This window comes from Taudactylus pleione, unplaced genomic scaffold, assembly GCF_031769625.1.
Source record: "Taudactylus pleione unplaced genomic scaffold, aTauple2 ptg000177l, whole genome shotgun sequence".
NCBI classification, from domain to species: domain Eukaryota; kingdom Metazoa; phylum Chordata; class Amphibia; order Anura; family Myobatrachidae; genus Taudactylus; species Taudactylus pleione.
In genome coordinates, this window is record NW_028284579.1 from 743,145 (window position 1) to 887,323 (window position 144,179).

Below are 144,179 nucleotides of genomic sequence, written 5' to 3' on the forward strand. Positions count from 1 at the left end.
AGAACACTGTCAGAAGTAGGATTTGACCCAACGCCTCCAGAGGAGACTGCAACCGTAACGCAGCGCCTTTGAACGCTCGGCCATCCTGACACATAAAAAACTAAGTTTCATAAAAATTGGATAAAACTAATTAACCAAATTTACTTTTTCAAAGGTGCAATGCCCATGCTGCTGTTGAAACTATTGATTCAAATATTAGTAATAAATTGCTTTTTCAATTATTTTTCAAAGATGCTTAAAGTTGGATAAATCAAAAAGATATTGTAAAAATAACATTAACACGGAATTACCTATAGTTTAGGATTTTCCAAATATTTGAGAAAATGCTTGACACAAATAACATCTTCACATGCTCTACAATTAATGCCTGAATTTTGTATTGATTGATTGAGAGCTGCATTAAAAGAAAATCATTACTCCAAATGTGGCAGTTTCCAAAATACATTGAAAAGGGGATGTGCAGTATCTATTTTTCTAATTCATAGAATGCCAAGGAAAAATGCGGTAATTATTTTTTTTGCTCTATTCAGGATTGGATTCCAAGTGTCTAGAATTTCTTGTCTTGTGGATTTTCACTCACCATAGAAAAGACATTTATGAACTTTCCAAGAACTGGCTAATGATTTTGGCTTATGGGCTTGATTGGATGCTATGAAGGAGTGTACAAGTAGGGTTTGAGTTCATGACCACTGGCTTAAAAGAGCAGTGTTCTTACTCCTGAGATATGGAGCCCTGATTTAGAAGTTGGGGGATATTTTATTTTGCAAACTCAGTATATGAAAAAATGTTGACAAAAGAAAAAAATACATATAATATTGATGTCTGAAGTAGTATTTAAGTCCATATTTTTAGGGAAGAATGCAACATTTTCTTTGATTGGTATAAAGCAGAAATAATGGAAGGTTGATTATTCTTCAAAGTGGTTTGTGAAACAGATTTGCAGTGAATATCTTAAGTATTTCTCTTCACAAGCAACAAGGAAGAGACATTGTAGAACAAAGAAGAAAAGGAAGAACACTGTCAGAAGTGGGATTTGAACCCACGCCTCCAGAGGAGACTGCGACTTGAACGCAGCATCCTGATACATGAAAAACTGCGTTTCATAAAATTTGGATAAAACTAATTAACCAAAATTACTTTTACAAATTTTCAATGTCCATGCTGCTGTTGAAACTATTGATTCAAATATTAGTAATAAATTGCTTTTTCAACTATTTTTCAAAGATGCTTAGAGTTGGATAAATCAAAAAGATATTGCAAAAATAACATTAACATGGAATTACCTATAGTTTAGGATTTTCCAAATATTTGAGAAAATGCTTGACACAAACATCTTCACATGCTCTACAATTAATGCCTGAATTTTGTATTGATTGATTGAGAGCTGCATTGAAAGAAAATCATTACTCCAAATGTGGCAGTTTCCAAAATACATTGAAAAGGGGATGTGCAGTATCTGTTTTTCTAATTCATAGAATGCCAAGGAAAAATGCGGTAATTATTTTTTTTGCTCTATTCAGGATTGGATTCCAAGTGTCTAGAATATGTTCTCTTGTGGATTTTCACTCACCATAGAAAAGACATTTATGAACTTTCCAAGAACTGGCTAATGATTTTGGCTCATGGGCTTGATTGGATGCTATGAAGTATTGTACAAGTAGGGTTTCTGTTCATGACCACTGGCTTAAAAGAGCAGTGTTCTTACTCCTGAGATATGGAGCCCTGATTCAGAAGTTGGGGGATATTTTATATTGCAAACTCAGTATATGAAAAAATGTGGACCAAAGAAATAAATACATATAGTATTGATGTCTGAAGTAGTATTTAAGTCCATATTATTAGGGGAGCATGCAACATTTTCTTTGATTGGTATAAAGCAGAAATAATGCATGGTTGATTATTTTTCAAAGTGGTTTGTGAAACAGATTTGCAGTGAATATCTTAAGTATTTCTCTTCACAAGCAACAAGGAAGAGACATTGTAGAACAAAGAAGAAAAGGAACAACACTGTCAGAAGTGGGATTTGAACCCCCGCCTCCAGAGAAGACTGTGACTTGAACGCAGCGCCTTAGACCGCTCAGCCATCCTGATACATGAAAAACTGCGTTTCATAAAATTTGGATAAAACTAATTAACCAAAATTACTTTTACAAATGTGCAATGTCCATGCTGCTGTTGAAACTATTGATTCAAATATTAGTAATAAATTGCTTTTTCAACTATTTTTCAAAGATGCTTAGAGTTGGATAAATCAAAAAGATATTGCAAAAATAACATTAACATGGAATTACCTATAGTTTAGGATTTTCCAAATATTTGATAAAATGCTTGACACAAATCACATCTTCACATGCTCTGCAATTAATGCCTGAATTTTGTATTGATTGATTGAGAGCTGCATTGAAAGAAAATCATTACTCCAAATGTGGCAGTTTCCAAAATACATTGAAAAGGGGATGTGCAGTATCTATTTTTCTAATTCATAGAATGCCAAGGAAAAATGCGGTAATTATGTTTTTTGCTCTATTCAGGATTGGATTATAAGTGTCTAGAATTTGTTGTCTTGTGGATTTTCACTCACCATAGAAAAGACATTTATGAACCTTCCAAAAACTGGCTAATGATTTTGGCTTATGGGCTTGATTGGATGCTATAAAGGAGTGTACAAGTAGGGTTTGAGTTCATGACCACTGGCTTAAAAGAGCAGTGTTCTTACTCCTGAGATATGGAGCCCTGATTCAGAAGTTGGGGGATATTTTATTTTGCAAACTCAGTATATGAAAAAATGTTGACCAAAGAAAAAAATACATATAATATTGATGTCTGAAGTAGTATTTAAGTCCATATTTTTAGGGAAGAATGCAACATTTTCTTTGATTGGTATAAAGCAGAAATAATGGAAGGTTGATTATTCTTCAAAGTGGTTTGTGAAACAGATTTGCAGTGAATATCTTAAGTATTTCTCTTCACAAGCAACAAGGAAGAGACATTGTAGAACAAAGAAGTAAAGTAAGAACACTGTCAGAAGTAGGATTTGACCCAACGCCTCCAGAGGAGACTGCGACCTGAACGCAGCGCTTTAGACCGGTCGGATATCCTGACACATAAAAAACTAAGTTTCATAAATATTGGATAAAACTAATTAACCAAAATTACTTTTTCAAAGGTGCAATGTCCATGCTGCTGTTGAAACTATTGATTCAAATATTAGTAATAAATTGCTTTTTCAATTATTTTTCAAAGATGCTTAAAGTTGGATAAATCAAAAAGATATTGTAAAAATAACATTAACACGGAATTACCTATAGTTTAGGATTTTCCAAATATTTGAGAAAATGCTAGACACAAATAACATCTTCACATGATCTACGATTAATGCCTGAATTTTGTATTGATTGATTGAGAGCTGCACTGAAAGAAAATCATGACTCCAAATGTGGCAGTTTCCAAAATACATTGAAAAGGGGATGTGCAGTATCTATTTTTCTAATTCATAGAATGCCAAGGAAAAATGCGGTAATTATTTTTTTTGCTCTATTCAGGATTGGATTCCAAGTGTCTAGAATTTGTTGTCTTGTGGATTTTCACTCACCATAGAAAAGACATTTATGAACCTTCCAAAAACTGGCTAATGATTTTGGCTTATGGGCTTGATTGGATGCTATGAAGGAGTGTACAAGTAGGGTTTGAGTTCATGACCACTGGCTTAAAAGAGCAGTGTTCTTACTCCTGAGATATGGAGCCCTGATTCAGAAGTTGGGGGATATTTTATTTTGCAAACTCAGTATATGAAAAAATGTTGACCAAAGAAAAAAATACATATAATATTGATGTCTGAAGTAGTATTTAATTCCATATTTTTAGGGAAGAATGCAACATTTTCTTTGATTGGTATAAAGCAGAAATAATGGAAGGTTGATTATTCTTCAAAGTGGTTTGTGAAACAGATTTGCAGTGAATATCTTAAGTATTTCTCTTCACAAGCAACAAGGAAGAGACATTGTAGAACAAAGAAGAAAAGTAAGAACACTGTCAGAAGTACGATTTGACCCAACGCCTCCAGAGGAGACTGCAACCGTAACGCAGCGCCTTTGAACGCTCGGCCATCCTGACACATAAAAAACTAAGTTTCATAAAAATTGGATAAAACTAATTAACCAAATTTACTTTTTCAAAGGTGCAATGTCCATGCTGCTGTTGAAACTATTGATTCAAATATTAGTAATAAATTGCTTTTTCAATTATTTTTCAAAGATGCTTAAAGTTGGATAAATCAAAAAGATATTGTAAAAATAACATTAACACGGAATTACCTATAGTTTAGGATTTTCCAAATATTTGAGAAAATGCTTGACACAAATAACATCTTCACATGCTCTACAATTAATGCCTGAATTTTGTATTGATTGATTGAGAGCTGCATTAAAAAAAATCATTACTCCAAATGTGGCAGTTTCCAAAATACATTGAAAAGGGGATGTGCAGTATCTATTTTTCTAATTCATAGAATGCCAAGGAAAAATACGGTAATTATTTTTTTTGCTCTATTCAGGATTGGATTCCAAGAGTCTAGAATTTGTTGTCTTGTGGATTTTCACTCACCATAGAAAAGACATTTATGAACTTTCCAAGAACTGGCTAATGATTTTGGCTTATGGGCTTGATTGGATGCTATGAAGAAGTGTACAAGTAGGGTTTGAGTTCATGACCACTGGCTTAAAAGAGCAGTGTTCTTACTCCTGAGATATGGAGCCCTGATTTAGAAGTTGGGGGATATTTTATTTTGCAAACTCAGTATATGAAAAAATGTTGACCAAAGAAAAAAATACATATAATATTGATGTCTGAAGTAGTATTTAAGTCCATATTTTTAGGGAAGAATGCAACATTTTCTTTGATTGGTATAAAGCAGAAATAATGGAAGGTTGATTATTCTTCAAAGTGGTTTGTGAAACAGATTTGCAGTGAATATCTTAAGTATTTCTCTTCACAAGCAACAAGGAAGAGACATTGTAGAACAAAGAAGAAAAGGAAGAACACTGTCAGAAGTGGGATTTGAACCCACGCCTCCAGAGGAGACTGCAACCTGAACGCAGCGCCTTAGACCGCTCGGCCATCCTGACACAAAAAAAACTAAGTTTCATAAAAATTGGATAAAACTAATTAACCAAAATTACTTTTTCAAAGGTGCAATGTCCATGCTGCTGTTGAAACTATTGATTCAAATATTAGTAATAAATTGCTTTTTCAATTATTTTTCAAAGATGCTTAAAGTTGGATAAATCAAAAAGATATTGTAAAAATAACATTAACACGGAATTACCTATAGTTTAGGATTTTCCAAATATTTGAGAAAATGCTAGACACAAATAACATCTTCACATGATCTACAATTAATGCCTGAATTTTGTATTGATTGATTAAGAGCTGCACTGAAAGAAAATCATTACTCCAAATGTGGCAGTTTCCAAAATACATTGAAAAGGGGATGTGCAGTATCTATTTTTCTAATTCATAGAATGCCAAGGAAAAATGCGGTAATTATTTTTTTTGCTCTATTCAGGATTGGATTCCAAGTGTCTAGAATTTGCTGTCTTGTGGATTTTCACTCACCATAGAAAAGACATTTATGAACTTTCCAAGAACTGGCTAATGATTTTGGCTTATGGGCTTGATTGGATGCTATGAAGGAGTGTACAAGTAGGGTTTGTGTTCATGACCACTGGCTTAAACGAGCAGTGTTCTTACTCCTGAGATATGGAGACCTGATTCAGAAGTTGGGGGATATTTTATTTTGCAAACTCAGTATATGAAAAAATGTTGACCAAAGAAAAAAATACATATAATATTGATGTCTGAAGTAGTATTTAAGTCCATATTTTTAGGGAAGAATGCAACAATTTCTTTGATTGGTATAAAGCAGAAATAATGGAAGGTTGATTATTCTTCAAAGTGGTTTGTGAAACAGATTTGCAGTGAATATCTTAAGTATTTCTCTTCACAAGCAACAAGGAAGAGACATTGTAGAACAAAGAAGAAAAGGAACAACACTGTCAGAAGTGGGATTTGAACCCCCGCCTCCAGAGAAGACTGTGACTTCAACACAGCGCCTTAGACCGCTCAGCCATCCTGATACATGAAAAACTGCGTTTCATAAAATTTGGATAAAACTAATTAACCAAAATTACTTTTACAAATGTGCAATGTCCATGCTGCTGTTGAAACTATTGATTCAAATATTAGTAATAAATTGCTTTTTCAACTATTTTTCAAAGATGCTTAGAGTTGGATAAATCAAAAAGATATTGCAAAAATAACATTAACATGGAATTACCTATAGTTTAGGATTTTCCAAATATTTGATAAAATGCTAGACACAAATCACATCTTCACATGCTCTGCAATTAATGCCTGAATTTTGTATTGATTGATTGAGAGCTGCATTGAAAGAAAATCATTACTCCAAATGTGGCAGTTTCCAAAATACATTGAAAAGGGGATGTGCAGTAACTATTTTTCTAATTCATAGAATGCCAAGGAAAAATGCGGTAATTATGTTTTTTGCTCTATTCAGGATTGGATTATAAGTGTCTAGAATTTGTTGTCTTGTGGATTTTCACTCACCATAGAAAAGACATTTATGAACTTTCCAAGAACTGGCAAATGATTTTGGCTTATGGGCTTGATTGGATTCTATGAAGGAGTGTAGAAGTAGGGTTTGTGTTCATGACCACTGGCTTAAAAGAGCAGTGTTCTTATTCCTGAGATATGGAGCCCTGATTCAGAAGTTGGGGGATATTTTATTTTGCAAACTCAGTATATGAAAAATGTGGACCAAAGAAAAAAAATACCTATAATATTGATGTCTGAAGTAGTATTTAAGTCCATATTTTTAGGGGAGAATGCAACATTTTCTTTGATTGCTTTAAAGCAGAAATAATAGATGGATGATTGATGGTTGATTATTTTTCAAAGTGGTTTGTGAAACAGATTTGCAGTGAATATATTAAGTCATTCTCTTCACAAGCAACAAGGAAGAGATATTGTAGAACAAAGAAGAAAAGGAAGAACACTGGCCCTCTTTCAGAGCCGTACGCTCTGAGCAGAGAGCACGCTCTGAATGAGTGCCGGCCTCCATGAAAATGGAGCGTCCTCCTGGATGCTCGTATAGCTGTGGGTCACCACCCACAGGCTATACGAGCGTGCATTTTGATGGCCGCGATGGTCGTCACCATCGCGACCATCGAAACTGCGAGCCGGAGCCTGCGGTTGAGGTTTTCAACCGCAATCTCCGGAGTGATTTTGGCTCTATCAGAGCCAAAATCACTCCCACTGACATCACTAGTGATGTCAGTGGGCCGGCTTCTAACGGGAGGCGTTCCCGTGGTAACGCCCCCATCAGGGAGGCACGCCCCCGGCACGCCTACCAAAGGGGGCGTGCTGTCAATCAACATCGACAGCACGCCCCCTTTGATCAGACACAACGAGCGAAGGACTTTCCTTCGCTCGTCGCGTCTGGCGCATGCGCACGACGGAGCTCCCTCCGTCGTGCGCATGCTCAGTCCAGAACATCGACCCACTTGCGAGCGGACAGCCGCTCGCGAGTGGGTCTGAATCAGGCCCACTGTTAGAAGTGGGATTTCAACCCTCGCCTCCAGAGGAGACTGCAACCTTAATGCAGTGCCTTAGACCACTTGATCATCCTGAAAATTGCAAAAGAATGTTTCATAAAAATTGGATAAAACTAATTAACCAAAATTACTTTTTCAAAGGTGCAATGTCCATGCTGCTGTTGAAACTATTGATTCAAATATTAGTAATAAATTGCTTTTTCAATTATTTTTCAAAGATGCTTAAAGTTGGATAAATCAAAAAGATATTGTAAAAATAACATTAACACGGAATTACTTATAGTTTAGGATTTTCCAAATATTTGAGAAAATGCTTGACACAAATAACATCTTCACATGCTCTACAATTAATGCCTGAATTTTGTATTGATTGATTGAGAGCTGCATTGAAAGAAAATCATTACTCCAAATGTGGCAGTTTCCAAAATACATAGAAATGGGGATGTGCAGTATCTATTTTTCAATTCATAGAATGCCAAGGAAAAATGCGGTAATTATTTTTTTTGCTCTATTCAGGATTGGATTATAAGTGTCTAGAATTTGTTGTCTTGTGGATTTTCACTCACCATAGAAAAGACATTTATGAACTTTCCAAGAACTGGCTAATGATTTTGGCTTATGGGCTTGATTGGATGCTATGAAGGAGTGTACAAATAGGGTTTGTGTTCATGACCACTGGCATAAAAGAGCTGATTATTTAAACCTTATACTAAGATTATGTTTAATAATACTGATTTCTGTGAAGACAATTTCTTCTACAGTGTACAGTCCAATAAGTAGCTTTACTAACATCATTAGCAGTGTCGGATTTCACCTATGGGCCCACGCCCAGTAAAATCCACCACCACCTGTGAGTCCATGCACTTGCTTCACTGGCAGTGGCTTCCCATTGGAAGTGCCACCTATCAATCACACACAGGACAGGCAGTCCCGGCGAAGGTGTCTTCTACCCCTGGGACTGCCAGACTGGGCTGCGATTAAAACAGAAGATGTATCCAGTGGGAAGTCACTCCTCTGCTTTTCAAGCAGTCCTACCCGGCTTCAAGGGGCTGCAGCTGATGCAGTCTCTAGAACCCGGTGTTTAGCGTATGTTCGGTCCCACCGCCGTTTGTGCTGATGCAGCGGTCCTGTCGCCAGCCAGATCCATTGCGCAGGCACTGGGGCCCAGGTCTGTCTCCTCTACTCAGGACTGCAGTGCAGCATGGGCAGCCCCGCCTTATCCAAGAGGGTAGGAGACGCTGCTAATCATTACCAATCTCTAGGAAAGTGTCCAAGGACTTTTGCCATTTATTAACCTACACCTACAATGTAAATGCCAATACGCACGTGATCTGACTCCATTTTATGTTGGATGTGTGAAGGGTACTGTTTTATTGTAATCTTGGGGTATATTTACTAAAGGTCGATTTTAATCGAGAATCTGAGAATCACCTATCTTTGCGATCCCTACATAAAAATAAGTTATTACACATGTGTGACTTCCGGTGAAAGGAGTCGGATGGGAGTGGAGGGGAACCAAATGGATCCCACCAGGTACTCCTTCCCATAGGAAGGAGGTGCGGTCCAGGAACAAACGGCATCTGAAGATCGCATAAGCTCCTGCAGTAAAGCTCTGAATATATATGTTCAAAGCTTGATGAATTTAGGTTTTGGGGACGGGGAGCCACATCAAGGCTGAAAGGTAAGCAGAAGCTATATGTGATATCTCCTGCGTTACCTTTATAATGAATGGCCCTAATTAGTTAATTTGTACAAAAGTTAAATTGCTAATTTGTCACTTGCTTTTGTATAAATTAAGTGATGATAAATAGACCCCTAATGATGTAAACTAGTTTGGGGGGGTTATTCTGAAAACAGGCCTTGTAGGATTATTATATTTAATTTTCTTTTAAGAAATGCCCTCAACAGTGCATTATTCCATAGTTCTTTTTATTTTTCACTGCACTTTGCAGAGAGTGTAGTTTGCTCAGAGGCAGAACCTGGGCAGGCAAGCACAGGCCAAGTACATTATGGGCGTATTTGTTTAAATGACATCATTAAAATTGAGATTGACTGTATCTACAGATGCACCTTTTTTGGAGATGCATCTTTGGGGATGCTGGAAGCAGTGCCTTTGGTTACATTAGGAAGCTTTAGGCAGCTGCCTAGGGCTCTGAGACATGAGGAGCCCACTGAGGCTGCCTGTGACATATATTATTCTTACTTACTGCTGATGGCGGTCAAGGATCTTATAAGCCACGACTGCTGCTGCCTGTTATTCTTTATTTACACCTGTTTGGTCATGTGTGTTGAGGAATCGTTTCTATATTTTATATATTTATACCATGGGTACCAATCATTGAAGATGAGACTCCAATAATAGTATTTTTTTACTATATTTATAAAGATATTATAAATATAAAGTTCAATTAACATACGTTTTATATATATATATATATGTATATATATTTGCAAATACATGCATACATATGAATTAATGATATAATGATTCCAGTGAGTTCAGACGTGAAGTTCAAGCTCTGATTTCTGATATTTATTTACAGGCAATTCAAATTATACAGAATGAGATACACACAGTAGTGACATATATACTAGTATATTTATGCTTCCTAAGACATAAAACTTAATAAACAATTAACAAACTTAGACAATTAATAACAACATAGATTATATACTTGCAAGTATTATTAGTTACCGTACTTCCTCCTGCACAAACTTAATGTTCTTCTGGACTCTGTGTTACATTGTGCTGACCTCTCTCCAACTTCTCTCTCCTCTCCAACTAACTGTTCTTCCAGTGCTGTCTTTTATCCCCAAATCTTTCAATACAATTGTGCCATGTCCCATTCTGTCCAATGTGGCAGATCATTAGGGGTTTCCCTAAAAGCAGATTCTGAAGTGTTGTAAAAAGTGTCAGCTGGCTTTTACCCCTCAGGTGGGCAGTAGGGAACGTATTTTGGGATCATAAAATTTGGTATTTGCTTATTCATCAAATGATTTACCTTTGATTATTTGATGTGCAAACAGATCTATATTGCCTAAGGTGCTCGCATCAATAGATATGACCTCTCGATGGTATAGTAGATAAATGGCCCCTGGCCTGGACATAGATGAGCTGGTTTATAATTACCCAAGGAATGCTATATTTTGATTCTGATCTTTATTATAAGTATCGCCTACACACCTGTGCATACCAGTGTCTGTTGGTCTAAGCAGTAAAAACCTGTTTCTTACACAATTGATAAACCTTACAATTAAAGCATATATCTAAATACCTGTTACTAAACATTTAACTTATACAGTATATTCAAACCTATTTAATCTATTTCTCACTTTAAAGTATATATACTATTCACTATGGTGTAAACCACATTCAATCATTAATGGTATATTAATTTAAACACTTTCCCTTTCAATCCTAATGTTCAAGTATATTTTATTTTACTTATATAATTAATTTCCTACATCACATAAGGTAACAGTCACCCCCTTGTGGCCATGAGAAATTAATTTTGATTGGCCACACATGAATCTAACGTAATTATTCCCAATACATTTTGAAATATTTCTTCAAACCATACTTTTCCTTCCCTAATCATTATTTTAAACCATAAAAATAACAGTAATAACCAATGTGATGGTTGCATATATTTTTAAAGTCTTTAACATAGCTAAACTACTCTATTTACCCTATTGTAATTAAATATGACCATTACTGCGGTTTTATTCAGTATTCATGAGGAAAATATTTGATCAGTCATTTAAAATACCATAGCATACAGTAGCTTGATTGTAGATACAATATCCTGTTCTCTATCTGTGCTGATGTCTTTAAGATACATCTTCTGTCCTGTGCCAACAACAAGTTTCTAATGTTTGGACTGTCATCTGTGTCTTGTGTGCCATTGGAGAAGCGTTACACCTTTGCAGTATGAGGCAGTAGAATTCTTTGTGGAAGCTGCCACTTTGCTTGCTGCGCAGAGGGCTGTGTACTTTGAGTGCTGTGGTCCTTATTCATTATTTCCTCTTCACCACAATGCTGTAACACTCAGTACCTTCAGTGTCACCTCGGTAATACAGTCTTTCACAGATGTGCATTGTACGTCCTTTACGATTATCCAATGATGCAGTTATGACAAGTGTTCATATAATAGTCTTTTAAGGTTTTGGTGTTGAATAGAGAGCAGGTATATATATGAAACAAAGTCTCTTCTCCTTTCTTGGTTGTAAATAATCCATCTCAATTTTCTTTGGCCAATGGCATTCCAAATGACTGAGGTAGATAATGTCTACCATATTGTATTTATTCTATATAATTTTCCTCACTGAATAAACTTCCATACCGTAAGGTCACATTCTTACAATGTTCCTATATAATATCTATTTTCTAATTTAAAACTAAAATAAGGTGTGACTACTTTTATTCTTGTTTATTTTAAAACTAAAATAACCCTACACCAGAAAAACCCTATTCAATGGCTTTCTATAGTTAACCTACAGTACAATAAGATTGGCAATACTATTTTTGGAATGCTTTTATGTGTTTATCATAACATCATATCAATAAAATAAATGACTATACATATATGCTCCATACAGGCATTAAATATCTTGGCTTTCAGGTATGTGTAACCCCATACAGCATTGCCATATGCCGCAATGTGCATATGATTACAATGACCCTTTTTGTGCTAAAATTAAATTCTCTTAGACTCCATGCGATCTGTATTAAGAAAATAATAATTTCTTCCAATTAATAAATTTGTCCCAATGGGGTATACCATCTTCACTAGATACTTAATTTATGTTTGAAGCCTTTAAGATGGAAGCATAAACATACTACTGTGTAATACACAAAGTAAAACAAAATAAACTATTTACAAGGTATGATCTGATATAAAATGTACATCGGACATGTGTACTGGCATGTGATTTCAAAGGTATATGTAAAAATAAAACAATTTTGAATAATTGCAGTGATGAAATGTACACTGTAATTGGTGTGTACATGTATGAGTTGAAAACAATTTGACATAGACAATTTCAAACGATTGTAGTGATGAAAGGGTTAATGGAAACTTCCCCTTCCTGGAACTGAAAACTTCTTTTGGGATTTGTCCACGTGTCAGTATTTATGGCAGGTATCGTCTGCTGTGCTAATGATCTTCTGTTGTGTGGCCAATCACCGCCATCATGGGTTCTGCAGCGAAGCTGAATTTGTAAACTAAAATATAAACAAACAAAGAAATACAATGAATATAATGGCTATTTACAAAGCGATTTAGCATTGCTTGCTATGCGTTCTGTCCTGTCTCCTGCATGTTATATGAGGTACAGAATTTACATATCTAGGTATTTAAAGATTTACTAACATCCAGTTTCTTTTATCTCTGTAATATTGTGTGTTATTGACAGAACAAACTTTGATGCAGATAGTCTGCAGGTTGGATTCAATCATGAAATGAGAGATTATTTTACCATGTGGGATATTTATAGGGAAATTCTAATTTCAATCCCCATGGAGGCTGCATTTGATGTAACAAGAAAAAGAAGTAAAGAAGTGATACTACCGTCCTTCCTTGTGGACATAGGCCCTCATTCAGAGCCGCACGTTAACAACAGTACGCTCGTTGCGTTCCGATGTTGACTAACCGCGCATGCGTCGGTGTTACACCGCGCATGTGCGTACGGCAGATTGCGAGCTTTTTTTCTCGCGTTCCTAAAATAGTGTACAGGTAGTGACATGTCAAATGTGATTGACAGAACAGGGCGTTTTTGGGTGCTGACGGGGGTGGAGATGAAAAAACGCAGGCGTGGCGAGGCGTTTTTGGGGCGTACATACATTAGCAGATGCGAACGTCAAATGTGTTCGGACCGTCTCATACGTCACTGAAACATCCGCTTTCCCTTCAAAATGCTCGCACAGCTTAGGGTCAGGATTACTCGACCACATTGGCGATGGCCTTCTCCTCCGTCCCGGGACTCCACGATGGTGCAGCGATTAATCGCGGCTGGTCAGTAAAGTAATTAGTGTTGGATTGAAATCCGGCTTGGTATGTGTTTGGAAAGCAGTTTATTGGGATAGCACAAAAGCGTACGCAGGTGGAAATCAGAGCTGCTAATGTCATGATTACACAATCAATTAGCGTACATTTTTGGGGTTTTATTTTGGCCACAATTTGGTGGTTATGGCCTATTGTAACAATAATGTCATCATCTTTTAATTAGCTCCCCTTTTTTTTGGTTTACTGTGGAATTTGCATCGCTATGTGATTTTTTAAACGTTCCTTAAAGAGGCCTTTTTTTTTTTAAAAGAGGGTCAGTTTTTGCGTTTAAGGCCAGGATTAAATGTAACCCATTTGTACAATAATGTCACAATACAATGTCAGTGTTTTGTTTTTAATTTATTGTTTACACACAAACAAATTGGCCTAATATTGTATTGCCTTTTTTTGTGGCCAAGATATTTGATCCAAAAAAAAAAAAAACATAACTACTAACATAAGCGTAAATACAAAATTTAAAAACATTTCACAAGAAAGGAGAGGGAAGTTTTGACCAGAAAGGAATATGAGCCAAGCACAGAAGGAAAGTGGGAAAAGTCGCCATTGCTGTCACCGTTTTCTCGCCCGTTTGGCTGGGTGAGGGTGGGCGCCAGACCGGGTCCGGGATGCCATCGGGCTGGCCTGTCCAGAGGCAGATGTTGTGGCCTCTGGACTAGGCACAGGGCTAGGCACATTTGGAGGATTGCCTGATGTTGTGCCAGAGGTGGAGGATCCGGATGTTCCGGCAGGAAGGGAGGTCGGCTCCACCATGTGCTGGCGAACGAGCTGCTCCAGGGCATCGGCGATGCGGATGTTGGCCCTGGTATTTTCCGCCAGGGCCTGACCAATGGTCACGTTGGCCGCAGCATTTTGCTCCAGGGCCTCAGCCACCCGTATCAGACTGGCGTCCATCCTCTGCAGAATCTCCGTATGGCAATCCGATTTAAAATTGAGTTCTGTGAGGAGGCCCACTGCCTGCGAGGGGGCACGCCCTGGACTGGCTTCTGCAGGGTCCTCAGCCGGATGTACTGGTTCCTCCCCTGCAGAGTCAGCAGAAATTCTGCGGCCAAGGCTCCCCTCTGGAGCAGACTCATCCGCCTCTGTCTCTGTTAGGAAATTGGAGAAAAGACTCACATTAGAATCTACATATTGGCACAATAGCATTTCTGAGTTGGTGACATCACAAGACTTACCTTGGCCAACATGAGGAGCCGCAAAGTCTGGCATGTCCGTATCCATGTTGGACACGCCAAACACCTCCACAGCCTGCACACACCCCTGTGCCATCTCTTCTAAGTCTGTCAACTCCAATGACACAGGGGTGGGACCCCCACCTGTCCCCCTTGCATGCCTAGCCCTGTCGGCAAGTTTTTGTTTGAGACGATATTTGAAGTCTGCCCATCTGTGGAATGAATTTGGAACCATTATCCTTTTTTTTACAATGGGGTTTGTTTATAGGATGGGAAAGTGTTTACTTACCGCCGTTTGACATCCCGGGCTAGACGGACATAATCACCCACCCTATTGACAGCAACGGCGACCTCCTCCCACATTCTCCACTTCTGGCTTTGGCTCATATTCCTGGCTGCCTGGGGCAGGATGTCAACGCACTTCTGGATCAAAACCTCCATCTCCTTGCTTGTGAAATGTGGCTGCCTTTTTTTTTTGGCAGCTTTGGCGGGTTGACTGGGGCCAGCAGTCTCTTCCATGTCATCCTCCTCACCTATTTGGGTAAATATGCAGATTTAGCCACTTCACAACTTGCACAATATTATGTTTTAAAAGAATCATTGACACAAAATGCATGAAGGCCTTACCGCCGCAATTTTGACCATTGTTTCCCTGGTTTGAAGCCATGTCTCTGCTTCCAGCATGAAATCATCCAGAAATTCTATGTGATTTCGTGACGTATTTATACATGCGTCCTTAGTTTGCGGCCGCATCATTGATTGTGCGTCCCTATGATTCATCCTTAATTTGTGCGGGAAAATAAACACTATTTATGGCTTGGTGTGTGTGGATTCGAGGTGGGGTTGTTGGAGTGTTGTCGGTTAAGTGGTTTGGATTTGGTTGGTTGGTTGCGTTTGGAGGATTTTGCAGAGTTGTTTTTTTGTTTGTTATTGCTACATTTCTTTGGTTTTTCCGTTCGCATTTTTTCCATTTTTTCAACATCCTTTCCTGATTTGGTAAGTTTTGTGCATTCAAATTTGTGGCCAATTGGTGTATTCTTCTGTTTTGTGGTTCGTTAATTTGTTTAACACTCATTTCATCTTTTTTAGTTTTTTTTTGTTTTCGGACCCAAAGAAGTTTTTTGTGGAAATCTTATATATTCGAGTTGGGTAAGTCCATTTTTGGTCTTGCGTTTGCGAATGAATTACCGCATTTTTGACTGTTGGTGTAGTGACTTGCATTTGCGAATTAATGACCGCATTTTTGACTGTTGGTGTAGTGACTTGCATTTGCGAATTAATTACCGCATTTTTGACTGTTGGTGTAGTGACTTGCATTTGCGAATTAATGACCGCATTTTTGACTGTTGGTGTAGTGACTTGCATTTGCGAATTAATTACCGCATTTTTGACTGTTGGTGTAGTGACTTGCATTTGCGAATTAATGACCGCATTTTTGACTGTTGGTGTAGTGACTTGCATTTGCGAATTAATTACCGCATTTTTGACTGTTGGTGTAGCGACTTGCATTTGCAAATGAATTACCGCATTTTTGACGGCTTATTCATCATATAATCCAGTTTTGCTTTTCCCTTTTCCATTTTTTGGGTCCATTTGAACCCTATTTGACGTACGGTGTGCAATGTAGTTTTCATCGATGGCCAAATGTGTTTTTCCGCTATTTTCTGTGTTGGCTTGCAACAATTTTTAAACAAAAAAAACACCCTCTAAATTTTTGAAGTCTCATTGTTGGCTTTTTTACAGTTTATACGTATCATGACAATACCCCGGCATGTAAGCAGCTATGGATGGTATCAGAAAGCTAAGTTGTTTTTTCTTACTTTTGGGGTGGGTCAAAAGCCTTACATTGTAAACTTTGAATTTCAGGTAGATCTGGGGCGAATTGTTCTGGCCCTGCTCCCGGAAGACGACCAACCTCAAACTCGTCCCAGGCGTAGGCATCGTAGGCATGCAAGGCCCCAGATATTTCGAACACGTGTCACCCTTTTTGGAATGCCCGATGATAAGGTTTTAAGACGCTACCGTCTACCTCCCAAAATCATCATAGACACTCTCTCATTAATAGAAAGTGATCTTGAGCGGCAAATTGACAGTCCAACAGCAATACCACCACTGACGCAATTTATGGCGGTGTTACATTTCTGTGCCTCAGGATCATTTCAAACAACGGTGGGAATAGTGGCGGGCATCTCCCAATCCTCCTTTTCCAGGATCCTGAGGGCAGTGATGGAGGCACTTTTCAAGCACCTCCATCATTTTATTAAAATGCCTTTGGATATGGGTGCCCTTAGTGTGGCCAAGGCCAATTTTTACCAAATAGCTGGCTTCCCACACATCATAGGGGTTGTGGATGGTACTCACATACCACTTCAGCCTCCAGCACGGCTGGAGGCAATATTTAGAAACAGGAAACACTATCACTCCCTGAATGTAATGGTGGTATGTGATGCCTCCCTCCAGATCCTGTCCCTGAATGCTAAATTACCCGGAAGTGCTCATGACTCCTTCATCATCCGGCAATCAGGGATATGGCAGAAATTAACCAACCTACAAGCTGGTGATGCGTGGCTTCTGGGTAAGTGGAGACCTTTAGTACATAACAATGTTAAGCTTGATACACAGTGTTCCTGATGTGGTCTATTTTTGTTCACAGGAGACAGTGGATACCCTTGCATGTCCTGGCTGCTCACTCCTTATTTGGCTCCCACACCAGGGCCACAAAGTGCGTATAATTCCGCACTTACAGCCACCAGGCAAGTGGTGGAGCGCTGTATCGGCCTTTTAAAAGGCCGATTCAGATGCCTCCACCGCTCTGGTGGCGAGCTCATGTATGTGCCGGATATGGTGTCGAAAATTGTGGTCCTGTGTGGGATATTTCACAACATTGCCATAAGGAGTGGTGTCCCAATGCAGCCAGAGGATGCCTTACCTGAGGATGGCCCCCCCGAGGTTGGTCGAAGGTCAGTATGTGGGGGGGCCATACGCGATGATGTGGTGGCCAGATTTTTTAGGTAAGTTTGAACAAAACTCCAGTGTTTATACCTAATGTGTTTGTGTTTTTTGGCGAACATCTAATTTATTTTTAATTTTCTCACCATCTTCTGTTTGTTCACATAATCTTTGGCACTCCAACGCTCACTACTTCCTGCTACCCTTACCAAACCTGGATCTGGTCCTTTTGGGCATATATTCTTGAACCCATATCGCAACGCCATGTTTGTGGAATCATGTTGGCATGGTCCTTCGTCAACCAGTTCTTGATTTTGTGTTTTTATTTAATTATTTCTTGGTATGTGTTGTATTTGAATTTATCACTGTGTATTTTTTTTGGGAGTGACCACTTTGTTTTCTCTGTTATGTTGTCAATAAATGTTTGAAGAGTGAAATGGTCTTCCTTTTTTGGGACGTTAACAGCAAGTGTAACCAGGTTAACACAAGTTACATTTGACTAAGGGGTAAACCAGTACTGACGCCAGTTGAGCAAAACTGAAATATGTTTTCAGCTTCCCAATCCACACCAAAAGGAAGCCTGGCCCAACCTTGGGATTTGTAAGATTGGCCTAAGCAGCTTGCGCACCAAGTAGGAACCTGGAAAATGTAGAAATGTGAAATTGACACTACACCCAAAAAGGGAAATGACATTGTTACTGTTATGTGTTTCTGGTGTCTGTTTGACATACAAAGACAAAACACAATCTAACTTTTAAAAAAGGGAAATCCTTGCAGGAACTTATGTCAGGCTAAACTATCTTGGTTTTGGTTTTTAAAAATGAGCCACAACGTATATTTGTCTAAATAAATTTATTTGGCAAATAGAACAAAAAAAAAAAAACTAATGCCGAAGGAGGCCAGACAGCCGGTCGAGGGCCACCAGAAGGCCGATTACATGGTGGCGCATCTGCCCCACAACATCCGCCACCTCTTGCCGACGCCTCTGTTCCTCTGTGGGTGAGAAAAGTGTGTGGGTTAATACAACAATAGGGACTCCACAGAAAAACATAAAAAAAAAACCAAATCACTCCTAAACCCAAAAACATAAATAAAAAGGGTGGGCTGGCAAAAATACAAGGCCTAGGTACAAATTCCCACAGGTATGATATGTGTATGCTTAAATCAATCAGGCAAACCTTCACAATCAACAAAAGTCAAGCCACAAAAACACGAAGAAAGGCACGACACATGATTACATACAAACAGTTTGTGCTTTAAAAAAAAAAATTAAAAAACATACCGGGAAACAAATCGGGAGCTCCGGCCAAACCTCCATGATCCTCCTCGGAGGATCCGTCATTCCCCAAAGAATGGGGCGGAGTTATGCTGGACTCCGGGGAGGGGGTAATTGGAAGAGGGGTGGGTGGAGGAGAGGGGGAAGTGGGACGGAGGGGAAGGAGGCCCGACAATTCCGGGAGAGGGTCTGGGAAGGATGGGGAGGAGTGGGGAATAGGGGAAAGATTTGGGGTGGAGTGTTGGCTGGGGGTTGGGGAGAGTGGGCGGGAACGCCGACGTTGACGGCGGAGTCTTGGCTGTCCCCCTAAAATATGTCAAATAAATTGCGTTTAGTTTATGGACAAATCCGGGCAAACAAACAAAAAAAAAAAAAAAAAACCAAAAAAAATAGCAGTAGAAGTAAAAATTCAGAAAAAGAGGGGAAACATGCAGACGCAGATATGAGTACAAATAATAAATAGAACAGACAGGAAAACATGCAGACGCAGATATGAGTACAAATAATAAATAGAACAGACAGGAAAACATGCACACGCAGATATGAGTACAAATAATAAATAGAACAGACAGGAAAACATGCACACGCAGATATGAGTACAAATAATAAATAGAACAGACAGGAAAACATGCACACGCAGATATGAGTACAAATAATAAATAGAACAGACAGGAAAACATGCACACGCAGATATGAGTACAAATAATAAATAGAACAGACAGGAAAACATGCAGACGCAGATATGAGTACAAATAATAAATAGAAAAGACAGGAAAACATGCAGACGCAGATATGAGTACAAATAATAAATAGAACAGACAGGAAAACATGCACACGCAGTTTGCAACACAAACACAAACATTAAAACCACAATACATAACACTTACTTGCCAGGATCTGCATGCGAAAGCATGCCAGCAAGCGGGGCGTTCGCCGTTGCAGGTCGGACCACCTGCGCTCCAGCTGCCCGATGTTGCGGCGTGATCCGAAGGACCGCAGGCGGGACCGTACCTCCGCATACGCGGAGCGCTTCTGCCGGTTGGTCATGGGTTCAGGCTGGCTGGTGATCCGGCGATCCATGACCTCCGTAAGCACCAGCAGCTCACGCCTGGTGAATGCGGAGGCTCTCATGATGGCAATGGTGTTTTTCTTAAAAATCATTTTTGATAAAGTGTGTACAAATTTTCTGATTGGCTAATGTATTTTGGAAATTAACAGGAGCAATTTTATTGGTTAGTGTATGAGTCATGTGTTCGACAGGGCCAGAAATCTCTGGAGAGTTAGGATAGGCTTGATGCAGTGACATGCGTAAGCAAATTTAAATAAAGAAATGAACCCAGGGAAATATGCGGGGATCCACAGCAATAGTACAATTGTTTAATTGTGGTTCACATGTTTTTTGAACAATAAAAGCGAATGTTTCATCCGTACGTATTCTGCGGGTAAACACAAACACGGACAAGAGTAAAGTTTCTTGCATTGTGTTGAAAAAAACAAACAATTAAGCTAATTGATACATTGATTGGCATGATACGATTGATGGAGGTAGGCAGAATAAAGGAGCAGGTAATCGACATCTGACAAGGCCACTTCCTGTTTATACGTGTGCGTGCGTTCCTTTCAAGCCATTTCGGGGATGTACGCTCGCTATTTCGTACGCTCGTTAGTTAGAGGAGGGGTCGTCAGAGTTTAGGGAGGAATTTTAGATGCGAACGAAAATACGAGCGAGCCATTGAATTTAAATATTTTTGTACGTACGCCTAACGTACGTGCGCCCGCTTGCGAGTGGGTCTGAATGAGGGCCATACTCCCTTGTGGATTAGTCACGATCCAGCCATTCTCCAGTCGTGGATTTTTCTTGCCAGAGGGACTCCTTAGCCATGACAAATTTTGGATGTCCTGGAAAATATTCTCATGCGAGGAAAAACTTGTTAGACTGGGCCATATATCATTTGATGGTTCCAGGGTTTTGTAAAGAACCGCAATAAAATGATTGTGGCCCAAAGGCGCAAAAATATTTTTCCCCATGTGATTCTTTTTGTCATTTTTGTCATTTGGTGTGGTGTTTTCAGAATGACACTCTGCATGTTGTCTGAGAGACTGCAAACATTTGCTCCACCACAAGATGACTCTAAGTGCAGTGTGGGTTTTACATAGATATTATTGGAGCTGTTTGTGACTAGATGTCTGCACTCCTCAATTAATTTCATTGTTCAGCTTTTTAAACATTTTTGTAGCTGAACTCATTTCAGGTATCTGCACTTTAGAAAATGTATCTACCCCTGTGTGCACTTCTTTGCTCTTGTCTGTGTTTAAGATTGTCTGTTCCATTTTTCCTAATGGTGCAACTAATTCCTCCATCTTATTGGGGCCTGTGAGTGTGTATTCAGTAGAATCACTCTCCTTCTCATAATCTGAGCTCCATTGATCACTCACTTCAGCAAAAATTGTATAGGAGACATTTGACATTGCTCCTACCTTCTTTGCATCAATTTGCTCTTTTTGGATTAATACATCCTGCACCAGGATTCTCTCTTTCTCAATTACAGAAACCTGATTGATTATATTAATCCTGACTCCATGTACAAAGTCTCAAATTAATCTACAATATTTTCTCTTGTAGTTTTGGGTGTTTCTATAATCACCTCCTCCTCAGAGGTCTTGACAGTTTGAGTACAAACTAACAGGCTTTTCGCTTCCAAATGTTTCTGTTTATTTCTCTTCCCTTTGCCCTTGAGGCATTGTAACAATGAATGCATCTTTGCATTAACAGCCAGGCATACTTTATAAAGACTTGAGCCTGATTTCTCATTGCATTTCTGTTTAGCCTCTTTGGCTGAATTAGCACTTCGGTGCATTTTACTATATGCCACAATAATTTTGTGCATATTTGAATTAGCATTAATTTTACAATGCTATATTTATTTATTCCCTCTGTGTTACACATATATCCTCCCCATAAGATTACCGATGTCTTAATGGTTACTCTAATATATGGTAATTACACTCATTTATTTGGGAATATTCAATTTCAATATTTTTAATAATTTTTAAGTGTGATATCCTCCCTCATCTGTTCGCTAGCCTGATGAGTTAAACTCTAAAATCCGCTAATCATTATTCATTTCTTTTTATCCTAAGCCTTTCTAAATTATTTTCTATTCATTACAACTTATTCCAAAGTGATCTTATAGTTTGCCAGCCAGCTTATAGCCTTACGCTGCTCCAAATAACTATTGTATTTAGTTAAAACAGAATATACAATATTTCCATGTCTGGTGCCAAATATTGATAAGGTATCATATAGCTTTATAACCAGCTCTATTTCACTAATACATCAATTACAGGTATACAAAATACAAGATAAGATAAACACAATGATAATAAGTCTTATAATTATTATGCTTAAATATATCCCCACTGTGATTCTGCGAATTTGGTAGCTAGCTTACAGCATGTGCTACTGCTTAATATAAATATTACAATCAGATACCGGAATCTAACACGTCCCTTCGTGGTCGCCAATTATGTTGAGGAATCGTTTCTATATTTTATATATTTATACCATGGGTACCAATCATTGAAGATGAGACTCCAATAATGTTATTTTTTTACTATATTTGTAAAGATATTATAAATATAGATAAAGTTCAATTAACATACGTTATATATATATATATTTGCAAATACATGCATACGTATGAATTAATGATATAATGATTCCAGTGAGTTCAGACGTGAAGTTCAAGCTCTGATTTCTGATATTTATTTACAGGCAATTCAAATTATACAGAATGAGATATACACAGTAGTGACATATATACTAGTATATTTATGCTTCCTAAGACATAAAACTTAATAAACAATTAACAAACTTAGACAATTAATAACAACATAGATTATATACTTGCAAGTATTATTAGTTACCGTACTTCCTCCTGCACAAACTTAATGTTCTTCTGGACTCTGTGTTACATTGTGCTGACCTCTCTCCAACTTCTCTCTCCTCTCCAACTAACTGTTCTTCCAGTGCTGTCTTTTATCCCCAAATCTTTCAATACAATTGTGCCATGTCCCATTCTGTCCAATGTGGCAGATCATTAGGGGTTTCCCTAAAAGCAGATTCTGAAGTGTTGTAAAAAGTGTCAGCTGGCTTTTACCCCTCAGGTGGGCAGTAGGGAACGTATTTTGGGATCATAAAATTTGGTATTTGTTTATTCATCAAACGATTTACCTTTGATTATTTGATGTGCAAACAGATCTATATTGCCTAAGGTGCTCGCATCAATAGATATGACCTCTCGATGGTATAGTAGATAAATGGCCCCTGGCCTGGACATAGATGAGCTGGTTTATAATTACCCAAGGAATGCTATATTTTGATTCTGATCTTTATTATAAGTATCGCCTACACACCTGTGCATACCAGTGTCTGTTGGTCTAAGCAGTAAAAACCTGTTTCTTACACAATTAATAAACCTTACAATTAAAGCATATATCTAAATACCTTTAACTTATACAGTATATTCAAACCTATTTAATCTATTTCTCACTTTAAAGTATATATTCTATTCACTATGGTGTAAACCACATTCAATCATTAATGGTATATTAATTTAAACACTTTCCCTTTCAATCCTAATGTTCAAGTATATTTTATTTTACTTATATAATTAATTTCCTACATCACATAAGGAAACAATGTGTCCCCCTTCCCTATCATGCAGACTAGGCTCCCCTCATTGCACCTTTAGTACAGGCGCATGTGTCCCAGGGTGCTGGACCTGATTCAGAGCCGCTCGCTAGATGCGATCGCTCGCATTCAGCGTATGCAAATTTTTCAAAGTGACGACATGGGAAGCGATCGCTTTCCAAGGCATAACCACACCCACTTTGGCTGTGCGAGCTCTGTGTATGCAGACATCCATAAGCATATGTTGGGACACCCACTAACGCACGTCATCTCCAGGAAGTGCATTAAAACATCGAGCACCATCGGTAGCGAACGCAGCGCTTGTGGTTGCCTTACCCTGCCGCAAGCACTGCGAGGACTTCAGTGTAAAAAACAGGCATGTGACGTGTACTATGGCGCTGCCTGTTAATTATGCCTGCCTTAAAAACGGCATTGAAACACCGAGACACCACCATTATTAGTGTCCTGCCCGTTACCACCCACAAACGGCCTCTCCTGTCACTCATTTCACTGGGCTGTCTTTGCTGGGCGAACAAGCGCGATGCGATCACACAGATTAGTTTGCGCACGTGCAGAATGGGCATATGCAAACCATCGGGCTGCTTGCGAGCGAGTCTGAATGAGATCCGCTGTTCCTACAAGAGTAGAGAAAATCCATTCTGCACATGAGCAGAGCGCATTTCCTCACTGACAGCTGGGGGAAGGACGCGGACGTCATGACCGCATGGGATGTGGCAGAATCAAAGTCCAGCTGGCTGCAGTTGCATCTTATGCAACCGCACCAGGTAAGGGGTCAATGGCTTATTGGTGGGGGTGATTTGGTTAATGGATTAATGGGGGCTAGATGGAAGAGGTTTCCGATTACTGAGAGGTAGGGCTAAAGGGTGTTAATTGGTGCTGGGTGGGAATAGGTTATTGGCTTCTGAGAGGAAGGTTAATAGGATATGGGGTGAATGGATTAATGGTACTGGGTGAGGGGAGGTTAATAGGCGCTGAAAGGGGGTAATTGGTGCTGGGACTGATTGTATTAATGGGTGCTGTGTAGGTGAATTGATTAATGGGTGTTGGGTGGGGGGAGGATAAAGAATGGGAAATGGGGGTTAATAAGTGCTAGTGAATGGATTAATGCAGGGGTAGGAAATATGTGCACTCCAGCTGCTGTGGAACTACACATCAAAGCATACCCTATCACAGATTTAGCATGCCCTAACATAAAAACTGTGACATGGCATGCTGGGATGTGTAGTTCCTCAGCAGCTGGTGTGCCACATTTGTCTACCCCTGGATTAATGTGTGCCGAGAGGAGATTAATGTGTGCTGAGAGGGGGGTAACGGGAGTGAATGGATTACTGGGTGCTGGGTAGGGGGAAGTAGGTGTTGAGAGGAGGGTTAATAGATGCTGCGGTGAATAGAGTAATGGGTGCTGGGTGGCAGGGCCGTAACTAGGGTAGTGTGACAAATCCAATGGCACAGGCCACCGCAGGGCAGGAGGCGCTGTTCGGCCCTGTCAATTTTCCTGTTTATAATCATTCTCACTTGTAGCTTCCTCTTCTTTTATCCCCAGCATCTCCTGGCCTCCCCTATCTCTTCCCTGGCCCTTCCCCATGAGGTCATGGCCCTTTTTCAGGTGCACTATCTAATGTCTCTATTTAAAAAATGGTGGAGGGGGGGCGCCAATGCTCTCTCTGCCACAGGGCACCAAAAAGTTTAGTTACGGCTCTGCTGGGTGGTGGTGGTTAATGGGTGCTGACAGTGTGGATGAATGTGTTAATGGGTGCTGTTAGAGGAATTGGCTATTGAGTGCTAGGTGGGTGAATTGATTAATGTTTCTTGATGGGAATGGGTGCAGAGAGGGAATGGATTAATGGGCTCCTGGGGGGGAAGGTTAATGACTGCTGACAGGGATAAAACACACAGGTCTAGTGCTGCTAGGAAAAATATCAAAATTTTAATGTAATATATATTATTAATATCCAAAATAAATAACAGGGATAAAACACACAGGTCTAGCGCTGCTAGGAAAAATATCAAAATTTTAATGTAATATATATTATTAATATCTTAAATCTTTATTTTGGAACTCTCACAGTTAGTTCCGTTTGGTTTTGCAGCGCTAGGAATATTCAACATTAACATATATATACATATTTGGTTTGTGTTCACAGCGCTCTGTTTAAATATTTTATTTTTTGTTCTAATGACTGCTGACAGTTTGGATAAATGTGTTATGGGTGCTGGGAGGGTGAATTGATTAATGTATTCTTGGAGAGGAATCGGTAAATAGGTACTGGATGGGGGCATTAATGGGTGCCGTGTGTGGGGTGAATAGCTAAACGGAGTTGATGGGGGTGGGGATGAATGAGCATATTGGGTGCTTTGGTTCTGCAACAATGTGTAATACATTTACAAATAGGATGCGTGACATGCATATGAAAAATGACTCTCTCCTCAGAATTGTACGCTAATCACGTCGTGTCTGCGAATTTTTATGCAGCTGCCATACAAAAAAATTCAATTTTCGCAGCTGATGGAGACGTATTGAGAGGCTCACCTGCGGCTTTGCAAATCCAAGCATCTGCGTAAAATGTTGCATTATCTGCACACAAAGTTGCAGCATCGGTTGCAGATTATTCGATTATCACAGTTCATAGTAAGGCTATGGTCCCACAAAGAATGATGGACCTAATACTCCAGCACCAGAGAAACGGTGTACGAAGACGCAGTCACTGGATCCAACACGCCTATGAAACTGTTGCGGCACAGCATTTTACTAACCGCCACTCTGTCACTACACACAAATGGTCCCTAACTGTCGATCACTCTGTGTCTAAATCCTCATTGTGAGCAACACTGCAGAGGCCCTGGGAAGGGAATCGGTATGAAATACCGTCGGTCGCATGGCCGGCGGTTCGATTCCCATCAGCGGCAGCCCGACAGAAGCAGAGTGCGACGCAGCGGAAGCCCGACAGCGCTGGAAATCCCGATCGTGGATAGGTAAGTATCCACTAACCTAACCCCCCTAACCCTCCTTAGGGGTGCCTATCCCTAACTTCCCCAAGTGCCTAACCCTAATCCCCCCTTTAAGTGCCTAACACTAACCACCCCCTTCCCTGCTGCCTAAACCTAAGTCCCCCGGGGGGGTGCCTAACCCTGAGTCCCCCCCGGGGGTGCCTAACCCTAACCCTCCCTCCCCCTAGCCTAACCCTAACCCCCCCGGGGGGGTGCCTAACCCTAAGTCACCCCCGGAGCCCTAAACCTAACCCTTCCCCCCCGCGGCTGTCCGCTCGCGGTGCCCGGCATCACTACGATCGTGATGCCGGGCGCCGGTCTCCCGGCGTCAGGGAAATGTGGTGCGTCTACATCATCCTTGCCGGGATAAGACAGTCGGGAAGCCGGCTGCCGGTATTTAGGCAGTCGTCTTCCCGATTGCCAATCCCCGGGAAGTATGCGCTGTAAAACATCGGCCAACTGCGTAAATATCGTCATAGCGTACAACTCTGAATCAGGTCCATCGATTGGGAGACTGAATTGGGGGAGTAGGGTTTAGCAATATAAAGCATTGGCTAGGGCGCATAAATACCATGAACCAGCCCTGGTTGAAGGACTGGTGCAACAAAATGTGATGATGACGACGAACAACAGCAGTATTTAGCTTTTTATAATTAGCTTGCCTCTAATACAGTGGTCAGGGCACAGGGGTAAATTACCCCACATGGGGTAAAAATGAAATTCCTGGGGGTAATGGATGGACAGCCGGGCATGCATATGAAACATTCTATAATATAGAATGAGTCATATGCATGCCCGGCTGTGCCTCAAGGAGGCTCTAAGCCGGACGCCCACTGAGATGTTATTACCAGCGGATGCCCAGATCCTTCCCTGCAGCGCCGCGTTAGCCGGAGGCTGGAGTTCTCTTCTGAACTCCAGCTTCCGGCTCTCTCCATGCGCACTATGGGACGAGGAGCAGCCGGGCGGACAGGACGGCGACGGATGCAGGAGCGGGGATTAAGGTGTTTTTTTTTTCTTTTGTACAAGCGGCACTATAGGGGTATTATACGGGGCACTACTACAGGGGCATAACTATGGGGGCACTACTACAGGGGCATTATATGGAGGCACTACTACAGGGGCACTACTACAGGGGCATTATATGGGGGCACTACTACAGGGGAATTATATGGGGCACTACTACAGGTGCATTATATGGGGGCACTACTATATGGTTTCCTTCCTTTCAGATCAAGGGGGTAACGTTGGCGTATCTAAATATATTTTGGGATAAAAGGTAAAAAAGTTCCCTGACCCCTGCTCTAATATATGAAGTTCCAGCTGCCTGTACACATAACTTGATTCACTTTTAAAAAATATTCCCACTGCATTTTTAAAGGGGAAAACAACAGCTTTTTGTAAATAATTTTTTGTTTAGCCCTAGTAATTACACTTTATTTGAAAAAAATACTACTTTCATATTTATTAATAACAATGTCAGACACTATTCTCTCGTGTACAATAAATGACACTTAATTACATTATTATATTGAGTACACATAGGGTAATTCAGCTTTAATATTTACAACTGTTAAGCCAACATCTCACAATCCCTACAGCAGAGGTTTTGAACATGCGTTACTGTGGCCCTGCCCCCACTACACAATGCAGACATTGGCATTGTGAAGCAGGGGGCAAGGCCATTATGAGGTGTTTCCGCGCAAATTATGTCATGACATCGGGCAGAGAGCAAGGGGCAGCCAGCACTAGGAAGTGCATGGTGCCGAACACTGTGCAGCGTCACTGGTCACACAACCATAGTTACTGTGGGCAATTAGCGACTAAAGGGTCCCTGCTTATGCAGGATTTCAGCAGGTTTTTTCTTGTGTGGACACAGGTGATGTTACATGTCAGGTGTGCAGTGCATATACAATAAATTGGGTACGAGATCATCTCTATTCCAGAATATAGTCTCTTTATTAAATTACTCCTCCAGCACATTACTTGGTTGCAAAACCATATATAATAAGTACTGGGGTGGTTTCTGCAGGATTGGGTATGAAATCCAGGCTGTCGGGATTCCGCTGTTTAGAATACTGACAGCGGCATCCCGACAGCCAGAATAACGACACCCATAAGAACAGATAGTAAGTATTTTCCCAACCCCTATCCTAACCCTCCCTCCCCGATGCCTAACCCCCCCCCAGTGCCTAAGCCTAACTTCCCCCTCCCCACACCTAAGACCCCCTCCCCGATGCCTAAACCTAACCTCCCCCTCCCTAACACTCCCTACCCGGTGCCTAACCCTTCCCCTAATGCCTAACCCTAACCCCGCTACCTAACGCTGAACTCCTCCTAACACCCCGATACTTACCTTCGGGATGGTGACGGTCAGGATACTGGTCCCGGGATCCCGACCTGTTGAGATTTTGGCGCCAGTATTTAGACCATGCGGGATGCCGACTACATCCTGTCTCTACATTCTTCCTCTTCTTTTAGCAGATGCGCTTTGATATTATAGTTACAGACGTTAGGCATACACTCTGCTCATATTTAGTTACTATAGCCAATGTGGGCTGCTTTTGCAGTCAAAAATGGAGACTGAGGGCCTGATTCAGAGCCGGACGCTATTTGCGGACGCTCGTTCTAAAAAAGGAGCCGGATATTTAAATTGAGCGCTCGTTCTTTGCGGTGTGTTGACGCCTCTATGTCTGAGTGAGCGTTCGAAAAATGCACTCGCTATTTTGTAAAGATGCCCCTTTGCCGTTCGCATCACACGTCATCTCCAGTATTTATTAGATTAATCGGGAACATCGAAAGGCATCTGAACTGCTTGCAGTGCTTGTGGTAGGATTTTCTTCCCGCTATCACTGCGAGCAGTTCAGGCTAAAAGTCAACCAAGTGACGTGGTCGATGACGCTCCTTTACTAATTATGAACTCCCATTAAACACCCTTTTGACCGTTAGGCACGCCTGCGTTCGGATCTCCACTCCCCCGTTTTCAAGGACCTTCCCCTGTTGCCACCCACAAACGGTACATTCTGTCAATCAAATTAGCAGCCCCTCGCTGTTTTACGAGAGCACGATTTCCGACCGCAATGACTGGTTTGCACATGTGCATTACGACCCATACGCATGCGCAGTTGTGCGAACATCGCTCAGAGCGAACGAGCGGCCGCTTACGAGCGGCTCTGAATCAGGCCGAGGCAGATATCTGAGATACTGTATCTGCTGCGATCCCCCCTTTTTAAATCCTGGGATAATTAGCTTTTCCAGGGATCCCCCAAAAATTCAATTTTTGGAGGGATTTCCCACAAAATGACTTTGGTAAATACGCACTTAAGAAAGTGGGAATTTATAAGTGGGGGTATGGAAATTTGAATAGAATGGTCAGGGTCGGAGACCACCTCAGGCCCCTAGTAGCTTTTGGGATTTTGACAATATGAGATTAATCCCCAGGTTCCCGCCAGGTACAGGTCAGTCAGTTAAAAGTCTGTATGTGGTTTCTCTGCAACAGAGAACCTCTGAAGAAAGTGTTCCTCCATGGGCAGATGGTGACTTTAGTTGGTAATCACTATTCACATAGGAGATCACATGGTCCAGGAGAAGCCTATTTGCATAGGAACAATACCAATGTCATCATCATATAGCATAGGTTCAACCATACGTGTATATATGAGTGAAGGGTGTGCGGTGCACAAAGGCCCCTGGGTTCAACCATATTATATATAGCAACAAAAGTTTGGTGCAGGGCAAAATGTAAACTTCCCTGATCAAACAAGTTTACATTATTAAACTGTATTTGCTAAATGGAACAATTTGTATCAGTAATGTATCTGTAGAATTGGTACCTTAATGAAGATTACTGTCCCTGAGCCTATACCTTCCAATCATGCCAGTTGTGGATAATCTCCAGCCACCTCCCCCAGTTCTCTTCAGCCTCATCCCCCATTGTGTCTCTCCAGCCCCCCAAGTGTCTCTACAGCTCCAGCCAGCCCACTTCTGTCACTCCAGCCCCTTCTATCTTTCCAGTCCCCCAGTGTATCTCTAGCTGCAGCCCCCAGTGTCTCTCCAGACCCCCAGTGTCTCTCCAGCTGCAGACTCCAGTCTCTCCAGCTCCCTTGTCTCTCCAGCTGAAGCGCCCAGGGTCTCTCCAGACTCCCAGGGTCTCTCCAGCTCCCTTTTGTATCTCCAGCTAGCCCCCTTCTTCTCTCCATCCCCTTATACACTACACTAACATATTACAATGTGCATGGGGTGTTTATGAATGGCTAGGCCCAACATAAAAAATGTACGAGTAGTTTTTTATTCCCAAATATATATATATATATATATATATATGAATGTATATAAAGATGCAAAGATGCAGCAGTGTGCAATCTATTGCAAAACAACACATTCTCTCTAGGGTATATTTATGGAGAATACAATAATACAATGGTAATTTGTTTTTCCGCAGCAGTTGAAAATTAGTATCCACTGAAAATTCACATAAGGATATCTCTGCTGCGGCAGTAACCTGTGGTATCTAGACCCCTCACAAAGGCCACTGCCAGAAGCATAATGCTCCAGTGGTAGACTTTGTGAAAGATTTATGGGTTCTCGTTAAAAAAAAAAAAAAGGCAATGCACATGTGCTGGAAGTAGCAGAAGACATGATATGTGCACTGTTACTGGAATTAGTTATTTCATCATTGTAACACTGAGTTATGATTAATTCCTTTATCACACAGTCTCTATGTCATCTCTATCTTTGCACATGGGTTTCTGGCAGCTTCTCATAACATTAAACATGCTACACTAGGGAAAGCTTTGAATATTGATATTTGAATGCTTTTCTTTTGTATCGATTCACCTGTGCCATTTCCGTATTGCTTCTACATTTGCTACAGGACATCCGACTGGCCACACACAGGGAGGAAGGGGCTGCATTATTGTTCTACAGCTCAGCAGAGGTAACTGGCATGGACTGGGATTTGAGGCCATAATCCTCTCTTGAGTTGCACAGTAACATCTTATTGAAATGTATCCCACCAGTAGAGGAAGTGAAAATATGCATTCTTCTCCTCTACGGCTGGTACCTTGCATCTGCCACACCAGCTACAGCTGGTGTTAGATTTTTTGCAGGAACTGTGAAAAGCTAACCTTTTTATGATTTAGTAAATTGCCTACACAATGCAATAACTTCCCACTGAGATGTGTAAACGGGTGTGATATGTAATACCGCCGGCCACATGGCAGGCTGTTCAAATCCCGACAGTGGCTGCCCGACACAGGAGGAAATCCCGATCGTCCTAAAGGTAAGTATAAACTAATCTAATTCTACCCCGTAACCCCCCCTCTAAGTGCCTAAACCAAACCCCCCTTCCCCGTGGTGCCTAAACCTAAGTCCTCCGAGGGGGGTGCCTAACCCCAACCTCCCCCCGGGGGTGCCTAACCCTAACCCTCCCTCCCCCTAGCCTAACCCTAACCTCCTGGGGGGTTGCCTAACCCAAAGTCCCCCCGGGAGCCCTAAACCTAACCCCCCCCCCTTCCCGCGGCTGTCCGCTGCAGAGCCTGGCATCACTTCGATCGGGATGCCGGGCGCCGGTAAAATAACAGGCGTCTAGATTTAGACGCCTGTCATTTTACCCTCGCCGGGACTGAGTAGTCTGGAAGCCGGCAGCCGACAGACCGGCAGCTTCCAGACTACGTCCCGTGTAAACTGCGCTACTGATTGCATCACATGATATATCAATTATTTTTCTGCAGAAATCGTTTTAGTAAATTGACTAAAAATATGATAATCCTCTTTTCAGCAGAAAATTGGGTTATAAGTCTCTGGGTTATTTGGGTTATTTGTCCAAGTTTGCACTAAGGGCCTGATTCAGAGCCGCTCGTAAGCGGCCGCTCGTTCGCTCCGAGCGATGTTCGCACAACTGCGCATGCGTATGGGTTGTAATACGCATGCGCGAACCAGTCATTGCGGTCGGAAATTGTGTGCTCGTAAAATAGCGAATGCCTGCTAATTTGAGTGACAGGATGAGGCGTTTGTGGGTGGTAACAGGGGAAGGTGCTTGAAAACGGGGAGTGGTGATCCGAACGCAGGCGTGCCAAACGGTCAAAACGGGCGTTTTAAGGGTGTGCATAATTAACAAAGCAGCGTCATCCCACTTGGTTGTTTCTTAGCCTGAACTGTTCACCTGATTGCAGTAGGAAAATCCAACCACAAGCACTGCGAGCAGTTCAGACGCCTTTCGATGTACTCGATTAATCTAATAAATAGCAGAGATGACGTAGGATGCGAGCGGCCAGGGGGCGTCTTTACAAAATAGCGAGCGCATGTTTCGTTCGCTCCCTCAGACATAGAGGCGTCAACAGACCGCAAAGAGCGAGCGATCAATTTAAATATCCGGTCCCTTTTTCTGAACGAGCGAGTGCAAATAGCGTCCGGCTCTGAATCAGGCCCTAAGTTTGGACTTTGGTTATGCCTTGGAGCATACTTCTAATTTAGTTTTCTTGTTTTTATAGGCAATTTCATAATTTTGCTTAGATTATAAAAAAATGAGTAGGTTGTGGGTTAATCCAATTACCCGCAAATACACTACGAGCGCGAGTTAGAGCGACAACAGCCACACTTTTCGGCAGCCTCAACTCACTCAAAACTGCCAATGTTTTAGCCATGGCAACTCGCACCCTTTGCAGGTAATTGGTTTGACCACTAAATGTCTAAAATGGCATGACTAATGGAAAAATTTTAGTTGGCAATATGAACTTAATTTTGTAATTAAATGAAGAAATAACTATTAGCCTTGCAGTTTGACTTATTAAAGCACAATGTTACTTTTCTTTACACACCCTCTTTGAACCTGGGCCAGAAAATGTGAAACTGAATCACTGCTCCCCTCCTACTAATCACTGGAGTTATTTTAAAACTTCTATGTCGGATAGTCAGCTAGCAACAGCACTGGAGACAGGGAAGGGGGTGGCAGAGAGAGGAAGAAAAGCATGCAAAGTGATAAACAGCACAGGAAGTAACTGGCATGCATGGAGAGAGATAAAAGAGACGGAGGAAACAGAGGGCTTTGCCAGGGGCACGCATATAAACTAATCGTACAGGGCGGCGATGAATCCGTGCCATGCCATGACTTTGCCATATCAGTGTGAGGCGAAGGTATTGGGCTGGCTGTTTTCTATCTGATCAGGTTTCTCCTTTCCAGTTTCCTCCCCTTTCTTCTGCTATTGCCACCCTCCCTTCCCCGCCGAATGATGTCTCTCCCTGTGCTGCTTCCTGGCTCCTGCTGTCCCATGGCCGGGATTTCGTCTTCCATGGGCAACGCTGCACCCCCTTCTTCTCCAGCGGGAGATCCATCTCTGCACCGACCACGCAGGAGCCGTGGGGTGTTCCAGCCCCCTCGATGTTCAGCTTCCCTGAGTCTATGTCCCCCTCCACCCCCTACTTCAAGCAGGCGCCGGGCGGGATCCGGACTAACCGTGCCAGGCAGACCTTTGCTTTCCCTGGGCTTGTTGCAGCTCATACTGGGATGTTGCACCGTGGCTCTCAGTTTTGGGGCTCTGTCACTCAGCAAGACACCTCAGATCAGGAGTTCATGCCCCTTCTGGGCTGGATCATCGGTGAGTACAGAACACCTGCTACATGAACTCACATGACATGATGCCCACTGGGCTGTGTGATGGTGGATAGGATGCCTCGGGAAAGTTCCTCACTGTTTTTTTATAGCATCAGCATGACTTGTTTTCCTACTCTGAAGTCATTATTGCACTAGTCTGCTAAAATCAATTACAGTGAGAGTGCTTCCAGTACACAGTTATATATTTTTATTTTATTTATTTATTACCAGTTATTTATATAGCGCACACATATTCCGCAGCGCTTTACAGTGAATATTTGGCCATTCACATCAGTCCCTGCCCCAGTGGAGCTTACAATCTATATTCCCTAACAATCGCTCACACACATATGCACTAGGGTTAATTTTTTGCTATATACATTATATAGTTAAGTTTACGAATATGTTTTATATTTGTTATCTATCCATCCTAATATACTGAACCTGGCATATGCCTGGTCACCTAAAGTTGGGTACACATCTAACAGATATATCTGCAGATTATAGTTGTTCATACACACTGATCAACCATCATCTGTCACCCGACCGCGGTTGCTGCTGGCTGGGGGGCATGTCGCGCCCCGCTCCCCGCGGCCTCTGCTGCAAGTGTACGGGAGGTCGGCTGACCGCCTGTGCACACAGCACGATGCCCTAATATATCTGCATATAGATTGGGCATATGCTGTGCAATACAGCCGATGCAATTTGTCTGTGAACGACGTCACAGACATATCGCTGGTACACACTGACCAACGCGCACAAGATATATTGGCCTATCAATTGATTGGCCAATATATCTGTCAGTGTGTACCCAGCATAAGTCTCTGCCGCTGCTCTGCCCCTCTACCCTGTCTGGCGCCGTCCCCACTTCTTCACGGGTACATCTCTCCCCATCCTGTCCCTGCCCCAATATTTACCCCCATTCCCGGGTATCGGGGACACAGGGCAGACGTTAAACAATTCTATCTATCTATCTATCTGGTCTATTCAAGTGGCTACTGAAAAATATCACTATATATCGCATCACATCGAGGCGATATATAGTGATGTTTAGTAGCCATTCATTCATTCAGACTTACCTGTCCGGCATCTTCTGGCGCTATCCGGCACCTCCGCGTTCCTGTAAGACAGTGAGCAGATAGACATATCCCGATATGCCTGCTTCTCACTGCGCATGCGCAGGCATCCCATACAGTGTTGCCATCTCTGAAATGGAAAACAAGCAACCTATAAGTAAACAACAGCCCAAAACAAGCCCAAACCAATCCTAAAAAGTCCAATTTATGGGGGTGTCTCTTTGTCCTCACTCTCTACCTGCCTAACTTCCTTTATTCCCCCTCTTCTCTAATCTAAATATTTTAGTGTATGCACAGCCTTATCTGCCTATATTGCTTTTCTCCCTCTACACCAGCCTCCATATTTTTACCTCCTCCCTCTTTTCATACCTCATTCCCTTGCCAGTCTTCAGCTGGGTGCACACTTGCCGATGTGTGTATCCAGCGATGCGATGCCCGACCATGCAATATATATCGGGTGGTCGATACATACTGCACGATGTGGTGACCAAACGTCCGATATGTCGGGCTCCGGCTCCACCCACTATTCCAGTGTTGGCATCTGGGTCTTTCCATCGGCCCTACATGCAGGCCGATGGAACGACCCCAATGGACAACCCGCAGGAGTGCGCAGGGTTACGCATAGTACACACTGGCCGATGTGGACGATATGTCAGCCCAATCAGCAGGATAAGGCGACATATCGTCTAGTGTGTACCCACCTTTTCTTTACCTGCCTCTTCTCCGTATTTCTCTCACCCCTCTTCTTTACCTCCTTCATTCCTGTCACCTGTCTAATTCCATTATCCCCTCTTTTTAACAGCCTCAGTAATTTTAACTCAGCCCATGTACCTGTCTCATTTCTGTCATCTAGTTTACCTCTCCTTCTTGCCTGCCCCCTCCAACTTCACCCTGTCCACTGGCTACTGCCCTCTATTCCCCAGACACAACCTTCCCCCCTCCCTCAGTCACTACCAGTGCAAAAAACACACACACACACTTACCTCCATGGGTGCCTCGGCAATGCACACAAAAAAAAACAAGCAACCTTAAAAAAAACAAGCCCAAAAACAAGCAACTTGCAAAAAAAACAAGCAACTTGCAAAAAAAACAAGCCCAATTCAGCTTGTTATAAGCTGACTTGGCAACTATGGTCCCAGAGCAGCATTTGAGGTCAGACCTGCTGCAAAGGACACTGGGAAAAGGGGGCGGAGCCATGCCGGGCAGACAGCAGGGAAGTATGCAGCTTCCCTGCTCTGTCCGGCTTGCGGTACAGATTACGCCATCCTCAGATGGTGAATTTGTACCGCAGGAGAGGAAATGGAAAGCTGAGCTTTCCATTTCTTTATGAATTGCACTCACCATACAAAAGTATGGTGATACGATTCATACACAAAGTTGTCGTGCCACTGGAGAAGGAATAACCTTCTCCACAGTAACCCCCTGTACGAATCGCCGAAAGCAGTGAACATCTTTTCAGCTAAACAGGACTTTTCACTGCTTTATGAATAGACCACTATCAGTATTCATTATGATGTACACACTTATATGCATACCAAAAACTGGATTTTTTTTGTATTTATCAAATATTAATCTTTCGTCATTGATTTCTCCTCTCTAACTGGGGTATATATGTGATGATTTATGGACCTATCTATTAGCGCTATGTACTGGGCACATCTTTTATGATGAGCAGGGGTATCAGCATCTTAATTCAGCGGGAAGCAGACACAGCAGCTATTTTTTAAACTGACAACATTACGAATATTAGGTATACTTAAGTACAGCTGCCACATCTCCTACCCGTTCAGTAAAGATGGCGATCATTGCGGTGCAGCTGCATGATTACGGCACCTGTTTTACATGTGCTGAACGCCTCCAGTGAGCGATCATCACACGCTTCGCATTTGGGATGTGATGCATCCCGCTACTCTTTGCATGCATGCTGGCATTAGTTACACTATCACAAGCTGCAATCGCATTAGCGTCCACTGCTGAAACAGGCCCCAAATGTACTGGAGCAGTTCCATTTGTATTGCTCATGTGTACGCATTTTCCTACAAATTTGTATTGAATGTAAAATGGAATTAATGTAATGAAAATGAGTATATTAGAAGTCTCCAAAGAGAAAATGGTGCAAGTGTGCAATATTTGGAACTCAAAGTTAACTTAGAACTCCTACTATAAAAGTCAATATATAAGTCCTTGTAATTAATTTAATTATAGGTAAGATACAATACAAATTTGCAATGGTCGATGCAATTAAATGTCTTATGTACCAGCCTTTATTTACCGCTTAACTGACATTGTTTGTGGAGCCATATCAATGTTATTTAAGATAAAAACTTTTTTAAATGTGTATTTAAATATTTTATTGAAAGCAAATATGCATGTTGGTCTTGTACCCCCTGCGTCCATAGTCCCCCATTATATTATTACCTCCCAACCCTGCAAGGGCAGTAGATTCCTAATGGCATTACCCCCATCCCTCTAGTTGTGCTAGATCCCCATTGACATAATCTGCCCCCCACTAGTGTCCACAGCTCCTTATTGTGGCACTACCCCCTTCTAAGTCCCCTGCATGTGTCACCATGTATGTATAGTATCCAACCAGGGCCAATGCTGCTTTATGTGGCATTTTTCCTCTGTGACAATAGAATCCCCCCACCCCAGTTGCACATACCTCTCTCCGCCCTCACATGCAGAGTGCAGCTGAGTGTGTATCAGGGGAGACTGATCAGTTCCTCTGCAGAGATCAGCATAACAGTACTAAGAACGGAATTGAAGGTCCCAACCACGCGCTGGAGGACATTTGGCACAGTCACATAGGATGCAACTGTGTCAGCGAATAACCATCTTGCTGGTTAACAGACAACTCAGTATAACTTGTCCTTAGTGTGGAAGCTACTGTAAATTGAGTATCAAGCTCTAGTGAAGCTAATCTTTAATATATATAAATATATATAAGTCCCTGGTTTAGGGGTCTGTCTGTTGGTTCAGGCTAATTTCTCAATGTAGGTTGAAGAAGGTTTTGGTCTACCATTCATCTATGACAAAAGGGAGCCGAGCAGTGAGGACTTTAGTGAAGCAAGTCACAGAAAAAAATCTTGCACCAAGCTGCTGTATAGGAGTGGGACAGGGTGCTGAAACAGCAAGATAGTATCTGCAACTGAAGCTTGGAATGAAGCAAGTCACAGAAAAAACTGTTGTGCTGTGTGATTGCTGGTGCTGCTGCAGGGCCGAAGGCTGCGCTCTGATTGGCTCTTTGAGACAGTGAGAGGTAATCAGTGATAGCAATTGCCTTGTTGATTAGCAGCAGTTTAGAGAGGGGAGGGAGTCGTGGACTGAGCAGGGTCACGTCTGAGGCAGACAGAGAGTGAGAGACAGCCTCCAAAGAACCCATGAAGATGCCCTGATGTAGCCAGGAAGGAGTCAGGGGAGTCAAAGCTATCAGGAATTTAAAAAAAAGAAACAGCCATCGGAAACACCTTAAAATGATATCCATTCGATGGTGGGAAAAATCGGACTTCCACCATCAAATGGTAAAAACACTACCATCGAAAAATAAAAACATCAATTGTTAGTAACCATCGGATTCCAAAGTCCATCCCTACGCTGAACCTGAACTCCGGCCACCACTCCTCCAACGTGAAGTGCTCCCTCTCCAGCTATTCTCGTACAGGGGCACCATGATTTGGAAGCTCAATATAAAGCCCAGGAAATACAGGGTACATTATGCAAAGAGGACATTGCTCATTCCCATGTTCGGCAGCTGGGGAGGAGGATGCACATGGAGGCTGCGGAAATATGCACAGGTGTCTCAGCCCCAGGGACATGATGCTGATGTCGTCTTCGGTAGCTGCAGTACAAATCTCTCATCCATGATCCTCCTGCCCTTCCCACACATCCAGGGGCGGATTGGCAATTTACTTTACCGGGATGATTGCTGGTGGGCCGTTTCAACTGTGGGGCCATCTGTTGCATGTGGCCCCACCCCCAATAGCGCATCACCCTTCTTGTTTCACCTGCTTCTTGATAAAGCCGTGCAGCACAGGGAAACACGTCGGAGCTATAGGTGTGTTTTTTCCTTGGGGATCATTCAATCCTTGCCACACTATATCCACACCAGTGACAGCTTGCTGGAGCAAGCGGAACATCCTATGGAGCCATACGGCGATTAGATCTTGTGTGTGGACCTAAAGACTAGGACAGACGAGCGCACCAGCGGGGGGCCGCCTCCGGAGGACACATATTTACAGTTGGCTTAGGCTGCTATCTGTGCCAGACACAGGACTCGTGACACTCCTTTCCCCGCTGGAGGCGAATCCGGAGGATTACCTCGCATATCTGTGCCCCCTCTGCAGACCGGAGTCTGACAAAGCGAAACGGCGGTGTGAGTATTTAGAACGGCTTGCTCATACATCCCCGCCATTATACAGTAATTTGACTGTGGACACAGTATTAAGGAGAACGATCCCTCTATATTTATTGGATATCTCAGTGTTACTGAGTGACTTTTAGCTCCCTATCTCATGTGCATGGACATATTTTTCATCCTACATTTTTAACTTATTTTTTATATCTATATATGGTCTCTTTACTCCATTTTCTATGTGTGATTTTCATGTGATGGTGTATATGTGCTCCCGGGAGTTATTGATATTAACATATGAATAAACATTGTTTAATATTGTATATATTTTTGTCTCAGCTCATGAACACTTAGCGCCTTTGCAGTACTTCTTTGGTATAACAGCAATAAAATAAGAATGGGTAATGACAGACGGAGAACGCTTAAATATTATGAAGCGCTGTACAATTCGGGGATCGTGATACAAACAAATTACATATAATGACATAAAATAGAAGGAAAACATGGTCCTGCCCAACTTAGTTTACAGAATTGGAGCAGTTATCAGGCAGTACATTACCAGGCCAGGACCACTGTTGTAGTTCTATGTTGTCAAATTAATTTTAATTCTTTTTGCATGTTTATAACCTGGAATTATGCTGATTTATGGGAAATTAGAGGATATAACAATGAGTTGTGTGAGGATGTTGTAGATAAGTAATAGTAGGATGCATTTGTTTCATAAGATCTGGACTAAGGGCCTGATTCAGAGCCGAACGCTCTGACCAGAGCGCTCTTTCTGAATCAGTGCCCTCCTCCATGACCACCCACAGCATATGCGAGCGTCCATGATGATGGTCGCGATGGTCTTGACCATCGCGACCATCGGGCTTGCGACGGAGACCCTGCGGTAGGGTCTCGCTTCCGCAAGCCCTGGAGTGATTTTGGCTCTATCAGAGCCAAAATCACTCCCACTGACATCACTAGTGATGTCAGTGGGGCCGGCTTCAGACGGTAGGCGTTCCCATGGGAACGCCTCCGTCTGGCAGGCACGCCCCCGGAACGCCCACCAAAGGGGGCGTGCTATCAATCAACATCGACAGCACGCCCCCTTTGGTGCGAGACCTGGAGCGATGGAGAGCCCGTCACTCGCCGGGTCTCGCGCATGCGCACGACAGAGCTCCCTCCATCGTGCGCATGTGCAGTGGGGGAACATCGACCCGCTTGCGAGCGTCCTGCGCTCGCGAGCAGGTCTGAATGACCCTCTAAGGTGCTAATTTTGAGATTTACGGAGATTGAGCGATTGGTTTGCCATTACGTTTGCACAGAGGATTCACTCGCAAAGTAAGTGACAGGTAGTCAGCATTTGGAGTAGGTAACGGGGAGGTGGCTAAGGAAACGCAGGCGTTTCAGGACTGATTAAATGCTGTTTCACGTTCGTGCATAAATTAGCCATTCTCACAGCATGAGAGTGTGTCAGGAGAGACGCAGTGTTTAAGACAGGTCAGACCACTGGCTGCCTGATCCGCGCTGATGTTCCCGATGTTTACATATGTATGTTTTGTTGTATTAAAATGCATTCCGCCTATATACACGGAAGAAACTGGCAGCCTGGCACTCTTGCCAGTCCCCACCCAGACAGAACTGCACCACATGGCTCAGAAGCAGAGCAGTTTACGTCCAGCTGCCTGGTAACTTATTATGGTAAAGCAGCCCTGTATAACCGTAACATAGCACTGCAGAAACACATATTCCTGCCATGTCACTGGCTATATGGCACCCTCTGCCACTCAATCTCTAGCTGGGGAAGGACCCTGTGAATGTGAAGGTTTGCTTGATGGTATTTAGGGATGTAATCAGATGGCATCAGTTACGGAAGTGACTGTTGATCTAAGCAGCTCAAATTCTCTTTCACAGCTCACCTAAATTTCATATTTCTCAGTACATATACAGTAACAACAAACCCAACTGCCTTAATCCTCCGTATTGTCTATATTGTGATTGCAATGATTACTGAACCTGAGGTCCTGGGATTATGTCCTGCTCAGCAATGAGAATACAACAGTAAATGGGAGTGAATGGTAACTGTCTACAGAACATCTCTGTACCAGTTCACATTTGGTACATACCAGTGTTTTATTCATTGCAATACAAATACTTGTGCATAACAAAATGGTAATACATTTAATAAAGTGTGTGTGTATTGGTATTGGCTTTTGTGGGTTGTACAGATGTATGTGGATACTGTAACCCATCTCATTTTTGTCTAGCTCTGATAGTGCAAGTATACATAGGGAGCTTATTATCATAAAGCATGGCAATACTGGATATCTTATATTCAGCAGCAGTGAATGTCTCAGCTGGGGAGCATTATATATTCTATCCCAGTCTTTTATAGCGCTGTATTCTAACGTTTGATCCATTTAAGAGGAAGGTGATTTACATTTAAATGTGTTATCAATGTATTAGCTATACTGTGTGTACACCGCTTCTCTTAAAAGCAGCAAAGTGTATGCTCCATGAGATTGCTTGGTTGAAATGTATTCAATTGCTGCTTATGATTAGAAATAAAACATCTGCTGTTTACGTAAAGAAGGATGATGTGTTACCTGCCAATTGTTTTAGTATCGATTCTTTATAAATGTATATGTGGGTCAGGTTACATGGGTTCTTTCTGAGCTTACAGTACCTTTACTAAATCTGTCATTCTGCTTTGCATACAGAGGGAGTCTTATAATTGTGTAAAGATGCCGCAATCCCCAGTATTCATTTCTTAACTACTTGTGGTACATCACAATACTTTCTAAGCTTTTTGTGTGTTAGGTCTGGCTACTGTGACATGCTCCTCCTACTAATGTAATCCCGCCTACTTTGGTGTTGATTCCGCCTACAGTTGATTTGGTGCTGCCCACATGAGGCAACTTCTAGAAATTTTTCCAGGGCCACTTTTAGTCCCCAATTCGCCTTCACACATCCCAGTGGCTAGGCCCCATCTAGTTGCAGGGCAGCAGCAGTGGGTGTTGTGGTGACAGTGGTGAGATGCAGGGGGTATGAGTGAAAAGCAGGGAGTTGTGGTGAGATGCAGGGGACTATGGTGACATGGCTTAGGTTGTTATAAGATGCAGAGGACTGTGGCGAACTGAAATTCCTGCTTTGCAAAGCCGGGGTGGGTTGTTAGTACATAACAAAATACTCTTATCTCTTCTATGTAGCAGACTGCCATGTTAGGGGCTTCTTTAACTAAAACAGCAGACTCAATTGGCAGAAATACTCTGGGTGGAATGGTTAATTGTGATGAAGTGTAATGGTAATACTTTACTGTTCAAGGTCCCTTGCTCAATAAACTAAATGCATTTACAAGAGTTTTTAACACTTGTACAATACCATACTTAACTCCTCCCTAAGAATGTCAGTAACTCCTCAGTGATTACACAGAATTCATAATTAGGCGGGCCCCAGGAATTCATCATTTAAAAAGCTAGAGGTCTTACTTGATGCTATCGGACATATCTATTGGAAGATAGATTTAATTTCCAGCTGGAAAGAGTTATTTGCCCTAATAGCAATGAAACGCCTCAAGAGTTTGTATGGCCAGACACTGAAGACTGGTAGACATAATATAGAGAAAATTCAGATTGACTGTATGGGGTCAGATTTTTTTTTTCCCCTCATAAGGTAAATTATGGACTATGCTTTATAGGGGTCGATTTTCATTTCTCTATTTGGAGAAGCTTTCATGATATTCTGTATTTTTAACCAATGGGTGGTATTCAATTGTTTCCTTCGTGGCCAGACGGAGCCATTCAATTGCTGCCGCTGCGAGCTGAAATGCGCAAAAAGTGACCCTATTGGGTGCCTAAACGGCACTTTTTGTGATCACACCAGCAACATTATTGGTCGGGTGTAGCCGTTTTACATGGCTAAACCCGGCCTCTTTGGGTGCGATCAATGCGAAGATGGCATCAATTGAATAGCGCCCCACAATCTCCTGTCACTTTAGACGCAAGATCGTGCGTGCTAAAACAATTGAATACCGCCCTATATGTAATGACTTATTTAAAAGGAGCATTTTTCAAAATACGACAACAGAACCACTAGCATTTTGAGATTATTCTTTTGGTCTCTATGGGAGGTATTCAATTAGGTGCAAAAAGTCCCGTACTTCTAGCATGCCGAACTTTTCGCCGACATCGCTGGTTTTCCTTGAGGAAAAATATCGCGCTCATTCCCGTATTCAATTCCAAATCAGCGAAAATGGAACCCGGCGAATTCTAAACCAACGAAAAGTCCTGTCAGATTTGGGGAAATCAGCCTGACAGCCCCCAAAAGATGCACTGACATTGGAGATCACTATAGATTCCCCCGAATAGGCCTGCTGAAGGTATTTGGGATACCTAAATTATCTGAATAGCTGCTTTTTAGCGTCTTTGCAGAAGTGGCGAAGAACAGCATTTTGCAGGGGGTTTTTTATCTGAAAATAAGTAGTCCCAGCAAATTTGGGGTACACGAAAATGGGTGCTCTCATATTTTAAAGTTGCTACAGCGAAGCATTAAAAAAACGTTAAAAATCCACTTGCTGCAAACACCTGCAATCTTAAAAACACCTGGGGCATAGTTATGGACCCCCTGGAGTGTATTTCGCTAGTTTTTAAGTTTGTCCCCCAACTTTGTTTTTTTTCACCCCCAAAATGAAAGTACTTTTTTGGGGTTTCCTTCCTTTTTATTTTTTACTTTTATTGACACAGTTTACCTTTGGGGGCCTATCCTAAGGGTGCAGGGTGGTTCCCGCAAGTTTGCACCCCAAAACCCCAATTCTGCACTTTTTTCCGACCACTTTCATAGGCAAATTTTTTTCCCATATTCCAATGCATTGACTTTCTGCACCGGCGAAAAGTCTTTGGAATTGATTACGGGGATAAGTTTTCACCTGGCGAAATGACATCACCGGTGAAAACTTTTTGCCGAAAACGGCTTATCGCGGCTAATTGAATATGCCCCTATGTGTGAGATGATCTGCAAGACAAAATCAACAATGAAAAATAAAGCGAAGTTCTGCCAAATGGATCTGTATATTTGCCAGAAATTGCCAAAGTTCAGATTTGTCTTATACATGTTTTGCTATAAAATTTCGTCCTCGATTTTGTTTTTTTAATATTAACCAACTTGTTTTCCAGATGTAATAATTATTTATTTATTGTTGACTCCTAATACACAAAATCGGGACAAATAAGTTTTGCCCCTGATCTGCCCAATCCCCACCCTTAAACACCCATTTTAAGGCTTGCAAATCAGGATTGTCTTATCATAATCATGACATTTTGGAGGTATGAAATAAGGGTGTAAAATTACCAAAATCTTGCCCAGAATATTAATAAATCGGGACACTTTGGAGCTATGATGGTAGGTAATTTGCCAATGAAGCTCTAACCGACCAAAGCCAAGGGAGTGCACAATATATTCTCAATTTGTGCTGGTGCACCTAAATTTTAACCAAGTTTATGAGTTTGTGGAGTTGTGGAGCATTTGCGGAGGAGCAGAAGGTCTACCGGCCAATGGAGGAGTTGTATGGACCAATGGTGTGCTCTTCAAAGTATGGAGTAAGCATGTGGTGGACAAGGTTGATTTTAAGGATGTTCTTTGCTTTACAGAATGGGGCACAGCCTTTTTCACTCTGCAGAAACAATTGATTTTTGTACCAGTTCAGAACTGAAATACTGTAGAAACAAAGGTGCAAAATCAAAGCGATTTTCAGTGTACATCCACTGCGCTTAAAAGGAAGTGTTTCTAACTTTTCAATCAGCAATTTATTGTAGAAGATATTTATATATACAGAAATTAATATATCCACCAGTCCAAATAAAATTCAGATTATATGACAAATAAAGAAAAATAACCACATACAAATATGATATTTTAGTGGCTTATTACACCACATCCCAACAACCAACTAAATAACCTAATGCATGAATGTATGAGTTACTTCACTGACCTATGAAGCATGCAGATATAACTTGATTTTACTTTTAAAACCAAAACAAACTGTTATCGTGTTCAGATCAACAATCTTATTGTTAAGATCTTAGTAGTAAGTGGTGACCAGTGAGTAAAAACTGCAATGTAAAATTGTAAAGCTGTAGGAAAAGAATTGTAAAATTATTCCCATGTGTAGAAATTGTTGCAGACGTAAACAAGTGAGTACAATGACATGAAACCCAGCACATAGTACCAATCTGGCACCACACACCAAAGTGAAGTCTTTTTCTTGAAGATCAAGGAAATTTTTTGGGGGGATGTACGGAACTCCAGATCTTTCCTGTGTAGTATGTATTTGTGTAACTAACACAACCCACATTCACTGCACCTGCATTTCACCACTGCTGTGAGAGTGCGCAATGTGCACCTGTCAGTAGTGCATGTGACAATGGTTTAATTTGTAGTGAGGTAGAGCGTGGCTTAGCACCTGTGGCACACTAGGCAGACCCACAAAGAGAAACAGCAACGTAGCAATATGCCATGACCATGCCCTTTTCGTAGAAAGCCATGTCATGTCGGCTCGAGCTTGCTTTACCAGGACCCGACATCCCTTTTGGTGGTCATACCCATTACAGACAGACTGTCAGACAACAATAAGCCGATTTTTCTACCAGACAAGTTCTCTCCCAACCATTTTGCTTATTATCATTAATATTAGTAATGGTAGTATTAGAATCATTATCATAATATTTTCCTTCTTTTTTTCTTTTGACAGTGTTTCTTTTGATATGCTTGTGTTTCATATTGAGACTGATTTTATCTTCTCTATTGCAGGTAATCCTGTCTGGTATCATAGGACTAACCACATGGAAGAAGCCTATGGTTCTCCTAGTAAGTGAAACACTCCACAATTATTCATATAATTTGTAAAGTGCATTTTGGCAGAACATTTGAGAGTATACGGGGACATGTATGAAACCTAAAGAGGACAAGTTAGGAAGTTACCCGTAGCAACCAATCAGCTTATAGCTATCATTTATCTTCTATATTCTGTAAAATGATAGGTAGAATCTGGTTGCAGAGGGTAACTTCTCAACTTGTCCTCTTTAGAAAGTTTGATGCATCTCCCCCAATATGCTCTTTAGATGCCCCATACCTGATGGATTTACTAAAGAAAATGTGTTAATTGTTCACAGATGTGAAAGTACATCCAATGATGTCAAATAAAAAAGCCTCTCAAAGGAACACGTGTAAATACAGGAATTAGATGTGTATATTTTTGACATACACTTCCTACTTAGTCAATCATTGTTGTTGGCACACCAACAGATCTTCGGAATAGAATGACAACTCCTGTTTTTAAACTGTTTGCTCAACTGTAGTTGAGTAAATAAATTAGAAATGTCTAAACGTTTTGCACCACTTTCTGGAAACTATTGTACATTCTAGGCTTGGGTTAGAAAATAAATTGATGCAGTAGGTTATCTTGTTCTCTAGATAATATGCTTTCCCCATTTTTGTGTTTTGTACCTTTGCGACCTGTACAACGCACTTATCGAAATCACACTTGGTAGTACCGTATGGAGTGCCAGCTGTAGAAATTTGCAATGTCAACTGATACAAATAGGTGGAATTAGTAAAGACTGGCAATCCCGTCTTTTCAACGGTTTTGACAATATATCTTTTTTTAATTGTAAATAAATTATAATTTATTTCCCACTATAGTGCCAATTCTCAAAACTACTGTGTATTCTAGTACTGTGTTATGAAGAAATTGATAATGTTTTCTGAAACTGCAGTTTTCTGAAAAACACAATGGGGTATATTTACTAAGAATTGTGTCTGGCCAAGATTGCATTCCTGTGTGTATTTTCCCTGTATTTGACACTGAGCTTTGCTAAATCAAAACATGGGTGTAAAAACATTTTCCGAATAGAAATAGATGCTCAAACACGCAAATAGAAATCAATAGACCATCAAGCCAACACGTGAGTACTTTCCATAATAATAATACATAAATATAACTCACGGATTTACTAAGAATCCTGTTTAAAACGATAGAACACGGAGCAGAACAGAAGAAATGAATATAAGTGCCTGTGAGCTGTGTGTTCAGTGTGATCTGTGCAGTGCTTCTGTGTGTTATAGCTGGTATAAGAAAATGTTATAAATTAAGGAAAACATTTGTGGGCCCCTCCCCCAAAGGAATAACCAGGAAAATTGTGGAAACAAATGGCGTGGGGTTCCCCCTCTTTTCCAATGGGAGCTAGTTGAAATGCCGGCTGTATGCACCAGCATCCCGTACCCAAGCCTTTTCCAATAACTAGCACAGAGCGGAACCAACTGGGCTGGTAAATGCCATAGCAGGGAGTCACAACGCGTGGGGTACTCTTACCAAAGCATTCACCAGTCCCAAACTGGTCCTCCCAGGGCTGGCAATCCTTGCAAAGTGGTGACCCCAAAGATAAAATGGGGTCCCCCCTCCCAAGGATTATCCCAGGGCTCTTCCATGCACTACTGGTGGTGGGGGGTGTGGGGGTAATGGGTTAAATATAGAAATAATATTGTTCTTCATAGTGGGAATACAGGTCCTAGCAAACCTGCTCTGTGGCACCTTGTAGAACCACACTAGAGACCACACACGCACTACTCCAGTCGGCATCCAGGGGCTTGGCAACACTAAAAAAACTAATTCCTGATCCCGGCCCTTTAGCCTTGTTGTAGACTTTTGACTACTCTTGAAACTTAAATTTATACTTAATTTGACTGCCTGTTACTGACTTTGACCTTGGATTGGATGTCTAGATCGTAATTTGGTACCTCATTGCTCACTTGTTAGTGAGCTCAGCCTATCCATCCATCCACACTGAGCCACACCAACTGCCAGTGATGTTAGGCAGAACTTGGGGTGACAGTTGGTGTTTTAATATGAACTGTGCTGCAGCCACGATGAAACAGTCAGACAGGACATTGCACAGCGGGAGGAAACATTTAGCCCTTTTCACCCCTTAGGAGTCGAATTTCAAAAAATCCCTTCTCAGTGGGTACCTAGGTCACTCCCCGATTTTCATGTTTCTAGGTCCAGGGGTTCAGGCTGGGCGTTGATAAGTCAGTGAGTCAGGACATTTTATTTTATATATATATAAAATGTCCCCTCGATGAAGTCCAGAGTGTGACGAAACGCGTTGTGGGCTAACCTTGCCTGCTTAAGATGAACTTTTTGAGACTAAGATGAGATTTTTTAATAATATTGTATATTGTCTTAACAAATTTTTTTTAAGATAATATTTTCTATTTATTCTCTAAGTACTAATGGTATTAAATAGATATTTGTCTTTTATATATACTTATTGATTTTTTTATAATTTTTTTTAATTATACCCCTGTGTTTTATTTTATTTTATTTATGTTTATGATATATTTAGTATTTATATGAAGTGATTGTAATAAATGTGGCCTTTTTAAAGATATCAATTTTTTAGCATAATTATTGACACTTGGCACTTTACACTATTACATTGAACATTTTTCACATTGACACTTGGCACTTTACATATAATTGAATATATTTTCTTTTCACATTTATATTATTTGAACATTGAGCACTTTAATTAGCCGACACTAGCACTTTAAGAATATTAATTTCTGTATTTAAGGTATTTTTATACCTAGCACCTTCTTGATTTTTTATATTAAAATACAAATTTTTTATTTGTGTTTGATGAGCTAATCAAAGGTTTACACATATATTTTAACACCAAAAGGTGCTAGCATCCAAGTATATCGTTACACATTTTCTCCCAAGGGCTGGCTAACCACAGCCCCATTTTTCTTGGATAAAACTGCCACCTTAAACAATATAGGGGGGTGTACCTATACAGCTTTTTACGATTAAAAACATCTACCAAATCATAGATATATCAACTATGTGGCGCAGCAACCTTCACTTCTTTTACACAATATATATATTTATTACTTGCTGTGTACCGTACATTCTGGGACAGTAGGTAACTATGACATTTTCATTACATTATATTTCCGTATAATTGATAGTGGCCTTGGGGAGCAATCCTTTATGTTTCAAATAAAAATATGTAAGGTCATTAACATTTTCTATATGTCTCTCTATTCAAGGTAAACCTGTTTGTCATGTTGTCAGTGGTCTGTGTCTTGCTGAACCTGGCTGGTTTCATCTTAGGTTGTCAAGGAGCTCAATTTGTATCCAGTGTTCCCAGTTGTCAGTTGGTAAGTGAACAATTGCTGTATAAATCTTACATAGTTCATGCTTTAGAGCATTTTATGGTAGTTATGTGTGACAGTAACTCATGATGTCCAGAAATTATGCCATATTTACTGTACTTTAGTAGAAACTTCACACCAGATATTTCCCTGCTCTACATTACAATATCGTTATGTAAACAAGCAATCATATTTAATGCCCTCTCCTTACATCTCCAACCCCATCTCCTTACACACTCCCTCCCGCTCACTCCGGTCTGCCAATGACTGTTACCTCTCCACTCTGGTTACTTCATCTCATGCTCGTGTCCAAGATTTTGCCCGTGCAGCCCCCCTCCACTGGAATGAGCTTTCTCGCTCGATCAGGCTCTCCCCAACCTTGCAGAGCTTCAAACGTGCACTGAAAACCCACCTGTTCGCCAAAGCATACCCTTCCACCACATAACCATGTTACCAGGTCTCTGTCCCTCCCGCTTCAGCCATCTCTACCTTGCCTACTTCCTGCACTCAGGTCCCCCTCTACACAATCATGCCTCATGTCATCTGTCTGTCTTCCCTCTCCCCTAGATTGTAAGCTCCTAGGAGCAGGGTCCTCCTCCCCACTGTCTCACAGCCTTCTTCTCTAGCACTTCTATGACAGCCTACACCTTCAGAGCTGTACTGTGTATGGAGAATTGTGTTGCTAATTGTTACTTGTGTTCTGTTTATATTTTGGTTACTGTATTGTAATGTAATGTTCTGTGTACCCTTTACTGTATGTACGGCGCTGCAGACCACTTGTGACGCCCTATAAATAAAATGTAATAATAAAAATGATGCCTCCAGCACAACTTCCATGAATGTTTAAAGAATAAAAGCATCCCTTAAACTGGGCATCCGCTATACAATTTTCTGTCAGATATCTGTCCAATCTGGCTGGTTGGAATGAAAACCTGGTAGCAAATGACAGTCGATCATATGGTTTTAAACACTGAAAAAAGGACAAAAAAAAATTGTTCAAATTCGTTAAATTTGTGTTTCAACCAATTTGTCTGAACGACCATTTTTGTCTGTTTTGTCTGTTTGTGAGCAAATGGCCGATTGTCATTTGCTCCCATACATTACCAGGTTTTCATTTCAACCAGCCAGATTGGACAGATATCTGACAGAAAATTGTATAGTGGATGCCCAGCTCTGTGCTGGGCATACACTGACAGATAAAATGTGTGTCAGACCGATAGCCAGCAGATGATCTCTGCCAACCTGACACCCAGCAGATATCATGGCCATACTCTGGGCGGGATGCATCCCGCCATTCATCGCATGCAAGCTAGTTTGCGAGTAAAAGTGCAAAGGACATCTCTCTCGATAAGAGCTGTCTTTTGCAGTAGTAGGACTTCCAGGTTTATGACCCAGAAGTCACTCTGCGCATGCATCATATGAGGTGGTGCTAGGAGGGATCCTAGCTTTGCTTTCTGAAGCTTGGTGCATATGAGAAATGCTGTCAACCCCTGAAAACAGTAGTTTTGGGTGTTTGACCGCATAATTGATGATAGTGCATCCCGCTCATTGTGAGATATGTCACAGTGTATTGACCACGATATCTGGCTTCTTCACCTGGCGAGGAGACATTTCCCCATTCCCCCCCTGTGAAGGAACAGGGAAAATATCCGTTGGTAGACCGCAGCAGCGCAAACACTGGATTGGACAGACATGACGGATGATTTGACATGCTTGACCCATCAATATTTTCGGATTGGTTGATATTAGGCGGATCACCCTGATAATTGTTTAGTGTATGCCCAGCATAAGTGTAATGCTGGGTACACACAAAGAGATAAATTCTGCCAATCCGATAAAAGCTCTGATCCAACATAGCGATTATCGGATCGGTGTGCCCCCATACACACTGAGCGGTTTCTAGCTTCCTTCACTTGCATATAAAGTTCCCCTCTGATGGGAAATTGCCTTCTCTCTGTTTAGTAATTCTGGAATTCCTGGTGGTAAGTAAATGTGCACCCCCCTTTTCTGGCTGAAATAATTTAGCATTTCTGTTTTCTATTCTTTCTATTCATTTTCTTTTGTTGATCCTTCTCCTTGTCTTGCCTTATTCTTTGAAGAATATTAAGTTGTGATTTAAAGTACCGGGTATAACATTGCAGTTAAATGTGTGTTTACAAGAGTTGATAAATTCAGATTTATGCCACTTCTCCCCTGTTTTGATTTGTACAGTACTGCTGTATGTTGCGTGGAATTGCAACTTCTCCCTGACAGTGGGCCTCTATCACCTTGTATTTGTCCTTTTCCGAGACATGTTGCACAGTATCCAATACAGGTGCTGTGCACATAGGGCTATAGCAAAGTTAACTGTTGGTGACCAGCTCCTAGCTACGAGTTGTGCCCTCTCTCTCTTCCCTAAGACACTGAATTGATATGTGCCATAGGTGCCACAACCCCTAATGTAGATCTTTGCATCTGGCAATGAATGCATAGATTACCATGAACAAATCACATCACAGGTGCACAAGTAAAATTCCACTCTGTTACTAAACAATATGCATTACTATCTTAGTCATACCTCATGTAATATAATAAACTCAACTGAATACAAAGTACATCAAAATCTATGACAGATAGATATTCTTAATAGATCCACTTTCTAGCTGCTAAGTAACATTCCTTGTGTGCATTCAATATAAAAAATAGTTCAGTTCTAAATGACAAATCTTGTTACAATGTAACCTTGGGCAGATTATAATGTACCACCATAAAATGCATTTACTGATAATTCAGCTCCAACTGGCTCTGCACAAGTACTCGTATATGCTGACTCTAATGTGAACATCAGTCTTAAATCGCAGGGCACACTCAATAGATTGTATCTTATACTGCTTTTTAATAGTAATTAACCACTTAATAGATTTACAAATTAATAAAAATACAAACAAATTTATATATAACAACAAAATTATTAAGAAATACCCTACATGCTTCTTGATCTAAACCACTCCTCATTATTGTACAGCTCGGTGCACACTTGTCAATATATCTTTTGCTCGATCAACAAATGATACATTGCGAGTACATTGGCGAGTATGTACATTCGATATGCGGATCGGTTTGCTGATCAATCAGTTGTTAAAGTGTTTACCCAGCATAATTCTTCCCATTAGGAGATTATGGGGTATATTTACTAAGCAGCGTTAGGAGAAGTGAAAAGTGAAGAGTGAAAAGTGATAAGGTGCCAGCCAATCAGCTCCCAACTGTCATTTTTCAAACACAGCCTTATCACTTTTCTCTCTGTCTCCTAACACTGCTTAGTAAAAAAATTGCCAGTTAAGTGGTTAAAATGTATTTATTTTATTTATTTATAAACAATTATTTATATAGTGCCAGCTTATTCCTTTGCGTCTTACTATTGGGAACAAATCAGTAATAGAACAGTAATAAAACAAGACTGTTATAACAGACAAAAAGGTAAGAAGGCCCTGCTTGCAAGCTTTAATAGGCATTTGATATATAAGGTAGGTGCTACATTTTGCATGTCGTTCCAGCAGGATTGCTTAAGTTCTATATTATCTAGTCAAGCAGCAGTGTTGGCCTAGGGTCAGTGAGATGTGTGAGTGTAGATAGAGAAAATATGTAAAGTTATGTGTGAACTATATAGAGGGGATGTCATTGTGTAGGATAGCTTAAGGTTATGTGAGTGGTTCTGGGATTTGATATGTTTGCCTGAAGAGATGAGTTTTCAGGTAGTGCTTGCAGGTTTGGAGATTGGAGGAATGTCTTGTTGTGCATGGGAGGGCATTCTACAGAGTGGGTGCAATCCGTCAAAAGTCCTGTAACCGTGAATAGGAGCAGGTAATGAGGACCTCATTCAGAGCCGGTCGCACAGAGCGTGCGGTTGGTCTGAATGAGGGGAGGACGTCTTGAATTTTCAAGACTTCCTCCTTTGCGGTGGTAAGGCTGTGGGTTAACACCCACAGCCTTACGACCGCCTAAGGTGATGGTCGCGATTGTCAAGACCATCGCGACCATCTGGGCTTACGACAAGACCCTAGGGTAGGGTCTCCCTTGTCGTAAGCCCCGGAGAGCTTTCGGCTCTGTCTGAGCCGGAAGCTCTCCACTGACATCACTAGTGATGTCAGTGGGGCTGCCCCCAAACGGTAGGCATTCCCATGGGAACGTCGCCGTGGGGGGCCATCGACCCGGTCCGAGCGCATCGACGCCAACGACCGGGTCTGAATGACCCCCTGAGTGTGGATGAGAGATGCAGATTTTGTGCAGAAAGGAGGGGTCGAGCTGGGAGATATTTTAAGGTAAGCGAAGGGATGTATGTTTTTTGTAGTTTGGTTAATAGTCTTTGGTTAAGTACTGTAGAAGTATTTTATATTGCAGTGTTCTCCCCACGCTTTATTTGTCAGGTAAAAATCCCCCACCGCCCGGCACTGTAACATCGGCGGTGCAGCCGGTGCATTGCACCGGGGCCCGCACCCGCCGCTAGTGCCTCACAAGTGTAGGGCAGACCGCAGTGAGTAGCAGCCTGCCCTACACAGAAACAAACACAGCCGCCAGCTGCAGCTGTGTGTTTGTCATAGCAGCGCAACCAGCAAATGAGAGTCATACAGACTCTGATTGGCTGCTACGGCCACGGAGGGAGCAGGCTGGAGTTCACTCATGAGCTTCCATTCCGGCTTCTCCTTCTCCTCCCATAGTGCAGAGCGGGTCGGGAGCAGCGGACAGTGGCTGTCGTCGGCTGGAGCTGGGATCAGGTAACTTTTTTTTCTTTTGTGAGTATGCGTTACTGTATAAAGGGGGCTGCTACTGAGGGCACTGTATAGGGGGCTGCTAATGGGGGCACTGTATAGTGGGGCTGCTACTGGGGTCACTGTATAATGGGGATGCTACTGGGGGCACTGTATAGGGGGCACTGTATAAAGGGGGCTGCTACTGGAGGCACTGTATAGGGGGCTGCTAATGGGGGCACTGTATAGGGGGCTGCTACTGGGGACACTGGATAGGGGGGCTGCTACTGGGGACACTGTATAGGGGGGCTGCTACTTGGGACACTGTATAGGGGGGCTGCTACTGGGGGCACTGCATAAGGGGCCAGCCTGGGGGCACTGCATTAGGGACACTATTTAAGCCTGGGGGTACTGCATAAGGGGCCAGTCTGGGGGCACTATTTAAGCCTGGAGGCACTACATAAGGGACCAGTCTGGGGGCACTACATAGGGGCAATACTTCAGCCTGGGGGCACTGCATAAGGGTAAAGCTAAACTACAGGGGGCAATGCATAAAGGGGAAAACTACAGGGGGCACTGTATAAAGGGCAACAATACAGGGGGCACTGCATAATGGGCACTTTTGACTGAGAGCCAGTGGGGGAGCAGCCTGAGACCTGTCGGGCTCGATTGGTAAGGGAGATACCCCTTTTCCCGGCACGCGCATAATTACAAAGGCCCCCACATGTCTACTTTTTGATGCCACCCAGCTGGAAAAAATTTCTGGGGAGAACACTGTATTGAATTCAGTAAAATACAGGTAACCAATGTAGGGATCAACAGAGCGGAGCAGCAGAAGATGATCATTTTGCGAGGAAGATCAGCCTCGCAGCTGCATTCAAAATAGATTGCAGTGGTGAGTCTTTTTCAGGGGCAGACCAGTAAGTAGACTATTTGGAGATAAAGCGTGCATTAATTAAAGTTTTTACAGTGTCTTGTGTAAGATATGGATGTATTCTGGATATGTTTTTAGATATATGTAACAGGATTTAGAAACAGATTGAATGTGGGGAACAAAAGACAGTTCAGAGTCGAGGAGGACAGGTGGCGAGCTTGTGGAGTGTGTTGATTGCTGTGTTAGTTACAGTGATAGAGCTATCAGGCAGATAACTACTATTGGCTGGTGGAAATATGATTAATTCTGTTTTGGAAAGATTAAATTTGAGGTGGCGAGATGTCATCCAAGATGAAATGGCACAAAGTCATTCAGTAACTTGTGTCAACACAGATGATGAGATATCTGTAGAGGATAGATAGATTTGAGTATCGTCCTTAGAGATGATACTTTATCTGAAAGAGCTAATAAGTTTGCCAAGAGACGTGGTATAGATTGAGAAAAGCAGATGACCAAGGACTGAGCCTTACCTTACCCCTTCAGATAGAGGAAACAAGATGAGGTAGAAATGAACACTGAAACAGCGTTTTGATGAGTAGGATGAGAACCAGGATAGGGCTGTGACCTGAAAACATAGGGATTGTAATGTTTGTATGAGGAGAGAGTAATTAACAGAGCAAGAAGTGAGTAATGGCCGTTAGAAGTAGTGATGAAATCATTAACGACCTTAGTCAGTGCTATCTCTGGGTTTGATTCAGCAAGGATCGCAGTTGCTAATACGCATGCAATCAGCCGATTGTTGCGATCTGCGTATGCATCGCAGTACGCGTGCGCGATCTAGCCACTGAGATCGCAGTGACCGCACAGACCAATTGCAGAGTGATTGACAGGAAGTGCCGTTTGTGGGTGGCGACGGGGGTGGTGGTCAGGGAAACGCAGGCGTGCCAGTGCTTTTGAATGCCCTTGCATGGGCGTGCATAAATTATCCACTGCGATGCTGTACGCTGCTTGAGGCCTCATAGCATGCAATGAAGTTAACAATTCCTGAGTAAGATCATCTAGCTTGTGCAAGTGTGCGTGAGGCTGCGATGGTACTCGATTGTACCGATGGTTTCGCTGCTTGCTCAATGAGTGGGCAATAAGCGGCCACCCAGATGTTGTAAAACTACACATCCCACAATGCCCTGCACAGTTTTGCTATTTGGCCATGCTAAAAATGTTGCACTGCATGCTGGGATTTGTAGTTAAACAGCAGCTGGAGGGACGCTTATTGCCCACCCCTGGGTTAGAATCTTGAGCAGAGATGAGGGATTAGAAATATGTTACTGGCAGGGTATCTTTATGAACCAAGTGGGTGGAATGCATCCAGCTGTACTCCTGGTGTGTAGATCACTACAGACCAGAAGTACAACTAATTTTGAAGATTGGCTGCCTCCCATTACATAGGAGAGGTGTTTTTGGTCTCTTACCAGGAGACCATATGTGATACCCCACTTAAGATAATGACAGAGATGATGTGGAGTATGTGCAAGCTGAAGTTACCTCTCTGATAGATCGACCTTTTGACTTCTTTGCTCGGTGGCAACTTCCAACTCATACCACGTCCCAGCAGAGAGGCAAGGGTTCTTCCCCCAGACACAGTATGTGCACAACCAGACTAGCATGCGCAAGACTTGAATATTTAACTTAACTGACCACATTTGAGAACTGGAATGGGGCAGTAAGATGATTGCAATATATGAAATGAGATTTACATGTACATTAAAGTCACAATTAATCAAAATACAGCCTAACACAGGGCTTGACAAATGCCGGTCACCATGGTGACTAAGATTTTACACCTAGCCACCGGATTTGCAGAGACCCCGGTCCGTCAGTGACAAGAGTAAGGCTTTGTTTTGAAATGAAATCACATTCAGCTGTAGTCATGCAAATGAAAATCCATCCATTTTGTGAGTGGAGGCGCTTTCTTTCAAAATCTTTGAGAGTCCTGCAGGACACGCTGCTGCTCCGGCAGAAGTATTGGCCTGGCCCTGGCTCTCCTCTGGTTATGATGTTCCCAGCTGTCTCCACCATCCATTCTGTCATCACAAGCAAGGGTAGGCTAGCTCCTGAGAGGAGAGGACAGCGCTGGGCTTCACGGAAGAGTCCCTGGTGATCACAGCAGTGCATAGTCCCAGGCAGGCTGGAGCTGCAGAGACCTGCTGTACAGGCAAGTAGGCTGCTTTGTGATTGTCACTCAGATTAAAGCTTTTGGCTGCCCTTCCACACTTGCTAGACAGTATGGACTGGTTTATCAACAACCTCTCTGAACTGCTCATACTGCAGGGACTCTAGCTACAGAGTACAAATATACACTTGTCAGCAACATCAGGGGCAGAGCGGGCAGGGGCTGCTGTACTGTATGAGATCAGCCCCCAGGACTCCTTCATAGACCATGTCAGACACTTTTACCAGAATGTGCTCCACATCATCTCCTCCCCAGTGTTCCTGCAACTGCCCAGCTTACAAGTAAGTCAGGTACTTGCTCACCTATAATCAATGAGACCAATGCTGGTGGTTCACAACCCAGCCCAGGCAGGAGATGAAGGGACAGCAACCTTGCCTCCCTGCACACATTAATTAAAGTATACACATTTTGGATGCACTGTGGTGTGGTATACTATGTATTGAGGGCACTATGATGTGGCATACTATGTATTGGGGACACTACAGTGTGGCATACTCTGTATTGGGGGCACTACGGTGTAACGTACTAGTGATCATTCAAGGTAAATAGGGTACTAGAGCACACGCCCAAAAAGGGGGCGTGGCCATGTGAAAATGGGCGTGTCCTTAAGAAAAGATGGCGTGTGCATGCACATGGCATCTGTTTACCGGCGGTAAATGCAGCACCGCAACTCCCCCCCTACAAGGGACACTGCGGCCCGTGGGGGAGATGTATTATAGCGCCACTTAACGTGCCGCTATAATGCTTCCTGCTTCACCTCTTTACCGAGGCGGCCGATGTATTAACATCTCATCGGCCGCAGCAGGGGAGTGATAACTCCCCCCTCCAGCGATCCCCGCTAGAGACCCGACCAGCTCCACTGAACATGCGCGGGATCTTGCAAGTATTGCGAGATCCCGCGTGCAGCCCTGGAGCTGGCAGCCATTGCAGCAGGGACATCGCTGTCCCTGTTGTGGGGATAGGGCATCGATAGCAACAGCTCCAGCGGGCGGAACGGTCAGGCGAACTGACCGTTCATACATTGCCCAGGCTATCGGGCAATGTACCGATTATGACAGGGGTGCATACATCGGGGAGAATGTAACATGCGCTGATGCTGCATAGACGCTTCATACATCTCCCTCTATGGGTGGGTACGGCATTCAGCAGGCTGTTTCAGCAAGGCGTTGCTATAAAAGCAGGGCACATTTAGCGATTTTGAAAAATTGGCAGGGCACAACGCCCTGCTAAAACAGTCTAGCGGGAATGCTACATACTATGTATTGGATGCACTGTGGTGTGGTATACTATTTATCGGGGGCACTATGGTGTGGCATAATATGTTTTGGACGCACTGTGGTGTGGTATACTATGTATCGGGTGCACAATTGTGTGGTATACTATGTATCAGGGGCACTACGGTGTGGCATACTATATTGGATGCACTGTGGTGTGGCATACTATGTATTGGATGCACTGTCATCTGGCATATTATGTATCGGGGGCACTACGGTGTGGCATACTGTATTGGGTGCGCTGTGGTGGGGCATACTATGTAGCAATTTTTTGCTACTTTGCATGTGTCTAAATTGCTAAAAAGTCGCACAGCACATGCATCCTATGGGGTCTGCATATACAGTCACAGGAGCGATTGATAAAAGTGGAGAAGTGTGCCTTTGGAGAAGTTGCCAATGGCAACCAATCAGCTTTGAGGTTGCATTTATCAAATTCATTCTATAAAATAATAGGTAGAAGCTGATTGGTTGCCATGGGTAACGTCTCCACTGGCACACTTCTCCACTTTTCACTGCTGCATACATCTACCCCTGACTCTGGAATGTGTTGGGTGTTCCTGGGCGGTGATGGGGAGGTGGCTATGCATGAAGACATGTAAAGATTTTCGATCTGGTGGTTGTGTCATGGGCATGGTTGCAAACTTAATCGCATACATTGGAGGCCATGCTCTGACAGAGATCCTGCACCTAGCATGGAACAATTGTTGACGGTGCTTCCGATGGTTGCTACTGCAGATGCAGAAAGTGGGCGTCCCAGCCCTTGCATATTCAGAAACACACTTGTACACCAGGGGAAGGCCTTTTAATAGCATTAGCTTAAACTGCGGCAAAAAAAAACGCTAAAGCGTTCATAGCAACGTGCAACTTAGAATCAACCCTTATATAAGCAGAATTGTCACCTGCCCGCTGGCACCCCCTTTGCTTGGCCACTGAACTGACATTCCACATTTGCTGTTATTCCTGAGACAGAAGTGTAACAGAGTCAATTATCTTTTATGCCATTGCTGATTCAGTTGCCAAACAAATGCTGCGTCTGCATATACAGTATGTTGGTTTAATGGAGCAAAGTTAGATGGGAGTATGGAGGCATGGTTTATACTTTAATGTTAATAAGAGGTAAATCAGCACTAAAAGGAAATATAATATTTTGGTGAACAGATTCAATTGCTGTGCAGGTCACACTCCTGACAAGGTATCTCCAGGAAGGAGACAATATTTAGATGTGCAGGTGCAATATTTTAGATGTGCAGATATTTATATTGTGCAGGTGCAATTTTTCATTTTATACAGCAGCTCAATTAGTAATGTGAACAACGTGTGGGTTACGTACCCATGCACTCTTAACGTTTCTTCACAGGATGCTAATCAGTACAAAGTTATCAGCATCCTGTGAAGAAATGCTATATTGTGTTTCTCTATTCATTTGGGCTGTATTGATTTTTATCTACTGCTCTCCATTAGCTGCCACTGTGATTGCAGGAACAATAGGGTAAGTAAATTAACACATTATTTTGTCCAGTACTATATTACTTGTGATTATAAAGCTAATCACAGTATAAAATAAACTGAATGATTCTCAGAAAAAATGATAGTTGTAAAATGTTATAAATTATAAGGTAGAGTATGACCCACAAACAATGCATACAGAATCCCAACACCAGTGTGTAATATGTCCATGTGCGCAACCATTGAAGTTCAAAGTCATGCCTAAGTACTACCTATTTGTCTCACCCCTTGCTTACTCATTAAAGTTCAGGTGACCCTCGTGTTCCGTACAAACGGTCGACAATGATTTGAGCGACACCAGAAGGTCGACATAACAAAGGTACAGAAGGTCGACATGGAAATTTATTGTTAGGGTTAGGAGCTTACCGGAGGGTTAGGAATAGGCACTAGGAGGAACGGTCAGGATTAGGCACTAAGGGGGATGATTAGTGTTAGGCACCAAGGGAAAGGTTAGAGTTAGGGTGAAGATTAGAGTTAGAAAAACAAATAAAACACCTGTCGACCTTTTGTACTTGAAGACCTTCTGTACTGTCTTACTTTTGTCACATCGACCTTTTTCCATGTCGACCAAATTATTGTAGACCTTTTGTATCACACCTGCGTACCTTCTAGTAATTAAAATTTGGAGAGAAAGGCTCTGTGGGGCATTTGTGTGTCTAATATGTCAGATATAGGCTTTATTTTGTGTATGAGTGTTTTTAATGTTTATAAATCATGCTAACTAACTTGGACTGATGATTTGCATTAGACATATCAGACTAACACAGCAGATAAGTTTAAAAGTAATTTTGAAAATAAAATATAGAATGTAATATTTGTGATGATTCCAGGATATATAGTGTAGGAATGAGAGGAGGAAAAAGTAAAGATAAAATGGGGCGGGTGGGGGAAGGGGCTGTAGAATGAGAATAAAGTGGAGGAAGGTGATTCCACTCCGATATGTGTAAACTATGCAGAGATTGAGGTGGAATGATATCACATCAAGGTAATCAAATCAGCAGTGTTCTAGAGATGTAAGGTGCCCAACCACTTGGCGATAATGCTGAACGATTGCACGATTACGACATCGTAATCGTGCAATCGCTCAGTTATCGGCTGCAAATCGGGCATTTAAATGTCTAAAACGACCAGCGAGGCACGCGTCTGCTGGTCGTTTCCGACATCTATCATCGCCCGAACATGACGGTCAACCTGACGACCGTTGTTAGGTTGCCCATGTTCGGGGATGATTCATGTGCATACACTGAACGTCTGAACGTCAGTGTATGCACTACACCCCTAGGGAGACGACGGCACGATTACGTTGTCGTAATCGTGCAGTCGTCCCCCGCATCTACAAGTGGATGGGCAGCATTACACAGACAAGACTGTTGAAGTCAGCTCTGATCAACCAAGTTTTGACAATGGATATGGAGAAGTTCCTCAGTATACTGGTATTGGGCTCCGTTTCATACATTGTCCTGTCCTAAGAGCAGAAAGTGTTGGAGGGTCCTGATTCCATGAAGCAACCACAAGACATACAGTCATACTAAACACGTGTAGAATTTGGTTAAATGTACTTGGAGCACCAGGCGGAATTCAATTAATACTTGAAACTACCCATGGCTGACAATTCAATTAGCTGGGATAACCCCATAGAGGTGGACGTTTCCTCGCAGCTTCAGGAGTACAGGTCCACTTAATGCATATAAAGATGTATTCCAAGCAAATACAATAAGGATCTTCCAGTCACAAACCAACTCCAGGTGATAGAGGACATGCATATAAAGACCATATAAACCCAAATACCATCTGTTGAAAGCAACAAAGATCTGGAGGAGGAGTCTAACGACTAATGCTTCGAAAGCTCTTATCCATGTTCTCATAATTTTCTGCCTCGACTACTTCAACCTCCAACTATATCTCAACCATTCTGAAATGCTGCAGCAAGACTAATCTTCATCTCTCACCACTCCTACATATTGCAACCCCCACACTGGCTCCCTGCATTCTGCAGAATCCAAATCAGATTACTCACCCTTACCTAGAAAGCTCTCAACACCCCCCTTCATACTTTTTAAATGATATCAAAATACTGTTCCTGACGCTTTCTTACACCTACCTCTGATCTGTGCCTTACCTCTCATTCGCGTCTACAAGATGTCTCCTGTGCTGCTACCAACTTACGTAATTTCCTACCACGCACAATTACAGTCTCCTCACAGCCTCCAAATGTTGAAATGCTTTTTAAAACTCCTCTATATACAGTACACACATTATTTGAGTGTTAAGAGTTATGTGTTCGTGTGATATTGTTTTGGTACCCAAGTGCTTATGTGCCATTTTTATGGGACCCCAAAAGAGGCAGTTTCAAATAGAATGCATTTCATATCTGAGGATGTAGGAAATCCAAAAACAAAGATTCTGGGCTTCTAATCCACAGGTAACACTCACAAATATGCAATGAAATGGGTTCCGGACTATAGATAGACAGTAATTAGCTAGACAGTGTCTAGATAGACACCAGATGTTAGTCAGTCAATAGTTAGACAGGGACAAAAGGTAGACAGGGACAAAAGTCAGACACACTAAGTTAGATATGTAAAAAGATCGACAGATACAAATGGTTGACAGGGTCAAAAGTTCGATATGAAAATTGTCGACAAATTTTTTTATTTATTTTTTTAGGGTTAGGCACTTACTGGAGGGTTAGACACTTACCCTCACGGTTAGAGCTAGGCACTTACCCAGACGGTTAGGGTTAGGCACCAAGGGGATGGTTAGGGTGAAGATTAGGGAAAAAAAAAAAATTGTCGACCATTTTTGTGTCGACCATTGTCATGTCAAACTTTTGACCCTGTCGACCTTTTGTACCTGTCAATCTTTTTACATGTCTAACTTTAGTGTGTCTGACTTTTGTCCCTGTCGACCTTTTGTCCCTGTCTAACTATTGACTGTCTAACATGTGGTGTCTATCTAGACATTGTCTATCTAATTACTGTCTATTTATAGTCCGGAACCCATTTCATTGCATATTTGTGAGTGTAACCTGTGGATTAGAAGCCCAGAATCTTTGTTTTTGGATTTCCTACATCCTCAGATATGAAATACATTCTATTTGAAACTGCCTCTAATCTAATTACTGTCTATCTCTTATACTACACCCCAATGAAATGGTCCCTTTTTCTCTAGGACATTCACAATGTGTGAAGCATTGTCACTGACACTTGCTGAGCATTTGTAATTGCAGTCATTCTGCAATTACAAGATATTCTGCATGCAATATTCAGGATTTTTAAAATTGTATTTGTGACTCCATTAGATTTACTAAATATACTGTATTTAAAACCATTAGATTGGCATTATGACCCTATCCAGTGGTAATTTCATTGGGCCTGATTCAGAGATGGATACAATGCCTAAGTTTACGCAGTTGAACGATTATCGGTGGTCTGCGCATGTGTGAAGTTTCTTCACCAATGTTACTCGCAGTGCAAAGTGATTGGCAGGTACCGTTTGTGGGCGGCAATGGACGAGTGGCGACTCAAACGCAGACATGGTGTGAACATTATTGGGGCGTGTCTCTGTTTTCGAATGTTATCCCGTACACAGTCTAAATGGCTCCAGCGTCACAGTTGCTCCTGTGGCCAGGCATTAGCTGAAGCTTAGCGCAGCCTGACCAGGTCCTGGTCACTTGCGAGGCCAGGATTCACAGACTCTGGCCTCGTCTCTCCCAGGAAAATGGAAACAACGCGCCCACATTTCTAGGAATGTTGGTCAGCCTCGCCCCCTCTCCGCCCCCCAAACACATGCTGCGGCTTGGGAGGGGTCTGTGAGCGAGATTGCTAGACACCAAATCATTGGAGATGTGCGCTAACCATCGGGTTAGTGTACAGCTCTGGATCAGGCCATTTGTGCGCAGTCGCTTGGATTTGCAAAGCAGTCAGTGGGAATCTCAATAGAAATCCCGGCAACTGCGACATTTGCATATTTCCGCAGAGCCACTACGTACAAATGTGCAGCTGCGTTGGCATTACTGTACATCCCTGAATCAGGTCCATTGTGAGGAAAGTTAATGCACATATATCTAATGAATATTCATAAATTTACTTGCCCGTCAGCAAGTCATCCCTGAAAATCTATCTCAGATGCTTGAAGCCATACTTGATTTGTGGCAGTAATATATCCAGTGTCCAGTCTCCATATATCAGATCCTTAATGTGAAACAACTAAGTCAGAGATAAATTCTTAACATTTTTCAGCTCCATGATCAACAATAGCTCCGTATCACAGTACACTTGTCCTTCGTTCTATTACAATGTATAAACCCTAGCACATAGGATAGCGCTACACTGATTAAATGGTTCTAGTCACAAGTGTGTTTTTGCAGGTAGAAATGGCAGAAGGTAAAATCTGTGTGTGCTGTGAAGAAGCTCAGGCTAACAAGTGTTTGGAGAAAGAAAATGTTCTGAAGCTGTTCATGATCCATTCCTGCAATGCAGTTCATCTCTTACTCAAGGTACCCTTAGTGGACAAGTAGAATTAATGCACAACTTGTATTGCTTTAAAGAACCACTAAACAAATAATGTGGGATACAAATCATGCCTTAGGGCCTGATTCACTACGGATCGCTATTGCGATCGCAGCTGCGATTACGCACACAGTTCTGCTGTGAAAATATGCTAATGTTTGCAACTGCTCAGCCAGCATAGAGACGCCCACTACCACTTACACACATCCGTAATACCGCGCAGTCCTGCGTATACATCGGTAACATCGGCCCCTCGCGCACAATTACAGCAGGTCTGACCTGTCTCAGAAATTGCGAGCCTCATCGCACGCAGTGAGTACTCAAGCTGTGTGTGTTGTCACAGTGTCTAATTAATGCACACCCATGTAACGGCGTTCAAACAGACGGGCACCCCATGCGTTTCTCCAACCACTCCCTCGTCATCAACCCCAAACGCTGACATCCCGTTACTCACTCTGTGATGGCAGTGTGTGGGTATTCACGATAATCTAGCAATATTTCCTACTATTTTTCATGTTTGTCTCATCATCCTTGTGAGTGGACAATGCAAATTATCGTTCCTTGTGCCTGAAAATTGTCAGGCTTTTAAAATAAGTTATATAGTATGTAACGCCAAATGTGTGCTCCACAAAATGTTCTGGGGCGATGTTGTCACCATGAATGCCTGTTCACATTTCGTGGGAGTACCCCAAGATTACCACTTATTGATAAACTGTAATTAAGGTTTCAAAAAGCATTGGAGAGTTTACTTGAGAGTTCTATTTTTGGCTCTTCAACGTTGAAGACAATTATCCTGGTGTTCTGGGCTTATGGAATCACCAGTGTATATTCTTTTTGTGAGCTGCAGATAACCTTACCCCCCCACCACCATCCCTTCCCTTTTCCCTGTTGTCTGTCATTGCTGTTAATGAGGCTTTCAATACCACACTTGGTTTATATTTGTGTTTGTTGCCATTTCAAATGTTTATTAAAATATGGAAATTGTACAAGTGTTTCATTTCATTCACTGTCTTCCTACTGTTATCAGTCTGTATACACTTAATAAATAAAGATTGTACAAAAAAAATAAAATGCTAACTGTACAGGTTGCGGGAGTAAATAGGCCTATTTTCATTTCATGAGTGTAAAAGAAAGATGTGTGTATTGATTTGAACTTAAGAAAAACCTAATTTTGCCTGTAGTCTAATTTGCTTTGACATACCGCCTGATTCAGACCCGGACGCAAATGCCGATTGAGAGATGGTTAGCCATTGAGCATGCGTGAAAGCAGCACTGTGTACATGCAGCGATTGAATTGCGATTATGTTCGCACAGTGAGTGACAGGCAGTCCACATTTGGGGGAGGTAACGGGGTGGTTAGAAAAGTGCAATAGTGTCAGACTATTTAAACACTGTTTTCTGGGCGTTCATAAATTAGCCACTGCATCCTTGCTCGCATGCGGGAGAGCCGTCTGCATGTCTGGAGATCTGTTATGTGATTTTCCTCTCCGGCTACAGTGTACTGCGTGTAAAGTACCGTTAGCGGAGGGGGAGGGTAGCGCGGAGGGCCTCTGCCGGCAGTGTTTGTCTATGGCGCGGCCTATTACGGTTACAGCACCGGTACAGGAGCCGCCCTGGGCTTGTTTCGCTCAGGCGCTAACAGCCTTAGTGGGCCAGTTAGCTCCGCAGCCCGCGTTTACGCCGATGGGTTTGTCCCAGCAGTCAGTGGTGTCGTCACCCATGCAGGGTTTCCCACGACAATTGGTGGTACCCCACAGTCTCCCTATTTCCCCGCTCCCGGTTTCTCAGGAGCCGGCGTGGGTTAACTCCCTGACGAGTTCTGTACAGCACTTGTCGGATGTGTTGCAAGGGGAGTCTGTGATGCGGCCACATAAACGGCCGGTGGCGTCTCTGTCGGCTCCTTATGAGGATGACGAGGGGACGTCTGGGGAGATTCTGGATCCTTACAATCAGGAACCTCTCCATACTAAGGACGCTGACGCTAAGTCCAAGGTATATATTCCTGGACTTATTCGGGCAGTCCGCACAGCCTTGGTGATTGAGGACGAAGTTCCCCCAGCGGCTAAATCCAAGTATGCCTTTTTTAAAGATGTGAAGGGCGATGCCACAGTCTTTCCTCTTTCGGGTCAGTTAGTGGACCATTTAGAGGAGGCGTGGAAACAGCCTGGCAAAAGATACCAGCCGCAGAGGCGCCTGGCAGTGGCTTATCCGTTCGCGGATAATTATTTTGTAAAGTGGGAATCCCCTCCACAGGTGGATTCTCACGTGACCCGTCTTGTCCGTAGTGCCACATTGCCGATGCCATCCATGTCCTCCCTTAAGGATGCTACGGACCACAAGGTGGAGATCTGCCTGAAGTCCGCTTATTCCCTTGCGAGGGGGCTGCACGGCCGGCTATGGCCATTTGCTGGGTTGCCAGAGCAATGGAGCGCTGGGCGGATTCATTAGAGGCGTCTTTTGATTCCAACTGTCCGGCCGAACAGGCGGAGTTAATTGGTAATCTCCGTGATTCGGCCACTTATATCAACGAGGCGGCCTTGGACATTAGTACTCTGGTGTCTAGAATTTCTTCAGCAGCGGTGGCTGCTCGTCGCACCTTGTGGCTGCGATCCTGGAAGGCGGACGCAGATTCCAAAAAGGGTTTGGAGGCGTTGCCCTTTTTTTCCCGGAGAAGTTCTCTTCGGTCCGGATCTGGACAAGATTGTGGCCACGCTGACGGCAGCCAAATCGGCTTGTCTCCCGTTGGCCGCTGCTCCTTCTGGTTCTGGACCATCGTCCTTTCGGTCTTATAGGGCCCAGGGCAGGCCCAAACCACAGTCTTTTCCTCGACAGGCTGGCCCTAAGAAATCGGCCAAGCCCCGGAAGCAGGCATGGAGTACCAGACGTCCGGCCCCTAAGCCAGATGACAAGCCTGCAGCCTGACGGTCCGGGCCTCCCTTTGGGGGATCCCAAAGTGGGAGGCCGCCTGCTGCAGTTCGCCCAGTGTTGGTCGGTCACTACGACAGACACTTGGGTTCTGGAGGTGGTCTCCCACGGGTACGCCCTCTCTTTCCGGCACAGACCCCCGGCTCGATTCTTCACCACGGGTCTACCATCAGACCGGAACAAGGCTACGGAGCTGCGGAAGGTATTGCACACTATGCTCCAGGCTGGAGTTATAGTGCCTGTTCCATTCTCCCAGAGGGGCCAGGGTTTCTATTCAAATCTTTTTTTTTTACAGAAACCCAATGGGTCGTATCGTCCGATTCTCAACCTCAAAGCTCTCAACAAGTCTTTGCGGGTACCGAAGTTTCGGATGGAGACCCTACGGTCCATCATTCTGGCGCTGGAACCTGGGGACTACATGGTGTCATTGGACATACAGGACGCTTACCTGCATGTCCCTATTCTTTTGCGCCATCAACAGTTCCTCAGGTTTGCAATCCGCAGCGACCACTTCCAGTTTCGGGCGTTACCTTTTGGCCTGGCGACAGCACCACGTGTGTTCACCAAGGTGATGGCGGTCATGGCGGCTTCTCTGCGGCTGCAGGGAGTCCGCATGTTGCCGTACTTGGACGACCTTTTTTTGGTGGCAGGATCTCCAGAGCTCCTTCTACGCCACTTGGACCTGACCATTGCGCTACTGCAACGGCACGGCTGGATAATCAACTGCAGAAGTCCACTCTAATCCCGTCTCGGCGGATTCTGCACCTCGGAGCCTTATTGGACTCGGAACAGCAAAGGATCTTCGTGACGGGGGAAAAGATCTCTGCTTTACAGTCGAGGGTGCGCAGTTGTCTGCACAGCCGCCGGGTGTCTCTACACTCGGCTATGAGGTTACTGGGCTCCATGGTGTCGGTGTTTGACATGGTGGAATATGCCCAGTTTCACTCCAGACCTCTGCAGCACCTGATCCTGTCCAAGTGGAACGGGCTGCCTCAGTCTCTGAAGTCCCAGACGATTGTGCTCACCCCGGAGGTTCGCCTGTCCCTTGCCTGGTGGTTACAGACGACCCATCTCAGCAAGGGACGTCCGTTCTGGGTTCCAAATTGGGTCCTGTTGACAACGGACGCCAGTCTTCGGGGCTGGGGAGCAATTTCGGGTCCACACTTGTTCCAGGGCAGGTGGACGCCGACAGAAGCGGAGCTTCCAATCAGTATCTTGGAACTCCGTGCGGTCTTCAATGCTCTCCAGCAGGCACATCGGGTTCTCCAGGGTCGTCCGGTACAGGTCCAGTCGGACAACGCTACCACCGTGGCCTACATAAACAGGCAAGGAGGAACCCGAAGTCGGGCGGCTCTCGTGGACGTCTCTCGGATCCTGGTATGGGCGGAGCGCAATCTTCCGGCCATATCAGCGGTCTTCATCCCGGGAGTGCTAAATTGGGAGGCGGATTTTCTAAGTCGCCAGGACGTTCATCCGGGGGAATGGTCCCTGCACCCGGACGTTTTTCAACTGCTGGTGGACAGATGGGGTCTTCCAGAGATCGACCTCATGGCGTCCCGGCACAACAACAAGTTGCCGGTGTACGGGTCTGGCACAAGAGACGAAGGGGCGTCTCTGGTGGATGCTCTGTCCGTCCGGTGGACGTTCCGGTTCGCATACCTGTTCCCTCCGGTCTCCCTTCTTCCACGGGTAATCCGTAAAATCAAACAGGAAGGAGGTGTTTCTGAATTAGGGGCTCTTTCTTGTAGACCCCCTTTCTTGGTTTTTTATGGGAACAGGGCAGTGCTCCGCACTCGGCCCGAGTTTCTTCCCAAAGTGGTTTCCCAGTTTCATGTTAACGAGGAAATCGTTGTTCCGGCCTTTAACTCACCTGGTCTTTCCGTGGGTGAGGCCTCTTTGGATGTAGTGCAGGCTTTAAGGACTTATGTTGACCGCACTTCTTCGTTTAGGAAGTCGGACGCCTTGTTTGTCCTCTATGGCTTCCGTAAAAAGGGTTGGCCTGCTTCAAAGCAAACTTTGGCAGCCTGGATCCGTATGGCTATTTCTGAAGCTTATCTTCATGAAGGCCTGCCGGTTCCTCCTTCTGTGAAGGCTCATTCCACTAGGTCTGTGGGTCCTTCGTGGGCAGCTCGATGTGGTGCCTCTGCAGTCCAGATCTGCAAGGCTGCTACGTGGTCCTCTGTCCATACCTTCGTGAGGTATTACAGGTTTGACACCTTCGCCTCTCAGGATGCTTCCTTCGGGCAGCGGATTCTCCTTTCAGCACAGGAGCGTCCCCACCCTTAATGGATACTGCTTTGGGACATCCCCAAGGTATCCTGTGGATACCCTATGGACCCTGAAGTAGAAAATATGAGATATGGTAAGAACTTACCCTTGTTATCTCTATTTCTACGAATTCCATAGGGTTCCACAGGACTCCCGCCCTGTCGCACCTGTGCTGCAGATGGGCTTTGCTCTGGTCACCGGTTTTTCCGTCTCCCTCTGGTGAGAATGTGATTCTTGTGCGTGTCCAGATCTTTTTTCTCTCTCTTCCTTCTCCTCCTCCGGCCTATGGCTTGGTAACTAACTGAGGTGCCTTGGCTCGGGGGCGGGGTATAGGAGGGGAACCCTAGTGCATACTGGGAGGCTGAAAGCTTAACTCTATGGTGCCCGATGACTGACGTCACACCTATACCCCAAGGTATCCTGTGGAACCCTATGGACTTCGTAGAAATAGAGATAACAAGGGTAAGTTCTTACCATATCTCATATTTTTCCATGGTGCATTTTAAAGTCAAATTCCATTCAACTTAGCCCTTAAATGCTCTCTTATATAATATCACTCGATTTACAATAAAGACACTGAGGGCCTGATTTAGCAGGAACCGTATATGCATTGCTGAATGCAGATTCCTGATTACCGGGAATTTGAGCATGTGCAGGACCCCGTATGTCTCTGCCTGATTGACAGGCGGAGGCATTTACGGGGCATTGCAGGGGCTGGGACATCCTGCTTTCCCGGGATTGGCAAGGCCAGGAGCTTCGTAAGCTGAGGCTTACTCAGCTGGCCGACGCCGTCCAACATCGCAACATATGGTCTTGATGGTTATCCCAAGCTGCAACCTCAGTCGCGTCGCTGGGATCGCAAATGCAGCAGGGTGTCAGACACCTTCTACGGCATTTGCATTTTAGCAAGGATAGAATTGCAAAGCTGCTTGTGTGCTGCATAGCAATTCCATCCTCTGCTGAATCACGCCCAGAGTCTTATTGTGTTATATTTCCCATATAAAATATTTCACCTTAGTTTTGTGAATCTCTTTAGTAATATGTAACTGTTAATTCTTTCATTTTTAAAGTATCAAATAACACCTTCAATTAACACTGAACACATTAGGCTAAATGTACAGGGTTTTTTTTTAAAGCTGATGTTTTTCAGTGGTTTGGCCCAGTGGTATTTAAAATGGCAATAATATTGAGTGCAAAACCATAGCTTTGAAAAAGGCCACTTAGTAAATATAGTCCTCCATTTTTTTCATATAAGTATATTTTCATCTAATAAAGTTATGTTCTTGGTCTTCAGACCGTCAAACATAAAACACTTTTAGACTAGAAAATGGGAAATTATATTTTCCATGATCAATTGGATTATCATCTATAAACATTCCATTCCAATTAACTTTTTAGACTTTGTTGCTTTACAATAAATGTGGGTTAAATGTTGATTACATATGGCCTTAAAACACATTTGTATTTGCAATATAATTTCAAGTTAACATCAACTGAACAACATATTTTATTTTGTCTTTAGAAAGTGTTCTTCGCCCTATGTGCCCTAAATGCCTTGACAACCACTGTGTGCCTAGTAGCAGCTGCCTTGCGGTATCTGCAGCTCTTGACCACTAGAAGACCCTGCACAGTAAGTGAGTGGAAAGTTTACTAACCTATTGTACTCTATATTATATTGTACTGTATATATATATATTAAAATCTACTGCTAATAAAAATGATGTATTTCTCCCCTGCCTGTCATGTCTGACCTTGTGTAGAGAAGGAGGATATCAGTGTAAGTGATAGGCTGGGAGTGCGTCACTGCGCTGTGATGTCATCATACAGTGAATTACAGGGAATAGACTACTCAGTGGTGAGGGGATATATTCATTACAGAGTGGTAGGTGAGTAGCGGGGGATTGGTTTACACGCAGTGGCCAGACTCACTTCCACAGTGATCTCTCTATCCTCATCTGGCACGCAAATAGTGAGTTTTAGCACACAGCCAATGTGCATGAGCGAATTTACACATATTTGCAAATCTCTGACCGATTCTGAGTCAGACGGATCTTTGTGGATCTCGCTTTGCATGAAATAAGAGTTTCGGGGCAGAAACTGAGTGCAGACAATACAATTGCACAAAACGGTTCTGCCTTGTGGGAAAGCCATGGGTACGCTATCTGAGTCATGTGTACAGAGAAGGGAAGCCTACTTCTGATGGATCTCTTGCACTTAGCATCCGCTGGTGTCAGTGCAGATACTAATTATGACGACTGTGGTTATAGATGGAAAAACGGGGCAGAGTTGCACAGATCCTTGCATTGGCCCTACGGTAAGTGGCATTAGCATAAGGTAGTAAATCAGGCTTATGCGACATCATGCACACACAGCCACTTTGTGTCCGATTCAGAATCAGCCCATTTGCGTGCAGAGATATTCTTCCGCATGCTGAGTTGTACGCTTGGTTTCATAGCTGTCAGTGCACTAGGTACAAAAGAACACTATGAAAACAGGCGCATTTACATGTACTCAGGACTCTGCATAGTCCACACTAGGGATGAGCGTTTTCGGATTTACTCGGATTTACTCGGTTCTCAAAGCGACATTTTATTGGTTATCGGCTATCACGTGTTTTGGAGAGCCAATAAAATAAATCCGAACTTGCGGTAAAGTGGCGATAAGAACCGAGTAAATCCGAACCCGCTCATCCCTAGTCCACATCCTCTCTGATAATAACCCTATGTTACAGTCCAGTAACTCTTGTTCACACTCAAGTGTAGATGCGTTCAATTTGCATATGCCTCTACATTGCCCATATTGTTGTGTATACTTGGTTTCAGGGCATTCACAGCGTATAAACATGCAAAATACCCTCAACAAAAGGACTTGCGTTCAACTCTGCACTAGCCTCTTTATCTTTGGTTTTCTATTATATATATTTATTTCCATTCAGGCTGTAAACTATGATGCTTCTACTCCATGTTATTGTAACCTCAGAGACTAATTCTGCATAGAACTATAATGCAAATGGTGAAATTCACCGTGATAGACTCTGCAGCGCTGTGTTAAATGTTTAAATCTAATATTATGTAGCAGATCACTATACACATAAACCACATAAAAAAATCAAAGAGAAAGAATCATGTGTCCATAAAGTCAAAAAAATGTTCCTTGTAATGAACAATAGTGAAAGGTATTCTTTATAAACAACACTACATAGCGTCTGATGATGTTTTATGGATACTATCCGAATGGGTGGTAACTTCTGTATACCACTTTAACGTTATCCTGGATGGTTTTATAGTCACAAAAACAACGTGAGACTCTGTTCCTTAAAACAATATTCTATAGAGCTATGCCTTGAAAAAGACCCATACAGGGTAGAAACGCGTTGGTAAGCTGATTTGGAGACGGAGATTCTAATTACATTAGCCATTGCAGTTACGCGGGATTAGGAGAACCCAGCCGACAGGGGGCAGATGTTTGCTGGATGCCGGAGCAGTTTAGAACCCACACGCTTAGACGGTAATACACAGCGCATGAGCCGCGGGTGAGAGCCGAGAACAGCACGTCGGAGATAGTGGGGAGAGCAGACAGGTACCGGGTGAGAGCCGAACCCTGAATATCATCTACTGCCCAGAGGATCTACCAATCTGACATCATCAGGTGATATAGGATTTCCTCTGGGATATCCCTACTATCGTAGACGGAGCTCATAACGCTGCTATTCGGTGGGTCCCTGCAGGTCCGGTAAGCTACTCCAAGTCCTGTCGTACACGGAGCTAACATCATTGAATGACATTAGTGTATTTTGAAAGAGATATACTCTTTCTAAAGAAGATCTATTTTGGAATCTGTTTTTTGTTTTTACTGTGACTGTGTTTGAAGTTTTATTAAAAGTATTTGTTTTGGGAGAACATCGACACTTTTAAAATCTTTGTCTTGGGTGAACTGCAATCATTCGATTCACCTGCTAGAATATTGTTTTAAGGAACAGAGTCTCACGTTGTTTTTGTGACTATAAAACCATCCAGGATAACGTTAAAGTGGTATACAGAAGTTACCACCCATTCGGATAGTATCCATAAAACATCATCAGACGCTATGTAGTGTTGTTTATAAAGAATACCTTTCACTATTGTTCATTACAAGGAACATTTTTTTGACTTTATGGACACATGATTCTTTCTCTTTGATTTTTTTATGTGGTTTATGTGTATAGTGATCTGCTACATAATATTAGATTTAAACATTTAACACAGCGCTGCAGAGTCTATCACGGTGAATTTCACCATTTGCATTATAGTCATTATTCACACCCAGCTGACGGGTGTTAGTGCTAGATGCAGCAGCAGTGTGAAGCGCTCTATTGATTATTCTTTGTACATTTTCCATTGTAATTCTGCATAGAATTCCCTCTGACTCCTACTGACAACTTCCACATGTGCCTTGCTCTGATTGGTCTTGCATAGAGAATACAATCTGCTAGGGACCTGATTGATGTCTCTCACCCTTCTTAGATAGGTATTACAACATAGACATGTTAATCATAAACATATTACTTATTTACATAGAAATAATACATGCTCTCTATGCAAGAGATGCAGAGGGTTAAAGGTTTGCCTTGGGCTCTTAGTGCCCAAGCTCCAGTCGGGAGAGTAATCGTAAACAGATCAGCTAGGCCGTAGCTAGGGTAGTGCGGCCGATGCCATCGCACAGGGCACCACAGATCAGGGAGCGCTGTTTGGGCCTGTAAAATTTCTGTTTATTATCATTCTTGCTTGTAGCTTCCTCTTATTTCATCCCCAGCATCTCCTGGCCTCTCCTATCTCTTCCCTGGCCCTTCCCCATGACGCCATTCCCCTTTTTTGGGTGCATTATGTCCCTTTGAAAAATGAGGGGGCGACAATGCTCTTTCAGGCACAGGGCACCAAAAAGTCTAGTTACGGCTCTGCAGATCAGTATATACAAATACACAGCAATAAAGAATTGTGTATTAGCAGAGACCAGAAATGAGTAAAGCCAAGACATTAGCATCCAGACCAGAGCAATATTATAGGGAAAAATGGGCAACAAAACAGAACCCAGTAGAACACGCTCAGAAACAGCTTGCCCGGAGAGTACTACAAGTGTGCTCATTGTGTCTATCTGCTCTGGCCCAGGTTCTCTAACCCTCCCTCACCCACTTTTGTTTAATTGAGAAAAGGAAAACTCTGGCACCAGCTTCTAGTAATAACATAAAAATAAAATGTAGTGCAGCTGCCAAAGGAAAATGTATCACTCTCCCAACCCACAGGGGTATAAATAAACTGGAAACAAAGTAGGCTGCACACTAATTACACATATTAGCAAAAAAGCTTTCAGAATATTTCTTTAATAACCATTTATTAAAAGTACTCATTAAAATTATGTAAGTAGAATAATAAAAGGCAAAAATATATAACAATAGAAAACAACAAGTGGAGATTAGCTCTTAATTGATTTTATAGCTCTTATTTGATTTTAAAACGTGGTGCAGACAACATTAGCTAGAAGAAAAAACATTGAGAGTAGCTCAGTGTCAGATATTAAGGACATTTCAATCTCAGGGGTCTATTTACTAAACAGTGTTAGGGGAAGTGAAGAGTGAAAAGTGATAAGGTACCAGCCAATCAGCTCCCAACTGTCATTTTTCAAACACAGCCTGTTAGATGACAGTTAGGAGCTGATTGGCTGGCACCTTATCACTTTTCACTTCTCCTAACACTGCTTAGTATATAAGTCATCTTATGGAGAGAAAATGCAACAGTAGCGCAATCCCTCATTATGGGACTCCCACAAAAGTCCCTGTGCCCAGAAACTGTGCTAACTCTTTAGTTGGGTACACACCTGGCTGACCCACCGACCTATGTTACGATTGGTAGGTGCATACACACTTATCAATTGTTTGGCCGATGTGTGCGGCCAGCAGAGTCATTTGAATATGCCCAGACAACAAGATGAAACAATCTGCTAGATATCTAGTCATATTCTATGTTTCTATATATCGTCATTGGCTGTGCTGCAGTTCTGATCAGATATGTCTGTGAACGACGAAGTTCACAGACATATCTGTGTCTAATGATGGAACAATATATAGTTAATGATGGAACAATATATAGTTTGACGCTAGATCGAACAAAATATTGTTCAAGTGTATACCCAGCATTAGGTATACTCTCCTTATGTAAGCATTCTGATAAGTCAGTGGACGGGATGTATCAAACCTTGGAGGGAGAAAGTTGAGCAATTGCCCAAAGCAATCAATCAAGTTCAGTCATTCAAAGACTGTGCTACATAAATAACAGCTAGAAGGTGATAGGCTGCTACAGGCCACTTCTCCACTTTATCTCTCTCCACAGCTTGATACATCTCCCTCTGTATGATCAGATAATAGAGCTAAAGCTTTAAAACCACACTTTTATCTGATTGACCAGGCCGATTGACCACCGAGTTTGTGTAAAACTCTGAATCAGGTTCATCATTCAAATGTGTACACACCTACTTCTTTGCAAATGTTTCCATTGTACATCTAAGGCCTCCAGCCACTGTGTTCTGCCTAAAGCTGGGTACACACCGACAGATATTTTGGCCGATCACTTGATCGGCCAATGTATCTGCTGCCCATCGGGCAGTGTGTACCCGCGATATGTCGGTGAACATATCGCATTGACTGTGCTGCACGGCCGATGGACAGATATGTCTGCAAACATATCTGTCCATCGGCATGTGTTTACGGGCGGCCAGCAGACCGCCCATACACACAGAGCGGCAGCCGCGCGGAGGGGGGTGGGACACGCTCCTCGCCCACCGGGACATGCCCCCTGGTTGCCGGGACCTGCGGGCAGGCACAGATGATGGTTTTTCAGTGTGTACGAATAACCATCATCTGCAGATATATCTGTATAGTGTGTACCCACCTTTAGTCTAATCTGAGTGTACCCTCCTATCCCTGTGTTATTCCTACATATGTGTACACTCTTTTTTGTAGGATTAGAAAAAGTTTGGAAAAGGGACTTTGATACATGAACCCCTTACTTTCATTGGGGATTATCTGGCCATCAGGAAATGTGTAACTATTTACTAGACATGAAGAACTTCCAGTGCAAGTCCAAATTAATATAGGAGAACAGTCTTTCAAGCAGTGGTGTATTTTATGTCTATATATGACACTGCTGCCATTTCATACTATATGATAGCGCAGCATTCCCAGATTATGATATATGTCCGGATTAAGATGAGAATAGATTGGTGAGAGGGGGAAGGGACTTCCATTTGGAAGATAGCTCACATGTAACAGCTTAGACTCAACATTTTATTTTTATTTATTCTCATTACATAAAGAGATCTGTAAATATAAAGCTCAATATTCCACTTTCCATTCTAATGATTTACTCTGTAATCAGTTATATTGAACATCTTATTCTCCCTGAATTGCTAGGATGAGTCCCAAGTGTCTGGAGAAGAGGCAGAAGAGCCAGATCGGGAGCCAGACCCTGAAGATTTTGTTCCACCTGCTCCTCCCCCTTCGTATTTTTCAACTTTCTATTCTTGCACTCCAAGAATGAATCATAGGTAATTGATAACTGGCTTGTAAATCTAATGTTACACAGTAATTCAGCATGTAACGTAATTTCATCATTTATTTATTATTAGATTAGAGCGAAGTAACTCTTCTTTTCCAGGGAAAAAGGGGCAGTTCAAACAGTGCAGAGTCATTTTTTAATATAGGTGATGAATAGCCAAAGTCATAGCACTGGGTGATCAACGTCTGTGTTACATACTGACACAATGCTGTTTACATAACTGTTCCCAGTTTCCAATGTTGGGACAACAAGAGATACAGCTTTAAAAATCTGTGATTATTCTGTGTTATCAACCACGGTGCAGCTACTGACTGATCACTAGTGTGGTCACCCCCACCCACAATAAACATAGGGCCTGATTCAGAGCCGGACGCAATTAGCGCTCGCTCGTCCAGAAAATAGGGGTGGCTATTCTAATGAACCGTTCGCTCTTTGCGGTCTGTTCACGCCTCTAGGTCTGAACGAGCTAACAAAACTTGCGGTCGTTTTTTGGAAAACTACACCCCCTGGCCGCTCGCATCCTACGTCATGTCCGCTATTTATTAGATTAATCGAGTATATCGACCAGGGTATGAACTGCTCGCTATTCTTGTGGTTGGTTTTTGCTACCACAATCTTGCGAGCAGTTCTGGCTATAGAATAACCCAGTGACGTGGTCAATGACGCTGCTGTTTTAATTATGCACACCCATAAAACGCCCGTTTTGACCTTTAAGCACGCCTGCGTTCGGATCTCCACTCCCCGTTTTCAAGCACCTTCCCCTGTTACCACCCACATACGCCTCTTTCAGTCACTCAAATTTTCAGGCATTCGGTATTTTGCGAGCACATGAATTTCGGCCGCACTGACTGGTTCGCGCATGCGTATAACGATCCGTACGCATGCGCAGTTGGGCAAACATCGCTCGGAGCGAACGAGCGGCCGCTTACGAGCGGCTCTGAATCAGGCCCATAGAACAAACAAACGTGATGCAGCTCGTCCAAATTAAGGTGCAGAGAAAATCAGTCATAAATTTCCAAATGTAGCTTTGATGTAGTATTCCCTCCATGGAAAGGCGCATATCCACACGATTAAAATAAACGATTGAACGATAACGACATCGTTATCGTTCAATCATTCATTAATCGTGCAGTAATTATGCCGGCAACGACCAGCGATGTGCGCTCCAGCTGGTCGTTGTTGGCATCTGTCATCGCCTGAACATGCAGGCCAACCTGACGTGGTCATCAGGTTGTGCATGTTCGGGGATGAGGGAGGGTTCCGGCACTGAACGACATATCGTTCAGTGTGGGCACATTGGACGTCATTCAGACCTGCTCGCAAGCACTATGCGCTCGCAAGCGGGTTGATGGTGAGGCCCTGCTCACGCCTCTCGCCCCGTTTTGTAGGCGGGGAGGGGGGATGGCCGGACAAACGGAGGCGTTCCTGAAGGAACACCTGCCGTTTGTAGGCAGCCTTACTGACATCAGCAGTGATGTCAGTAGGTAGCTTCCTGCTCTGTTAGAGCAAGAAGCTACCTGGGGCTTGTGGGAGACGAAACCCGACCCCAAGGGTCTTGTCGCAAGTAGCGATGGTCTCGACCATCGCGACCATCACCTGGTCACTCGCTAAAGCTGTGGGTGGTCACCCACAGCTTAGCGAGCGGCCAGGAGGCCGGCTTTTAAAGAAGAAGAGGCCGCCCTCATTTTGCGAGCGGTTCTGAATGAGGTCCATTGTCCACTGCACAATATACAAAACGATTGAACGATAACGATATTGTTATCTTTCAATCCTTCTTTCATCGTGTTTTGGATATGCACCTTAAGTCACCTCAAAGGAAAGAACAAAAATACATCCAACATGTAGATAAAGAAGACTCCCATTGGCGGAATAATTCAGGAACTACTCACAAAGTAAATTTTTGTATCAATGCATATATGTGGTCTTTCTGTACGGAATCGGTATGAAATACCGCCGGCCGCATGGCCGACGGTTCTATTCCCGGCAGCGCCTGGCCGACAAAAGCAGAGTTCCCGGCAGCGGAAGCCCGACAGCGCTGGAAATCCCGATCGTCGCTAAGGTCAGTATAAACTAACCTAACCCTCCTTAGGGGTGCCTAACCCTAACCTCCCCCTCAAGTGCCTAACCCTAATCCCCCCTCTAAGTGCCTGAACCCCCCCCTTCCCCGCTGCCTAAACCTAAGTCCCTCGGGGGGTGCCTAACCCTAAGTCCCCCCCCGAGGGTGCCTAACCCTAACCCTCCCTCCCCGTAGCCTAACCCTAAGTCCCCCCCGGATGCCCTAAACCTAACCCTACCCCCCTCACGGCTGTCCGCTCACGACGCCCAGCATCCCTTCGATCGGGATGCCGGGCGCCTGTCTCCCGGCATCGGTGAAATGACGGGCGTCTAAATATAGACGCCCGGCATTTCACCCTCGCCGGGATATGACAGTCGGGAAGCTGGCTGTCAGTATTAAGGCAGCCAGTTTCACGATTGTATACCTTCTGTTCACACTCCCACTATCTAATGGTGGATTTGTTTTGTTTTAATTGTATCGATAATGTGATATTTCATGCTTTATTAAACAGTTATACACTATGAGGAACTACTCCTTGTATTTTGTTTGCAGAAACTAAATTTTTTAAAGATAAAGGAGAACTCTTCCTAGAAAGATCACATATATGCATCAATACAAGTAGTTATTTTGTCAGCAGTTCCTGAATTATTTGGGACTGATTTCCTCTGCACCTTAATTTCAACGCTCTGGGCCCCATTTAACAATGATGCATAACTTCTGTAGAACTCACTAAATGGTTTGTGTCATCCTTTCTGTGTTTAACAAACAGCTGTAATCATCGATCACCGCTGTCTGTCACAGTATCGCTCTCCCCATGTTTAGGAAACAGCCGGCAATGAGGACCTGGCAGCATCCTTTCCAGGTTCAGCGAAGCCTTCCAGAAACTGCCGGGTCCCCGCCGAGTTAATCAGTAATGCATATGCGCAGACTGACTGTCACGCATGACAGAGTAGCTTGTCACTGACAGCGGTAGGCTGCCATCAGGTGAGCGGAGGATCCGCCAATGAGGACGACATCGCTGGGCCTCACTGGCGAGGTAAGTAATAATGAATACCAGTGGCATATTCGTTTGTATCATTGCGATACTACACAAAATCTGCCACTGGTATTTAGGATTGTGGTTAAATGGGGCCCTATGTATCACGTTTTGTTTGTTTCAAGAGATAAAACGCTGGAGGAGGAAATTCATCTACACAGCGTGTTATCCTGCCATGGATGCCCACAAGTCTTCTATATAGTGTAGGGGATATTGAGCAAAAATTACAGTTTACCCTTCAAGTAACTTTGATGTACAATACTAATAGATTAATTGTAAAGCTTTAATACGATTGGATAGGTCATTTATTATTTTTTACAGAACTTAAACCATTTTCAGATCTTTCCCCCATTGTGTCTTTTGTTGCCAATATGCTCTTGTTTTTCTTTAACAAGTCTTCATGGCTGTCCTTGCAAGTCTAGTTGTAAAGACTGATTAGAATACAGACTCATTTGGCCAGAAAAGCAATATAAGAGGATTGCTGTAGTGAAAGTTCAATTTGCTTTCCTATTAAGGCAGGAGCAGATGTTTGTGTAGTTTGAACATTTAATTAATTTTAATTGCTTCCATTGGCAAGGAGTACATTTACTTTTCATTTTTGGATCATTTAGCGACAAAGCCTTTGCTAATGCCTAAAACAGCCACTAAAACATATTCTAAATATAAATAACTTTCAAATTATTATTATTAAGATTACTAAAAGTCCAATAAATAACATTAAAAAAGCATTTATTAATATAATGAGAGTAGCATTCTAAATAGGCTGAGATATTTGAATTATCTTTTGTTTAATATATCTATGAATAATTATAGGGGGTAGATAGAGGAAGCACAGTATTTAATGTTATGCTGTAATGCTTATTGTGGTTAGTACATTGCTGTCTGTAGAGACTGTCTAGGTTGACTCTCCACTGGCAGCAGAAGTACATCACTCCCAATCCCAGCGTTTTGAATAACTGTAATAGGGACAACTAAGATTGGTATTACCAATGCACATTTTATCACTTTTGGAGAGCACAGCTCACCATATTTTAGTGTACAAATTATTGTACATACAAAAACATTGAATTTTGAAATCCAAAAGACTCTTCTTAAAGTCAACTAATATTTGTTTGGTTATTACGATAACCAAAATACTAAGAACATAGTTGCTTTATCAATACATCCTCTGTTTATAAATGATGCTTGTCTGCATATTAGCATTCACTAATGTTAGTGAGCAGGGGTTGTCACATTCATTATAAAGCAGAGGTAATGGAAAGCATGATCCTAAACATCAATAGAACAGTGCTACCTTTGTATACTGTAAGTTCATAAGTATAAGTGCTTACATGGCGTTATAGATTGCAAATAAATCTATCAAAATACAAATTTCTGAAGTTTCTCAGATTGCTTTATTGTGAGAATAAACCATGAAAACATTTTTAGTGTGATTGAAGATACACTAACATGACTGAAAACTGACCGTGCTTGTCTCCTGTTTCAGGATGATTGGTAATGAGGTGATTCCTCTTCCACACATCTATGGAACCAGGTTCAAAGGGATGGAAGTGTTTTGCCCTATGGAGCCTCCTCCTCCATATGAATCAGTGGTTGGCCAAAGTCATTTACTAGAGGTACCTGTAGATTAATGTAACCATACTTACTGCTGTTCCACACATATTTAATCATCCATTACCCTCTTATGCACACAGTCCAGATTCGGACTTGCTAACTGCTGCCTGTATTGTGGACCTCACTATCCTTACTACCTGCTTAGTGTGATTTTTTTCCCCTGTATTTGACACATGAGCATATGGCTGTTATATCTATGCGCCTTTTTCAAATACATTAGTCAAAATATTTTTGTCGTTATCATCACTGTATATGAACTAGCTATAAATTAGAATCCTATCATAGGCAAACGCAGGGGGGTCTCCGTGTGCCTGGAAACCCCCCTCTCCAGCACACACATGACCACAATAGAAATAGTAATATAATAGAGTTTTACTAGTGCTGCATGTTCTTCCCAGTATCACAAATGAAATAATTAGCACCACCTGTGGATCTTTTAACATGTATCAGCCAGTTATAAATAACCTGTGCACCAACTAGGAAATCTGGAAAACATGCACTATTAGGGATGCACTGCTCCTCCAGGCTGCCAGACTTGCTCCAATGGTCTGGAATGGTGCCCACATCTAATATAAAAACATTCAGCTTAGGTAGGATAGCCATAATGCCGCATCTAATGACTTACTGTGATCGCTGGTCCTGTATATGCTGGAATTATGACACACAATACACATTGTATGACGTATATTAAAGCTGGTTAAGTACTAATTCTGCCATCTTCATGGACTGGCCACACTCACTCTAAAGTCAAGCATTTGGAAACCCCCCTTTAGAAATCTTGCGTTTGCCACTGCCTATTATATTCTATACTGAAAAGCTTTATTAGAGGCATTCTTGTTACCTACTTGTTTTATCTTATGCTCACTATTCAACCTTGCCTAAAACGTTGAACACATTGGTTCACTAACTGCAGTACATTGAATAGAATGTCCTATTGCTTATATTTGTTAAACACATTGAAACTCTTTCATTAATATTCATAGGAAATAACTCCGGAAATCACAGACCTTGCAGCCAACACCACACCAAAACTACCCAGCATGCAGCTCATTCAAGGTAACTAATGGAATAAGGGCACTTCAGCCTTACATTTCAGATTATACGGTCTACTCTACTGTATTATAACAAATCGGTTAAAGTAATCAAAGTTTCCTTCATTTACCAAGCTTCAAACAATACTGAAATCAGTCAGATAGGATATTCTTTATTCATGGCAGGAAACCTTTGAAGAAAAGGTAATGGCAGCTTAGATGACCTTTTAGAGTATGCTGAGTAGCTAACTGGTTTCCACAGGGAAGTGTCTTGGGAATTCTCGTGGAGACAGCTAGGTCTAACTGAAAGGATACTGAATCTATGTTCCTAATAATCTTTTATCCCTAAAATGCCAATTGCATCATATTTGTTACATATGTTATTTGATGTGTCAGGTTTTACGAGTTAAGTCCCTATGTTTATAGGCCATTGGTTGTCGGAACCTCATTTTTCTTGTGGACAGCAAGAGTTAAGCTCTAACCTTACATTTTAATTTTCTGCGACAATGATCAGTGAATTGTTTAAACTGTGAAAGAAAATATACAACACCTGAATGATTTTCATGCTAATTTTACTTATTGAGTAGTCTGTTTAACCTCAGGAACATCTTAGAGATTGCAGAGCAGAAAATAAGAATTAATTTTGTTGAACTCCATAAACACAATAGAATGGTGACATAATAGTAGGAATGTTGGAGGAATTCATATTTTATTAAAACTTGTAGCAGTATTTAACCTCAGTCCTCAAGGCACACTAATGGTCCAGGTTTTAAGGATAGCTATACTTAAGCACAGGTGACTTAATTAGTACATCAGTTATTTTAATGTAACTATCTGTGCTCAAGCATGGATATCCTCAAAACCTGGAAGTTTAAACTTGGGAAACACTGCTTTAGAGGGAGGTAATTCAGCTGAAAAGTCCAAGGATAATAGTGTCCTTGTTCTATTAGATACTGATTGGGGCATCAGCTACCCAAGGTAAGAGTCCTCATTTTTTTTATTCCTTCCGCAAATCTCACAAATCTTAAAAATCTTCAAAATGTGCTGGTTTTTAACATGTTAACATTTATGATGAAAATAATAAAAGTCATGTTTGAACAAATCTTTTTTGGTTGTGTGCAGCACATAAGACAATTCTGTTGTGCTTTCTTTTCTTATATACTCTAAAGTCATAAAAGTCTGCAATGAGCTAGTATCTAATGCTGCCCTGAAATTCTACAAGGCACACTCAGGGCCTGATTCTGACGCGCTCGCAAGCGGGTCGATGGTGCCCAAGTGCGCATGCGCGAGACCCAAATAACGACGGCCAAGCCTTCGTTAAGGGTCTCGCACCAAAGGGGGCGTGCTGTCGATGGTATTTGACAGCACGCCCCCTTTGGTGGGCGTGCTGGGGGCGTGGCTGCCCAGACGGAGGCGTTCCCATGGAAACGATTACCGTCTGGGTCCAGCCCCACTGACATCACTAGTGATGTCAGTGGGAGTTCTTTTGGCTCTGATAGAGCCAAAAGCACTCCTGGGCTTGCGGCAGCGAGACCCTACCGCAGGGTCTCGTCGCAAGCCCGATGGTCGCGATGGTCTTGACCATCGCGACCATCATTTTGGCCGCTCGCTATAGCTGTGGGTGGTCACCCACAGCTATGCGAGCGGCGAGGACGCTGCTCCAAAAAGGAGCAGGGACGGCCCTGATTCAGAGCGAGCGCTCTGTCAGAGCGTCCGGCTCTGAATCAGGGCCTCAGTGCCATATTATATCTGGCCAGGAGTGGAGGAAGAAGCAGGTAAGTTAGTAGACACGGGTTGCTCTTCCGTTAGAATGGAGTGAGTGGGCCACACTGATAGTACCAGTTTTCTAAAAGGGCAAATCAGGAAGCATTCAAATCTGTGGGGATTTTAAGAGAACAATAAATTCAGATTCCTTGTGGAAATATTTATCCTCCTACTCACTTCAGAGACGTATATATTTGAACTTTTTTTCCGGATCATTGGAGACTGTTTGACTCACTTACCTGATTTGTTTTGCGCTCAGTGTCTTTTCTTGTTTGTCCGATAAATTCAGTGTTGCACATACTGCGATATCCCCTACCAAAATCAAGGATATCTTTGTCAGGGGAGAACCTTTACATGAAAATTGACCTGGCACAAGCATATCTGCAGAGGGAAGTAGAGAAATCTTCAAATAAATACCTCACAATAAATAAACACAAAGGACTAGGGTCGACAATCGATGGTCTGATGGTAATGGCGAGTTCCGGTCCGTCTATGTGTAATGGAATTCCTCCATGCTTTTTCAGTTCTGCATATCTTCTATTCCACCAGAGCGATAAGGAGTATTAGTCCAGACACAAATAATCATACCCTTTCTTTATGTAAACTTCTATTATTCAAGAAAATTACTCTCTAGATACTTTTGGGTCAAAAAAGTCACATCAACGGCTTTCCAGAATATGTTAATTCAAACAGTAAACATTCACATACATAATGCACAGTTTAAAACCACCTAATATAGATAAATAAATCTGTACCATATTTCATAACAAGGTATTTTAACAGTAACCACTAACAAATTAGTTGTTAAGTGAGTGTAACTAATCTCTCATTGGTTTTGTGGGTTAAGAACCTTTCCCTACTTTCTATCTCTCTCTTAGTAGAGCCTTAGCTACAGCAATTCCGCATACACACTAGACCAGTGGTTCCCAAACTGTGCGCCGTGGCACCCTGGGGTGCCTCGGGACACTTGCAGGGGTGCCTCTGGGTGGTGGGCCAGCACCAAATCAAATTATTTATGGTCAATGTATTGTAAATATGTGGACAAACAGAAGCGCAAACCTGTCCACCACCACATAACTGAACCGAAGGATGACAGGTAAGCACATTTTACTTCACTTTACTACATTTTTTTCTGAATTTCTTAATAACAAACGTTTGGCTTATGGGTGCCGTGAAAACAATGGTGATACTCTAGGGCGCCGCCATTCAAAAAAGTTTGGAACCTCTGCACTAGACAATAAGTTGGACGATATGAACGATATTGTTATCGTTCATCGCGTTCAATATCGTCCAGTGTGTATGCAAGACATTGTTAACGATGCGCGCTCCTGCAGATCGTTAACGATGTCTTTCATTGCCTGTACTTACAGGGCAACCTGACGATATCGTCAGGTTCTGCAAGTACAGGATGGTGCCATCACTGAATGATATAGTTCAGTGTGCATGCTCAATGTCGTTAACGACATTGAGCCCGGCAGTGCAGGAGAAACACTTGAAGATATCGCTCTTGGAGCATATCGTTAAGTGTGTATGCGGCTTAAGTTTTAAGATTTCTTCCCTTAACTACAATATTAATGGGCACCTCTCTCTATCCATCTAGTATACAAGACCAGGGAACTTAAATGTTCTTTCCCTTTTATAGAAGGGGCACCATGTAATTACAAAAACAGACAAATCTCAGGTGCACAACTCCAAATTATTAATAATATATAAATGCAATACAATTTTGCAATCAATAGAGGTTTTTAGCATAATCTTGGCCAAGGTTATGGGCCTACCCACCATATCCAGGTAACCTCTGTAGGATAGGTCCCTAACATACTACGATTCAAATCCAGAGTGCAGGACACCCCAAACTAGCCCAGCTAAGCTGCCCCAGGGCACCGCCATAGTAAGAAAAATGCAGTGTGAAAGATAGTTAGGAGCAGCTACTGCTGCATATAAAGAATGAAAAAAAAGTGAGGTACATATATAATAAACAAACAGTGAAGGGTTAAAAAGTGTCATAAAAGAAAAATGTGTTATAATGAGGTGCCCTGAAACAGATCAACAAAGGCAATCCAGGGGGCCCCATGCCCCAAAAATGAACCAAAGTTGCAATACAGTATATAAAACTTGTAGGACTTACCTAGAATTGTGCCTACTACCAGTGTGCATATTCATTACAAAACTCCATGCTTTTAAACCAATAAGGTAGGGGTGCTAATCCAGACTGAGGGCGTCTCCTTTCCCTCAGGTGTGCAATAAAGCACATTAAATGGCGTATATGGGAAGGTTTCTGGACTGCACACCCTGAATATATATAATGGGAGGTGCTACCTGATGAGACTAATTGTAGGCACAAAAACAGACAAATCTCAGGTGCACAACTCCAAATTATTAATAATATATAAATGCAATACAATTTTGCAATCAATAGAGGTTTTTAGCATAATCTTGGCCAAGGTTATGGGCCTACCCACCATATCCAGGTAACCTCTGTAGGGTAGGTCCCTAACATACTACGATTCAAATCCAGAGTGCAGGTCACCCCAAACTAGCCCAGCTAAGCTGCCCCAGGGCACCGCCATAGTAAGAAAAATGCAGTGTGAAAGATAGTTAGGAGCAGCTACTGCTGCATATAAAGAATGAAAAAAAAGTGAGGTACATATATAATAAACAGTGAAGGGTTAAAAAGTGTCATAAAAGAAAAATGTGTTATAATGCGGTGCCCTGAAACAGATGAACAAAGGCAATCCAGGGGGCCCCATGCCCCAAAAATTAACCAAAGTTGCACTACAGTATATAAAACTCCCTGCTTTAAGGCTTTATCCAATAGAAGAGTAAACTCATTAAGATATTCTGCTGAGGGATCCGAAGCCAATACTCAGTAAAAAGTAGTATCTTTCAAAGAGAATTGTTCCACATATAAGGCGAAGGATCCGAATCTAAATAAATGGGAAAAGGTAGCTATCCGAGAGTTGTGTAAAGATGACTCTTTAGTAATTAAAGAAGCGGACAAGGGAGGAGGTATAGTCGTTCTAAATAGAGACGACTATATTCTCGAAGCCCTCCGGCAATTGAAAGATACTACTTTTTACCGAGTATTGGCTTCGGATCCCTCAGCAGAATATCTTAATGAGTTTACTCTTCTATTGGATAAAGCCTTAAAGCAGGGAGTCATTACCAGGGAGATATACAAATTCCTGCTGATACCTTTTCCTGTCACTCCCATTTTTTATTATTTACCCAAAATTCACAAATCTCTTACTACACCCCCTGGGTGCCCTATTATTTCTGGACTTAATTCCCTCACTTCCAATCTATCTCACTATGTAGACTCTTTTCTTCAACCACATGTTACACGGTTAAGGTCCCATCTGAAAGACACTACACATTTTTTGAATTCTATACAAGATATCATTTGGAACGAAAGGTATGCCTTTCTCACGCTTGATGTGAAAGCGCTATACACACATATCCCCCATGAGTTGGGGATTAATGCGGTAGCAAATTCATTGTCTACAGATGGAACCCTATCCGTTCAACATCAGGAATTTATTCTTCAAGCTATTCGTTTCATTCTAACTCACAATTATTTTATTTTTACTGACACTTTGTACTTACAGGTGCTTGGGACGGCCATGGGGACCAGGTTCGCCCCGAGCTTCGCGAACCTATACATGGGACAATTTGAGTCCCAACATGTGTGGGGGAGCGAGTTCGGGGGGAACCTGGTCTTCTATGGTCGTTACATAGATGATCTTTTTATAATTTGGGATGGGGATTCTATTAGTGCACAATCCTTTGTTTCTTCCCTCAACACTAATTCTTTTAATCTTTCCTTCACACACACACATACAGCAGGGATCTGGTTACCTTCCTGGATCTGACTCTCACAATTAGTGATAAACACATTATAACTACTAATCACTGTAAAGAAGTGGGAACTAACAACTATCTACACTTTAAAAGCTGTCATCATCATCCTTGGAAAACCAATATACCTAAGGGACAATTCATGCGTATTAAACGCAATTGTTGCAATCTTGAAGATTTTTCCAAACAAGCTTTAACACTTTGTGAGAATTTTTTAGATAGAGGTTATCCTCGAGATCTGCTTGAAAAAGCGTATAATCAAGTCTTACTTATACCAAGGGAATCATTACTACAACCTAAAACAAGAGAATCTCATTTACACAATACAGAGAGTAATTTTGCATTCATTTCCACCTATAATGACTCTTCGAGAAAAATTAAAAGTATTATAGAGAAAAATTACTCTATGTTAAAATTCGATCATGTGTTGAAACAAATATTACCAACGAAACCTACTATCATTTATAGAAAAAATAAATCACTTAAAAACATACTTGTACCGAGCACTTTAAAGATTCCTATTATGACTTTAGAATCCGGATCAGACTGGCTTCCATCCAGACCTCCCGGTTTCTATAAATGCGGTTCTACTAGATGTATCACATGTCACCATGCATTAAATAAAACAAAAACTATTAATCTTGAGGGAATGGATAAGAGCTACACCATCAAGCAATTTATTAACTGCAACACTAAATATGTGGTGTACGTGTTACTGTGCAGTTGTAGTGATGTTAGATATGTTGGTAGAACCATTAGAGGTTTAAAAGAGAGATTCCTAGAACATAGGAGGAATATCCTAAAGAAAAACCTTTTACATAGTGTCTCCCGACACTTTATGGATAAAACATAAGGGTGATATATGCTCCCTAAGAGTTATAGGAATAGAATCAATATCGCCTACTTCTAGACAAGGAGACAGATTCAGAACTCTATGTAAACGAGAAGTTTACTGGATCTTCAATCTTAATAGTCTCTACCCTGACGGTCTTAATGAGCAAATTGAACTAAATACTATTATTTGATTACATCAAGTGATATTCTTATTTTATTTTATTTATTTTTTATTCATATTCATTTTATTTAACATTAGATATAGACTTCATAGATATAAATAAATCTGTTGCTGATTGTTTCAATTTGCTATTCGTTACATTAAGATACATGTAATTAAGCTATTATCAATATGCTTCTTTTTATACGTGTATATATGGATATATATGTGTGTGTGCCCATTTATGCATGTATATGTATGTATACACATATCTTCTTGTCTGTTCTCTTTCAGAATTATTGTTTTTATGTTCTCGTCTTTACCATTTAATATATGTATGTGCATTTATAAAGTTCCTGCTTTATTAGTTGCCTGTGTCCCTTTAATAGGATCAAATTGTTGCCTTTTCACTCAAACCAGTAATTAACTATACTCATATGTATTTAATGCCGATTAAGTGCTGAAGGTACTTAAATTGTCCAAACTTGCAATGCCTCATTCACCTTGAAAAAGGCGTCAGAAGGACGTTGAAACGCGTTGGTGCTTGATACCGCTACACCTACCCGGTTTTTGATCCCTGGATCTTCACCACTGGCTCCCTCTGCACGTTTTATACACTGCGCTTGGCAAGTTCTGAGCCATTTACATCAGCTTGCAGTGTAACATCCTCCACATTCATCCGGGACGCAGAGCCCTCTGTTCCATACCCTTCTGCTACGGAGCTTCAGAGCGGCGTTACACAATCCTTCCAAAGTCTCCCCGCTAGCCGGGTAGAGCGCGTGCACCTTGGTCAGACGGCCCACCAATTTACAGAGCACGGAGTTCATTGTCTCTCCCCCCCTACGCCGGACCTGGATTACTAGAGCGACCACCCACTCCCCTCTGCATCTCCATCGTCAGCTGGGTTGAGATCGGGAGGCCAGCCATCCTCGGCCACGGCAACCATCATCACACTGTGGCTCAAAACAAAGATCTGGGTTTGATCCAACTACACGGAAGGTAATACCGACATACATTCATTACATTTTGACCTTATTACCGGATGATGAACTAATTAACAACAGTTCAAAAATTATATTTGTCCATGGAGGAGTTCTTCAGAGGGTTTCATTAAATGTTTATTTAACAGTCCGGGACTTATCATTCATACATTCTAGGAACCACCATTTATATGTAATTTCATTATTTACATGTGTGTTTTATTGTTCTAATTGAATCATTAAGCATTGGTTGCTTTGTCTTAATAAAGATACAATTCATTTTACTATATACATTGCTGCTACTGGTTTGAGTGATTTTTACTAACAGAATCTGTGGTTGCTCTATCTTTTATGCATTTTCTATTTAGTGGGATTGACTACCCCACACAACCACATTGAATCTGTTTGGTATATATCAACTCTTCAGCGCCTGGGCTATACCTTGAAACTCATATTGTCCCACAGTTGCTCATCGTGTTAGCATGTTATAATTCACCTTATGGTATTGTCACACACCTTGAGAAATAAAAATAAAACGCCATTTGCATATGAGTATGAGCTGTAATATCTGCCTAGAAAAATATGCACAGATTGTTTATGAGTCTTTGGTGTGGGGAGTTGCGAAATTCCATAAATTTTTCTATGGACAGAAATCCAACCTGGTGACTGACCACCCACTGCTATTCTCCATTTTCAGTCAGTCCTGTAGAGAGAGAGGATGTAGTCAGTATACCGGCGGACGGGATGCCGGCTGTCGAAATCCTGACGTCGGAAGCTTGACCCAGGACTAAAGATAGGCGTCAAAATCCCGACGCCTATCTAAATCCAGACGCCGGAATCTTGACAGCCGCCATCCTGATCGAAGATACCCCGGGGCATGTTAGCTGTTAGCCGCGGAAGGGGATGGTGGGAGTGGGGAATTAAGTTTAGGCAGCACAGCGGGCTTTGGCTTTGGGGGGGGAGGTTAGGGTTGGCACCCCTGGGGGGGTTAGGTTTAGGCACTAAGGGGAGACAGTTAGGTTTAGGCATTAATTGGGAGGGTTAGGGTGCGGGGTGGGGAGGGTTAGGGTGCAAGGAGGGAGGGTTAGGGGTAGAAGGGGAGGGTTAGTATACTTATCCGACTGCTGCCGGGATACCGAGCATCGGGATGCCGCTGACGGCATTTTGACAGTAGGAATCCCGACTGCCGGTGTTTCATACCCAAGCCAAAGAGAGTACCAGGTAAGATGGCCACTCGTTTGCGATGTTTCTTGTTTTTAGGTGCTCATCATTATGACATAGAATTAATGGGAACTAAACAACGCGGCAAGTCCAATAGTCTAACACATACGCCCTTGCCAAAGTATGAGGAATACAATAAGAAAGACCTCCTTGGAGAATTATCTCAACCTGCTAATTGATCGGCTTCCAAGTTCACAATGAAAAGTAGTTCACAATTACAGTAATCAACCATAGGAATTCTCAGTAACCCTAAGGTCTTGCAGAATGGCTGACAGAACTAAGACGCCGTACCCTTGATACGGGATCGGAAACAAAGACTGTGACATGGCCCCAAAATGGTTGCGACATGCCTGCGTTTGAGTCGCCACACACATACCCCTGTTACCAGCCACAAGCGGTCCCTGACAGATGTGCAGTGCGACTCCGACGCACATCGCCATTATGACTATCTCTGATTCAGGCCCTGTATACCTTAGATCAGTGTTGGCTAACCTTGACACTCCAGCTGTTATGGAACTACATAACCCAGCATGCACTGCTACAGTTTTGCTATTAGGGCATGCTAAAACTGTGGCAGGGCATGCTGAGATATATAGTTCCACAACAGCTGGAGTGTCAAGGTTAGCCAACACTGCCTTAGATGGATGACTAATGCTACTAAAGGGCTTGATATAAATAGTATTAACGGTTTGCGCCTTAAGCAAGAATGTAAACTAAACTGTTATCCATACGTATAGAAGCTGCCTGCTGTTCCAATGCAGAAATGATGCCAGAATCTGAACCCACTGCACAGCAAGACACAGGAAGTGACCAAGCCAAAAAGTCACGAAAGAGATCCCACAGTGATCCAATCATCCATGATTCTCCTGAAAGAGGTAATGTCAGGCTTGTGTATGTGTTTCAGAGGGGCGAGATAAAGCTTCTAGAAGTGATATATAACCAAAAAATTGATTAACAGTTTCAATGACTATAAATGCATATAGTGATTTATTACACTTTAATAAATCACACAGCATAGTCTATGTAGTATATTTATTCTCACAAATGCAACAGAATCTGTAAGAACCCTGATCAAAGATCAGGCTAATCATGCATTTCACCTATAGCAGCACCTTTCCCATTGAGGTGGTAACACAGCAGCACTCTATTGCCCCACCAAAACTTCTGCAGGTCTTTTTAGGTGTTCATCCCCATAGATCTTCACTAGGTGGTAATGAAAACAAGGCCAGGGACAGAGACAATAACAGGGTCAAGGCAAGAGAAAATCTGGTGTGAAGAAGTAACTCCAGGCAGAAGAACAGAAGTGAAAACAAGGTAAAACTCATACAGGGCATTGCAAACTTAGCTAAGTCAGGGCTAGTAGCAAATATAGTTGACATAACCAAGCAAGAATTCAAGTCCACTATAGACAACCTGGGTCAGAAGAGTCAAACAAGAAGACACCTCTAAGTCATTGCACCTGTAACAGACGGGAACTTACAGGCAGAGATCCAATCAGAAGGTTTCTAGGTTTACATGTAATGTCCTCTAAGGAACTTTTGCAGCAACCATGTACAGTCAGGAGAAGTGTTCCTGGGGATCAGGCAGCGGGCAAAGGTCAAAGACAAAGTGGAAGATTCCACCTAATGCTTTTAATACAAACATGCTCAAAAGTATTCACTAGGGGCAAAGCCAATGGGGGTGGGAGAGGGGCAGGCGGGAAACATGCCCCAGGTGACAGAGATGGAGGGGGAAGGGCACCAGCAGGGTAGCATTGACAAATATAGGCCTGTTTGTGGTAGGCCAGTAGTCTCGTCAAGCTGCATGAGTTTACTTTTCTCAATTTATTTTGTCATCAGGGTTTGGGCAGGCGGGATGTGGGAGGTATGAAGGTACAATGTGGGCGGACTGGGGTGGAATATTGGCGGGATGTGGATGGGTTGAATATGTGGGACAGATGTTGTTGGGCCGAATAGGCTACTTGCCAGACTGTCACTGTTGAAGCCTCCCCTGCAGTGTGGCAACAAATCATATTTATGGTGCTTTACAGAGAATATTTGGTGGGAATCAAACCCAAAACCTTAGTGGTGTGAGGCAGTAATGTTAACCATTACACCAACTGTACAATTTGAAGACTGGTACATCCTTGCCGCTCTCACAATCTCCAATATGAGCCACACTCACTCATCTTGTCTCAGTTCTGCCATATTCCACTTGTTAGGAGGGCATGTCTGCATTTATATTATGTGTTTTTTTCTACAGCACTAGGGTTACCTGTGGGCTTGCTTCATACAATCGTCAATAATAATAGCAGACATGATTTGAATGCAGAGTGGAGTGAAAAATAGTTTTGCATTCTTCAAATACAGACTTTAGTAATTTCAGTTTGGTAACAGAGAAAAGAAGTCGGAAAAGCTAGAACTGAGGAATTTGTTTTCTCTGAGCCATGCTCTCAGTGCCCCACCTAGTTCTTTATAGATTTGCTGTTTTGTTGTTGTTGCCTCAAAAGTAACATTAGAAATTATTATCCGAAATTACAAGAATGACGTTGGCTAACTCAGCTGAAGAAGATGCTATGCCAGTTCACATGGATAGAAAACAAAAAACATAACACAATCTCAAAAACACAATCCATATTACCAGTATACTCAAGGCAAGTGCATGAACTCTTATTATATTAAGTAGCAGTCTTTAGGTCAGTGCATATCCAACGTGGAAGTGCTTTAATTAACACTGACCCATTAAAACTATCGTTAAAGAAAACAAAACATCAACCAGCCCTTACTCCCAGCACTATCTTACTTCTTGGACCCTCTCTAGCCAGTGGATTACTCTCTCTATCCTGCATCTTCTCTTGTTTGCATATTCTCTTAAGAGTATCCTGCAGGTTACTCTAGAGCCGTCCAATTGGCTGCTTTGCACGTTCTTTTCCATAGAGGAATTACCTTAGTCCACTGCGGTCTCCTGCCTCTTGTCAGGCATACACAGTCCTCATTAGGCTCTCCCTTCAGATCCTTTCTTTCTGAGCTCTTCAAGCAGCCCATAGGTGTGGTGACACCTTTTACTAATCTTGCGGTGAAGGATCCTACATTCCATCAGTGCCACCTACACCATTAACATCACAATATATATGATATATTCTTTAAGATGATGAATACGACGTAATAATGTAAATAACTTACTATTTTCTGCCTTTCTGCATTCAGCAGCAGTGCCAAGCTGTGAAGCTGCCACTCAGACTGAACTAAGGCCGCCTTTGGGAGCTGTAACTCTAAGACGTGCTTTAAGAGCAAAAGCTGCTAGATCAAGACCCAGATCTCTTGTTGATTACAAATCCTACATGGACACTAAACTGTTGGTGACAAGGTTCCTAGAAGAGCCCTCGTGTCATATGTCTGCAGACATTCGTGAATTGGTAGAAAGCATAAAAACTGTATTGAAATCAGATGAAGAACACATGGATGAAGCCATTTTAAGCGCCAACTTTCTCGATCAGGTAGGTCAAATAAATGTAAAACTCTTTATTGCTTGAGAAAAACAAATGACTATATGACAAGACGCTTGTTTCCTACTGTGTTTAAATCATTTGTAATAAGGTGAGTCTGGGAGCTATCCCGACAGTGTATTAAAGTGTGCAGTACTTTACATGGGTGAGTAAAGATCATAGAACTTACAGTAGATCAAGGTAGTATAAAAATATTTAAAATTTTAAATTAGGCCCCATTCTTTAAAGTATATGGAATGGCACAATTCATTTTTGGCATGTGTCTTCAGCTCACTGCTTTCCAATTGCACAAATACAGCATGATAGGAACTGGTCACTTGCAGTAGCTATCCTAGAGCATTACTACACACTGTTTGTTTTGTGATTCGTTGCTGCACTCAGCCAACTAGTAACATTTTTTCATGAACAATGAGAGTTGTTTCATTCAACAATCTTCACACCACAATTAAGCTGTCTATACAAGTGTTCATATGTGTGTTCTGTAAGGCCATAGCAGAGCACTTCCATGCCTTGTGCTGGCCCCACCCAACTCCAGAACATATGTGACATCATGATGTCACAAGAGGGGTTTGGGAGCAGTCAGGTACATGTGCTCTGACCTCTGCAGGGTGCTACCTCCTCGGCCTTGCGTTTTGGGCGGTAGCACCGGTCGCACACCCCTCACTATAGCCCTGGTGTTCTGCACTAGAGTCTTCAATAACAAGACAGAAAAGCAGCAGTCTTTTGCCCATATTCAGGACTTTAAATGTGTTCTGAAACCAGTAACTGATCAACAATTTATACATATTTATTGCATGTGTGTGTGTTAATATTTTTTTATAAAGCAATTTTAGTGAATGACGTAAGTGTTGCTGTTGCCTTTACCATTGTATCTCAGACTAATTTTTGTTTACACACATTTGTGAAGGTGATGGATCCAAGCCAACAAGCCACTGCAGCAGCCCAAAGATTTCCAAGAAGAAAGCACCCAGACGTGCTCCATTTGGACAGCTGTGGAGATATAAGCACTTTTGCAAAAACACATAGAGAAGGGAGCGTTAACAGTCAGAGGACTGCCAGAGAAAGACCGCACAGTCTCATTGGAGTTGTGCTTGAAACCATACTGTAAGAGAGTCATAAGAGACAGAAAGCCACTGGATGAACAATTAAAGTTATATGATCTTCAAAACATAGGGCAAGCAACTGTTGTAAGAGCTTATATACAATTATGTGCTGCATTTACATAGTTCAAGATTTTGCTAAATATTGACAATGTGTTTTCCTGTTTATTACCAAAGGTCAATCTGCATAAAGTGGAACTAATTTATGTGTTTTGCAGAAGAGTGGACTAAATAACTGAGGAAATTGAAATGTAATATACTATATATGAAATCATTGGAACCCCATATGGAAAAAGTGGTATAGACTAGGAGAACCTCAGGGGTTTGTAATACTGTGAGTTATATTGCACTGTAAGCACACACCTGCAGCCTTATCCTGGTGGGACAATTTTATGCTAAAGATGCAATCATGTTATAAGCGTATGTACTTTAAACACATGGGAGGCAATTCGATTCCAGGTTATGTGCCACCCAACCTCACCGTGATGTTCGGCTGCGTGCATATTTGGCTATTAAGGTTGGCTGATCAATACTAGTTTTCCGTCGCACCTCTATAGCATGCACGGACAAAATAGAGATGTTGGATGATGCTGGTCCCAATATGCCGATCCAGAACGGCATATCGCGGTCATCAATGGGAATTGAATCGCCCCCATGGAGTTGTAATAAAATGCAAAAATTGTTTATTTTCCTATGTATCTTCCCTAGAGATGCTTTGGCTCTCCTGAAAAAATTATAATGGAATGCATAAATAAATTGTGTTGTGTGATATCTTGCAATGTAGCAGTTGCAATTTTAGTATTTAGGTCCAGTATAGATATTAGTGTCTTATGACTCTTTATATATTTTGTTATGTGATAAATACAACAAAATGATTCCCATCTCCGTGAGATGCTTTGATGAAGACATATAAGCCACATTTTCATGGTAATTTGACCACAGTGGCACTGGTAATTGGCACTGTTGCAATAGAGACAGCAGAAAATAATACATATTTCTTGGCAGGATAAGCAATGTGGCAGCTCCCATTCATGTTAATAAATCACAGTATACATCAGAATAGTTGATTTCTATTTTACTGAAGATGAATACAATACATTCATATCAGAGTAATACTTAATGAAAAAATAAGTAGGGATATTACTTTTTGTTTTAACTTGTCTTTAACTTGGTCCTACTTTTTACTCCATTATATCACATTATCAACTTCTTATTATGCTAATGAGTAATAGTGGGGGCGTGGTTTAGTTAATAACATTTTATAAAATATATGTTATGTTATGTAGGCAATTATGCATCTATTTTAGACTATCGGCTCTTAACATTAAAACAAAACTAACAATAAAGATTATAGCACTGTCTATGCTCTTAATAAAGCACAGAAAAATACAAACTTTGTAACAATAAAAAAAAATACTTTTTAAATGGTAAATAAATACTTTTTAGATCAGTTTTTGCATCACAGTGAGTGTGACAGTGATTATCATTGCTGTCTCACAGTGCAAGGGTCATTAGTTTGGTTCAAACTAGGGATGTGCAGGCTCGGATTAGTTCGAATTTTCGCACCAAGTTCGGATTTTTCCCGCCAAAAATCGGGTCTCAGAGAGAGGCAAAACGTCATCTTTCATGGACAAACATCATTCCTGGACAAAAGTCCAAGAAAGATGATGTTTGTCCATGAAAGATGATGTTTTGCCTCTATCTAGGACCCAATTTTTGGTGGGAAAAATCTGAACTTGGCGAGAAAATTCGAACTAATCCGAGCCTGCACATCCCTAGTTCAAACCAGGGTTGAATCTGTGTAAAGTTTGTATGTTCATCCTGTATTTGAGTGGTTTTTCTCTTGGTGCTCCAGTTTCCTCCCATTGTCCAAAGATATAGTGGTAAGATATAGGTTAATTGGCTTCTGACAATAGTAACCTTTAAACAATAAGGGGAAAGGGGAAGGGGACTTCTGCACTAGTCAAATCAATAAATATAAATGTATATTTCCATCAAAATAAACCCCATTTCTATATAATGAGCTTATGCACTTCTTTAAGTGGGGGTGCTGCCAGAAGACAATGAGTAAACATAAGAAAAAAGGAGAAAAATAATGTATTTTTTGTTGGCGACTGTAAATTTTATATTTAAAATATAACCTTTATTTATTAATATTAAAAGTTTCTAATGCCTCACCATATATACATGAAACAATTATTATTCTAGCAAACTTGCCAAGTGAAATGTAAAACAAAAAATATATTCAAAATAAGAACAAATAAATATTTAAAAAAAACACTGATTCACTATGTGCTGCTGCTCTAGGAATAATATTATAGGTATAAATAACCTTCACTTATTAGACTGAGAATATGTGATTAAATTAGCTCCTCCTCTAAAAAGCTCCAATGCCAGTATATCATTGTGAATTATTGTTAACACAAATGCTAACTTAGGAGGGTTTAAATATGAGTATGAAAATTAAATGACAATTAATGTGGATGCATTAAATCATCATAATGTTAATGAATATTATGAGTGTATTTCACTCAAAAAAGTTGTATAGTAGTCAGTCGATATTTATCCAAGATGTTAAGAGTGAAGATAAATTATTTCCAGCTCCGATGCTCCCTTAACGCACAAGCCTTGAGACTGAAACATTTGTCATGTCAACAGTCTTGTCTTAGAGGCGTATGACAAAAGGAGGATGTATGTACCATCACATAAATTAATCCTATCTTCATTAACATATGTGAACACAAACCTAAACATCCAGCTATGCTACATTGTATACACTTAACAAAACAATTAGCAATATGGAACGTTGATTGAATACTTACAGCGTGTGTGAAGCCAGAAAAATTCCCCCGACTGCAGTTTCATGTTAAAAGGAAGTGCATACTTCGGATGATTGAAAACACGAGCACTGACGTAATCTAAGCACTAATTCCAGAAACATCATTAAAACAAGTGTGATATGTATCCCTTCACACATTTGGTAGAGATAACAGCAGGCTATTAACAATAGGGACCCTACAATATTAGTAATAATAAGACATCTATTTATTCAATTTATTATTCCCTAGACTGTTACCCGCTCTATGGTTAATAGAGACCTTGAAAAAGATAGTTAATGTGAGACATTGTTACTATATATCAACGTTTTCTGGAATAAATAATTCTGACACATTATTGAAACAAATGTTTCAGGCCCTCATTCAGAGCCGTACGCTCTGAGCAGAGCGCACGCTCTGAATGAGGGCCGTCCTCCATAATTATGGAGCGTCCTCCTGGACGCTCGTATAGCTGTGGGTCACCACCCACAGCCTGTACGAGCGTGCAGGTTGATGGCCGCGATGGTCTTGACCATCGCCACTGCGAGCCGGAGCCTGCGGTTGAGTTTTTCAACCGCAAGGCCCGGAGTGATTTTGGCTCTATCAGAGCCAAAATCACTCCCACTGACATCACTAGTGATGTCAGTGGGCCGGCTTCTGACGGTAGGCGTTCCCTTGGGAACGCCCCCGTCAGGGAGGCACGCCCACCTAAGGGGGCGTGCTGTCAATCAACATCGACAGCACGCCCCCTTTGATCAGACACAACGAGCGAAGGAAAGTCCTTAGCTCGTCGCGTCTGGCGCATGCGCACGACGGAGCTCCCGCCGTCGTGCGCATGCGCAGTGCACAACATCGACCCACTTGCGAGCAGACAGCCGCTTGCGAGTGGGTCTGAATCAGGCCCTCAGTCTCAAGGCTTGTGTGTTAAGGGAGCATCGGAGCTGGAAATAATTTATCTTCACTCTTAACATCTTAAATAACTATCGACTGACTACTATACAACTTTTTTGAGTGAAATACACTCATAATATTTATTCACATTATGATGATTTAATGCATCCACATTAATTGTAATTTTATTATCATATTTAAACCCTCCTAAGTTAGCATTTGTGTTAACAATAATTCACAGTGATATACTGGCACTGGAACTTTTTAGAGGAGGAGTTAATTTAATCACATAATTTAATCACATATAGTCTAATAAGTGAAGGTTATTTATACCTATAATATTATTCATAGGGCAGCAGAGTGAATCAGTGTTTTTTTAATATTTATTTGTTCTTATTTTGAATATATTTTTGTTTTATATTTCACTTGACAAGGTTGCTTCAATAATTAGAATAATAACAATTGTTACATGTATCTTTCACTGGTGAGGCATTAGAAACTTTTAATATTAATAAAGGTTATATTTTAAATGTAAAATTTATAATGCGCCAACAAAAAAGACATTCTTTTTCTCCTTTTTTCTTCTGAAAATAGTAACCTGTCTGCTTGTGAGCTCCACTAGGGCAGGTGCTATATAATTATTGTTAATAATAACAGGCATGTTCATACTTTTCCTCCTTCATAGAAAACTCCCCTGATTGTCGTTTTAAAATGCAAATGATCAAGTAGAAAAACTGAATGATCAAATCATTTCATGTGGCAACAATGCAAAAGCCGCCTGTGTCAAGTAAATTCTTTAACCCAGAGGTTCCCAAACTCCGCCATTACAGACCAGGTTTTAAGGATATCCATGCTTGAGTTCAGATGGTTAAATCAATTGACTAAGGTAGTCATTAAGTCACCTGTGCTCAAGCATGAATATCCTTAAAATGTGGACTGTAATGGTGGAGTTTTTAATAACCTCTGCTTTAACCTATATGACACCCCTAGTGTTTTAATATGAAAGGGAACTACAGACAAACATACTATTCATATAATTTATCTCACAACAGAAACTTAGTTTTACAATGCAATAAAACACTTCACATATTCACCAAAGAGTAAATACTTTTACTTGGATAATCATATGCAAAAAAAGTAAATACTGTGCTCAGCAGACCTATTCTTACCAACAACATTGGAGTTACCGAATTGATTTTCATGGATTTAGCACCTAAGAAAAAATGTCCACATTGACCTGATCAGAGATAAATGTTTAATAACCTCCAGTCCTCAATGCTTAGTTACAAAGTCGCTCTTTTAATTACAGACACATAGAAATCAGAGACATTATAAGATTCATTGGACCAATGGGGCCCATACACCAGCTGACAGATGGCCCGATCCGAAGATTGGGCAATCGATATTTGCCGATCCATCGGAGGAATGGTGAAATTCGTCATGTTAAAAGTCACCTATTTGCAAATCACGCAAATATTTATTTGATTGTGATCAGCAAATCAGTGAAATCCAACATGTTGGATTTCTCCTATCCTCCAACCACGGCATCAGGGGATCTCCAAATTGCGACAATCAGTCGCTGGTATATGGGGGCCTTGACTTCTATCATTTATATGTTTCAATAATTACAAAGGAGATGGCAATCCTGATGCAAGACCATATCACAAGCTCCCACCCTTTGTGTCACCTTATGTGCTTTGGCGGTTGACGGTCTGGTACATGTGTAGAGCTGGTGGTGCACATACAGTATACTACAATATATAATATATATTGTAGCTTTCAGTGACACAAAACTACAATTTTAAAACAAAATAATGCCTTTACAGGCATTATTAAGCATAAATCTAATTCCCAGAAAAAAAAAATCATATTTCTTTGCAAGGGAATAACAATTTTACTAAATATGTTGTGTAGCAACATGGGTGGCTTAAGAAAGGGGGGCACCCTAGGTGGCGCAGGTGAGTAGACTTCAGCACAGTGCCAGAGTCTTTGCTTACATTGCGCAGCGCCATCTTCCAGAAGATGTCACTGGGAAGATGGGGACGCTGGGGAGGAGGGACCCGCTTGCTGGCACAAGGTAAGTATACTAAGGGAACAGGGTGTGCAGTGCACCACACACCCTGCTCCCATTCTAAATATGTGTGCCCCCCTGCACCTCCTCCTTATGTGTGCCAACACCACATGGCTGAACCCAAATATGTCAGGTAAGCACAATTTTTTCTTTAATAAATACTTTATAAGATTACTGTTGACTGTAACCATGGTATCCATGCTATGAGGTGCATGTAGTACTGTGGGTGGAAGCATTTGCTTGCTTTGGATGCCAGGAATCCATGCTACACCTCTGTGTCTAATTGTTCGGAGGCCATGGAGAGGCTGAGCGGCCCTGACTGTTTTATCTGTACTGGCCCCACAATTTCTATTGGCAGCACTGTTTCTAAGTGCTACAGTTGTTGGAAGGGATACTACAAGTGATATGTATTGGTATTAGTTACATAGAAAGTAAGGTGTCCAAATTAATTGATGACACTCAACTATGAAGTGGCAATAATACAGAGCAGAATATTAACTGTCTACAGAAATATTTAGACAATAAGGTGATCTAGGTGGATACAAAAATACAATGTATAAACTGCTTACGTGCTCAGGATGTTGACGGTAATTATGGTAGCTACACATTAATGGAATACAGTTGGAAACAACTGAAATGAAAAAGATCTTAGCAATACTAATTGATAAATAGCGGAGTAATAGCACACATTGCCAGGCAGTGGCTGCAAAGCCAATTTCACTTCTGGGATGTAAGAAAAAAAAGGCATTACTCAATGATGTAAACATAGCATTCCCATTGTATAAGTCACTAGTTATATCACATCTTGAACATAAGGCACAGATTTGGGCTATAGGGATTCAGAGGCATACTATATATTATTAATACAGTTATTGAAAGAGTAATATTTTAAACAGATGAGGAAAATTAAGTTTGTTTACCCTTGAAAAGCATCTTAGCGGTGATCTAATTATTATGTATAAATATATCCAAGGTCCTTAGTAAGATTATTAGATAAATCCTATTGAGTAATCGCCATCATCATAATAAGTAATTATTCGCAGAAAAAAGAAAATTGCCCCCCAGCACACTGCAGATAAATCAAAAATACTTGAATCCTACATGATAATATAAATTCAGAGGTATTGGTTTACATACATTTGCAAATATATGAATAAGCGCTGGGCCGTCGTCAAGGCTCCTCTATACCAGCATCCCTAAAATTAAGGGGTTCACGTCCGAGAAGCAAGGTACCCAAAAAAATTCCAGCCAAGGACCACCCCCAGGGCATCACATGAAAAGGGGAAAAAAGGTGATAGTGAAGTGTTAAAGGATAGGTGTGTAAGGATAAATCAATAAGTGTTAATGAGATGTAAAAGAATTAAAATGACATAAATAATACACAAACGCATAGAAAAGTGAAAAAATATTCTATGTGAATTAAGTGGTGATGCCATGAGCAAGGTCCAGCCAGAACAAACCCGGGGGCCCCACTCCCAGACGCTCACCCCAAAATAATTATTGCTACATAATAGTAGCACCCACTCTGGGTCATATAATAACAAATTGATGTACTGCATGATAACAGTACCTGTATGAGCTGAGAGCTAACTTACCTTGGAGGTACCCCAAAAAACCTCCACATGGCACTATAAGGATCAGCACCTCCTCCTAATGCTGACTCCTTTCATGCCTCCAAACTGCAAGCAAAAAATGTGGTAGTTGCTCAATCAGCTTAATATACTACAGGTGCTTGTAAAGGGCTGGGTTTACACTGAACACAGAAAAAAGAAAATTGCCCCCCAGCACACTGCAGATAAATCAAAAATACTTGAATCCTACATGATAATAGAAATTCAGAGGTATTGGTTTACATACATTTGTAAATATATGAATAAGCGCTGGGCCGTCGTCAAGGCTCCTCTATACCAGCGTCCCTACACGTCCGAGAAGCAAGGCACCCCAAAAAATTCCAGCCAAGGACCACCCCCAGGTTATTCGCAGTAACCGTTATTTAATGGAAGTGAGAAATCTTTGGCAAAAGCAGGCATGGGTTGGTGAAAAGTTCTGGTGTTTGGCCAGTTATGGGCCTGATTCAAAAATGGACGCAGTGTCGATGTTGGACGGAAGTTGCCAATGTTTTCAGTATGTGAATGCATCTGAGTCGCATTGCCCACGAGTCCCAATTATTACAGTTCTAAGACGCAGAATGAATTTTGACACAGAGTGACTTTCAGTTACCGTTTCTGGGTGGTAACACAGTGGTGACTACCCAGACACAATAGCGCTGACACGGGTGGCCATGCATCTTAATACGCACATCGACAGATTGGCACCGCAGCCCATGGGTGTCTTAGTAGAAAGTGCACAAACAGATTAGATCACTGAGGTGCGCTATGTCACAAATAAACGTGCAAGATGTGGATTAAGGAGAGATACTTTTCTTGATTCAATGTAAAGGCTGTTATCCTCCCAATCAGATGTATGGTATAATGAAAGATAATTTTCATGTCATATAGGGTGAATAACATAGAAAACATAGTGTAGTATATAACACAAAATCTATAGTTTTCACTCAAAATCCAAATGCAACAGCCAAAGATTTAAAAATAACGGTGGAATTTTACCAGATGTCCAATATAAAACGGGCCTGTCGTTATAATGTTGGATTTTTCTGGATACTTCTCCCAGGACCCTTCTGTACTGGAGACCCTGGATAAATTCACAGAATATGTAGAACTCACTTCTATCGCACGCCACCAATGCGTTTCGAGACAGTGTCTCTTCCTCAGGGCAGTGAACCCTTTCCCATGCTGGCGATGGATGTCATCTGTAAAATCCGCTGTATAAGAAGTTTCTTAGATAAGTCTTTGGATTGGCTATATAGTATATTTATACATATTATACATTTATTATACATATTCACTTATATTACTTTTAAAGTGAGTATGAGCCTTCTCAAGTTCTACCATTTGCTTCCTATAGATATATGCCAAAACATAACTAAATTCAACATTAACAATTCAATTAATTACTTAGACAATGCTAAAAATGTGTTTGCCTCGTGCATCCATCGCAAATTTTCTGTGCCCAGAATTTGAATGGACTTTGGACCTGATTCACTATGGATTGGAATATTGCATACGCAAGCAATAAGTGCGTGCGTCTATATGCAAATAATAGCATACGCAGATCGAGCAGAATAAAACAGGAAACCGTCCATCATAGAATGAATCCTCCCACCTCCCCTTACATACGCACTTAATATAATAACGTTTGCAATCTGATTCATGAACGAACGCAATTGACTACAGGTTCCGTACTGGTAAGGGGATCTGAAGCAGTCTTTACACAGCATTCAATGTTAGGTTAGTATTGATTGCTTGTTGTGAGCACGCAATTAATACTAATTGTAACTTTGAACTTGACAATTTTCCAATCTATAGTCTATTGCTCTATATGACTGTTGTATTTTTTCACTTATTTCCATATTAATCTTTTTTTTTTAAATTATATATATAAATAAATGTGTGTCTAATATATATATACACATATATATATATATATATATATATACACAGTATAAATACTGTATGTATATATATATACACACACATACATACATATACATACACACACACACCCACACAGACACTCCAGACCTTTTTTAATTAAACTTATATTACAACCAATCATGGTAGATTTTTTTTTCTGTTTACTTTACACCACAACAGCAAGCACTACATCAAAGGTTTTTGTGTTGAGCTGGAGCACCTCCCCCGAACCCTGACCGTAAATGGCATAATGTTTAAAAATGTAATCTTTATTTTATAACGTCAAATAATTACATCCCCCCCATCCCACCTCTGAGTATGCTGAATGCAGAATCACAATTATTTTCAATTTGCACATGTGCAGGACCCATTATGCGACTTGCAGAATGGGTCATACTTACACATACATACACATAAATAGGCCAGGCACTGTACACCATTGCAACCATCAAACACCAAAGGTCCTGATGGTTGCAATGGTGATTCCAGCATGCAACCTCCGTCACTGTGCAGGCATCACAAATGCAGCAGGTGTTGTCATACACCTCCTGCTCCATTAGCATAATAGCAAGGATTGCAATTGCAAAGATACCTGCGTATGTGCAGCTTTGCAATTGCCATCCTTGATGAATCTGCCCCATAGTCAATACATACTCACGTATAAAATATGCAAACCTAACATATAATAATGACACAACACATCGTATATATAAAGCAACTTAAAAAAAAAAACATAAAAATAACCTTTTAAATTAAATTTTAAATTTGGTCAACAGACCCCAACATCTCCACAATACTTTCACGCAAATGGAGCACTTCTCCCATAAGAGCCACATCCCTATCATGCCTCTGTTGTTCTGCATCTGAAATGTAAAAATACAGATAATAAAACATTAGATCTTGCACACTATTTTTGCATCCTGTTGCATAGGCCAAAATAATACAGAGCCAGAACTAGAATTTTTGGTGCCCTGTGCCAGAGAGAGAGTTAGCGCCACCCCCAACACACACACACATTTTTTTATATAGGGGCATAAGATAGTGCACCTGAAAAAGGGCCATGGCCTCATGGGGAGGGGCCAAGGAAGAGATAGGGGAGATGCTGGGGATAATACAAGAGGAAGCTACAAGTGAGAATGATAATAAACAGGAAAATTGACAGGTCCAAACAGCGCCCCCTGCCCTGTGGTGCCCTGTGCCATGGCACTGGTCATACCACCCTAGTTACGGCCCTGTTTGTAGGTGATTAGCGGGAGCATAGTTGTCAATTATCAAAATTTCTTGTGAATCTTTGCAACTAAATTATAAATGAGGGCCTTACAATAAAATTAGGACTTGACTAAAGACTAATTCTGAGATGTATGTTCATCACAAGATAAGTTATATATTCGTTAAGCACATGTACAGAATGCTTCCTGCATTCTCTCTTGTAGACCAGCCAAACTGCAGTGTGATTGACAAGCTGCCTTGTAGGGCCCTACTTGGGACCCATTTATGCAAATGGGGGTGTGATGGCTCCATTTTCAATGAGGTATTTACATCGGAGATAGATGGATTTGCCCAGCTGTTTGTGTGTAGCAGTACAAATCCATCCTTATCTGAATCTGGCCCTAAGATAGATCTTATTTCACCATGCATTAATCACTGCAGCAAATACAAACAACAAAAAAAAACATTTTAAAGTCAGACTGCTTTACTATGTACCTTAAGGCACATCTTCAGCCAAATCTGGAATGCCACTCTCAGAAGGTCCTCGGGTGGATGAGGCAGCATAATTAAAACCAGAGGATGGGGAGACATCAGGCGGGGTTTCGACAGGGGAGGAGGGAGGCTGGGCAGGGAAGAGCGGGTGGTTAGGTGAGGGAAGTTGGTTAGGGGATGGACGTTGGTCAGGGGCAGGGGCTGGCTGGCAACTTTTAGCCTGGGGGGCAAATGCATGCAGGCGGCCCTGGCAGAGGAGTAGCGTGTAGCCAGGGTGCCCGAAGAATGTGCGTGCTACGGCGCCCCCCCCCTCAAGTGTTCCAGGGAGGAGGCGGGTCCATATGGGATTAATGTAAGGTAAAAATAAAGATTAGGGACAGCCCCCTGTCGTAGTGCCCATATGCAGTGCCCCCGTGTGCCACAGGAGAGAACAACCTTATGCAGGTCTCCAGTATTGCCCCCCGTAGTAATTCCCCTATGCAGTGCCCCTTGTGCCCCCAGTAGTAAGCCCCTTATATAGTGCCCCCAGTAGTGGTCCCCCCTCTGCAGTGCCCCTTGTCCCCCGAGTAGTAACCCCCTTATATAGTGCCCCTAATAGTGGTACCCCCTATGCAGTGCCCCTTATATAGTGCCCCCAGTAGCAGTCCACCCCCCATGCTGTGCCCCCAATAGTGGTAACCCTTATGCAATGCCCCTTAAATAGTGGCCCCAGTTGTAGTCTCCCCCCTATGCAGTACCCCCAGTATTGCCCTTTATATAGAGCTCCCAGCAGTGGTCCCTCGATGCAGTGCCCCCAGTGGTAGTCCCCTCCCCCTATGTAGTGCCCCTAGTAGTAGTCCCCTCCCCCCTATGTAGTGCCCCCAGTAGTAGTAGTACCCCCTTGTAGTGCCCCCAGTAGTAGTAGTACCCCCTTGTAGTGCCCCCAGTAGTAGTAGCCCCCCCTTGTAGTGCCCCCAGTAGTAGTAGTCCCCCCCCTTGTAGTGCACCCAGTAGAAGTATTCCTCCCCCTTGTAGTGCCCCCAGTAGTAGTCCCCCCTTTGTAGTGACCCCAGTAGTAGTAGCCCCCCCTTTGTAGTGCCCCCAGTAGTAGTAGTCCCCCCCCTTTGTAGTGCCCCCAGTAGTAGTAGTCCCCCCCCTTGTAGTGCCCCCAGTAGTAGTAGTCCCCCCCCTTTGTAGTGCCCCCAGTAGTAGTAGTCCCCCCCTTGTAGTGCCCCCAGTAGTAGTCCCCCCCCTTGTAGTGCCCCCAGTAGTAGTAGTCCCCCCCTTTGTAGTGCCCCCAGTAGTAGTAGTCCTCCCCCTTGTAGTGCCCCCAGTAGTAGTCCCCCCCTTGTAGTGTCCCCAGTAGTAGTAGTCCCCAGTAGTAGTAGCCCCCCCACCCCCCTTGTAGTGCCCCCAGTAGTAGTAGTCCACCTGTAGTGCCCCCAGTAGTAGTAGTCCCCAGTAGTAGTAGTCCCCTCCCCCTCGTAGTGCCCCCAGTAGTAGTAGTCCCCCCCTTGTAGTGCCCCCAGTAGTAGTAGTCCCCCCCTTGTAGTGCCCATAGTAGTAGTAGTCCCCAGTACTAGTAGTCCCCCACCCCCCCTTGAAGTGCCCCCAGTAGTGCCAGACCCCCCCGCCCAGTAGTCACACGTAATATAAAAAACAAAATAAAAATAAAACACTTACCTGAATCCCCGCTCCCGCCGCCGCCATCAGCTCCCCCGTCTGTCCTCCCGGGCCGGGCCGCTCTGCATTATGGGAGAGACGTCATATGACGTCATGACGCCTCTCCCATTACCCACTGCGGGAGCCGGAAGTGGGCGCAGCAGCAGCTAATGAGAGTCTGACAGACTCTCATTGGCTGCTGCTTACAACAAACACACAGCTGCCGAAGCCGGCGGCTGTGTGTTTGTCACTTGTGTAGCGCTGACCGAACTCCGTCCGGTCAGCGCTACACACGCGGTGCAGTCTGTGACACAGACTGCCCGCGGCCTGCGGCCCGCATGATGCTGCGGCCCGGGGGGTGCATGGCACCCTGCCCCCCGGCCCAGCCCGCCACTGGTCATGGGAGGCTGAGTGTGGAGGAGAGTGTGACATTTCAGGGGAGGGGGAGATGGGGGCTTTTCTGGACAGTACAGCATCACTAACCCGTTTTCATCACGGAGTTCCGGAATAACGGACACGCGTATCTTAACTGGGCACACAACAGGCGCTGAGGTTGAGGCGGGGATCGAGCTGCAGCTGACCACAAGATATAAACTGAGTTTGGTAGGTATTTGCTGGCCCCAGTCTCTGGCTGGAGATAAGCCTCCCTCCCTCTCTCCTGCCGTCAACATACAGGGGGAACATTCAGCTTATCTCAAGTGCAGATATAATAGTATCTTTATGCGCCCTATGCTCACATCTGTACGGAATTATAAAACAGGTTCAACTTTCTTTATGCTGAAAAGGTATATCCCAACACTGTGAGATTCGATCACCTGGAGTTCATGAGATTTTGTTTCACTTGAGAATACTCAGATATATGTGTGGACGCAGCAATTGTCTTTTCAACATTGGAATTATTGGAAAAATGTAGATCCACCTCCTGTAATAGTCAAACTGAGTTTCTATTTGGATATCTATTGCAGGATAATTCATAACAATTATTTTAACAATGAATGTATATCTTTCTATATATGGATGTTATATGTGATATCTAAATTATTTTACTTGACCGGTTAAATTATTATTAATAAACCTATTTATAGGTAACTTATAATGTGTATGTAATTTCTACCATACCTATCTTCTTTTGTATTATTAGCGCAAAGATATATATTGTATTCTGATTACGTTGTGCCAGACACATTTGGATGGAATTATTTTGTAGGAGGAAGTGGATTTGGGACATTTGGTGCAAACACAGTAGCAGAATCAGCCCCATCACACATCTGCAAGTGTATACCCTTTCAAATTCTTCCAGAAATACAACAAAATTGAAATGCAGGTATTTGTTTTTTTGTTTTTATCTAAATTTTATTTTGTACAGTAATAGTTATTGTCAATTTCTCATAGACTTTTTTTAAAAGTAAAAAAAAATCAGATGTCTGTGTTTGAAATTTTATCCCTTAACAAAAAAAAACAATAAAAAAATATTAAACTATTATATATGCATGACATTTAATATACACAAATTAACAAGTTTTTTTTTACAATCTGTTTTGTGTATACATGTCTGCTGCAATACATTAATACACACTACATTATAACCACATGTAAATCATAGTTTGAAAACAATCCTACTTTGAATAAGAAAATGCAGGTATACATGTAAAGTAGTTCAAAGAAAAAAACATGTTTAAATTATAAAATAATAGTAATGACATGAATAAAAGTTAAATAAAAATATAACTTAAAAATAAAAATAGAAACACTTTCTATTAAACTATTATTTTAAAGTATGCAATACAGGATAACTGCTTTAATACACATGTAACCAAACTTTCTCATTGCTAATCTGTGCATACAATCACACTCATGGCTATCATCTGCTATTATTTTCTTAGCATGTTTAGTATGCAAAGTGATTTTTAGCAGAGCTAAAACATCGGTAACATCGGACCCATATGCAGCAATTGCACGAGCTCATACCTAACTCAGGAATTGCTAACAGCCATGCACGCTTGAGACCTCACACTCCTTAGGTCATCGCAGTGGCTAATTTATGCACGACCCTGCAACGGCGTTTGAACGCACTGGCACGCCTGCGATCACCCAACCACCCCCCGTCACCACCCACAAACGGCACTTCCTGTCAGTCACTCTGCTTAGGGTCTGCGTGGCCTCTGCAATCGCAATTCCTTTGCAATTGCTAGTTCGGACATGCGCACTGCAATGCATACGCAGAACGCAGCAATCGACCGATTGCATGCGTATAAGCAACTGCGTTCCTTACTGCATCAAGCCCTTTGGCACTGGGTGTAGTAAATCAATTTCCTGTGGTCTGGTACAACCATATACTGTAAGATGTCCCAAGAAGAAAGTAATTTAGTTTGTAAGTATATTTTTTCTCCTTTGCTATTCTCATTCCATGTATCAATTCTTTAACGTGGAATAGTATCAAACATAGTAATCCAGCAATGCCCCGGCACTCATATACAAATCCACATAGCTTGCTACAGTGCGTTCCTAGAGGGACAGCTCCCTCAATATCCACCAGAAAGTACAGAAGGCGGTACTCTGAGACTGAATATAACAGTGATTCCCAACCTCGGTCCTCAAGGCACACTAACAGTCCTGGTTTTGGTGATATCCATGCTAAAGCACAGATGGTTTAATCAAAATAACTGAGGTACTAATTAAGTTGCTTGTGCTCAAGTATGGCTATCCTTAAAACCTGGACTGTTAGTGTGCCTTCAGGACCTTGGTTGGGAACCCCTGGAATATAAAGGTGAAAAAAACCCTAACTGGGGTGTTTTATTACTCAACATTTCGGGGATTGAATCCCCTTCCTCAGGACAACAAACATACATAGGTGTAGAATTAAGGACTCACATCAGGCAGGTATTCAGTAAAGCAGTGTCTTTAATAGCAGCAGACACTACACTTTAACATACACAGGCTTAGGCCTGGACACACATGCACATCAAATAAACAGATGAAAGTAGACGTCCCAGCACTCCCAGTGCTTAAGGGTCAGTCTGCTGCAATGGCCTGCAGCTACAGTCTGCCATTCCAGCATAGCCAAAATCATCAGTCTCTGGCACTACAGAACTTTGGCCTACTAACCTGGCCGCTAGCCGGCGTCAGTGCCCAGAGGACTGAGTGTATGAGAGTTTTAACCCCTTCTTGTCTCTCAGTGATGAGCTGCAGCTGGGCCTGTGCAACCGTGAAAACCCGAAGTTCCACACCTCAACTGCCACTGCAGAATGCCCAGGCTTCACTCTAGCCTCTCTTGGAAGGAGCTGATCCCACAGGAATGTGGGCAATTCAGGTGAGAGACAACCCCTCTCCCCACACACCCCCCACTTTTGCTTTTCCAAGCTTGGGGAAGCGCATGTTTCTCTTTGCGTCGGCTGACACCATTCAGGATTCCTAAATTGCCTGGATCAGACGTTTGTACACCTGGTTTGGTTACCAGATTGTGTCTTTCTTACCACCTTTCTAGGTGTATCTTCCTCATACCTGGTGAATGTGGTGCATTCTGATTAAGGAGTAAACATCCCTCGTTCTCTGCGGAGGCAGGATTTCACTATTTTCCAATGCTTTGTGGACAACGTATTCCTAACAGGGACAATTGGAGATCTGCGTGGTCTAGACAGGAGTACAGGCAGCAAATTCTCCTATTGCCAGGGTTTGAGCAAGTTGATATGGTATATCTGCTCTGCATGTCTTCGTCCTGGCTGTTTGACTTGATAATTTACCGGTCCTATAGGTTCCACCACTTTGTAGGGCCCGTGCCAATGGGACAAACAACTTACTTGTGTTGGTACCAACACTAGCAATTTACCCTCAAATGAAACTTTTGGACCTGAACTGTGGCATCATAGGCTCGTTTCTGTTGAACTTGGGCCTCTAAGATTTTCTCTAACAATGGGTCCTATTTGATACAGACGTTCATACCATTTTTTCACAAACTCCACAACATTCGGTTCCTCCATTTTCTTCTGGTCCTAGCCTTCCTTCAAGATGTCTAGGAGGCCTCTAGGTTGCCTTCCAAAGAGGAGCTCAAAAGGGCTAAACCCGGTTGGCAAGCATGAGGTAAGGGAGTACTTCATCCCACTCCACTTTATTATCCAGGACAGCTTGGCGACTCATAGACTGTAAGGTCCAGTTAAATCTTTCCACCAGCCCATCTGTCTGTGGTTGGTATCCTGAGGTATGGAGATGGGTTATTCCCAATTTCTTACACAATTACGACATTACCTGGGACATAATTGGAGTCCCCTGGTCTGTAAGAATATCTTTAGGAAATCCAAGATGAGAAAAGAGGAGCAGCAATTCTCTGGCAATAGTAGTTGTCTTGGTATTTCATAAGGGCAATGCTTCTGGATAACAGATGGCGTAATCCAAGATCACCAGGACATATTGGTTACCCCGCTTTGATTTTTCCAGTGGACTGGCAAGATCCATTGCAATGCGATCAAATGGTACTCCGAAAATAGGGATTGGGAGTAGTGATGCCATCAGATGAGGTCTCGGGCTTGTCTTCTGGCACACGGGACATCGTTGGCAGAACCTTTTGACTTTGACCATGATTCTTGGCCAAAAGAAACACAGCAGGATATGTTCTAGTGTTTTCTCTTCTCCATGATGAACTCCCCAGAGATGGGTGTTAGCGGCCCACAACACTAGTGGGTACCAATAACTGCCCAACTTTTTTTCCTTGCTCTATCTTGACTTTATATAGTAGGTCTGACTTAAGTACAAAATATGGAGTGCCCTCCGGGGTGTAAGCGCTTTTTCTACGCCTTTGACTTCTATGACAATAGACATGATATTCCCGAGGGCAGCATCGTTCTGTTGGTCCCGGGCAAAGCTTCATAGGTCTATGTCAGTCGGCAGCGTATCCCAATCCGAAATAGGGGTATCCTTATCCGATATTGGTAACTCAGAAGTTCCCTCTCCAAAGAGGACTGGTCGCGCTCTTCCACTCTTCTCCACTTTATGAGATAAGGCCTTGGAGACTTTACACTTTAAAAGCTCAGCAAATCCTGTGAAATTGCATCCCAATATGAGTGGATAAGGGAGCTTAGGTCCAACTGTGGCTACCACCACATAAGTACACCCCTTTATGGTGAGGCTCACTCGCACACAGGAGAGGTTTCTGTGGAACCATGTACACAGAGTATCTCAACTAACCCTGGCACTTTCTCTACTGGCCTGGGATCAGGGTTAGCTCACTCTCTGAGTATATCATAGCTAGTAGTTCTAGGCCATTCAGCAAAAACAGACTCCCACATTAATGGGGTCCGGCATCCAGGGGTACCATAGTATAGAAAGCAGAATATACAGCACCCGTGCTGGTGATACCACACTCCATAGGCTCTGTTTTCTTTGACAGTCCCGCATTACATGACCTGGCTCTCCGCATTCATAGCAGACGACCACAGAGTCTCCAGTAGTGTTTCCATGAATAAGAGTGGCAGACAGGGTCACAGGCCAGTGGGGTGCCAACTTAACGGGACACCCATTTCCTGGTTTCCAATTTTTCCAATATATTTCCTGCGGTCTCATACTGCTCCAGCACTATAACCAACTCCAGCCTAGTGTCCTTAACTACCATTTCCACAATCTGAGCGGAAGTGTAGACCTCTGGCTGGAGCCAACTCCGGCCCTGTCTGGCAAGTTCTGCAACCTGCCCTCGAATCAGTACCCCTGGAAATAGGGCCCATTCGTGGAAGTGCTGTACTTTCCCAGCAGGAATGAGTCCTGACCGGGCCAGAATGGCACTTTGGACTAGGTCATATTTTCTGCATCAGCAGAGGACAAATCAGCATAGGCTTTCTGAGCCTCACCAGTGAGATAGGGGGCAAGTCTATCAGCCCAAGTATCCACTGGCCACTTTAAGCGCTGTGCCACCCTCTCAAATATCAGTAAAAACACCTTTGGGTTATCTGAGGCAGACATTTTATTCAGATATAACACAAAACAAAACCAGGCGCTCCAATGTTGGATCTGTATGAAAACATAAGAATGCAGCTCACCAGAATAGGGTGGCTAACCTAAATAGTTGGCAAAAGAAAAACCTTGATACTGTACTTTTGCTACTATTTTTCCACTAATTTGCTGCTACTATATATCAAACAACCAACAAAAGCGACTGTTTTAATGCTGGACTGTGTTCACTACTTGACCTTGACCTGTGGCCACAGTGTTTATATATGTTTTTTGGCATTGTTATCTGTGTGTCCTTGCCAATTGCATTTTTATACATACATGCATAATTTGAATCTATTTTTAAGCAAATGTTCCCTAGTGGAATGATGTTGTAATTCGCCAATATAATTGAACATTTACCATTCATTATTAAATAAACAATTTTCAATTCTTATTGATATCCACATGCACTCCGAGCTTCTTGATTTTCTTTAGATACACAGCAGCTGTGGTGCTCATTGATTTGGCCACCTGCTGTAACATTTGTTCTTTTTTTTTTGAGAGGCCAACAAATTTACTATAGTGCAAAACACTTCCTCCATTTTATCTTCTAGACGTTTATACACAAGTCTAGATGCTTTTAAAGAAGAAGCCAGTATTTCCCAAAATTAAATATATCTTTTCCTTTCAGCAGTGCAACAATTTTCCCTGTTTAACACAGATAATGAAAACACTGCCCCTTTTTTTCTCTTTTTCCCAACATTGCAGTGGTTAATTGAAACTCAGTATGTGAGCCTTGCACTGCTCAGACAGCAGTTGAATTTAATTACACAGCATGCAAACACTAGCTGGAGAACATACTAGCAGCATTTGACATGTCTTTAAGCACCTTAGTAAAAAAAAGGAACAGCTTTTTCTTACAGTGCACAGCAGGTTACACGGTGTCTTTAATATAACTGCGTTTTTTCTGGTTCGCCAACCATACTCACATATATCAAACGTTCTGCCTCATCAGTTCCTTTGATATGACGGAGGCGTCTGGCATTTGCGCTGCAACACAACAGTGCAGGTCCCCATACGGGCCACCAAATGCAACACAGGGTGTAGGATTAAGGACTCACATCAGGCAGGTATTCGGTAAAGCAGTGTCTTTAATGGCAGAAGACACTGCACTTTAACATACACATGCGTAGGCCTGGACACGCATGGCACATAAAACAAAGAAACAGATTAAAGTAAACGTCCCAGGACTCCCAGTACTTAATGGTCAGTCTGCTGCAGTGGCCTGCAGCCACAGTCTGCCATGCTCTTCCAGCATAGCCAAAATCATCACTCCCTGGCACTACAGAAGTTTGGCCTACTAAACTGGCCACTAGCCAGTGTCAGTTCCCAGAGGACTGGATGTATGAGAGTTTTAAACCCTTCCTGGCTCTCAGTGATTATCTGCAACTGGGCGTGTGCAACCGTGAAAACCCGGAGTTCCACATCTCTACTGCGACTGCAGAATGCATAGGCTCCCTTTGAGGGAGCTGTTCCCACAGGAATGTGGGCAGTTCAGGTGAGAGACAACCCATCTTACCAATATATATATATATATATATATATATATATCCAGAAGAAAACCGGCAGCACTCTGTCATACATTTCCTGAGGGTTCTGTCAGTCTTCCAGACGTAACACAACCCATGGGACACGTAATCGTATATACAATGGTGCGCTGACGCCATGAGAGGGTGCCTAGTTCCGGGTCCAGGATGCCAGGGATGCAAGGTGGTGGTTATAAGGTGAGCTTATTTAATTTATTTGTACCTTGAAAACAATGTAATAAACATCGAAACATTGGTGTATATCCGGCATCTGTAACTGTGTTTATAAGACCTGAGTGTCGCCGTTTTTGCTTCTGGTTATTGTGGGTTCCCTGGCTGGAGAACACCTACAGAGGGCATTTTTGATTGTTGTGAGAGTGCCGCCCGATTGGACTACATATACATATCTATACACACAGCAGCCTTTTAAGAGATGCACGTGTCTCCGGGAAAATGACGCTCGTGCCTATTTTCCCAGGGATATCTTTTCTGCACATGCGCAGATCACTAGGAAAATGGCTGCCACAATTTTCCCAATGAGTTTTTGCTGCTCTGCAACGCCGGTCTGGCACTGCGGAGCAGCACATCAGAATCTGCGGAGAGGTAAGTATATTATTAACTATTTTGCAGGGTGTGAGCCCCCCTGGACCCAGGAGCCCATGTGCACCGCACACCTTGCATCCATTATAAGACGCCTATGTATATATTGTTTCCAGCTAGTGTTGTCATATATAATATATGTAATTGTTATTTAAGTATATTGATTCATTTTAAAGCACTGCTAAAGGAATATTTGCACTAGATATAGTTATTCCTATCATTCACAAAGTGACCTAATAATAAAACCCTGATACAGTGTATAATATATATATCATAGCAAATTAAGTTTCATTCTGTGCCATCTGTATAATGGCAGCCGAACCCAGGCACCTCTTTAGCAGTCATATAGGGCGATTCCTTTCAGCAGCTCTGCTCAGTAATAGGATCTGACTGCTGCTCATTCAGCTGTGTCTAGAGCAATTGTGCACTACGTATTGATTTTTTTCTGCTAAAAGCCAAGTCAGAGCATTTAAATCTTTCATATTCAGACACACATAAAGGTCATTCTTCTGAGACCTGCAGCAGCACGAGATAAGCATAAGTAGGGCTGTATATTGAATGCCTTGTATCAGATATTTAAACTCTATGAAAAGGCCATTTCAACATCGTACATTATACATAAGGCCATTTATGCATCCTGAGTAGACTCTACAAAATATGTTATACTTGACATTTTATTGTGGGAGAGAGCATTGTGCTCTCTGCACATTTTCAATAACTATTCACATAAAGGTTTCACATGAACTAGTCACATGTAGGGTAGGACTGGCCATCTGGCAAATGGCAGAAGGGCTGATGGGCTGGTCCAACCCGAAAGTATTGCCGAGCTGCTCCGCCTCCCAGTGCTCTGTTTAGCCAGCATGCAGACAGACAGGTATGTGACTAGCGTTATGGCCCCTGTGAGGAGTGACCACACCCCCTTGAGAAATGCCAGTGCAGTTCTACAGACCTGGTCACTTTAATGTTTTATTGATATATATTTGTATGTATGATACAAGAAACTTGATTGATCGATATGCAGTCTCTATGTCGCTGTTTAGCATGTCAACATTCACAATGTTGACAGCAGACAGCAAAATGTAGACATTGATGTCGACATAGTAAAAATATCTACATCGTCAAAGTCGACATTGACAGAATTGTCATAATGTCGACATTTCCAGGGTTCAATTTTAGGGTTAGGGTTAGTGCTAGGGACAGAATAACAAAACAACAGTATGTCAACATTATAACAATGTCGACATAACATTAGTGTCAACAGGGGTCAAAGTGGGCTGGAATGGGGCAGAACTGCGCTCCATCACTTCTATTTGGAGACAGGACCAGTTCCACCTCCTCCGACTCACCTCAGCCCAGCGCCGCAGGGAGACCCCATTTGCTGAGCACCCGCTGACATTTTGTTACCAGGGGGCGCCCGGCTCCCTCCCCGCAGCGCAAGCAGCAGCTGGAGGCTGGAGCTCACACCTAAGCTCCAGCTTCCGGCTCCCGCAGTGTTCAGTCCACTATGGGAAAGGAGTCTTGACATCTCTCCCATAGTTCAGAGGAACAGCCAGGCGGACCAGATGGCAGCGGATGCGGGAACGGGGCTTAAGGTAAGTATTAGGTTTTTGGTTTTGTTTATGGAGTAAGCAGCTTCACTATAAGGGGCATTGCTATTGGGGGAACTACTACAGGGGTCATTACTCAGGGGGTACTACTACTGGGGGCATTACTCAGAGGGCACTACTACTGGGGGCATTTCTCAAGGGACATTACTATTGGGGGCATTACTCAGGGGGCACTACTACTGGGGGCATTACTATTGGGGGCATTACCCTGGAGGCACTACTACTGGGGGCACTAGTACTGGGGGCATTACACGGGACATTACTATTGGGGGCATTACTCCGGCAGCACTACTACTTGGGGCACTATTACAGGGGACATTACTATTGGGGGCACTACTAATGGGGGATTACTAATGGCATTGCATAGGGGGCACTGCATAAGGGGCACCACTCCTGGGGGCTCTGCATAAGGGGCACTACTGGGGCACTGCATAAGGGACACCACTACTGAGGGCACGGCCTAAGGAGCACTATCATGATGGGCACTACCACTGCAGTGGGCACTGCATAAGGGGCACCACTACAGTGGGCAATGCATAAGGGGCATTACCACTACTGGGGGCACTGCATAACAGGCACCACTAATGAGGGCACTGCATAAGGGGTACCACTACAGTTGGCATGCTGAATGCCAACATCATAAATATGTTGACATGTTTACTGTCAACATTACGGCCATGTTGCATTCTTATGACGACATTGTGAATGCCTGACATATATACTGAACTCGACTGATCACCTTTACCTCTAAACTTTGGGCTTTTTAATATCTCACTGCAATCAGCCAATTCCACATATTTTTTTATATTAGGTTCTTGACTTTTACATCTACCTCTCAAATAGCCTATCATAAACTAAAGTAGATTAAGTCTGAATTAATAAACTAGGCTCATTCACTTACCAATTATTTTCTGCCGTCACCTTGTATAGAGCTTCACATTGGCACCTTTTGTAATCAGGAACAAATTAAACCATGTCTTGTAAAATGTTTGTGAAATATAATTCTATTTTAGAAATTATAATAATGAGAATATCGTAGACCCTCTATATAAAGACCATTTGTTTTTAAAGACCTGAGATTCTAGTGTGCAAACACATCACACCATGACTGCCAAATATAAACACAGCATTAAATATGAATGCACTGACATTTAGAATTCAGCTCAGTGTTACCATGCATGGATGATTTATATACTATTATTTATTACATGCAATTTTTTAAGGTTTTTTAAAACAATACATATAGAACACCACAATTAGTTTAGGGGCCTATTTATCAATTAATATTGCAGGATATCCCTTTAGTTCTGAAGTGGAAGCACCTACGTGGGACACAATTAACACTCAAGGCCCGCAAACATCAGCAATCGATTGTGGCAATTCGACAATTTGTAATCGACTGCGTATAAAATCTGCAATGTTTGGACTTCACAGATCGCAGATTGCAACCAAAAAGTGATTGGAATTGTTAAATCAGATTGTCCAACATGTTGGATTTCACAGATCGATTGGGGCTGTAAATTGCTTGTGTATGGACATGATCAGCATTTTGCAGACCGTTACAGGTTGAGTCTCCCATATCCAAAATGCTTGGGACCAGGGGTATTTTGGATATCGGAATATTCCGTATTTTGGAATAATTGCATACCATAATGAAATATCTTGGGAATAGGGCCCAAATCTAAACACAGAATGTATTTATGTATTATATACACCTTATACACACAGCCTGAAGGTAATTTTATACAATATTTTCAATAATTTTGTGGCTCAAACAAAGCTTGTGTATATACATGAAATTCATTTGTGTGTCATATACACCTTATACACACAGCCTATAGGTCATTTATTTTTTTTTATTTTATTTTTTTTATTTAAATCTGTTTTTATTAAGAATTTTCAAAAGAATTATACAATGAGATGATAATACTTAAGGTATAAGCCAGTATACCGAAGAGGTTAAAAGACATAAAAAATTGAAACATCCAATATAGAGCAGGGACATGATCAACATTACAAACAAACGGTGCTATAAACAGTTGTATATGTATTTGAAGATCAGTCAGTATATGTCTTGCACATTTGTTTTATAACAGACATAAAATAAGTCAATTATAATAACATATTATGACCTCGCTGTAATCGAACTTGTATAATAATTATGAAACACAATAGTATAACTACAGTGGCGGGGATACAATGGACAATTCAACGAAAAATAAAAAGAAATTGCATAGGTAGGAAAGGGAAAGGTGTAGGGAAGAAGGGAAAGGGCCTGGTCATACGTATATGATTAGAGATCACAAGTATATTGTAACATCATGACATCATATCATATAAATGTATAACTTTATATAGATGTCAATAACAGAACTCTATCAATCAATCTATTAGAGGCATGGAGTAACATAGATCTATTTATCTATCTATTGCAGGTATAGAATAACATCATAGGATCCTCTCAAATAGTTTTATCACTTTATATGAATGTCAATATCCAATATCAATCCATCTTAGATTTGCAAATATTTATATATCAGGAGTAATAGAGACATAAGCAAATAATGATAAAGTAAATATGTACGAGCTGTCCTTAATGTTAATTTCCATAAACGAGATGAGAGAATATTACACTTCTACATGCGTAGACTCCAAAAGTTGTCTAGACAAGAACCACTCTGTGTGTTTAAAAATTTTTAGAATGTGAGTACGAGATGGAGGTTCTAAGGATTCTATATAAAAGTGCCATTTAGAATAGAAGTTTTCAGCTCCTCTATTGATACCCGGAAAGGTGTCTCTTCTGTCAAAATATAGGAGCTGTAGAAGTTTTATTTTAACTTCCGAGATTGAAGGAGAGGACTTTTTGTCCAGTGACATAGAATTACTTTCCTTGCTACAGTAACTGTAATCGTGAGGAATGGGATCAACTGCTTTTTTTTGGTACTCAGATCCCAGTTCGTAAAATCTGACCACAGGCAGGCCCTCGGGTCTGGAGTTAACAGGAGTGAACTTATGGAATTTATATAGTTTATTAATTTATGCCAGAATTTTTTGATTTTCCTGCATGTCCACATACAATGCAGAAAACCTGCGACTGAGATATATATAGTTTATTAATTTATGCCAGAATTTTTTGATTTTCCTGCATGTCCACATACAATGCAGAAAACCTGCGACTGAGATATGACACTTAGTACACTCTGCAGTGTATGAGACATTAAAATGTTGTCTTTGAATAGGTGCTACATAGGCTCTAAATAGTGTCCTTATGTGAACTTCTTGAAGATAAGAGGATCTTAAAATCTTGAGAGTGGAGTCGTAGTGCAGAAATTATTCTCATCATCTCCCATATCAGACCAATCCGATTTCCATAAGGGTAATGTTCTATTCCTCTGAGTATCATGAGATAGATCAACCAAAATCGTATAGAGATATTTAATTTTATATGGCATATTAAGATTCCTTTTTAGCAGCACCGTTATAGGGTCTTTCAAGGAAATCTCTTGCATGGCCTGGGGTATGGACGAGATAAAATGTCTCGTCTGGAGATACATATAAAAGTTTGAGTTAGGTAAGTTAAATTGTTGTCTAAGATCCGAAAAACTTAGTAAAGATCCTCCTGGATCAAAAACTTTGGCTGTAATAGATAAGCCTTTTGCACGCCAGGTTCGAAAGGCTGCATTGGTCAGAGTCGGTGGAAAGGAGGGATTGCCCCAGAGAGGAATATAGGGTGAGGAGTTAAAATGTCTGTGTAATCTTTTATTTAAGGTTCTCCAAGCAAAATATGTATCTTTAAAAATGATATGGGATAAAATACAAGGAGGAATATCTTGGGGGTTTGAATGCAATAGCGCAGCTGGAGAATAAGGTGAAAATACGGCTGCATCAAGTTCCATGTCAGTATATACCTCTCTGTCAAGAAGCCAGTCGCTAATATACCTAAAGAAGGTCGACAAGGAGTACTTTGAGAAGTCAGGGTAACCCACACCACCCTTCTGTCTAGATAGAGATAATTTTGCTATAGCAATCCGGGGTTTTTTATTCTGCCATATAAATGTAGACATTAATTTTTGAATATGATGCAAGTCTCGTTTAGAAATACCAATAGGAAGCATCTGTAATAAATAAAATATTTTTGGAAATATCACGTCTTTATGACCGCAATGCGTCCCAGCAAAGAAAGCGGAAGAAGCTTCCAATTATCCAGCAATGCAGACACCTGAGAAAACTTAGGGGGAAAATTAAATTTATATAGGTCTAGTAAGGTAGCAGGAATTTGCACCCCTAAATATTTTATCTGTGATTTATTAAGCTTGAAAGTTTGCACTAAAGGAATATCTTTCAAATGTGTTATATTACCTGAAATCGTAAGTATTTCGGATTTGTCTAAATTAATTCTATATCCAGAAAAGGCGCCGAAAGACGTAATCAGATCTATTATTGCGGAAAGTGAGTGAGCTGGGTTGGAAACAAATAATAACATGTCATCTGCATAGAGGGCCACTTTAAGAGTCACCTCTCCTATAGAAATACCCGTGAATGCAGTAGAAGATCTAAGTGCTATGGCTAGGGGTTCAATCGCAATGGCAAATAAAAGAGGGGATAGTGGACATCCCTGTCTGGTGCCTTTTAGTATGGGGAAGGGTGACGACAGAAAACCATTGCAAGATACTTGTGATTGTGAGTTAGCATAAAGTGAGGAAATTAAATTACAGAAAGTAGTAGTAAATCCGAATTTATTTAATGAATTTAGAAGGTGGGGCCAGGTAATAAGGTCAAAGGCCTTTTCAGCGTCTAAGGAAAGAATGAGGTTTAGACCTGAAGCGGGGGTCTCAGTACACTGCAAATGTTGAATCACAGACAAAACTCTTCGTACATTTAGGACAGAATGCCTGCCCCAGATGAAGCCCGTTTGGTCTCGGTGTATTATACTAGGTAACAACAATTTAACCCTATCAGCCAATATTTTTGTGAAAATTTTGTAATCTGAATTTAAAAGGGAAATCGGCCTGTAGGATGCCGGAGATGATAGATCCCTTCCTGATTTCGGAAGGACCTTTATGATTGCATGATTGAAGTATAAGGGTGGTGCATTGCCGGATATTAAGTGATTCAAAACTAATACCAATGTATCTACAATACTAGATGAGAGCAATTTATAAAAGTCACTCCCTAGCCCGTCCGGACCAGGAGCTTTATATGGTTTCAGATTCTGAATCACTTTCAGCACTTCCGCCGCAGTCACCGGAGCTAGTATTGTATTAGATTGGTCAGGCGTGAGACATGGATATTGAAGATCGGGCCAATGAGCATTGGAAACAGAACTATCTGAGATATTGACTGCCTGAGACGTATCAAAAGCATATAGGGATTTATAAAAGTCTCGCATGATATCTGATATTTGACTATCAGAGGAGGTAAATGCTCCTGAAATAGTCTTGAGTGGATGTACTAACATGGAAGGACGTGAACCATTTAATAAATTAGTGAGAATTCTCCCAGATTTGTTCCCGAATTTATGGAACTTATAATTAATAGCATAAAGGTATTTATCTCCCATATCATTAAGAAATTCCTCAAAGTGGGTTTTTTCTACAAGATACTGATCCTTGGTACTAGGTGAAGGGTTGGATTTATATGCCTGATAGGCATTGGTAAGAGCATTCTGAAGATTTAGGTATGATAAGGTATATTTTTTATTTACATCTGCTACATAGGAAATAATGGCTCCTCTGATCACTGACTTTGCCGCCTGCCAAAACAAGGGAGGATTCGTTTCAGCATGTTCGGAGTTGTTAATTCGAAATTCTTCCCAAACCGCCTCAAGTCTGTTTTTGAATTTGGGGGAGCGCAGGAGGTGAGAAGGAAAGCACCATAACTTATGTGGACCTTTATCAATATGTAGGTGAATCTTAATCCTAATCAAGGAATGGTCTGAGATAACAATAGGGTCTATATGGGTTTCTATTACTTGTGGGAATATAGATTTGGATACTAACAGGTAATCAATTCTAGATAAAGAACTGTGAGCGGCTGAGATACAAGTAAAGTCTTTTTCGGTAGGATTTAACGCTCTCCAAGCATCTATTAGTTGCAATCTAGAAGCAAAAAGAGGAATCCCTAATTTAGGGAGAGGAGAAGAGTGCAAAGTGGGCTTCGATTTATCAAGATATGGAGATGAAATTAGATTGAAGTCTCCTCCTACTATCAACCTAGAATTACTATGAGTAATGAGTTTGGCTAATAATTTCTGGAAAAATTGTCTAGAGTATATGTTAGGGGCATAGATATTACATATTACTAAAGGCGTGTTATTATATAATGACTCAGTTACAACATATATGCCTTCCGGATCAGAGTATATAGAAGAAACCTTCAATTGTAAGTAACGTTTGGCCAATATAGCAACGCCTCTCTTTTTTTAAGTAAATGGAGCCGAAGCAACTAAACACCATTGTAACATTTGTAGTTTACATGTTTCTGAAGCCGTCAGATGGGTTTCCTGTAATAACGCTATATCAATATTTTGTTTAGACAGATACATTAAAAATTTTCGTCGCTTGGCAGGGGAGTTGATTCCCCCAACGTTCCAAGAACCTATATTTAGCTGCGACATCATGAAACTTTGAGAGGGAAAAAAGGAGCTTTTTTATACTTCATCCCAGACTTACCTAAGACCGCATTGACCAGGGGGGGGCAAGGAATGGAGAGGATAAAACATAAGGAAGAAAAACAAATAAAAATAGACAAGGGGTACAAAGTAATATGAAACAACAGTAATAATAAGCATACAAATAACATCCCTAAAATAGGGTAGGTAAATATACCTAGATCTCGAACTTCCTGTTATATCAAAAACAGTAGAACAACAACTAAAATAATTCCGGGGCTAAGCTCCGACCTGATATCCCGATAGCATAAACCGTATAGGGGATAGTATGGTAAGTAACAAACATGACATAGATAGAGAGTACCTTATATTGTATTATGAGCCACTAACGGGATCAAATTAAGGCAATCTATAATCTCCCGCCACCAATTTAAAGAAGTAAACAAAACCTATATACCACGTATAGGTGAATTTAAATAACAAATGGATCAAAGCAAGTTAACCTATAGACTGAACTTCTGTTGCAGTTAAGACAGCTGCCCGATATCTGCACATAAAACTTAAAATAAAGTCCAGTATATGGCGACATCTCACCAAGGTAGCAAAGCAGGGAATCTTGAAGAGAAGGAACACTGTAGATCTTAGGACTGTTGTGAGGATATCGGATCCGAAATGTCCCAATTACGTTCCTGGGCCGCTTCCTGGAAATATGCCTGCGCGTCCTTTGAGTTGGTAAAATCCACAAAGGAGTCTCCATCGAATATACGTAATCTGGCAGGATATATCATAGCAAATTTCTTACGATCTTTAATTAATTGTGTGCAAATGGGTGAAAACGCCTTTCGAGCACGCGTTAGCTCCACTAAAAAATCCTGGAAGAGGAATAACTTATGGCTCTCCCATGTAATATTTCGCTTTTTCCGTGAAGCATCCCAAAAGGCTATTTTGTGAAGATAATTTAAGCACTTGAATAAGATGATCCTAGGTCTGGCCTCTGTGGCTCTGGAAAAGGGGCCCAATCTGTGTACTCTTTCTATAATAAGATCTTTACATTCTTCAGTAATTCCCAGCAAGGAAGGTAGTGTGGACTGAACAAACTGTGCTAGTGCCTGACCTTTGACGGATTCGGGAAGGCCCACTAACCTCAAGTTATTCCGTCGTGACCTGTTTTCTAAGTCATCAATCTTATTTTTCAACTGGAAATTTTCTTTTTCCAGCTTGATTACAGATCCCTGAACCTCAGCCATATGATGAGAAAGTGATCCGATCCTGTTTTCCGAGTCTGCCACTCTGTGTGTTAGTTGCTGCAATTGTACAGTGATATCACTGACAGCCTGCTTGAGCAGAGGTCCCATGGTGGCTGTAATAGCATCTACCACTTCATTGTATGATACAGGGGAGGTAGATCTTCTCCTTACCTGCGGGGAATCATAAGCATCCGCCGCAGATTTTTTGTGTGCTGGAGAGGCAGCTTAACTGTCAGGGTCCGGCGCCATATTGATTCCAGCCCTGCGTTTCTCTTGTCGCGGTTGGAGCGGCTTAGCGGCGGGTACAGACGCGGGAGGGAAGAATCTCTCCATATACCAGCTGCTCGGAGAGGTGAGCCACGGAGGGGAATCCCCGATGGAGGCTAGAAAAAGCCTTTAAACTGTGTGACTAATCGGGATATCGGCGCAGCTCAGTGAGTGAGATGCTCACGCCATGCAGCCGGAAGCGGAAGTCCAGCCTATAGGTCATTTTATACTTTATTTTTAATAATATTGTGCCTTAAACAAAGTTTGTGTACATTGAACCATCAAAAATCAAAGGTTTCACTATCTCAGTCATACTAAAAATATTCCGTATTTCCGAATATTTGGATATGGGAGACTCAACCTGTACTAGTAAAATGATGGGCCTTTCAAGATTGGTAGATCTGTGTTTAATGAAAATGATCTGCAAATCACTGAAAAAGATCTGTAATGTATGGGCGCAGATTGCTAGATTGGGAAATCCTAAAATCAGGCAATAAATCTTCAAATTGTTCAATTATGGTTTTCAGATTGCTGATGTACGGGGGCCTTCGGGCACTGGAGGAGTGCACTGTGCAAGTTCTTATTGTAGCTGGCTGATGGTTGATTCCCTGCATGAGTCATTAGGGGTTAGTGATAACACCTGAGAGAGGTGTTATGTCATCTTTAGCCTGAACCCAGCTGGGTTCTGTTAAGGTTTCTAATTGGGAAGGCCAGTAATCAGTTGCCTGCTGAGTGTTGGAGGCAGGCCAGTGGTGTCCATGACTGCTGGAACTAAAGGCCCCCATACATCAACAATCGATTGTGTATAAATATCTGCAATGTATGGGCTTCACAGATCGCAGATTGTAAACAAAAAGTGATTGGAATTGTTAAATCAGATTGTCCAACATGTTGGATTTCACAGATCGATTGGGGCTGTAAATTGCTAGTGTATGGATATGATGGCAGATTTGCAGACCGTTACTAGTAAAATGATGGGTCTATCAATATTGGCAGATCTGTGTTTGCTGCAATTGATCTGCAAATCACTGAAAAAGATCTGTAATGTATGGAGGCAGATTGCTAGATTGGGAAATTCTAAAATCAGGCAATAAAACTTCAAATTATTCAGTTGTGGTATTCGGATTGCTGATGTATGGGGGCCTTAACAAGGAAGCAATGATAGCGTAATCCACAGGTTCAGGTCTACCTGTGGATCTTTTAAAATGTGTCAGTGAGTAATAAATACACCTGTGCACCTGCTGGGTGATCTGGAAAACGTGGCCTGTTTAGGGTCCTGAGGACTGAGTTTGAGACCCACTGGAGTAATCTATCACTCTGCATCCACCTCTTTGCTGGGACAGGCTCCTTTCTGAGCCTGTCTCCTGGCAACAGCTTCTTACTAAATTTACGTGAAAATGTAAATTTTCTCATTGCGAATTTAGGTGTCAAATATTTATCACATCTGCAATTAAATGCGGATTGTGAGAAATATGGGCCTGATTCAGAGATGTACTGTACAATATTCCCATGATTACACAGCTGAGCAATAAACGGCAGCCTGCACGTCTGAGCCGCATGGCACATGCGTCAAGGTACTATTTACTCGCAGTAGGTTTTAAAGTCATGGAGTATTTGTGAGAGGTAACGGAGAGTGGCAGCAAAAAACACAGGCATGTCACAACCATTTTCAGGGCACATCACAGCCTGTGTCTGCAATCCCATATGCCGTGAAAGTGGTTCCGGTATTTCAGTACACGTGTCCATGGAGCTACTCAGAAGTCCAGTTATTGAAGGAACTGCAACCAATGCTGCGTCTTTGTACTCAGTTGCTAGGATCTGCAAAGATGCAGGGGGGCATCTCAATACATTTCTCAGCATCTGCAACATATGCATATTTTCACAAAGCCGCTGCGTATGGGATCACAGCAGCGATGGCATTAGCGCACTTATCTGAATCAGCCACTATTTCCCAATAAAGAGCCTATACAAAACAACAACTGAATCAAAAGACAAGTCTTATTGAGAATGAAAAATAAGAATATATGTGGAGACTCCCTCCATTATGTACTTCAGTTCATGCCACATGTAAACTTTTCCTGATAAAATTGTGTGTATGGAAATGTTTAATTTTTTTTTGTCAATATAACAATTGATAATGTCTCAATCTGGGAAGGAATCCCATCCAATAGACATGCCAAGGTATCAGAGTCGGCCCTAACCAATTTGGTGCCATAGGCAAGATTTTGGCTGGTGCACCCAGCTTATAATTCCAGGCTCTCCCCTCACAGCACCCATCTCCCTTCATAACACACTGCTGTAACTAAAGAAAAAAGGGACAAGTTTTAAGGGAAAGTCTTTTAAACCCCCACCTCAGAAGGCATTTTATAGTGTACATTCTCCCCTCACAGCACCTCTTTCTCCTCACTGCACAGCACCCCTCACAATACCTCTCACCCAGCACCTCTCGCCCAGCACAGCACCTTTCAGTCAGCACCCCTCACAGCACAGATTACACCACAGCAACCATCATCCCTCACCCAGCACAGCACCCCTCTTCCATTACAGCACCCCTAACCTAGGGCAACACAGATCACAGGACCCATCACCCAACAGCCCTTTCTCAGCACAGCAACAATCACCCAGCACAGATCACAATACTGCATCCATCACCCCTCACCCAACACCCCTTTAGAGCAGAGCACCCCTCACCCAGAACCCATCACTACTCGCCCAGCACCCATCTCCCAGCACAGCACAGATTACAACACAGCACCCATCACCCCTTACCGAGTACAGCACCCCCGCAGCAAAGACTACAGCACAGCACGCATCATCCCTAAAACAGTACAGTACCCATCACCCATGACAGATTATAGAACAGCATCCATCACCCCTCATTCAACACCCCTCTCCCAGCACAGCAAAGCACCCCACACCCAGCACCCATCTCCTAGCACAGCACAGATAACAGCACACCACCCATCAACTCACCTCTCACCCAGCAGTGTCTGCACCCCTCACAGCAGATTACAGTATAGCATTCAGCACCCCTCAATCAACACCCCTCACACAATGCAGGTTACTGTGCAGCACCAATCACCGCACCTCTCACCCAGCACAGCACCTCTCACAGCAGATTACAGTACAGCATCCAGCACCCCTCAACCAACACCCCTCACCCAGCATAGCACCCCTCACAGCAGATTACAGTACAGCATCCTGCACCCCTCGCCCAGCCCAGCACCCATCTCCCAGCACAGCACCCATCTCCCAGCAGAGCATCTGTCACACAGCACCCCTCACAGCACAGATTAGGGCACAGCACTCCTCACAGTCCAGATTACAGCACAGCACCCATCACCCCTCAACCAAAACAGATCACAGCACGCATCAATCACAGTACAGGCTGACCCCTCCCCACCACCCCACCTGCTGCATATAAGTTTCCAGGACACCCATGCATGTTGTTGCAGCACATCTCAGTAGAATAGTAGCCGATGGTGATGGTTGCAGTTTGTTGCTCCCTACCCCCCTTCCATCCTGGTAACCATCATAATCACTAGTCCATCCCCTGGGCCCCTTCTTATGCTGGGCATACACTATATAATTATCGGGGCAATCTGCCCAATATCAGTGGATCCCCCAGATAATTGGGCGACCAAGAGTAAAATATCGATTGGTCAGGCATGCAATATTTTGTATGTTAAATGTCAGCCGCACCATGGCCAACCGACAGACATTTTCCTTGTTCCTTCCCATAGAAGGAACGGGGAAATGTCTCCTCCCCGGCATGGAGCGCAGATATCGGGATGAATGCACTGTGAGACATCTCACAGTGGGCTCCATTTACCAACGAGTCTCATGGCTAGTGATAATTTTGTTTTGCACTCGCAATGTTTTTATCATTTTTCAGCTTGTATTTATTAATCATTATGTTGTCTGCAAGTATTAATGTTATTCTGCCTGTCAGCACTGATTTTCTTATGTTGGCATCGCTGACGAGCTGTGGTTTTTTTTTCCATCTTGATTTTGGTTGGTTCCACTGTCTGGATCCCATTCCCTGCCTGGCAGCAACCTCACTGCCCAGACCAGCACACACTGCTGTGTGGTGTGATGGAATGGGGAGGGAGGCTGCTGCCGCTGCCTCACAGGTAAGGAGCCGCTGAGGGTGGAAGGAAGGGAAAAAGGGGGAGGTCTGCAGCTGATGCGGGAGGGTAGAAGGGGAGTACTGGCTGCCACTGCTGTGAGAGGGAAGAAGAATGGGGAAGTCTATAGCTGATGCGGGAGGGTGAAGGGGGGAGGTACTAGTTGTTGCTGCTGTGAGAGGGAAGAAGGGGGGAGGGCTGTAGCTGATGCGGGAGGGTGAAGGGGGGGTGCTGGCTGTGCTGCTATGATACAGTAGGGGAAGATCTGTCAGCTGATGTGGAAGGGTACGAGGGGGCACCATCTGCTGTGCACTGGGGAAGAAGGGGGGCTCATGCTGCTGCTGCTGGTGGGAGGAAGGGGGGACACATAAAATACACCGGTGGAGGGAGGGGACGGAGACTAGGAGGTGGTGAATTGGATGAAAGGTGCAGAGAGTGGGAGGGAAGGGGTGGAAAAGGAGCTGCAGCAGTGAATTGGGGGCTAGGACCATAGCGCTCACCAGCGCTGGATAACAGCACCTCCAGGATGGATAAATCAAACTAAGGCAATGAGTGGTAAGTTCAAAATACCGTCGTTGTTAAATACAGGTCTGCATAGATTTTGAATGGGGGTATGAAAAAAAAAACGCAAGCTGAAAACCAGCGCTATTTACATGAATAAATACCCGATTCTTCGGTAACACATGTAACGAGTTTGAAAAGTGCTCAAACTCGTTCGTAAATGGAGCCCAGTGTATGGCTCCGATATCTGCTGGGTGTCAGGCTGCCAAATAATATGTATGTCAGTCTGACAGGCATTTTATCTGACAGTGTATGTCCAGCATTATCAATGTGGATGATGGAGTCCACCCATGCCCATAGCAGTGTCAGATCCCCCTAGGCCCCTACTCCCAATATGTGTCCCCCTCCCCCTATAGCAGTCTCATTAGCACCCCGAGACCCCACTCCCCATGTGTCTCTGCCTCCTGCCCCCCAATATCAGTGTCATCAGCCCTGAGCTCCCACGCCTCCATGTCTCTGTCACCCCTTCCCCATAGCAGTATCATCAGCTCCCTAAGCCCTCACTCCCCATATGTATATGCCTCCACCTACCCCCATAGCAGTCTCACCATATCCCACTCCTCATATGTATCTGCCTCCCCTCTACCTTAGCAGTCTCACCAGCCCCCTGAGCCCCCACATGTATCAGCCTCCCCCTCCTGAGATAATGATCAGCGCCTGAGCCAGCGGAAAGAAAAAAAGAATCTATGGCTGGCCCTAGGCATTCCAGCTGCACCCAGGATTTTGCCTGTAATGCCTATGCCTAGTGCTGGCTCTGCAAGGTATCAGGCATTCCTAGGAATGTTATGTTGAAAAATTAGTGCAGTACTGTGCAGACACCAGTCTTCCCGTCCCTTCAGGGAGGCTTCATGCCCTGTTCCAAGATAGCCAATGAGGTCTCTACAGAGCATGTGCAGAGATCATCTTGTCTTTACTGCATACTTGCCAATATTTCTCTCCCTCCTTCTGGGAGGGGGCAGCCAGGCTTGTACGGTGGGGGGCCATGATGCAGGGTAATAGGGGGCATGGAGGAGAGTTGATGAAATATTGGGGGCGGAGCAGGGGGCATGACTGCGTGGTCTTGTAATTGTGGCCCTGCCCCTCTTCACAATGCCAACATTAACGATGTTATTAAGCAAGTTGTGGGGCCACTACACAATTTAGCACTAATCACATCATCGCTTGCGCTCCCCCCCCCCCCCAGCATGTATGTGGATGCAAGGGGGTGGTGGCCGGCCGGCCAAGTTTCCTCCTTTTTTTGGGAGCCTCCTGACCGACATGGGAGAGTAGGAGTGTATGCTTTCCTGGGAGCTGTGTAGAGTGACATGATGGGAGACAGAAGTCTCCTACCTAGCTCCTATAAGAGACTTAATTAATTGCATACAAAGGCACGCAAGTGTTAATTACCCAGTCATACCCACTATTAGAAATACCCAGAGCAGCACACATACATTATCTTAAGCACATGTGTAGTGCAGACTGCATAGAAGCACAGAGAGAAGGCAGCACAGAGTTTTTCCAGCACAGTATAGCTCCAGTGAATCTGATTAAAGTACAGATGCTGCACAATTCTTTCTGTAAGAAGCATAAATACAGAAGCCACACCCATAATAAGTTTATCAAGCAAAAAGGTGCAGAAAATTATACAACCTGGGAGTTTGCTATGGAAATGCAATTAAAGTGTAAATGGTTATGGAAGATCACTGTAGAACCAGATGTAGATTCAAGCCCAGATGATATAGAGAAAGCCATGGGAACCATGGGCATATGTGTAGATCAATACATGTACTCTATAATACATGGGAAACAATAGTAAGTAAAAAGCTCCAAATCCGTTAATCAACCAAACTTCACACTGTCCATTGCACAAATTGACATTTAAAATGAAGGCCTCAGAGATTATCCTTGCATTTTTGTAATAAATCTAAATAAGTTGATATTGAAACAAAATAAAAGCAATATGATTGAGCTACTATCCCATAGTTGTGAAGATATTCTACTAAAGCAAACATTGAAGTCTTACATTTTTAGAATTTTCTAGCAGAACATGTGGACTGGAAGGGCAGGATGTAATAGAGAACGAGTCTGCCGGAGGTACAGGATGCAGACTGATCTCGATCGTTTTTTTAAAGTTGCAGTCATTTACAAGGCAAAGCCGAACTGGCTATTACATCCCGCCCAAAGTGTTCTTTATATGTTGAAACACTTTTTAAAATTATTTGTAAACCTAAATTTCAGCCTATTCTTTCCTTTACAAACATCTTAAATATTTGGGATTGTAAGATTCAAGTCTTTTCAATTCAAGACAATCTCACTCCATCAAGGAGCACTGCTATTCAATAACTAAAAAACAATGGGCCTGATTCAGACCCACTCGCAAGCGGCTGTCCGCTCGCAAGTGGGTCGATGTTGTGCACATGCGCCAGACGCGACGAGCGAAGGAAAGTCCTTCGCTCGTTGTGTCTGATCAAAGGGGGTGTGCTGTCGATGTTGATTGACAGCACGCCCCCTTTGGTGGGCGTGCCTCCCTGACGGGGGCGTTCCCAAGGGAACGCCTACCGTCAGAAGCCGGCCCACTGACATCACTAGTGATGTCAGTGGGAGTGATTTTGGCTCTGATAGAGCCAAAATCACTCCGGGCCTTGCGGTTGAAAACCTCAACCACAGGCTCCGGCTAGCAGTTTCGATGGTCACGATGGTCACGACCATCGCGGCCATCAAACTGCACGCTCGCATAGGCTGTGGGTGGTGACCCACAGCTATACGAGCGTCCAGGAGGACGCTCCAGAATTATGGAGGGCGGCCCTCATTCAGAGCGTGCGCTCTGCTCAGAGCGTACGGCTCTGAATGAGGGCCAATGACTTGAGTGTTATACACAGTGCTGACAAAGGGGAAAATTATGTTGTTTGACATAAAATGGTGTGATAGTATCACTGATAAAGTGGTCTGTGGCAGGTACATTTGTCCCAGATTCCTGTCTTTTGTGTTTTAAACCCCCAGGAGAAAGTCTGCAGTGTAGCAGGCTTGAGTTTCGGCTTTTTGAAAAGCCGGTTTGGGACCTGGGGGTTGTGGGTGAGAGGAGAGGGAGGGCTCCACCCACGGCCACTCCAGGTTTTGGTTCTCGCAGCCTGGTAACAAGCTTGTTAGTTTTCCACCTGAGAGTGGCCAATATAAGCCTAGTGTGTTTAGGGCTGATTGTCTCACCTGGGAGAGCAGACAGGGAGTTTGCTCAGAGACACTTGAAAACCGAACTGTAAGTGTTGTGCTGTGCTTTTGTTGCTGGTGAGGGCATTAGGCCCTGCCAGGTTCTGGTAGTTAGTGCCCCGACAGGGCTAGGATTTATATTTATGTTTTCTTTATATTTCTGTCATTGTACAATAAAGACTGGCGCCGACCAGCTTGTACTTGCATCCAGACTGGTGTGCTGCTTCCCTGCTGCTGTGTGTGTGTGTAAGGAAGGAGTCCTCTACCCAGGAGAGGGACCCCCTAACCTAACTGTGTCACAATATGGTGGAGAATGCGGGCACCCACACACACTGAAGTTGCAGCGAGAGGAAAACTTTCCGTTTAAAAATTAAAGGGACAGACACCCAATTTGTGAGTGTGGAAATAACACTGTGTCCTTGGAGTCCCATAGAGGAGGCATCAGCCAATGCTCACAGAGGCAAGGTTCAGCTTCCAACCTACACCCCAGGACAAAATGGAGGACATTATTAAGGCCTTGCTTCAAGCTACAGCAGCTCAGCAGGAGACAAACAAAATTCAGCAGGAATCTAACAGACTTTAACAGGTCGCCATTGAGGAAACCCACCAGGCCTTAGCGGAAAACCGCCAGGCCTTAGCGGAAAACCGCCAGGCCTTAGCGGAAAACAGCCAGGCCATATAAGAGGTGGTACAGCACCTGGTCGCCCGGCCCAGAGATGTTAATACTGGTCCTCCCACCACCACTCACTCCGTACGAGCCAGTCACTTCCTCCAAAAGATGACTTTGGGCGATGATGTGGAGGCCTATCTCGCCGCATTTGAAAGAACGGCCTAAGGAGCAGTGGGCAAGTCTGGTGGCACCTTTTTTGTCTGGGGAGCCACAAAAAGCATATTTCGACTTATGCCTGGCTGATGCCAAGGACTATAAAAAACTAAAACAGGAGATCCTAACTCGCTTGGGAGTCACCACCTTTGTTCGTGCCCAATGGGTCCACCACTGGGAGTTCCATAAGGACAAGCCTCCACGTTCACAGATGCATGACCTCGTCCATCTGTCCTCAAAATGGCTACAGCCCGAGACGCTGACGGGACCACAGATCGTGGAAAGGGTCGTGATGGACCGGTACCTGCGATCATTACCTGTGACTCTGCGCAAGTGGGTGAGCCATGCAGACCCTAAGTCTGCGGACCAGTTGGTCAAGCTGGTGGAGAGGTACGTGGCGGCTGAGGAGCTGATGAGTATGCCCCACCGAGCCCCGATGGCGCACCGGTGAACTCCCAGAGACACTGGTAAGACTGTTCCAGGGGAGAAGGGTGCTGGGCGGTGGAATGTACCTAAGACTGAGGGTGTAGAACCTGCCAGGCCGGGAAGGTTCTTGCCCCGTAAACGACTAGACATTAATATGACTCAGTGTTTCCGATGTGGTGCCTTCGGCCATATTGCCGCTAATTGTGCACTTACAACTCAACCTATGCAATGTGATACTGCTCATGTCTACCGCAGGGGGTCTGTCTTTGCACAGATAGCCTGTACGGCTGACCGGCAGGCTTTGACTGATAAGCACATGTGTGTACTCACTGTAGATGGTAACTGAGTAGAGGCACTGTTAGACTCTGGTAGCTTGGTGACACTTATAAAAGCTGAGCTGGTGAACCCCTTGAGGCATACAGGGAAAACTGTTGGTGTGACCTGCATACATGGGGATACTCGATATTATGTTACGGCCGAGGTGAACATCGAGACACCATGTGGCTCTGCTATAGTTTCTGTGGGTTTGGTGCATGGTCTGGTGTACGATGCAATATTGGGGAGAGACTTTGCTCACTTCTGGAAGTTGTGGGAAAGCCGTTTTGTTCCAGAGGTGAACAACCCCGTTCCATTTGAGAAGGTTGTCGATGTAGTGGAGGAGGGAGTTTCTTCTGAGTCAGAGTTATTCCCTGTTTCTACTATGGTTGGCGAACTAGAGAATGCGGAACGTGACGGTGGCCCGCCAACTGATGTGCCTCCCATTGAGGTGGGAAGTGTTGTTGGGCCAGGTGATCGTCTGCCTGATTTAGAGGTCAGAAGAGAGGTCTTTGCCGTGGAGCAGTTGAATGACCCTACTTTGGTAAAAGCCAGGGAGAATGTAAAAGTAGTTGATGGTAAACCCGTAGACCCTGATAGTCCTTTGTCCTATCCCCACATGACAATGTGTCAGGATTTCTTATGTCAGGTGACTAAGAAGGGGGAAGATGTTGTGGAACAACTAATAGTTCCCAAAGCCTACAGAAGAACAGTGTTGGATCTGGCCCATGGTCATATAACGGCAGGCCATCTAGGGGTAGAGAAAACCACTGAGCGAATAATGCAGAGGTTTTTCTGGCCCGGGCTTCATAAAGAGGTGTCTGACTTTTGCGCATCCTGCCCTGAGTGTCAGTATCATGCTCCCAGGCCACATTTTAAGGGTCCACTAGTTCCATTGCCTATCATAGAGGTGCCGTTTGAAAGAATAGCGATGGATTTGGTTGGACCCTTAATGAAGTCTGCCAGGGGACACCAGTATATTCTGGTCATAATGGATTACGCTACCAGGTACCCGGAAGCGATCCCATTGCGCAATACGTCAACCAAGACCATTGCCAGAGAGCTAGTTCATGTCTTTAGCAGGCTGGGTATACCTAAGGAGATACTAACTGACCAGGGTACACCGTTTATGTCCAAAGTCATGAAAGAGTTATGCCGCCTGTTCAAAATCGAACAGTTAAGAACTTTGGTTTATCACCCCCCAAACCGATGGGCTGGTCGAGAGGTTTAACAAGACGTTAAAACACATGCTTAGGAAAGTGGTCGACAAGGATGGTAGGGATTGGGACTACTTATTGCCGTATTTATTGTTGGCCATAAGAGAAGTTCCCCAGTCCTCCACCGGGTTTTCACCCTTCGACTTGTTGTATGGGAGACACCCAAGGGGGTTACTAGACATTGCCAAAGAGACATGGGAGGGGCAGTCTAGTCCTTACAAAACGGTGATTGAGTATGTTTCTCAAATGCAGGAGAGAATTGCTGCGGTAGTGCCGATAGTGAGAGAGCACCTGGAACAGGCTCAACAGGCACAGCAGAGGGTATACAACCGCAATGCTCGGTTACGCAGCTTTGCTCCTGGGGACAGAGTGTTAGTATTGGTTCCCACTGTGGAAAATAAACTTTTGGCTAAATGGCAAGGGCCCTTTGAAATCTTAGAAAGAGTGGGGCAGGTCAATTACAAAGTTTACCAGCCGGGGAAAAGAAAGCCGGAACAGATATACCATATAAATCTGTTAAAGCCCTGGAAAGATAGAACGGTACTGTCGGCCGTCCGAGACCCTCCAGTAAGTCCAGGGCCCTTAGTTCCCGAAGTGACAGTGGCAAAAACCCTGTCGGCAATTCAACAACAAGAGGTCAAGGCGTTTCTGATTAGAAATAGGGTGCTGTTCTCTGACGTACCTGGGAAAACCTCGGTCATTAAACATGACATCATCACTGACCCAGGGGTTAAAGTTAATCTAAAGCCCTATAGGTTACCAGAAGCACAAAGAGAATCGGTGTCGAAAGAAATTAAAAATATGCTAGAGTTAGGGGTTATTGAAGAATCACATAGTGAATGGTCAAGTCCCATCGTGTTGATTCCAAAGCCCGACGGGAGTGTGCGTTTCTGCAATGACTTCCGAAAGTTGAACAGTGTTTCAAAATTTGATGCCTACCCGATGCCAAGAGTGGATGAACTGATTGAGAGACTAGGGACGGCAAGGTATTTAACCACTCTTGACCTAACCAAAGGGTATTGGCAAGTACCGTTAACCGAGAGCGCCAAACAAAAGACAGTTTTTTCAGCACCAGAGGGCTTGTTTCAGTACAAGATGTTGCCCTTTGGGCTACATGGGGCACCTGCTACCTTCCAAAGAATGATGGACAGGATTCCAAGGCCCCATAGACGGTATGCGGCTGCTTATCTGGATGACGTGGTCGTTCATAGTCCTGATTGGCAGTCTCACTTATCCAGGGTACAAGCAGTGTTGGACTCCATCTATAAGGCAGGTTTGACAGCCAACCCAAAAAAGTGTTGTCTAGGCATGGAGGAAGTAAAATATCTGGGATACACCATTGGCAGAGGCCTGATAAAGCCTCAGCTCAATAAAGTTGATGCCATACAAAACTGGCCATGGCCTCTGAATAAGAAGCAGGTGAGAGCCTTCTTGGGAATTACGGGGTACTACAGGAGGTTTATACCCAACTTTGCCACCATGGCAGTCCCACTGACTGACCTGACCAAAGGCAAACAAAAAGTCATGGTAGAATGGAGTCCTGAGGCAGAGAAAGCTTTTCAGGAGTTGAAAGTAGCGTTGTGTTCCCAACCAGTCCTGATGACTCCTAATTTTGAAAGGGAATTCATAGTACAAACCGATGCATCAGAAGTAGGTATAGGAGCGGTCCTGTCCCAGAACAAGGAGGGTGAGGAACACCCTATTTTCTATCTTAGCAGAAAGTTGAATGTACATGAGAGAAACTATGCCACAGTGGAGAAGGAGGCATTGGCCATAAAGTGGGCGTTAGAGGCTCTCAGGTACTACTTGGTCGGAAGAAAGTTCAAATTCTGAAAATGAAGACAGTAATGCGAGAATTACGAGATGGTTCTTGGCGTTACAAACTTTTAAATTTTCAGTGGAACACAGGCCAGGAAGCCAGCTGGCCAATGCTGAGGCGTTGTCACGCGTTCATTGTTTGGGGGCTTCAGTTGTTCCGCCCCACAGGTCGAAACAAAGGGGGGGATATGTGATAGGATCACTGGTAAAGTGGTCTGTGGCAGGTACATTTGTCCCAGATTCCTGTCTTTTGTGTTTTAAACCCCCAGGAGAAAGTCTGCAGTGTAGCAGGCTTGAGTTTCGGCTTTTTGAAAAGCCGGTTTGGGACCTGGGGGTTGTGGGTGAGAGGAGAGGGAGGGCTCCACCCACGGCCACTCCAGGTTTTGGTTCTCGCAGCCTGGTAACAGGCTTGTTAGTTTTCCACCTGAGAGTGGCCAATATAAGCCTAGTGTGTTTAGGGCTGATTGTCTCACCTGGGAGAGCAGACAGGGAGTTTGCTCAGAGACACCGAACTGTAAGTGTTGTGCTGTGCTTTTGTTGCTGGTGAGGGCATTAGGCCCTGCCAGGTTCTGGTAGTGAGGGAACTACCTGTGAAGTTAGTGCCCTGACAGGGCTTAGATTTATATTTATGTTTTCTTTATATTTCTGTCATTGTACAATAAAGACTGGCGCCGACCAGCTTGTACTTGCATCCAGACTGGTGTGCTGCTTCCCTGCTGCTGTGTGTGTGTGTAAGGAAGGAGTCCTCTACCCAGGAGAGGGACCCCCTAACCTAACTGTGTCACAATGGCCTTTGAGACTGAAGTTTTATGTGTGCTTAACAGCATACAATGTTAGGTGAAATCATGTTGTGATCCCCAGTGATATTTACAAAAATTTTATTTTTCTTTCTTCTCAATGATATAGCTTTTTCTTGCAAGTATTTTGTAAAAAAGAAAAGATTTTCTGAAAGTGGGTCATCCGTCCACATGCACTTTCTAAAATATACCGAAATATCACAAAAATTTAAGAGTACTGCTATGGGGAATGCTTGCGTTCCTAATAATAATAATCATTATGTCAGGTGGTAGTAGTAATGCAGCCTATACACCAATTGCTCAATTCCCCAGATCTCCGAATCTCTGATGATCGGCAAAATACATGTTGGAAAAAGCATCACATTTTAAGGGGTACAGAAAAGAAAAAAGGGGAAGGGAGAAAAAAAGAGAGGGAGATACATGGGAAATCTAGTAAAATAACACAGTCAATGTAACACTAGAAACAATCAAGTACAATACCATAACACAATAAAAAGCAATATAAAAGAATGCAGACAGAATCTTGGAATATGATCTCTCATTTAAGCTGAATTGAGCCGGATCAGATACATTTATGGAGTAGCAAGGTACCTTCACCATCGGTAACATTCGTGCCAAGCAAACTACTTCATAATAGGTGAAGAAGCAGAATAAGTATAAGGTACAAAGGCAGTTTCTATGTCAAAGTTCTATTATACCGTATGAAAAACTTTGAGGAGGGAGGGATGGAAGAGGATCTTTCTAGCATTGGCCAATAACAGTGCGGACCGTGATAAAGATATGACCAAGAACATACCACTAGTGAAGGAGAACCTGAGGGGTGTAGAGATGAAGTAGGGCAGGTTCAGTAGTAGGAACCAAATCGTGTTGCTACATCTTGTTTGACAAAGAGAATACCTTGGCACAATAATGATGGAGCAAGAGGAGAGACCTAAACACATGGTAAATCTAACCCACATCTCATCATCATCTCCAACAATATTTAGACTGGTCAGGTCAAATAGTATGTAACCAATCTGGGGTGAGGTATAAACTATGCAGCAATTTAATTTGCAACTCAGAGTGATTAAAACACCACAAGATTTAATAGGACATGGCATAAATCAATACCCATTGGACTTCAGTGATAGGATGGCCCAAATCCAATTCCCAGCAAGATTGGGAGGGTGATTTAATAACTAAAGGATATGTTGGTACCAATACAATATGTCACCCTTCCCATTACCCAAGGTCAAGCAAAGATGTAAGCTAGCAAGTGGGGTACAAATCACCCCATGGGCCAAACAAGTCAGAATGCCACAACATCACCAGGATGCCAAGTGGAATTTAGGGAATAGCTTGGAGTGAGCCAATATAGAGGTTAGCTGTGGGGAGAGAAACATCTGCATGGCTAGAAAATTCACTTATACCATAATTACTCTTGTAGAAGAAAGGGTTATAAGATGCTAAGGTTGTAAACACCAAGACATCCACAAAAGAACCGCAAGTGCATAACCAACACAAGCCACTGCTTCCAAAGACACCCAACATTTAATAACAGGAGGACATGCCCAATGATGAAGCTGGGTGAGGAGACAGGACTCCTGATAATGAACCAAGCCTGGGAATGCCAATTGATACTGCTTTTTAGAGAGAATCATTCTAGAATGAGAAATTTTAGGGTATTTTTTTGTTCCACACATAAGAGAGGTCAATATAGCCTGACATATAGTTAGGTATTTTTTTAAGCCCTAAGGGATAGGTACATTTATTTAAAACTTTGGTGAGCAGCTTCATCTTAAATGCAGCCCATCCATGAGATTTCATATGAGAGCCAGAATATTGTGAGGGACAGTAACTGGATAACTAGGGGTAGGAGATTAACATCAAATATCATAGACAAATGGTATTTGATGGTTAAATGGTTAATCTCTATGTGCTGTCTCTTAACTGTGTTTTATTGTGCATGACTCCGCTGTCTAAATAACATAACATGTCTGAGTAAATTTTATTCACTAAACTTAAAGGTCAGGCTGTCTAGACTCTGGGTGCAAAACTTGTTTACATGCCCCTATAAAAGTATCTGCATGTACACAAGTATGTCACTGTGTTACTGTATGTATGACTGTACAGTACTTAGCCCAAGCAGGATGCCTTATTGTATTCACTACCATTTGTCTTCTATCACGTTTATCCTGTTATATTCAATAAAACCTAGGGGTATATTTACTAAAGGTCAATTATAATCAATTTTAAACCTATCAAAATTTATCAAAATCCATCGAAATCCATCAACATTGATGTTGTTTTCCTGTGGCTAAATCACACACTTTCTAATACTTAAAATCCAAATAATAAATTGTTTGTCATACCCCTTTCAGACACACACCGAGAATCCCGGGAATTTGTACTGCCTCAGCCAAATTCTCGGATTGCCGCGTATGTCTGAAAGGGACCTACCTGGGTAGTCGACCCTTCAATCGACCAGGGAATTTCCCGGAACTTAAGTCCCGGGAAATTAACCTGCTCATCTCTGAATGGTGCTACCCAGGAATTTACTATTCCCGGGCTGCACCAAGCAGCTTTTACATTAATTTGGCAGCGCAGAGCGTCCTATAGGACGCTCAGCGCTGCTGCTTTGAGTTGGCAGCACAGACGTTCAGCGTTGCTGCTTTCAGTTGGCAGCGCAGAGCGTACTATAGGACACTCAGCGCTGCCGCTCACCACCCCCCGTGCCGACACAGAAGGCCCCAGACGGTTGCCGGGGACACCCGCCAGCTCTGGAGACCGCCGACAGGTCTCTGCCTCAGCGGGACTCCCGCAATCCCACTGGACCACCAGGATAGTACATTAATGGAAGGGGTTCTATCTCTTCCCCATTGGGGGGAGCGGCAAATAGGGGATAAAACAAATAATTTATTAATAAAATTAAATAAAAAAAATGGCTGGATTGGGACTGGCCGGCTGACTGCTGCATTTTGATGACCTCATCAATGGCAGCCGGAGAGGGGATAGGCTAGGAGGGGCAGACGGCAGAGGAGACGCAGGTAATCTCTTCGGTAGACGCTGTAATGTGAAAGGGGGGGTCTCGACCAAATACCCGAGAATTTGCACAGGAGAAATTCTCGGGTCTTAGCAGGAAATTTCCCAGGTCGTATGTCTGAAAGGGGCACCAGTAAATATATGATATATTCCCAGAAACAAAATATAGATTTTAAATTGATTAAAATCAACCTTTAATATATATTCCCCCTGCTCTGGTTTGGAATCAATGTGTGGCCTAATCTCCTCATTCACAACCGCTACGCACCTACCAACTTGTATGCATCTGCCAATACACAGAAGGTGGGGTCTGAGTATCCAAATATAAAAGAGAACCAATTGTACTTACATCTTGTATAAGGCTCAGTAAG

The 144,179-nt window shown here is 42.6% G+C and overlaps 1 protein-coding gene and 1 non-coding gene across 3 annotated transcripts; one reads left to right on the plus strand and one right to left on the minus strand.

Moving 5' to 3' along the window:
• Nucleotides 1-5,040: 5,040 nt before the first annotated feature.
• Nucleotides 5,041-5,123, minus strand: TRNAL-CAG (transfer RNA leucine (anticodon CAG)). The gene has a single exon. It is a non-coding gene; the product is annotated as a tRNA-Leu (tRNA).
• A 28,584-nt stretch (nt 5,124-33,707) lies between these two features.
• On the plus strand, nt 33,708-98,410 carry ENTREP1 (endosomal transmembrane epsin interactor 1). 2 transcript variants are annotated; one of them, XM_088475704.1, is made up of 11 exons: nt 33,708-34,384; nt 46,594-46,650; nt 49,894-50,004; nt 64,976-65,104; nt 71,833-71,940; nt 77,752-77,885; nt 82,475-82,604; nt 83,586-83,658; nt 93,188-93,325; nt 95,636-95,925; nt 96,842-98,410. In XM_088475704.1, the coding sequence occupies exons 1-11, from the start codon at nt 34,016-34,018 to the stop codon at nt 97,040-97,042; spliced, it is 1,740 nt and encodes a 579-aa protein (XP_088331830.1). In that variant the 5' UTR covers nt 33,708-34,015; the 3' UTR covers nt 97,043-98,410. The 2 variants fall into 2 exon arrangements, with proteins under 2 accessions (XP_088331830.1, XP_088331832.1); XM_088475706.1 differs by having other exon boundaries at nt 95,639-95,925.
• Nucleotides 98,411-144,179: the final 45,769 nt, after the last annotated feature.

Excerpts from the sequence above, each read along its gene's own strand:
- ENTREP1 (XM_088475704.1), top strand. The coding sequence starts at position 34,016 with ATGATGTCTCTCCCTGTGCTGCTTCCTGGCTCCTGCTGTCCCATGGCC. Across the intron at positions 50,005-64,975 it reads GTGTTCCCAGTTGTCAGTTG|GTAGAAATGGCAGAAGGTAA; the intron begins GTAAGTGAACAA and ends GTGTTTTTGCAG. Across the intron at positions 71,941-77,751 it reads CCACTAGAAGACCCTGCACA|GATGAGTCCCAAGTGTCTGG; the intron begins GTAAGTGAGTGG and ends CTGAATTGCTAG.